We start from the raw sequence: 140,919 nt of genomic DNA, 5'->3' as shown, positions 1-140,919 counted from the left end.
TCGCTTACATGGCCTGCCGATGGACGTAGTTTCTGACCGGGGCCCCAATTTGTGTCCAAGTTTTGGCAAGAGTTTTGTAGGTTACTGGGAGCGAGTGTCAGCTTGTCTTCAGGGTTTCATCCCCAGAGCAACGGTCAAACGGAGAGGGCCAACCAAGATTTGGAGAGAGTGTTGCGATGTTTGGTTTCTAAGAATCCCTCTTCCTGGAGTCAACAACTCTCTATGGTTGAGTACGCTCACAATTCGTTGCCAGTGGCAGCCACGGGTCTCTCTCCGTTTGAGTGTAGTTTAGGTTACCAGCCACCTATCTTTCCCAGTACGGAGTCCGAGGTCACTGTTCCCTCCGCTCACGCTTTCATCCAGAGGTGCCGTCACGCATGGAGCAGAGCCCGTGAGACTCTTCTCCGGGTGGGGGCGCGCACCAAGGCTAAGGCCGATCGCCACCGGTCGAAGCCTCCGGTATACGTCGTTGGCCAAAGAGTGTGGCTTTCTACTAAGAACATTCCACTCCGATCCGTTTCGAACAAGCTTGCCCCCAAATTTATCGGCCCGTTCAGAGTCACCAGGATCATTAGTCCGGTGGCGGTCCGGCTCAAGCTTCCTCTGGCGTATAGGAGAATTCATCCTACCTTTCATGTGTCTAAAATAAAACCTGTGTTTCAGGCACGCATTAACCCGCCGGTCCCGGTTCCCCCGCCGCCACGACTTGTTGATGGGGAAACCACCTTTTCTGTCAATCGTATTTTGGACTCTAGAAGGAGGGGACGCGGATTCCAGTACCTGGTGGACTGGGAGGGTTACGGCCCGGAGGAGAGAAGTTGGGTACCTGCTAGGGACATTCTGGATCACTCCCTTATCGATGATTTCAATCGACAGGTAAATTTGCCTGGGAACGCCAAGAGGCGTTCCTAGGGGGGGGGGGTATTGTCATGGTTCATGAATCCACTGCCTCTCTCTCTCTCTCTCTCTCCAGTGTTTGTGTGGGCGTGGTTTCCCAATCTCGGCCTGATTGTCTGCGCCAGCTGGAACCACTTATCTTCCCTTTATATGTTCTGTTACCAGTGTTTCTTGTTGTCAGATCGTTGTTTCTTCTCTGAGGTTGTGTCGTGTGTCCGTGCTCTTCTCTTGTGTGGATTATCTGCTGTGCTCCTTCCTACTCATCCGGACACACTCCCCTGGTTTTCTCAGCACGTTATGATCGGAAGATGCACCCGAGTTCCTGGGTCGGATTCCTTCTGAGTACAGTCTGTCTGTCATGTTGCTGCTGTGAACTACATTCATTAAAACCATCGTTGCTTGCATCTTGCATCCGCCTCTGTGTTGTAACAAGAGGAGAGGAGAGGAGAGGAGAGGAGAGGAGAGAGGAACAGGGCTGCACGGCTGGCCCTTAAATATACAAAGAGAGCTGACATTAAACAGACAGCTCGGTGCATTCAACATGTCAAGACTTCTCACAAATACAAGAAGTGATGAAGTCAATCTCTCCTCTACTTTGAGCCAGGAGAAATTGACAAGCATATTGAAACTACTAGCACACAGCACAGACAAGGCATACCCCACAAGACATGCTACCAGAGTTCTCCTCACAGTCCCCAAGTCCAGAACAGACTATGGGAGGCGCACAGTACTGCATAGAGCCATGACGACATGGAACTCTATTCCACATCAAGTAACTCATGCATGTAGTAAAATATGATAACAGATAAAAATACACCTTAAGGAACAGTGGGGATTGTGAAGAGACACACACATAGGCACAGATTCTCATACGGACACATGATAACATACACACTATATACACGCACACAAGAACATTGTCATAGAGAATCTGAAGAAATCACAATAACAAAAGATTGAAGATCGTTTGTCTGCTCCCCTCTACTGTACTCTACTGTACTGTACTCCCCTTTCATCTACTGTACTCTATTGTACTCTACTGTACTTGCCTCTACTCTAGTCTACTGTACCCTACTCCTCTCTACTGTACTCACCTCTACTATACTGTACTCTAGCGTACTCTACTCTACTGTACTCTACTCTACTTTACTCATCTCTTCTCTACTCTACTCTACTGTACTCTACAGTACTCTACCCTTCTCTACTGTACTCGTCTCTACTCTATTGTACTCTAATGTCAACTGTACTCTACTCCACTGTAATCTTCTCTACTGTACTCTTCTCTACTCACCTCCACTATACTGTACTGTACTCACCTCTTCTCTACTCTACTGTACTCTAACCTGCTCTACTGTACTCGCGTCTACTCTACTGTACTAGACTGTACTCTACTCTACTGTACTAGACTGTACTCTACTGTACTCGCCTCTACTGTACTGTACTGTACTCTACTGTACTGTACTCTTCACTACTGTACTGTACTCTACTGTATTGTACTCTACTGTACTCTACTGTACTCACCTATAAACACCTCTACTACACTCTACTGGACTCACCTCTACTGTACTCTACTTTACTCACCTATACTCACCTCTAATCTACTCTACTCTACTCTACTTTACTCACCTCTACTATACTGTAATGTACTCTTCTCCACTGTACGCTACTCTACTCTACTGTACTCTTCTCACCTCTACTGTACTCTGCTCTACTGTACTCTACTGTACTCTGCTCTACTGTACTCCACTGTACTCTGCTCTACTGTACTCAACTCTACTGTACTGTACTGTACTCTACTCTACTCTACTGTACTCTACACTACTCTACTCTACTGTACTCGCCTCTACTCTACTGTACTCACCTCTACTCTAATGTACTTGCCTCTACTCATCTCTATTCTACTGTACTCTACTCATTTGTACTCACCTCTACTCTACTGTACTCACCTCTACTCTACTGTACTCACCTCTACTGTACTCTACAGTAATCTTCTCACCTCTACTCTACTGTATTCTACTCTACTCTACTCTTATCTACTCTACTGTACTCACCTCTACTCTACTGTACACTACTCTACTGTACTCTACACTACTCTTCTCTACTGTACTCTACTCTACTGTACTCTACTGTACTCAACTCTTCTCTACTGTACTCTACTGTACTATTCTCTACTGTACTCTACTGTACTCGCATCTTCTCATCTCTATTCTCCTGTACTCTACTCTTTTGTACTCACCTCTACTCACCTCTCCTCTGCTGTACTCTGCTCGACTGTACTCTACTGTACTGTACTCTACTGTACTCTACTCTACTCACTTCTCCTCTACTGTTCTCTGCTCTACTGTACTCTACTGTACTGTACTGTACTCTACTCACCTCTACTCTACTGAACTCTACTCAACTCTCCTCTACTGTACTCTGCTCTACTGTACTGTACTCTACTGTACTCTACTCACCTCTCCTCTACTGTTCTCTGCTCTACTGTACTGTACTCTACTCACCTCAACTCTAATGTACTCACCTCTACTCTACTGTACTCTACTGTCCTCTACTCTACTCAGCTCTACTGTACTCTTCTCTACTTTACTCTTCTCTACTGTACTCTACTGTACTCTACTGTACTCTACTATGCTCTACTGTACTCTACTCTACTCACCTCTACTTTACTGTACTCTACTCTACTCACCTCTACTGTATTCTTCTCTACTCTACTGGACTCTACTGTACTCACCTCTACTCTACTGTACTCTACTGTACTCTACTCTACTGTACTCTGCTGTACTGTACTGTACTCTACTCACCTCTACTCTACTGTACTCTACTCTACTGTACTGTACTGTACTGTACTCTACTCCACTCTTCTCACCTCTAGTCTACTGTACTCACCCTTACTCTACTCAAACTCTACTGTACTGTACCTTGAGCAGCTCTCTATCCGTCTCCGCCTGCGTCTCTCTCTAGCCCCGTTTCTACCTGGTTCTAACTTGTGTCCTGCTCTTGTCCACATTCTGATTGTCTACATCTGTTTAAAAACGTGGGCACAATCAAAACACACATTGTGATCAGATCATCCTGCCCACCTTCAGAGGTTGTCAGACACCATTGTGTCTGTATATTTGTAGAGAGATCCGGACAGAGAAATCATTCAAATTGTCATTATTCCTCCCTCTAAAATAATTGACAGGTGGCGCCAATTGACTGATTACATCAATATAAATATATTAATTATTATTATTTTGAAAGAATTGCTGTGAAATAATTTGTGTAAAGGAAGGTACCAGGAAATCTGGACACAATGCAGACACGGTGGACAGATAACAGACACATTTTGTTACCATGTGTAGACACTTCCCTGGAAATCAGGTCACAATCAGAAAGTAGACAAGATCAGGACAAAGGACGAATGCTAGCACCAGGTTTAAATGGGGCCTCTCTCTCTCTCCTCTCATTCAAAAGAGACGGGAGGTGTGGGGGGGGTCAAGTGTACCCCTCAAACAAACATGAAAAAAGAGGTTCAGCTAAGATGGATACCCATGCAGAGCACCTTGCCAAACCTTTTAACCACTGCTACTTTTCTTAACCACAGGTCATCAAGACAGACAGGCAGAAAAGAGGGAGGGGAGAGAGTGAGTGAAAAGAAAGCGAGGCATGGAAAGAAGTGAGTAAAAAGAAATGGACAGAAAGCTGTGGATGCAGGGAATGGATTTGGAGAGGACTTGGCCTTGGTGAGTTTAGATTACAGGACTCCGTAAGAGGCACTCCATCTCTATCTGAGCAATAGATTATTCTCCCCGTATCTGACTCACAGCCATTCACTTGACATGGGGGAACAAGGCCATTTAGGCTGCTGCTGCTACATAACAGAACATACAAACAGAGGCCTGTATAATGCAGACAAGACCCTGAAGATACTGAACTAAATGCATATACGAATGACACTAGGAGCCATAAACTTTCCTCAGACAGGATGCTGCTCATTCTGCCACATACATTGTTATCAGGACAGACGTCTCTGCTCAGGAGACGGAGACAGTCAGAGACAAGAGGGGCTGGGAGACATGAGACGATAATGAATGACAGAGTCTGGAGACAGAGAGAGATAGAGACAGAGATGTAGTGAGGGGGAAGTGAGAAAGAGGGTATAAGAGCTGGAGACCTTGGAGGCAATCAGTTCCTATGCAAGTATGCCACCTGCTGGTAGAAAAGTGAAGCAACAGTCTGCAAATATATATATATATATATATGCCCCCCCCCAAAAAAAACAACAACATTTCCCTCAAATAAATATAAATCAAACATATTTCTCAATAAGATGCATATAGACATGGAATAATCATGATAGCCAAAACGGAGCATTATACAATCCTGCAATCTATAAATATTCCTGACCAACATATAGCATGAACCCTCATATACAGGAATCTATTAACATAACCATACCTACATACAGAACCTCACAATCATCTGATACTTTCATTTCCATTCCTTGTATATCAAGATCAGAAAGACATGGGTTAGCTGAAGGAGGAGGGCATGAGAGGGGGATGGAGGTGGGGAGGAGGGGGGGATGGAGGAGGGGAGAAGGGGGGAGGAGGGGAGGAGAGGGGGATGGAGGATGGGAGGAGGGAAGGAGAGGGGGATGGAGGAGGGGAGGAGAGGAGAGGGGGATGGAGGAGGGGAGGAGAGGGAGGATGGGAGGGAGGGAGGAGAGAAGGAGGGGAGGAGAGGGGGATGGAGGAGGGGAGGGGAGGAGAGGAGAGGGAGGATGGGAGGAGAGAAGGAGGGGAGGAGAGGGGGATGGAGGAGGGGAGGAGAGGGGGATGGAGGAGTGGAGGGGAGGAGAGGGAGTATGGGAGTAAAGAAGGAGGGGAGGAGAGGGGTAGAAGAAAGGGGGCAGAAAGAAAAAAAAGCCTGGAAATGATTCAATCGCTCCACAAATGGATTTGTCATATAGAACCAGTCTCTCTGATCCTGATGGGGACACAGCTGGAGGACTGTTAATTGGAGAGGGAAGACGGGGAATGAGACAGGAAGGAGAGAGGAAAGAGGGGGAGAGGAGAGGAGAGGAGAGGAGAGGAGAGGAGAGGAGAGGAGAGGAGAGGAGAGGAGAGGAGAGGAGAGGAGAGGAGAGGAGAGGAGAGGAGAGGAGAGGACCTTGCTTGAAAGTAAACATATTCCAAGTATCAATAGGGTGCACTCTGACACAGAGGCTAACGGGAGGCCTGATTTAGGAGAGACCTGGGGAAAGGTAACACATCAATGACATTTTATTTGTCGCATGCTTCCTAAACCACAGTGAAATTTTTACTTTTTCAACAACGCAGAGCTAAAGATAAAACAAATACAGAGAAATTCAGACAGGAAGAATACGTATAGAGTGAACAACGAATAACAATGACGAGCCGAATATAACATGGCTATATATAGGGAATAGAATATAACATGGTTATATATAGGGAGTAGAATATAACATGGCTATATATAGGGAGTAGAATATAACATGGATATATATAGGGAGTAGAATATAACATGGTTATATATAGGGAGTAGAATATAACATGGCTATATATAGGGAGTAGAATATAACATGGATATATATATGGAGTAGAATATAACATGGATATATATAGGGAGTAGAATATAACATGGATATATATAGGGAGTAGAATATAACATGGATATATATAGGGAGTAGAATATAACATGGATATATATAGGGAGTAGAATATAACATGGATATATATAGGGAGTAGAATATAACATGGATATATATAGGGAGTACAATATAACATGGCTCTATATAGGGAGTAGAATATAACATGGATATATATAGGGAGTAGAATATAACATGGATATATATAGGGAGTACAATATAACATGGCTCTATATAGGGAGTAGAATATAACATGGATATATATAGGGAGTACTAGTACCGAGGAGATGTGAAAGGATAGGAGATAATTGAGGTAGCTATGTAGCATAGGTAGCATTAAAGTGACTAGGCAACAGGATAGATAATAGAGAGTAGCCATTTTATTAGTTACAGTGAGCTCCAAAAGTATTGGGACAGTGACCATTGTTCTGTTGTATTGGTTCTGTACTCAACTTTGGATTTGAAATCATACAGATTCTTTTGTGCGCAATAGAAATGAATGATAAATCATTGTATTATGTCATTTTAGAGTCGCTTTTGTTGTAAATAAGAATAGAACATGATTCTAAACACTACTACATTAATGTGGATGTTACCATGATTACAGATCATCCTGAATGAATTGTGAATAATGAGTGAGAAAGTTACAGACACACAAACATCATACCCCCAAGACATGCTAACCTCTCACCATTACAATAACAGGGGAAGTTAGCATTTTATATCATACCCTCAAGACAAGCTAACCTCTCACCATTACAATAACAGGGGAAGTTAGCATTTTATATCATACCCCCAAGACATGCTAACCTCTCACCATCACAATAACAGGGGAAGTTAGCATTTTATATCATACCCCCAAGACATGCTAACCTCTCACCATTACAATAACAGGGGAAGTTAGCATTTTATATCATACCCCCAAGACAAGCTAACCTCTCACCATTACAATAACAGGGGAGGTTAGCATTTTATATCATACCCCCAATAATGCTAACCTTTTATATCTCACCATTACCATTACAATAACAGGGGAAGTTAATTTTATATACCCCAATGCTAACCTCTCACCATTACAATAACAGGGGAGGTTAGCATTTTATATCATACCCCCAAGACATGCTAACCTCTCACCATCACAATAACAGAGGAGGTTAGCATTTTATATCATACCCCCAAGACAAGCTAACCTCTCACCATTACAATAACAGGGGAGGTTAGCATTTTATATCATACCCCCAAGACAAGCTAACCTCTCACCATCACAATAACAGGTTAGCATTTCTGGGGGGTATGATATTTATGTGTCTGTAACTTTCTCACTCATCATTATTCACGATTCATTCAGTATTATCCGTTATGATGGTATTATCCACATTCATGTAGAACTGTTAAGAAACATATTCATTTCTTATTTACAAAAAAAGGGACAACAAAATGACAATACATAATTAACCATTTATTTCTATATTCAGAAACACACATGGGAAATAGGTATTGTGGGATACCAGGGCTGTTGCCTACGACCAAAGTACAGACAGACAGACAGACAGACACAGATAAACAGACACCTCTCCCCCCTCCCTGTCCGTCCCTCCCACCATGTTTCCTTTGTGCGGTTCATTGTAACAGTTTTGTCTAGGCCATATGGAGGGCTTACAGAGCTGAACCTTTGTCCCGGGGTCACGGAGGTCAGAGGGATTGTGTTCAAGGATAATTCCTCCTTTCACTGACTCCAGATCTGAGTCTATAATGATCCGACCAGCACAGCACAGGGGATTTGGGTTGGATCTGACACCTACAGGGAGGGAGGGAGGGAGGGAGGGAGGGGAAAAACCCATAGGGATGACATCTTCAGATTAAACATTGTAGCCACTCCTTTCACAGCTGGGATCAATTGATATCCTGACGATACAGACCCAGGAGACACCCTAGAAAACCCTCCTCCCCTCACACTTTCCCACCTCAGTTTGGACCAACATTATCAAAAAAGAAAGAAAGAAAGAAAGAAAGAGAGAGAGAGACACACAGAGAGAGAGAGAGAGAGAGAGAGAGAGAGAGAGAGAAAGACAGAGAAAGTGAATTTATTGAAGAGAAAGTATTGGTTTCTGTGACATTAGTAGTGCTCATGAGACCATGTTTACCATCCGTGGTTCAGTTAGGTTTACTACAGGAACACCACCATCACAAAGCAGAGGGCAGAGAAGGGAAAAAGTTTTTATTTTTTATTATTATTTTACATTCTGCTACTATTACTACTACTCAGTTCCATGTACACTGAGTGTACAAAACATGAGGAACATTCGTCGTGGCATGGACAAGGTGTGGAATGTGTTCTTCAGGGATGTTGGCCCATGTTGACTCCAATCCTTCCCACAGTTGTGTCAAGTTGGCTGGATGTCTGGCAGGTAGCCTAGTGGTTAGAGCCTAGTGGTTAGAGCCTAGTGGTTAGAGCCTAGAGTGGTTAGAGCCTAGAGTGGTTAGAGCCTAGAGTGGTTAGAGCCTTGGTGTTAGAGCCTAGTGGTTAGAGCCTAGTGGTTAGAGCCTAGTGGTTAGAGCCTAGTGGTTAGAGCCTAGTGGTTAGAGCCTAGTGGTTAGAGCGTTGGGCTGGTAACAAAAAGGTTGCTGGATGGAATCCCTGAGCTGACAAGGGAAAAATGAGTAATTCTGCCCCTGAACAAGGCAGTTAACCCACCGTTCCCAACGTGCCGAAGACATGGATGTCGAGTATGGCAGCCCGCCGCACCTCTCTGATTCAAAGGGGTTGGGTTAAATGCAGGTGTTCAGTTGTACAGCTGATTAGGTATCCCTCTTTCCCTTTGAGTGGTGGACACATGGGAAACCTTTGAGCGAGTAAAACCCAGCAGTGTTGCAGTTCTTGACACAAACCGGTGCGCCTGGCACCTACTACCAAACCCTGTTCAAAGGCACTTAGATCTTTCGTCTTTCCCATTCACCCTCTGAATGGCACACATACACAATCCATGTCTCAAGGCTTAAAAATCCTTATTTAACCTGTCTCCTCCCCTTCATCTACACTGATTGAAGTGAATTTAACAGATGGCATCAACAAGGGATCACAGCTTTCACCTGGATTAACCTGGTCAGTCTATGTCATATTACTAATGTTTTGTCCACCCAGTGTAAATTGTAATAGGTTATAGAGTAAAACATGTCACCATTTCGAGGTAAATCTTACCAGATGTATAGATCATATTGTAGACATAGTTTTGAATGGATAAGTCCGTTTCAATGAGACACCCCCCAAAAAAACATACTTGCTTTTTCAAAATGTTGTATTTTTATCCATTTCCCTATATGCCTCTTTCCCAATTTCAATCTCTTTCTTCTCCTCCCTTGGAAAGCGCCGAGCTATCATTGAAATTAAATGAATGTTCTCAAGGACCTTTTCTCTTCTCTTCTCCAGTGGTGTTATTAGGCCTGGGCTTCCGGGGCTTCAGCCCCAGATGTTTTTGGTCCAGCTCTGAACAGCACTGGTTTGATGTCACTGTCATCAGTCAGCAAAAGGCCTGCCACTCAGTCAGAGTACAGAGCAAATGCGGATATTCAGAATATCTTCCAAAAGAGAGGCAATAAAAAGCCAGAAGGTCACAGGTCACAGGTTGTCGATCGAGCAGGTCGAGGCAGCAGTGAATGAGGTGAACGGGGCAGAACAACCAGAAAATCGAAGTGCAGCAGCAGCAGAGTTATCCACAGATGTGTGTACAGTAGGGCTGGTGGTAGCTAACTGGCTACTCTCACCTCAGCATAAGGGCTGGTGGTAGCTAACTGGCTACTCTCACCTCAGCATAAGGGTTGGTGGTAGCTAACTGGTTACTCTCACCTCAGCATAAGGGTTGGTGGTAGCTAACTGGCTACTCTCACCTCAGCATAAGGGTTGGTGGTAGCTAACTGGCTACTCTCACCTCAGCATAAGGGTTGGTGGTAGCTAACTGGTTACTCTCACCTCAGCATAAGGGTTGGTGGTAGCTAACTGGCTACTCTCACCTCAGCATAAGGGTTGGTGGTAGCTAACTGGACTCTCACCTCAGCATAAGGGTTGGTGGTAGCTAACTGGACTCTCACCTCAGCATAAGGGTTGGTGGTAGCTAACTGGACTCTCACCTCAGGATAAGGGTTGGTGGTAGCTAACTGGACTCTCACCTCAGCATAAGGTTTGGTGGTAGCTAACTGGCTACTCTCACCTCAGCATAAGGGTTGGTGGTAGCTAACTGGTTACTCTCACCTCAGCATAAGGGTTGGTGGTAGCTAACTGGTTACTCTCATCTCAGCATAAGGGCTGGTGGTAGCTGACTGGTTACTCTCACCTCTGCATAAGGGTTGGTGGTAGCTAACTGGTTACTCTCACCTCAGCATAAGGGTTGGTGGTAGCTAACTGGTTACTCTTACCTCAGCATAAGGGCTGGTGGTAGCTAACTGGTTACTCTCACCTCAGCATAAGGGTTGGTGGTAGCTAACTGTGCATAAGGGTTGTAGCTAACTGGTTACTCTCACCTCAGGATAAGGGTTGGTGGTAGCTAACTGGACTCTCACCTCAGCATAAGGGTTGGTGGTAGCTAACTGGACTCTCACCTCAGCATAAGGGTTGGTGGTAGCTAACTGGACTCTCACCTCAGCATAAGGGCTGGTGGTAGCTAACTGGTTACTCTCACCTCAGCATAAGGGTTGGTGGTAGCTAACTGGTTACTCTCACCTCAGCATAAGGGTTGGTGGTAGCTAACTGGACTCTCACCTCAGCATAAGGGTTGGTGGTAGCTAACTGGACTCTCACCTCAGGATAAGGGTTGGTGGTAGCTAACTGGCTACTCTCCCTCAGCATAAGGGTTGGTGGTAGCTAACTGGACTCTCACCTCAGCATAAGGGTTGGTGGTAGCTAACTGGCTACTCTCACCTCAGCATAAGGGTTGGTGGTAGCTAACTGGTTACTCTCACCTCAGCATAAGGGTTGGTGGTAGCTAACTGGTTACTCTCACCTCAGCATAAGGGTTGGTGGTAGCTAACTGGCTACTCTCACCTCAGCATAAGGGTTGGTGGTAGCTAACTGGGTTTACTCTCACCTCAGCATAAGGGTTGGTGGTAGCTAACTGGTTACTCTCACCTCAGCATAAGGGTTGGTGGTAGCTAACTGGTTACTCTCACCTCAGCATAAGGGTTGGTGGTAGCTAACTGGTTACTCTCACCTCAGCATAAGGGTTGGTGGTAGCTAACTGGCTACTCTCACCTCAGCATAAGGGTTGGTGGTAGCTAACTGGTTACTCTCACCTCAGCATAAGGGTTGGTGGTAGCTAACTGGCTACTCTCCCTCAGCATAAGGGTTGGTGGTAGCTAACTGGTTACTCTCACCTCAGCATAAGGGTTGGTGGTAGCTAACTGGCTACTCTCCCTCAGCATAAGGGCTGGTGGTAGCTAACTGGCTACTGCGAGGTTCTGTGTTATACACTATAGCCCTTACCTTATCATATGTGATGGAATATTATTTGCTGTTGGCTTGTGTGGGTATATGTGTTATGCAACATAGCTGACTTGAGACATTGTTAACAGTTTCAGGGCCATGGGCTTTTCTCGTGATGGAAAAATACAGAATAACATGAAGACAGGAACTGTGTAATGAGTTGGGGGGGGGCACATTCAGAACGTAGTGTTGCGAGAACAAACAGTCTTTTGTTAGATAACAGGAGCCAGGTGTGAGATAACTGTATTGAGTGTGTGAGCGTATAGATATTCTACACAACTACAACGACTGACCGCTGAAGCGCCTAGGAGGCTGGGACCAGCTCGTGCGCCAACAATTAACGATAGGCTGGGTGAGTTTAAACCACGCCCAGTCTCTACTCTGACAGGCCGGCTTGGAAGCAGGAACTACTTCTGTCAAGAGTATATTATAATATCTTTGTCAGGAACAAGTCAGTTCTCTGTTTGCCCTGCGAGATGTGACAGAGAGCCCATATATACAAAAATTGTATTTACCGCTTATTGCTTAGCTAATAAAAAACATAGCATACAATCGGTGACTCAGTGTCATACTTATCCTGATACCGCTCAGCATCCTTAAGTTATTGTGTGTCAGTCAGAATTATTTAACAGTATATTTAGTGAATGGGAAAGCTAAGGATGTTGACTTAAGTCATGATATTAGCAAAAGTGTTTATTTCCAGCAAGTTTCTGTAGCTAGCTTGGCTGGCTAGCCACCTCGGTAGCTACTACCCGGCTAGCCACCTCGGTAGCTACTACCCGGCTAGCCACCTCGGTAGCTACTACCTGGCTAGCCACCTCGGTAGCTACTACCTGGCTAGCCACCTCGGTAGCTACTACCTGGCTAGCCACCTCGGTAGCTACTACCTGGCTAGCCACTTCGGTAGCTACTACCTGGCTAGCCACCTCGGTAGCTACTACCTGACTAGCCACTTCGGTAGCTACTACCTGACTAGCCACTTCGGTAGCTACTACCTGACTAGCCACTTCGGTAGCTACTACGTGACTAGCCACTTCGGTAGCTACTACCTGACTAGCCACTTCGGTAGCTACTACCTGACTAGCCACTTCGGTAGCTACTACCTGACTAGCCACTTCGGTAGCTACTACCTGACTAGCTAGCTGAGACTGAAGAGATGAGAGAACGTTTTGTGACTGAAGCGCATATTTTCTTACAGTGACACAGTTCCCCCCCAGTGGACTGAAGCAGAACTTTACTACATTATATTTAACCCTGTTAAAATTAACAATGTTGAGGTGGTAGAACCGACAAAATGAAAGGAATCGCAGACGTTTTATAACCTATTCCATTCTACAGGTAAAACGATTGGCTCATATCTGTTTTTTCCATAAAGGCTATATAACAATTTGTAAACTGAGTTTTGTGACTTACCTTAAACCAACTATAAATTGTAGAAATGCATATATAAATATTAAAATAATTTAATGAGAAGCCTAAAAGGTGTGCAACATGAAAATATTGACTAATTTCCATTGTGTAATTTATTGGTGGGCACTAACTAGCCAGGCTCTCCAAAGTGAGGTTGCACACCAGCCAGCTGAAGCTAATTGACTCAATCATTTGTCTAACTCTTCCCACCTGTGAATACACACACGAGACAGCCACATCAAACCACACCCGGAAACCAAATCACAGTTGAATTCAGTCATGGATGTGAGCATTTCTTAATGAACCAGATCTAAAACAGGGCCAAATCAGGAAGGGTAGTTGCCCTTTAAAACTAACTAATTAAATGTTGCACCACTATCTTGCTACCTTTCTGATGAGGAGGACAGCAGCAACTGGTAGGGAAGAGGATGACTTGGGTGACAATGATACAGGCCCAAAACACTACCCCAGTATCCCTTTAACCATTTTGGATTGCAAAACTAAAGATCCACACCAGACAAGACACAGAGCCAGCAACAGAAGAATAGGATATGATGGAGAGAGACACCAGAAGAACAGAACAGGCCATAACAGAAGAATAGGATATGATGGAGAGAGACACCAGAAGAACAGAACAGGCCATAACAGAAGAAGGTAGACAGAGCAGACAGTAACAAACTAGAACCTGAGAAAGCAACAGACAAGACACCGAGAAAGTGACAGAAGAGGGCAGATGGAGAAATAACAGAATGGTTTAGCACGCAGTAGACTGTATCACTTAAAACTGCTCTATAGATTCTAATTAGTTGTACAGGTGAAATACAGACAGTGAAGATGTAAAACATGGATTAGAAAGAATTTGCAGGTGAGGTGAAAAAGTTAGTGAAATGATCATTAAAATAAGTATTTACTTTTACACACAGGACAGGCATTAGAGATGGTAGAAAAGAGACATTAACATAGAATACTAAGAGACAGCAACAGAAGAGGGAAGACAAGAGAGACAGCAACAGAAGACACATAGAAAGAGATGGAGAGGGGCAGAGGAGGGGTGAACACAGTACACTGTATCACTTAAGGTGGCTATATGGATTCTAATTACTGCAATGTGTGTGTGTGTGTGTGTGTGTGTGTGTGTGTGTTTGGGTACTGTGGGATTATTTAATCAATTTAGATAATTGAACAGGTCATAGTCTGTTTGAAGATGTTGAGTGGTTTTTGGCAATACACTGTAGACGTATGTGTTCCAGAATAAAGAGAGCCCACAGTAGCAACAGTAATTGAGTACTGGCAGTGTCTGCTGTGGCTGGTGGGAAGGTGCAAGTTACCAGAAAAATATGTTATAATCTTTCGATGTTAATGTCAAAGCGCAACAAATATATGTATTTAGGTGTTGAAGTACTTATTTTTTTGTCAGGGATAAATACACACAATACCAAAAACAGAGATAGAGAGCGAGAGAGAAAGAGAGGGAAAGAGAGAGAGAGAGACAGAGAGAGAGAGAGAGAGAAAATAGAGAGAGGATGCAGTAGGGTTCAAGTCCAGGCTCTGGCTGGGCCACTCAAGGACATTCAGAGAATTGTCCCAAAGCCACTCCTGCCTTGTCTTAGCTGTGTGCTTAGGGTCGTTGTCCTGTTGGAAGGTGAACCTTTGTCCCAGTCTGAGGTCAACGATCAATCTGTACTTTGATCATTCCTTCAATCTTGACTAGTCTCCCAGTCCCTACTGATGAAAAACATCCCCACAGCATGATGCTGCCACCACCATGCTTCACCGTAGGGATGGTGCCAGGTTTCCTCCAGACGTGACGATTGGCATTCAGGCCAAAAAGTTCAATCTTGGTTTCATCAGACCAGAGAATCTTGTTTCTCATGGTCTGACAATCTTTAAGTGCCTTTTGCCAAACTCCAAGCGGGCTATCATGTTTCTTTTACTGAGGAGTGGCTTCCGTCTCGCCACTCTACCAGAAAGGACTGATTGGTGGAGTGCTGCAGAGTTGCTTGTCCTTCTGGGAGGTTCTCCAATCTCCACAGAAGATTCTTGGTCACCTCTCTAACCAAGGCCCTTCTCCATCGATTGCGCAGTTTGGCCGGGCAGCCAGCTCTAGGAAAAGTCTTGGTAGTTCCAAACCTCATTTATTTAAGAATGTGTTCGTTGGCGACCTTCAATTATGCTGACATTTTTTGGTACCCTTCCCCAGATCTGTGCCTCGACACAATCGGGTCTTGGAGCTCTACACACAATTCCTTCAACCTCATGGCTTGTTGTTTGCTCTGACAAGCACTGTCAATGGTGGGACCTTATATAGACAGGTAGACTTATGCAAATACATTTTTGATTAGATTTTTTTTTTTAAATGCTATCCACAAATTTCGCTTTGTAATTATTGTGATTGATGAGGATTTTTTTATTTATTTAATACATTTGATAAAACACAGTCTGGAGGTGTGTTGGGTCATTGTCCTGTTGAAAAACAGTGCAAACCAGATGGGATGGTGTATCGCTGCAGAATGCTGTGGTAGCCATGCTGGTTAAGTGTGGTTTGAATTCAAAATTACTCACAGACAGTGTCACCAGCAAAGCACCCCCACACTATCACACCTCCTCCTCCATGCTTCACGGTGAGAACTACACATGCAGAGATCATCCGTTCACCTACTCTGCATCTCACAACGACACGGCAGTTGGAAACAAAAATCTCAAATTCGGACAGATTTCTATTGTCTATTGCTCAGGTTTCTTGGCCCAAACAAGTCTCTTCTTATTATTGGTGTCCTTTAGTAGTGGTTTCTTTGCAGAAATTTGAACATGAATGCCTGATTTACGCAGTCTCCGCTGAGCAGTTGATGTTGAGATGTGTCTGTTACTTGAACTCTGTGAAGCATTTATTTGGGCTGCAATTTCTGAGGATGGTAACTATAATGAACGTATCCTCTGCAGCAGAGGTAACTCTGGGTCTTCCTTTCCTGTGGCGGTGCTCATGAGAACAACATTGGATCATTCAGAGATCCTCACTGAACTTCTGGCGAGAGTTTGCTGCACTGAAAGTAAAGGGGCTGAATAATTTTGCACGCCCAATTTTTCAGTTTTTGATTTGTTAAAAAAGTTTGAAATATCCAATAAATGTCGTTCCACTTCATGATTGTGTCCCACTTGTTGTTGATTCTTCACAAAAAAATACAGTTTTATATCTTTATGTTTGAAGCCTGAAATGTGGCAAAAGGTCGCAAAGTTCAAGGGGGCCGAATACTTTCGCAAGACACTGTATATATTTATTTATTTTTTTGTGGTGAAGTGTGTTGTGAGTTTGTTAAATGCACTTTCAATAAATTATGATTTGATTTTGATTGATTGTAATATACATCTACACAAAAACAACTACTCAAAATATGTTTTGTTCATATGAATGTGTTATTGAATGCATGGCCATGGTCTTGGAGGTCTATCACTTTAAATTAATGAAAACTTGGAAAATGCATTTGCTATGTAAGCATGCTGTGTGAATACATCAGGGATGGGCAAAACTGATTTTTTTTGGTGGAACTCAGTCGGGGTCTCAACTTACTGTTGAGAGTAAGTATATGAAATACACAAGGTGCAATTTCTAAATTTGGTTGTGTAATCGCAGTCACTCAATTAGCCCATGTCAGCCAAAACCATTTAGATTGTTAAGTTAGTCTGGCGGCCAGCTATCTAAACTTGTAGTAGGAATGGTTGAATTACACACCGGGGTGGGGACCATTGATCATCAGTTATCATATTAAAACCTGCAAACATTTAACTCCATCCTATGGCAAAATGTGTAGAACTGAATGAAATGAGTTATAAAATTGCTAAATATTCTCTCCATCGCATGGCAAAATACGTAGAACAGCTAACTTGCTTAAAAAAGGCCACATTTTCTCTACGTCCCATTGCAAACCTGCATTAAAATCAATACCATGAGAGGATAGAAAGAAAAGACCAAAAGAAAGAAAGACCAAAAGAAAGAAAAACCAAAAGAAAGAGACAAAAAGAAAGAAAGAAAAAGGCAGGTGATTGTTCAGAACGAGAGCATAGAACCATTGTCATGGTAACCAGCAAGCACTTCAGACTAGTGGCAAAGCTCCGGACACATGCACACACGGACACACAGATACGCACACGTACGCAAACAAGTGCACAGGCATGGGTGTGTGTTACAGATGGTAGAAAGATATGGACAGAGAGAGAGAGGCAGAGAGAGAGAGGCAGAGAGAGGCAGAGAGAGAGAGAGAGAGAGAGAGAGAGAGAGGCAGAGAGAGAGAGTCCCCTAAGCAAGCTGGTCACAGTGGTCAGGTATTCTGCCGCTGTGTAATCTCTGTTTAGGGCCAAATAGCATTCTAGTTTGCTCTGTTTTTAGGTTAATTCTTTCCAATGTGTCAAGTAATTATCTTTTTGTTTTCTCATGATTTGGTTGGGTCTAATTGTGCTGTTGTCCTGGGGCTCTGTAGGGTGTGTTTGTGTTTGTGAACAGAGCCCCAGGACAGCAGCACAATTAGACCCAACCAAATCATGAGAAAACAAAAAGATAATTACTTGACACATTGGAAAGTATTAACAAAAAAAACAGAGCAAACTAGAATGCTATTTGGCCCTAAACAGAGAGTACACAGCGGCAGAATACCTGACCACTGTGACTGACCCAAAATTAAGGAAAGCTTTGACTATGTACAGACTCAGCGAGCATAGCCCTGCTATTGAGAAAGGCCGCCGTAGGCATACATGGCTCTCAAGAGAAGACAGGCTATGTGCTCACTGCCCACAAAATGAGGTGGAAACTGAGCTGCACTTCCTAACCTCCTGCCCAATGTATGACCATATTAGAGAGACATATTTCCCTCAGATTACACAGATCCACAAAGAATTCGAAAACAAATCCAATTTTGAAAAACTCCCATATCTGCTGGGTGAAATTCCACAGTGTGCCATCAGAGCAGCAAGATTTGTGACCTGTTGCCACGAGAAAAGGGCAACCAGTGAAGAACACGCACCATTGTAAATACAACCCATATCTATGCTTATTTATTTTATCTTGTGTCCTTTACCATTTGTACATTGTTAAAACACTGTATATATATATATATATATATATATATATATATATATATATATATATATATATAATATGACATTTGTAATGTCTTTATTGTTTTGAAACTTCTGTATGTGTGATGTCTACTGTTAATTTTTATTGTTTATTTCACTTTATATATTATCTACCTTACTTGCTTGGCAATGTTAACACGTGTTTCCCATGCCAATAAAGCCCTTGAATTAAATTGAATTGAGAGAGGCAGAGAGAGAGAGAGAGAGAGAGGCAGAGAGAGAGAGAGAGAGAGAGGCAGAGAGAGAGAGAGAGGCAGAGAGAGAGAGAGAGGCAGAAAGAGAGAGAGAGAGAGGCAGAAAGAGAGAGAGAGAGGCAGAAAGAGAGAGAGAGGCAGAGAGAGAGAGGGAGAGAAAGAGAGAGGGGCAGAAAGAGAGAGAGGCAGAGAGAGAGAGAGAGAGAATACTACCGTGTGTAATCACAGCAGCAATATTTGAGACCTGTTGCCACAAGAAAAGGTCAACCAGTTAAGAACAAACACCATTGTAAATACAACCCATATTTGCACATAATATGACATTTGAAATGTCTTAATTCTTCTAGAACTTTTGCGAGTGTAATGTTAATTGTTATTATCTAGTTATCTTGCTTTAGGAGTGTAAACATATGTTCCCACGCCAATAAAGCCCTTAAATTGATTTTTGAGAGAGAGAGAGAGAGGCAGAAAGAGAGAGAGATGCAGAAAGAGAGAGAGAGGCAGATAGAGAGAGAGAGGCAGATAGAGAGGCAGATAGAGAGAGAGATGATGATGCAGTAGGGCCAGTGTGCTGTTCATTGGCTCACAGGGCCACCGATCCACACACAAGGAAGACAAGTGAACAGACCAGGCCTTCTGAACAGGTTGTAGAGTGGCCATTCTCCTTCTGCAGCAATTCACCTACACACAGACATTCACATCTTCTTCATTCTCTCTTTTTTGTCTCACTTGAAAAAGCACAGTGGCTGCTTTACGGAGTCCCTATGTGGCAGGGTGACAGGGGACACTACTCCTTCCCTTTTTAGATGGAGTACAACTGAAAGGGGGTCCTCAGCTCCCCCAGCCCCTCGTCTCCCCCCCCTCTCATTGTGTGTGTGTGTGTGTGTGTGTGTGTGTGTGTGTGTGTGTGTGTGTGTGTGTGTGTGTGTGTGCGAGCGCACATGCATATGTTTTTAACACCTCTGGTAGGGTATTGTGCAGACTATATAAAGAACAGGAAGCTTGGAGATCATTGGGGCAGGACTGAAGGTCAGCTCAATCAGTTTCCTCTCCAGCGTGATGATGTCACAGTGGCAGTGTTGGTGTGATGGATTCAGAATGGGTGTCAGGTGGAACACGAACGGCAAGATGGAACACACAGTACATACACCTCTCTCTCTCTCCCACGCAAACACACCTCCTGTCCTCTGTTGTATCGATATCATTGAGTGAGTCATCCTGTCTGTATCTCTAGCATTAACAAACTCCAACTTGTTGGTCGGCAGCAGAGCCATAAATACAGATATAGAGTTCAGCAAACTGACATGGTAGAACCACATGTGGACTAGCCAGCCATAGGACATTAGGAATACATTGAAAGTTGTCTAGATGGATGGTATATGGCTCTGGGTGGTCAACCTGGACTCAGGGGTTGAGTCCAGGTTTTAATTGAACCTTTATTTAACTAGGTAAGTCAGTAAAGAACAAATTCTTATTTACAATGACGGCCTACCCCGGCCAAACACTAACCTGGACGATGCTTGGACAATTATGCGCCATCCTATGGGACTCCCAATCACAGCCTTGTTGTGATACAGCCTGGAATCAAACCAGGGTCTGTAGTGACACCTCTAGCGTGGGCTGTAGGGAGGGTTGTAGGGAGTGCTATAGGGAGGGTTGTACGGAGGGTTATAGGGAGGGCTGTAGGGAGGGCTGTAGGGAGGGCTATAGGGAAGACTATAGGGAGGGTTGTAGGGAGGGCTGTAGGGAGGGTTGTACGGAGGGTTGTACGGAGGGTTGTAGGGAGGGCTGTAGGGAGGGCTGTAGGGAGGACTGTAGGGAGGGCTACAGGAAGCTATAGGGAGGGTTGTAGGGAAGACTGTAGGGAGGGTTTTATGGAGGACTGGGCCTAATGGGGACACATGTAATGGACTAGGGTTAGGACACCTGGGGGAGGAGGACTGGACCACATGGGGAGAAGTTCTCCTCCACTAGAAGGGATGTCTGTCAGGATTCTGGGATTAGATTGAATATATCCCAGATACATTCTCAAACAAACACAAGTTATTTTGAGCTAATGCTGAAAATGTAATATGTAATATCAAACAAATCCTGAAAGACACACATTTATTTTTTTTAATCAGGCAATAGATGTTACTGTTTTAGTGAATAAAAACAGAATACATGTTGTAAAGTGTCTAATGAATCTTCACCACAGAGGGACTGGAAATCCTTCCATTCCCTGCTCCTCTCACCTCCCTCTCCCCTCCCTCCCTCTCACCTCCCTCTCTCCCTCCCTCTCACCTCCCTCTCACCTCCCTCTCACGCCCCCCTCTACCTCCCTCCCTCCCTCTCACCTCCCTCTCCCTCCCTCTCACCTCCCTCTCACCCCCCTCTCCCTCTCCCTCCCTCTCCAAATTCCCCCACTCCCCCTCCCTCTCACCTCCCTCTCCCCCACTCCTCTCACCTCCCTCCCTCCCTCTCACCTCCCTCTCCAAATTCCTCCACTCTCCCTCCCTCTCCAAATTCCTCCACTCTCCCTCCCTCTCACCTCCCTCTCACCTCCCTCTCCCTCCCTCTCCAAATTCCTCCACTCTCCCTCCCTCTCACCTCCCTCCCTCCCTCCCTCCCTCCCACCTCCCTCTCCCTCCCTCTACAAATTCCTCCACTCTCCCTCCCTCTCCCTCCCTCTCACCTCCCTCTCCCTCCCTCTCCAAATTCCTCCACTCTCCCTCCCTCTCCCTCCCTCTCACCTCCCTCTCCCTCCCTCTCCAAATTCCTCCACTCTCCCTCCCTCTCCCTCCCTCTCACCTCCCTCTCCAAATCCCTCCACTCTCCCCAGGACAAGACGACCAGTCAATTAATTAGACATTGTCTCCTCCCCCAGAGACCGGTGCACAAGGGGCCACCCAGGAACCAGCAGTCCTCCATCTAAAGCCGCTTCACTGGTGGCCCCCAGGAATGCAGCACATCGCTTTGGGAACGGGTCATGGGGACGGGGGTCCGGGAGGCTGGAGAGAATAGAAACAGCCCCATCATCATCATTCTGGGCAAGGGCCAGCCAGTCAAACCTGGAGGAAAACAAAAGGAAACAGCATCTAGGGTTCCAGTCTCTCTCCGGGATCCAAAGCCACTTCACTTTACCCTTCTATGCTCTGCAGTCCAGTCAAATGCCCCCCACCACCATAACCCACCCCAAAGCACTCCATCACATGGCTGCCACAGTCTTATTAAATCCCCAGACAGTCCTGACCCTGAGATACCTCCCAGTCCCTGCCCTCTCCCACAGTTCTGACCTTAAGATACCTCCCAGTCCCTGCCCTCTCCCACAGTCCTGACCCTAAGATACCTCCCAGTCCCTGCCCTCTCCCACAGTTCTGACCTTAAGATACCTCCCAGTCCCTGCCCTCTCCCACAGTCCTGACCCTAAGATACCTCCCAGTCCCTGCCCTCTCCCACAGTCCTGACCCTGAGATACCTCCCAGTCCCTGCCCTCTCCCACAGTTCTGACCCTAAGATACCTCCCAGTCCCTGCCCTCTCCCATCCTGACCTCCCAGTCCCTGCCCTCTCCCACAGTCCTGACCCTGAGATACCTCCCAGTCCCTGCCCTCTCCCACAGTCCTGACCCTAAGATACCTCCCAGTCCCTGCCCTCTCCCACAGTCCTGACCCTAAGATACCTCCCAGTCCCACACAGTCCTGACCCTAAGATACCTCTCCCTGCCCTCTCCCAGTCCCTGCCCTCTCCCACAGTCCTGACCCTGAAGATACCTCCCAGTCCCTGCCCTCTCCCAAGACCCTAAGATACCTCCCAGTCCCTGCCCTCTCCCACAGTCCTGACCCTAAGATACCTCCCAGTCCCTGCCCTCCCCCACAGTCCCTGCCCTCTCCCACAGTCCTGCCCCTAAGATACCTCCCAGTCCCTGCCCTCTACCACAGTCCCTGCCCTCTCCCACAGTCATGACCCTAAGATACCTCCCAGTCCCTGCCCTCTCCCACAGTCCCTGCCCTCTCCCACAGTTCTGACCTTAAGATACCTCCCACAGTCCCTGCCCTCTCCCACAGTCCCTGCCCTCCCTCCCACAGTCCCTGCCCGTCTCTCCCTGCCCTCTCCCACAGTCCCTGCCCTCTCCCTCACTCAGTCTCTCACTCCGTCTCTCACTCAGTCTCTCACTCAGTCTCTCACTCAGTCTCTCACTCAGTCTCTCACTCAGTCTCTCACTCCCAGTCTCTCACTCAGTCTCTCAATACTCAGTCTCTCTCCCACAGTCCCTGCCCTCTCCCACTCACAGTCCCTGCCCTCTCCCACAGTCCTGCCCCTAAGTCTCTCAAGTCCGGACCCTGCCAAGATCCCCCCTCTGCCACAGTCCCTGCCCTCTCCCACACAGTCCCTCCCTCTCCCACAGTCCGGACTTCCCTGCCCTCTCTCCCACAGTCTCAGTCTCCCACAGTCCCTGCCCTCTCCCACAGTCCTGACCCTAAGATACCTCCCATCCCTCTCCCTCTTTCTCTATCTCTCTGCCTCTCTGTTTGTCTTTCTGTCTCTCCCTTTCTCTGTTATTCAGTCTTCCTCTCTGTCAACTCAGTCTCTCTCTCTCCGTCACTCCGTCTCTCAACTCTCCGTCCTTCTCCGTCCTTCTCTCCGTCGTCTCTCTCCGTCACTCTCTCCGTCTCTCTCTCCGTCACTCCGTCTCTCCGTCACTCTCTCCGTCTCTCTCTCTCCGTCTCTCTCTCCGTCTCTCTCTCCGTCTCTCTCTCTCTCCGTCTCTCTCTCCGTCTCTCTCTCTCTCCGTCTCTCTCTCTCTCTCCCTCACTCCAGTCTCTCACTCTCTCCGTCAGTCTCTCTCCGTCTCTCTCTCCGTCTCTCTCCGTCTCTCTCTCCGTCTCTCTCCGTCTCTCTCCGTCTCTCTCCCGTCTCTCTCTCCGTCTCTCTCCGTCTCTCTCTCGTCTCTCTCTCCGTCTCTCCGTCTCTCTCTCCGTCTCTCTCTCCGTCTCAGTCTCTCACTCCAGTCTCTCACTCCAGTCTCTCACTCCAGTCTCTCACTCCAGTCTCTCACTCCAGTCTCTCACTCCAGTCTCTCACTCTCTCCGTCTCTCACTCAGTCTCTCACTCAGTCTCCTCACTCAGTCTCTCAACTCCGTCTCTCTCCGTCTCTCAACTCAGTCTCTCTCAACTCCGTCTCTCACTCCAGTCTCCACTCCGTCTCACTCTCTCCGTCCTCTCCGTCTCTCTCTCCGTCTCTCTCTCCGTCTCACTCCGTCTCTCTCTCCGTCTCTCTCTCCTCCGTCACTCTCTCCGTCTCTCTCTCTCCGTCTCTCTCTCTCCGTCTCTCCTCTCCTCTCTCTCCGTCTCTCTCCGTCTCTCTCTCTCCGTCTCTCTCTCCGTCTCTCCCGTCTCTCTCCGTCTCTCTCTCCGTCTCTCTCTCTCCGTCTCTCTCTCCGTCTCTCTCCGTCCCTCCGTCTCTCTCTCTCCGTCTCTCTCTCCAGTCTCTCACTCCAGTCTCTCACTCCAGTCTCTCACTCCAGTCTCTCACTCCAGTCTCTCACTCCAGTCTCTCACTCCAGTCTCTCCTCCAGTCTCTCACTCCAGTCTCTCACTCCAGTCTCTCACTCCAGTCTCTCACTCAGTCTCTCACTCAGTCTCTCACTCAGTCTCTCACTCAGTCTCTCACTCAGTCTCTCACTCAGTCTCTCACTCAGTCTCTCACTCAGTCTCTCACTCAGTCTCTCACTCAGTCTCTCACTCAGTCTTCTCCGTCTCTTTCACTCCGTCTCTCTCCGTCACTCTCTCCGTCACTCTCTCCGTCACTCTCTCCGTCTCTCTCTCCGTCTCTCTCCCCGTCTCTCTCTCCGTCTCTCTCTCCGTCTCTCTCTCCGTCTCTCTCTCCGTCTCTCTCTCCGTCTCTCACTCCAGTCTCTCACTCCAGTCTCTCACTCCAGTCTCTCACTCCAGTCTCTCACTCCAGTCTCTCACTCCAGTCTCTCACTCCAGTCTCTCACTCCAGTCTCTCACTCCAGTCTCTCACTCAGTCTCTCACTCAGTCTCTCACTCAGTCTCTCACTCAGTCTCTCACTCAGTCTCTCACTCAGTCTCTCACTCAGTCTCTCACTCAGTCTCTCTCTCCGTCTCTCTCTCCGTCTTTCACTCAGTCACTCCGTCTTTCACTCAGTCACTCTCTCCGTCACTCTCTCCGTCACTCTCTCCGTCACTCTCTCTCAGTCTCTCTCAGTCTCTCTCTCCGTCTCTCTCTCCGTCTCTCTCTCCGTCTCTCTCCGTCAATCAGTCTTTCTCTCCGTCACTCCGTCTTTCTCTCCGTCACTCCGTCTTTCTCTCCGTCACTCAATTTCTCTCCGTCACTCAATTTCTCTCCGTCACTCAATTTCTCTCCGTCACTCAATTTCTCTCTGTCACTCAATTTCTCTCCGTCACTCAATTTCTCTCCGTCACTCAATTTCTCTCTGTCACTCAATTTCTCTCTGTCACTCAATTTCTCTGTCACTCAGTCTTTCTCTCGCTGTCTTTACGGCATCAGTTTCAAAATGGCACAAATGTGACCAAAGGTTTACCTTTATTGAACAAGTGCTGACAACTAAGTACTGTACATGTCGCGAGAGTCCAAGAAAAAAATATAAAATAAATAAATCGAATTCAGATCCTGACTGAACAAGGAATTTAGGCTGAAACAATAACATAAAAGTGATTCATTGCAAGCAGTGTGTAGAAGCTTGTTTTATGAATATCATGTCAACGTTTCAGTCAGAGGCACCTGCTAAGCTCAAGGAACCATCAAATGTGTGTGTGTGCATTGCATTTACATGGTAGAATGATGCTGCCATAATATTCACCTTGCGGATACCAATCCTGACAGTCATTGTCTGTCATGGATTGTCGTGGACTGACAGCCACTACAGCTCACACAGCACTCACTGGAACTACCACTGACACAGACCCATCTGCCGTTCCAATACTGAACAGTAACTATTGGCAGGAAAAGACAGTTTAAAAGACCAACTGAAAATGTGCAACAATCTCCATTAAATCAAGTCACCATGACGTAATTAAATAATCATATAGAGATCTATTCCTTATAACAAATCCTTATATTAATCTCTGCAAAATGTGTTAAATCATGTAACAGTCAGATTTAGCCCACCCAGCAATACCAAGACATCCTCACCACAAGAAATTGTGAACTTAGAAACTTTATTGAACATGTGTGACAAACATTAACAGTATTATATTTTCTATATAAAGGATTTGAAAACCTTAAAGCCCTTACATTTTTTTTATATGAACATTTCTTCACAGAGATTTTCAACAATTCACAAGACAAGCAAAATCTTCAAATACAAACAATACAAACAGTATTGATTTATAAAAACTAAACACCCCAGTGGAGGCTGCTGAGGGGAGAACGGCTCATAATCTCTGAAACGGAACGATTGAAATGGCATGGAAACCTTGTGTTTGATGTATTTGATACCATTCCACTGAATCCGCTCCAGCCATTACCACGAGCCTGTCCTCCCCAATTAAGGTTCGCCACCAACCTCCAATGACACCCTCCCTTAAACTCCAATTTAATGATACGAGTTGATTCAACTCGTTCTCACACAAAACAATCCAATACAAGACTTACACACCAAAGCTTTTACCTTATTTTCCAGACAAACAAAATACATCAATTCTTCTTTTGAAACATTGTTCATTAGTACAATGTCCTTTTCCCTCTATAAAGTTCCCACTTCAAGACAGCCCACTGCATTGCATACATGCAGTTGAGTGATATTTTTTTTTAAATGTCATACTATTTAGAATCTTATGCCATACCATAATTACAGTATTTAAAGCCTTAAAACACACCAAAGAAAAATAAGATCATTATTTTGGTTCATTTTTTACATGTACACTTATCCACCAAACCACTAACTACCGTGATTCCAATGTAAATAACTTAATACATGTACAATTCTAGCCCAGCTAGATGACAAAAAAATAATATATATTTGATATATAATAGTTATGAAATAACTTCTTTCAAATATTTTCTAAAATCCTTTTTCTATGGATAAATATCAAATATATAGTAGCGAATGTTGCACAGTGAGTGGATGATGAGCTACAGAGAAGAGGTTTAGGACAGTCCCTCAGTAGCAGTTCAGTAGAGCCAGGCTCTGGTCAACACTGCCCCCTTGTGGCTGGACATGTCACCCTGAAACTATGGCACCTTGGAAGAGACAAACAGTGCCCTTTGATTAATCTTCCTTTGAAATAATTTAGTTTCTTTTACTTTAAATTAAAATACAAAAAATATTTACATTTTCATTTTATAGACAACCCAAATAAATACAAATAAATGTTCTATAATGCTAAAGCTATTTAAAACGATACGTAGGCTTTATGAAGTAAAAAAGGTCCCTTGTAACTTGATTTTAGAATTAGAACAACTGTTTGTAAATCTGTCATTACTTATGAAACTCGTCAAACAAAAATCATCAACACATCTCAGCAAAACAAATGGGTGCATGTAAGAGTCATTTCTTTTTAACAAGACAACAATAGGATCCGATTGACAGAGAAAAACAGCTCATATACACACACACACACACCATGTGACATGGATCGCCAACTACATGTGCCAATACATACAATATATATTATAGGAATAGGTTTCTCTTGACCAAAAGACCCAGACCACTGCTATGTGCTTCAATTCATAACATAATGCCTTATCTAATAGCAGCCATATGGTACAGCTGGCCTGCACACCTGAATGGTTGTTCACAGTGACCAAACCATATGTCAATGGACCAAACACACAGGTGTTGTTTTCACAGTGACGGCTCGGCTACGCATGTCCTTGCAGTAACTAAAGGAGTAAGCAGTAGTGGCATTCTTTACATGGAGTCTACCTATAATCCAAATGAAGGACAATTCGTGTCCATGAACCTGTCTGTCTACAGAGACAAAATATCAATTGAACATTTAAAAAAACAATTTGGAAAAACAAGGGCCAAGTAAATCAAAAGTGCAAAGGTTCATATTAAAGCTGATTTGCATGTTAGGTTGGATACTTAGGCTACAGCCTATTGAAGCAACTCACCGTTACGGTACGATTGAAGGGACCCACCGTTACGGTACTATTGAAGGGACAGACCGTTACGGTACTATTGAAGGGACAGACCGTTACGGCACTATTGAAGGGACAGACCGTTACGGCACTATTGAAGGGACAGACCGTTACGGCACTATTGAAGGGACAGACCGTTACGGCACTATTGAAGGGACAGACCGTTACGGCACTATTGAAGGGACGGACCGTTACGGCACTATTGAAGGGACCCACCGTTACGGTACTATTAAAGGGACCCACCGTTACGGTACTATTGAAGGGACCCACCGTTACGGTACTATTGAAGGGAGAGACCGTTACGGTACTATTGAAGGGAGAGACCGTTACGGTACTATTGAAGGGACAGACCGTTACTGTACTATTGAAGGGACAAACCGTTACGGTACTATTGAAGGGAGAGACCGTTACGGTACTATTGAAGGGATGGACCGTTACGGTACTATTGAAGGGACCCACCGTTACGGTACTATTGAAGGGACAAACCGTTACGGTACTATTGAAGGGACAGACCGTTACGGTACTATTGAAGGGACAGACCGTTACGGTACTATTGAAGGGACCCACCGTTACGGTACTATTGAAGGGACAGACCGTTACGGTACTATTGAAGGGACAGACCGTTACGGTACTATTGAAGGGACAGACCGTTACGGTACTATTGAAGGGAGAGACCGTTACGGTACTATTGAAGGGAGAGACCGTTACGGTACTATTGAAGGGACCCACCGTTACGGTACTATTGAAGGGACAGACCGTTACGGTACTATTGAAGGGACAGACCGTTACGGCACTATTGAAGGGACATACCGTTACGACACTATTGAAGGGAGAGACCGTTACGGCACTATTGAAGGGACAGACCGTTACGGCACTATTGAAGGGACAGACCGTTACGGCACTATTGAAGGGACAGACCGTTACGGCACTATTGAAGGGACAGACCGTTACGGCACTATTGAAGGGAGAGACCGTTACGGCACTATTGAAGGGACGGACCGTTACGGCACTATTGAAGGGACGGACCGTTACGGTACTATTGAAGGGACGGACCGTTACGGTACTATTGAAGGGACGGACCGTTACGGCGCTATTGAAGGGACGGACCGTTACGGTACTATTGAAGGGACCCATCGTTACGGTACTATTGAAGGGACAGACCGTTACGGTACTATTGAAGGGACGGACCGTTACGGTACTATTGAAGGGACGGACCGTTACGGACTATAGAAGTGACAGACCGTTACGGTACTATTGAAGGGAGAGACCGTTACGGTACTATTGAAGGGACAGACCGTTACGGTACTATTGAAGGGACAGACCGTTACGGTACTATTGAAGGGACAGACCGTTACGGTACTATTGAAGGGACAGACCGTTACGGCACTATTGAAGGGAGAGACCGTTACGGTACTATTGAAGGGAGAGACCGTTACGGTACTATTGAAGGGAGAGACCGTTACGGTACTATTGAAGGGACCCACCGTTACGGTACTATTGAAGGGACCCACCGTTACGGTACTATTGAAGGGACCCACCGTTACGGTACTATTGAAGTCTCCCTCCTCTCAATGATAGGCAAATAAGTGTGAAGATGTTCCTCAAAAAGTGGTCAATTTGGAGCGTTTTTCTTTCTGGAACAAACAGAGCGAAGACACAGCAGATCAGACTCCCAGCGGTCAGTTCCATATAGGACTCCATCCTCTTTCCCTCCTCCTCTCTCCTTCCCCTCTCTTTCTCTCCTCCCCTGCTTCCTCCTCCATGGCTGTGCTATTACACCGCCCCCCCCCATTCTCTCTTCTCATCCCCTGCTTCTTCTCTTCAGTGGCTGTGCTGTAGTCTATTAATAGATCCAAACAAAAGGCTTGAGGTTTAATGAGGCAGAAGAGAAGCAGGAAGGGAACTCATGCAGACTGAAGTCAGAGATGAGCTTTGTACCGTTTAGCTTCAAGGGAAGGGTTCAGCCTTTTTATATCATGGAAAGCCATGTTCTTGGGGGTTTGGTGTGTGTGACCACGGTGTTCTCTTGACATATAAAGCTATAAGATCTTCTTGGACAGCTTGACATGATGGATAGATCTAGAATATATGCATAGTTTCAGCATGAACCAAAATATCATATGAAGCCCTTTACCAAAGCCTCTGTCTCTCTCACTCTCTTTGTAAAGCAACATGTCAAGGTGTGTATCACAAGAGCAGAAAACAAACATGACAGTAAGTGGCAAGAGTTCAAACCACCCGAGAGAGAGAGACAGAGAGAGAGAGATAGAGACAGAGATACAGAGACAGAGAGACAGAGACAGAGAGAGAGACAGAGAGACAGAGACATGATAACCAGTCAACTGTTTACTATAGTCTAAAGCAGAGTCATACAGACTGTATATACATGTAACTGTCAAAATAAAGGAAACACTTGAATAAACGAGGGATACAAAGTATATTGAAAGCAGGTGCTTCCATACAGGTGTGGTTCCTGAGTTAATTACACAATTAACATCCCATGATGCTTAGGGGTCATGTATAAACATGCCCAGTTGACCATTATTTTGGCTACCATGGCTAGAAGAAGAGATCTCAGTGACTTTGAAACAGTGGTCTAAAAAGGAGCATAGGGGGTTTAAAGTGTGTCACCAGATCTTAACTCAATTGAGCACTTCCTGGAGAGTGTGGAGTGGAGCCTGAGACAGAGTTTTCCACCACCATCAACAAAACACAAAATGATAGAACTTCTAGGTGTAAGAATGTCTTCACATCCAACAGTTCCAGACACTTGTAGAATCTATGCCAGGTGCATTGAAGCTGTTCTGGCTCAACACCCTATTAAGATGCTTTATGTTGGGCGCTTCCTTTACTTTGGCAGTTACCTGTATATATGTCTCTAGTCTGAAGCATACACAAGGGCAAGCCATCTAATAGAGAAAAGGCAGAGATTTTTGGTACAGTACTTCTTTGCCTCTTTCCAAGACAAACAATAACTATTAATCCAGGAGCCGAGACAGAACAAGCTACAATACACCCATAAAAACAGTAACATCACTAGAGACGGAGCGACAGGTTATTTGAGGGGAGAAAACCTTCCGATATATCCGCCTATATATTGTTTTACAGCAGGGAAATGAACAAGTGATCTTTCTCCAAACTGACTTCTCATAAAGGCCATCCAAAACAGCCATTGTCAAAGAAATATACTTTACATACTGATTTCTTACATTGTGACAACAATGACACATCATTTGATTGGTCACATGCGTTCAGATCAGCATGAGACCCTCTTTTCTGGTTGGATAAAACCCCCAGAAATACATGCTTACATCATCTGATCAACAAACAATTGCATCATGATCTCATTATGAGAGGTTGAAGCACTGAAGTGGCTGTTTGAAACATCTATTGTAGGAATCATCCTGAAACAACATCAACCTGCCATTGCAAACGTCCTGCGATGACTTGAAACTGCCTCTTTAGCTCAAGGGTTCTAGAGCTCAAGGGTTCTAGAGCTCAAGGATTCTAAAGTTCTAGGTCCGAGCATATATACAGTTGAAGTCGGAAGTTTACATACACCTAAGCCAAATACATTTAAACTCAGTTTTTCACAATTCCTGACATTTAATCCTAGTAGACATTCCGTCTTAGGTCAGTTAGGATCACCACTTTATTTAGTAGAAATAATTATTTATTTCAGCTTTTATTTCTTTCATCACATTCCCAGTGGGTCAGAAGTTTACATTCACTCAATTAGTATTTCGTAGCATTGCCTTTAAATTGTTTAACTTGGGTCAAACGTTTCGGGTAGCCTTCCATAAGCTTCCCACAATAAGTTGGGTGAATTTTGGCCCATTCCTACTGACAGAGCTGGTGTAACTGAGTCAGGTTTGTAGGCCTCCTTGCTCGCACATGCTTTTTCAGTTCTGCTCAAAAAGTTTCTACAGGATTGAGGTCAGGGCTTTGTGATGGCCACTCCAATACCTTGACTTTGTTGTCCTTAAGCCATTTTGCCACAACTTTGGAAGTATGTTTGGGGTCATTGTCCATATGGAAGATCCATTTGCGACTAAGCTTTAACTTCCTGACTGATGTCTTGAGATGTTGCTTCAATATATTCACATAATTTTCCTACCTCATGATGCCATCTATTCTTTTTCCTCCAAACATAATGATGGTCATTATGGCCAAACAGTTCTATTTTTGTTTCATCAGACCAGAGGACATTTCTCCAAAAACTACGATCTTTGTTCCCATGTGCAGTTGCAAACCGTAGTCTGGCTTTTTCATGGCGGTTTTGGAGCAGTGGCTTCTTCATTGCTGAGCGGCCTTTCAGGTTATGTTGATGTAGGACTCATTTTACTGTGGATATACATACTTTGTGCCTGTTTCCTCCAGCATCTTCAGGTCTTTTGCTGTTGTTCTGGGTTTGATTTGCACTTTTCTCACCAAAGTATGTTCATCTCGAGGAGACAGAACGCGTCTCCTTCCTGAGCGGTATGACAGCTGCATGGTCCCATGGTGTTTATACTTGCATACTATTGTTTGTACAGATGAACGTGGTACCTTCAGGCATTTGGAAATTGCTCCCAAGGATGAACCAGACTTGTGGAGGTCTACAAAATATAAATTCTGAGGTCTTGGCTGATTTCTTTAGATATTCCCATAATGTCAAGCAAAGAGGCACTAAGTTTGAAGGTAGGCCTTGAAATACATCCACAGGTACAACTCCAATCGACTCAAATGATGTCAATTAGCCTAGCAGAAGCTTCTAAAGCCATGACATAATTTTCTGGAAATTTCCAAGCTGTTTAACAGTCAACTTAGTGTATGTAAACTTCTGACCCACTGGAATTGTGATACAGTGAAATAATCTGTCTGTAAACAATTGTTGGAAAAATTACTTGTGTCATGCACAAAGTAGATGTCCTAACAGACTTACCCAAACTATAGTTTGTTAACAAGAAATTTGTGGAGTGGTTGAAAAACTAGTTTTAATGACTCCAAACTAAGTGTACGTAAACTTCCGACTTCAACTGTATCTATCATAAACAGTTGTGAACCATTAATAAGTTAACATAAAAAACAAATCATAAATAATTTCAGTCTGCATTATTGTCATATATAAATACCGCAAAATATATGCTCCACTAGAAGTATGCTCCAACAACAGGTTCCTCCCAATGTGATAAGCTGCAGTATTTGTGGCTTAAAGTAAAATATCTTTACTAATGCAATACACCACAGTGTAAACAAAAGCAAACAACCAGGACTATGACCTACCTTCCAGACAAACAGGAAGACATGACTGAAACAGAGGTGTGGTTGTAGAAGGGTCTCTCCGCTGTCTGGCTCGGTAGGGCAGTCCTTTTCATTTACTGTGTGTTTATTGCTAGTGATGATTGAGAGGTGGGTCCTGTTCCTGCTGCATGCTCAGCCTGGAGGCGTGTAGGTGCTTGTGGTCCATGCATGTGGCTGATTGTGAACGATTGACTGGGAGCTGCCATGGAGGGAGAGAGAGAGATCTACATGCTGCCCATCTGAGTCTCTCTCTCTCTCTCGCTCAGTCTCCGTCTCGCTCAGTCTCCGTCTCGCTCAGTCTCCGTCGCGCTCAGTCTCTCTGTCTCAGTCTCTCAGTCGCTCTGTCTCAGTCTCTCTCTCTCTCAGTCTCTCTCTCTCTCAGTCTCTCTCTCTCTCTCTGTCTCTCTCTCTCTCTCTCTCTCTCTCTCAGTCTCTCAGTCGCTCTCTCTCTCAGTCTCTCAGTCGCTCTCTCTCTCAGTCTCTCTCAGTCTCTCTCTCTCTCAGTCTCTCTCTCTCTCAGTCTCTCTCTCTCTCAGTCTCTCTCTCTCTCAGTCTCTCTCTCTCTCAGTCTCTCTCTCTCTCAGTCTCTCTCTCTCTCAGTCTCTCTCTCTCTCAGTCTCTCTCTCTCTCAGTCTCTCTCTCTCTCAGTCTCTCTCTCTCTCAGTCTCTCTCTCTCTCAGTCTCTCTCTCTCTCAGTCTCTCTCTCTCAGTCTGAGAAGTATAAGGCTGGAGGCGGCGAGCGTTCCGGGGCGGGGTCGTTGTCTGAGCCCATGGAGAGGGGTGTGGTGACAGGGGTGGTGGTGGAGCTGATGGAAGGTTGGGGTGGAGGGTCGGCGATACCGTCTCCCCCAGTCTTCTCCTGGTGGGACAGGGTGGAGGAGGAGTGGGTGTCCTGGTGGGACAGGGTGGAGGAGGAGTGGGTGTCCTGGTGGGACAGGGTGGAGGAGGAGTGGGTGTCCTGGTGGGACAGGGTGGAGGAGGAGTGGGTGTCCTGGTGGGACAGGGTGGAGGAGGAGTGGGTGTCCTGGTGGGACAGGGTGGAGGAGGAGTGGGTGTCCTGGTGGGACAGGGTGGAGGAGGAGTGGGGGTCCTGGTGGGACAGGGTGGAGGAGGAGTGGGGGTCCTGGTGGGACAGGGTGGAGGAGAAGAGGGTGTCCTGGTGGGACAGGGAGGAGGAGAAGAGGGTGTCCTGGTGGGACAGGGAGGAGGAGGAGAATAGGGTGTCCTGGTGAGACTGGGAGAAGGAAAAGGATGAGTGGGTGTTGTGGTGCGACAAGCTGGAGGAGGAGGAGGAGGAGGTGGAGAAGGAGGAGCGGGTGTCCTGGTGCGACTGGGAGGAGGAGGAGGAGGAGCGGGTGTCCGGGTGGGACTGGGAGGAGGAGGAGGAGGAGCGGGTGCTCTCTCCGGAGCTGCTCCTGGTCTCTGTGCTGGTGCTGGTCTTCTTCAACTTCCTCCTCTTGGCCAGGGGGGCCTTGTCCACAGTCTGCAGACGGAAACCCTCCCGTGTACACTTGTTGAACGCCTAGAGAAGCAGAGCACAACAAACACATTCACATGAGTAACAGTAACATTCACTAAAAATACAGTAAAAATACTGAAATAAAAACATGTATGGATCTTTACCCACCCACACCATCCCCTTTGGAAGAGCTGATGAGAACAACTGAATAGGGGATATTTGATATTCTCAAACTCTTCCTGCAGCATCCTCTAATGCAAACCTGGCCCTCCCTCTCACCATGCCACGCTCTCCTGAATGAATGAATAAAGCTCACATTGAAGGTAGCCTTGACGTAGGTGTGTACAGACACGGTGGTGGAAGAACCCAGGATGTCAGGTGTCATCAGAGGGTTGGAGGAGAGCTGGCTGTCGTCTTGGAGCCAGGCGTTGTACCTCAGACCACACATCTTGATCCGCTTGCCAGGGTCCACAGTCAGGAGCTCTATAGGTACCACACAAACGTCGTAGATTAGAAACACAATTAGTCACCTCAACCCCAGTTCTAACTAACCTGATTTGGCTTATCAACCAGTTAATTATAACAATCAGGTGTGCTAGATCAGGGTTAGAATGAAAACCTACAGGACAGTAGCTCTCCAGGAACAGGGTTGGAGAGCCTTGGAGCAGACAGAACCTGTGGTGAACATGACAGACAGAACCTGTGGTGAACATGACAGACAGAACCTGTGGTGAACACTGAGCAGCATCACCTGCACACTAGAAGATCCACAACTCCTACCAGACAACACCAAATCAAAACTAATACATCAACTCAATCAATAATGCTGTCACTCAAAACTTTTACCAGACGAGGGGTGAAACACAAGAAAAACAAACGTTTAACTGGCCGGACATGCAGAATAATTATTTTAGTTATTCAGTAAGTTGAACCATTGAAGCAAGGTGCAACCTTCACCTTGTAGCAAAGCATGCCTGAAGTTCATATCAAAAGCCCTGATCAGGGTCAACTCGAATTGAAAGGGTAGGAAGCATGACTTTTTACTCACCAATGTAACAACACAGTGTGGTCAAAGACTTAGTAACTTATTTGATGTCACAATCTGGTTACCTAGAAGTACAAACATAGTTACGTTTTTGGGTTATTACATATTTATTTACTTATTTCTGGATATCTTTGAAACTACCCACAATGCGCTATTTCTCAATGTCATATTGAGTTCGTATGCTAACTCGGTAGCTTGCTGAAGCTGGCTAACGTTAGCAGTTAGCCATGCTAGCATGTAATTACATTCTGGACAAAGTGTTGGCGGTGGCGAGCTACAATCCACCAATCACAGGAAGTGTGACGTAAACAAGACGCAGATGGGGCACGTGCGGCCATACAGCATTTCTTCCCGTGGGCTTAAAACGAAAGAGAAAATCATACCTGCTCTAATTGTGTAGTACCTCGTCTGTTGTCCTTCTTGTTTTGTCAACTTTTCGGCATGTTCTCTGTCTAAGTAGGCTACGGGAGTTATGTAACTTTTTCCACCTTGGCTTAGTGCTAGCTCGCTAGCTGACGGACATCTGGAATCAATCTATTTGGGATTTTCCCTTCACCATCGGCGCCCACCTCCCCCTGGCTTTGGTAGCTAACCCAGCCTGCAAGCTTTTATCATCGGATGGGCCCCAGCCATCAACCTGTAAGACTGCTCTAATATTATTTGATTACTGGTTAGATGGCGTTATGCACTTCCAATACTTTGGTTTACTTGAATGTAGCAGTAAGTTAGGTGTTGATAGCAACTAGTTGTCTCATGTAGTGCTAATGTAGCATTAGCAGGCTAGTAGGGCTAACGTTTGCAGGCTAGTAGGGCTAACGTTTGCAGGCTAGTAAGGCTAACGTTTGCAGGCTCGTAGGGCTAATGTTTGCAGGCTAGTAGGGCTAACGTTTGCAGGCTAGTAAGGCTAACGTTTGCAGGCTCGTAGGGCTAACGTTTGCAGGCTAGTTGTGCTAACGTTTGCAGGCTAGTAGGGCTAACGTTTGCAGGCTAGTTGTGCTAACGTTTGCAGGCTAGTTGTGCTAACGTTTGCAGGCTAGTAGGGCTAACGTTTGCAGGCTAGTAGGGCTAACGTTTGCAGGCTAGTAAGGCTAACGTTTGCAGGCTAGTAGGGCTAACGTTTGCAGGCTAGTAAGGGCTAGAAACCTTAAATTAATTTGTAACAATAACTTCATAAAGTATTTCCTTGTAAGTTGGCTGAAATTGTAATTGAAATCAGTAGTCATGCAAACAATTTGGTTAAGACTGAAGTCATACATTTGAAGTTATTTCTGTTGTTTACTTTATAGGGAACAGGCTGGCTTGCCTCCATATTAAATCACCTCATTCTCTGACATGACTTCATCGTTCTTCCTCATTTTGATCGCTTTTAAGTAATAACTCGATAAATAGAGAAGCGAGGAGTAACTTTGCACTGAGACTTATCAATAGCTTCCAATTTAATAAATAGCTTCTCCTTTAATAAATAGCTTCCACTTTAATAAATAGCTTCTCCTTTAATAAATAGCTTCTCCATTTCAATTTTCTCAATGATTGAATTGGAATTTCAGTTAGTTCCTAAATTGACCGACTTCAATTCGAATTGACCCCAACCCTGATGTTCCATTTCCCAGGCTCACCTTGTATGAGGTCTTTGGCCTGCTGTGAGACACTCCGCCAAGCCTCTCCCTCGAAAGAGAAGTCTCCCTGTTTAATCTTCTTCATGATCTCTTCAGCACTGGTGCGGGCCAGACTCTTCCCCTGACACTGGAATGGCACCTGACCCGACAGCATGGTGTACTGAAATATAATAATAATAAATATATGATCCAATATAACAATAAATATTATGTTCCGTAATCCTACATGTAGCCTATATGTCAATATTGTGTATACTATGGTATGCATGTTCTCCATGCATGTGTACACACCTTTAAACCGTTAGCTTAGTAAATAATGTACCAGGTGTACTCTCACCTGATCTAAGCCTGATTGAGGTTGGCCTGGTTTCTAATTCCTCATTAAGCAAACAACATTTTTCCATTGCCTGTTTGTCTCTGTGGCTCTGTGACATGTGTGCGTGTCCGCTCCTGGGCTCACTATGCTTCCAGGGTACTCTGCCGTACAGAGCCTGGCCTGTCAGGAAGCATCACATCACGGCTCTGTACACACATTCAGCCGAGGCAGCACACTACTATACTGTACCCCCAGGGGGCGACGCAGAGAGAGAAAAGAGAGAGAGAGAGGCTGCACACTCGAGAGGCCAAGTGGAGAAATCGCTCTTCCTCCCTCCCCCTCTCTTCCTCAAGCTCAGTCTGATTAATAAAAACAACAACATCTGCTGAGGGATGGGGCTAGAGAAATGAAACCCGTCTCAAATTCATAGACAGCACTTTAAATGTAACAACGGACAGTCCATGACATCCCAGAGATTATTTATCCATCTTTAGATGCTACACATTGTTTACATTAAGAAAACCTCATGTTTTGGGTTATGATAAAAATCGACAATTTAAATGAGCATTGAAAAGCTTCCCAAAAGGCAGACTGTAGCCTAGGCTATTAACCCACTCCACTCTGAGTAGGACTGCAGCTGGAGTGCAGAGTGCTGCTCGTAGTGCTTCATTTACGGATGAATATTAAAGAGTTTCAGTACAGAACAGAGTATTTTTAATTTTAATTTGACCGTTATTTTACTAGGAAAGTCAGTTAAGAACAAATTCTTATTTTCAATGACGGCCTAGGAACAGTGGGTTAACTGCCTGTTCAGGGGCAGAACGACAGATTTGTACCTTGTCAGCTCGGGGATTCGAACAAGCAACCTTTCGGTTACTAGTCCAACGCTCTAACCACTAGGCTACCCTCGCACCCCAGTAGAGCAGAACAGAGTAGAGCAGAACAGAGCACAGCAGAGCAGAACAGAACAGAACAGAGCAGAGTAGAGCAGAACAGAGCACAGCAGAACAGAGCACAGCAGAACAGAGCACAGCAGAGCAGAGTAGAGCAGAGCAGAGCACAGCAGAACAGAGTAGAGCAGAGCACAGCAGAACAGAGCACAGCAGAACAGAGCACAGCAGAACAGAGCACAGCAGAACAGAGTAGAGTAGAGCAGAACAGAGCACAGCAGAACAGAGCAGAGTAGAGCAGAACAGAGTAGAGCAGAGCAGAGCAGAGCAGAGTAGAGCAGAACAGAGCAGAGCAGAACAGAGCAGAGCAGAACAGAGCAGAGCACAGCAGAACAGAGTAGAGCAGAGCAGAGCACAGCAGAACAGAGTAGAGCACAGCAGAACAGAGTAGAGCAGAGCACAGCAGAACAGAGCATAGCAGAACAGAGCAGAACAGAGTAGAGCAGCGCACAGCAGAACAGAGCATAGCAGAACAGAGCAGAGCAGAACAGAGTAGAGCAGAGCACAGCAGAACAGAGTAGAGCAGAACAGAGCAGAGCAGAACAGAGTAGAGCAGAGCACCACAGGATAAGAGAAGCATGGTAACTGTACTGAATAAGACAGAAGGATATCAGACAGGCCCTAACCACATAACACAATACCACAGCATGCAGAGAACACCAGAACAGCTCCGTATGTGAATGGCCTGGTCACACAGAATGTTGACTCACAACTGCTGAATCAAGCTGGAATTTGCTGTATCGACGCGTCAATGAAATGCCAGATCTACGAGAAGTGCAGCTAATAGGTATAAAGCAGGAGTGTCGAGCTCATTTTGACCACAGGCTGCATTCAGTCTTCACCTAGCTCCAGCAGCCGCACTGAAAATGTGTTAGATTTTCTTGCTATCAAAATGTGCAAAACACAGACCTTTGTCCAATTTTCGATGCTCGCTGACTGTCTAGCTTTCATTTTGGTGTTTTTTTAGCGAGCTGGAAAGTGAAGAGACTGTATAAAATGTAAGTCCATTATTATTTCTACAGTTTCAATTTGGTTGTAGTATTTGAAATATAGATTGAGGTAGTTTTCTCCCCCCAATACATTTTTTTTATAAAAAATGTATTTATTTATATTTTACTCAAACCACCTGCGGCCCGGATTAAATAAGCTTGAGTTTGTGTGAAACTCGGTTCCCTTGGTTCCCCAACCTCCTTCTCAAAACGCATTGGAGGAGAAGTTCTGAGGGAAGGACCTTCTCCTTCAATGCATTTGAAGGGTATACAGTGGGGAGAACAAGTATTTGATACACTGCCGATTTTGCAGGTTTTCCGACTTACAAAGCATATAGAGGTCTGTAATTTTTATCATAGGTACACTTCAACTGTGAGAGACGGAATCTAAAACAAAAATCCAGAAAATCACATTGTATGATTTTTCAGTAATTAATTTGCATTTTATTGCATGACATAAGTATTTGATCACCTACCAACAACCAGTAAGAATTCCGGCTCTCACAGACCTGTTAGTTTTTCTTTAAGAAGCCCTCCTGTTCTCCACTCATTGCCTGTTCATTAACTGCACCTGTTTGAACTTGTTACCTGTATAAAAGACACCTGTCCACACACTCAATCAAACAGACTCCAACCTCTCCACAATGGCCAAGACTAGAGAGCCGTGTAAGGACATCAGGGTTAAATTGTAGACCTGCACAAGGCTGGGATGGGCTATGGGACAATAGTCAAGCAGCTTGGTGAGAAGGCAACAACTGTTGGCGCAATTATAAGAAGATGGAAGAAGTTCAAGATGACGGTCAATCACCCTTGGTCTGGGGCTCCATGCAAGATCTCACCTCGTGGGGCATCAATGATCATGAGGAAGGTGAGGGATCAGCCCAGAACTACACGGCAGGACCTGGTCAATGACCTGAAGAGAGCTGGGACCACAGTCTCAAAGAAAACCATTAGTAACACACTACGCCGTCATGGATTAAAATCCTGCAGCGCACGCAAGGTCCCCCTGCTCAAGCCAGCGAATGTCCTGGCCCGTCTGAAGTTTGCCAATGACCATCTGATTGATCCAGAGGAGGAATGGGAGAAGGACATTTGGTCTGATGAGACAAAAATAGAGCTTTATGGTCAAACTCCACTCGCCATGTTTGGAGGAAGAAGAAGGATGAATAAAACCCCAAGAACACCATCCCAACCGGGAAGCATGGAGGTGGAAACATCATTCTTTGGAGATGTTTTTTTGCAAAGGGGCCAGGACGACTGCACCGTATTGAGGGGAGGATGGATGGGGCCATGTATCTCGAGATCTTGGCCAATAGCCTCCTTCCCTCAGTAAGAGCATTGAAGATGGGTCGTGCCTGGGTCTTCCAGCATGACAACGACCTGAAACACACAGCCAGTGCAACTAAGGAGTGGCTCCGTAAGAAGCATCTCAAGGTCCTGGAGTGGCCTAGCCAGTCTCCAGACCTGAACCCAATAGAAAATCTTTGGAGGGAGCTGAAAGTCTGTATTGCCCAGCGACAGCCCCGAAACCTGAAGGATCTGGAGAAGGTCTGTATGGAGGAGTGGGCCAAAATCCCTGCTGCAGAGTGTGCAAACCTGGTCAAGAACTACAGGAAGCATGATCTCTGTAATTGCAAACAAAGGTTTCTGTAGCAAATATTAAATTCTGCTTTTCTGATGTATCAAATACTTATGTCATCTAATAAAATGCAAATTAATTACTTTAAAAAAATCATACAATGTGATTTTCTGGATTTTTGTTTTAGATTCCGTCACTCACAGTTGAAGTGTACCTATGATAAAAAATTACAGACCTCTACATGCTTTGTAAGTAGGAAAACCTGCAAAATCGGCAGTGTATCAAATACTTGTTCTCCCCACTGTATGTATTCACTCCTCTGTACCCCCTCGGACCTCCACTCACCAGGATGACCCCCAGGCTCCAGAGGTCACATGACTCGTCGTAGCCGTCGTATTTGAGGATCTCCGGCGCGGCGTAGGCCAGGGTGAAACACGGTGTCTTCAGCAGCTGGTTGTCTGGAGGCTTCAGCCGGGCGAACCCAAAGTCTATGATCTTTATCTCAGCGTTCTCACTCTCATCTGTGAACAGCAGGTTCTGAAAAATGGGTTGCAAGAGAGAAACATGTTTGTGTTATTTCTACTCCGTCTAAATGTATCACTGCCAATTAGTAATGGCACATAGGTGGCATTTTCTAGCCTTGTGTCGGGGAAGGATGAGAAGCAACACTTCTGAGATGTCAGTTTCAGATCCACTTGCCCAAGTATTTGGTACTGTAATTTTATGTATTGATCACACACACACACACACACACACACACACACACACACACACACACACACACACACACACACACACACACACACACACACACACACACACACACACACACACACACACACACACACACACACACACACACACACAGCTTCAATAGTACCTCTGGTTTGAGGTCTCTGTGCACCACTCCTACGTCGTGCATGTGGCTGACGGCTGACACCAGTCTCCTCATGATGCGGCTGGCCTCAGTCTCACTGAAGTGCTGCTTCCTCCGGATCCTCTCCAGCAGCTCTCCACCACGCAGCAGCTCCAACACCAGGTACGTATGCAGCTAGAGAGAGACAGAAAGATGGACAGAGTTACTCCCAGTGTCTCCAGAGAGAAGCATTACAGTGTACAGTACAATATAATGAGTCATGTTTACTATGTATTAATAGTTAATATATGCATGGAAATATTCCTATAGATTTTGTAATTATATGTAATTATATTAGATTTGTAATGAAATCATATGCTTTACTGATCCGTCCTGCTCGGAGTGCTCTGAGCCAAGGATGTAGTTATACAATAGCTGAAATAGTTTCGGAAATTCTAACTGTAGAAACCCTGAATCCACATTTACATATTCCTAACAACAATTCAGCTCTTACAGTGACTGAGAGATGAGGAACAGAGGGGTGGGGAGCGGGCGGGTGGGTGGGTGAAGTGCAGGGTGGAAAATCGGGAGGCAGATTGGGAGAGGGGGGGGGGGTTTGAAAGGCGCAGCGAGGGGGCTTTGCTTTGATCTAGGTCAAAGCCCTCACTCTGCCTGCATCACGAATGGCACCAGATTCCCTTTTATAGTGTACTTCTTTTGCACAGGGCCCATAGGGCTATGGTCTAAAGTAGTGCACTATAAACGGAATAGGGTGCCATTTGAGTCGCAACCCTCTCTGAGGTACCAGTACAGTAACAATCCAGCAGAGCTCATCAGTGCTAGTGGTGCTCCTAGGCCTGAAGTGCCCCAGCTAATGAACCCCAGAAATATCAACCACACACACAGAGACATGAACACACACACACACACACTTGTTTGACCCAATTTGGAGCAAGTAGTTTTTTTTGTTCACTAAACGCAAGGCCCACATACAGAAATATGTTCCATGTGGGTTTGATTAATCTATACCTATAGTGGATGTACCTATATATGGTTCAGGAGCTGTACAGTACTGAGACAAATACAACCTGAACTATGAGGGGGATAGTATCGTCTTTATTATAGGACAATGGGAAGGAGAGAGCAGAGGGAGAATGTCCCGGAAGGAGAGAACAGAGGGAGAATGTCCCGGAAGGAGAGAACAGAGGGAGAATGTCCCGGAAGGAGAGAGCAGAGGGAGAATGTCCCGGAAGGAGAGAGCAGAGGGAGAATGTCCCAGGAGGAGAGAACAGAGGGAGAATGTTCCGGAAGGAGAGAACAGAGAGAGAATGTCCCAGGAGGAGAGAACAGAGGGAGAATGTCCCGGAAGGAGAGAACAGAGGGAGAATGTCCCAGGAGGAGAGAACAGAGGGAGAATATCCCAGGAGGAGAGAACAGAGAGAGAATGTCCCGGAAGGAGAAAACAGAGGGAGAATGTCCCGGAAGGAGAGAACAGAGAGAATGTCCCGGAAGGAGAAAACAGAGGGAGAATATCCCAGGAGGAGAGAACAGAGGGAGAATGTCCCGGAAGGAGAGAACAGAGGGAGAATATCCCAGGAGGAGAGAACAGAGGGAGAATATCCCAGGAGGAGAGAACAGAGGGAGAATGTCCCAGGAGGAGAGAATAGAGGGAGAATGTCCCGGAAGGAGAGAACAGAGGGAGAATATCCCAGGAGGAGAGAACAGAGGGAGAATGTCCCAGGAGGAGAGAATAGAGGGAGAATGTCCCAGGAGGAGAGAACAGAGGGAGAATGTCCCGGAAGGAGAGAAGAGGGAGAATGTCCCAGGAGGAGAGAACAGAGGGAGAATGTCCCAGGAGGAGAGAACAGAGAGAGAATGTCCCGGGAGGAGAAAACAGAGGGAGAATGTCCCGGAAGGAGAGAAGAGGGAGAATGTCCCAGGAGGAGAGAACAGAGAGAGAATGTCCCGGGAGGAGAGAAGAGGGAGAATGTCCCAGGAGGAGAGAACAGAGGGAGAATGTCCCGGAAGGAGAGAACAGAGGGAGAATGTCCCAGGAGGAGAGAACAGAGAGAGAATGTCCCAGGAGGAGAGAACAGAGGGAGAATGTCCCAGGAGGAGAGAACAGAGGGAGAATGTCCCGGGAGGAGAGAAGAGGGAGAATGTCCCAGGAGGAGAGAACAGAGAGAGAATGTCCCAGGAGGAGAGAAGAGGGAGAATGTCCCAGGAGGAGAGAACAGAGGGAGAATGTCCCAGGAGGAGAGAACAGAGAGAGAATGTCCCGGAAGGAGAGAACAGAGAGAGAATGTCCCGGAAGGAGAGAACAGAGAGAGAATGTCCCGGGAGGAGAGAAGAGGGAGAATGTCCCGGAAGGAGAAAACAGAGGGAGAATGTCCCAGGAGGAGAGAACAGAAGGAGAATGTCCCGGAAGGAGAGAACAGAGGGAGAATGTCCCGGAAGGAGAGAACAGAGGGAGAATGTCCCAGGAGGAGAGAACAGAGGGAGAATGTCCCAGGAGGAGAGAACAGAGGGACAATGTCCCAGAGGAATCTAGTTTCCACATTCTTCTGCTCTGTTCTATCAGTGACTTAATTAGGCTGCCTGTCTGACGTTAGTCTCGTCTCCATCACTGGCCTCGTCAGATAGCGACTATTTCTGAAGATGGGCTTTTACTGGCAATGCTTGGAATACCAGGTCTCTCTTGTAAAATAGATTTTAGCACAATGAGAAGCACCTGTATAAATAAAAGTGAAATGAAAATATGTGGTTGCTTTGCTTACTTCAGCTGAATCCAATAAATATTGAGGTGAAAAATCCTTACCTGGTCATGGTAAATCTCGTGAGTCTTGATGATGTTGGGGTGGCCGTCGCAGAGCTTCAGAGCTGTGATCTCTTTCTGTGTCTGAGCCTCCATCCTAGAGGGGAGAGACAGGACAGAGTCATCCCTGAACAGAAAGGAGCCTCCATCCTAGAGGGGAGAGACAGGACACAGAGTCATCCCTGAACAGAAAAGAGCCTCCATCCTAGAGGGGGGAGACAGGACACATGGTGACAGAGAGTGTCATCAGTCTCCCAAGTGGCGCTGTGGTCTAAAGCACAGCATCGCACAGCATCTTTACTTGGCTCATCATGCTCTAGCGGCTCCTTGTGCTGGGCTGGGGGTCTACAGGCTGACGTCGGTTATCAGTTGAACGGTGTTTCCTCTGACACATAGGTGTGGGCTGGCTTCCAGGTTAAGCGGGCGGGTGTTAAGGAGTGAGGTCTGGCGGGTCATGTTTTGGAGCCCGTTGGGGAGACGCAGCGATGAGACAAGATCCAAATGAGTTATGACGAAAAGGGAGTAAAACACATTATGTATATACAGTACCAGTCAAAAGTTTGGACACAGCTACTCATTCAAAGGTTTTTCTTTATTTTTACTATTTTCTATACTGTGGAATAGTAGTGAAGACATCAAAACTATAAAATAGCACATATGTTTTCATGTAGTAACCCAAAAAAGTGTTATATTTGAGATTCTTCAAAGTAGCCTTAATAATAGCTTTGCACACTCTCGGAATACTCTCAACCAGCTTCATGAGGTAGTCACCTGGAATGCATTTAAATTAATAGGTGTTCCTTATTAAAAGTTAATTTGTGGAATTTCTTTCCTTCTTAATGCATTTGAGCCAATCAGTTGTGTTGTGACAAGGTAGGGGTGGTATACAGAAGATAGCCCTATTTGGTAAAAGACCAAGTCCATATTATGGCAAGAACAGCTCAAATAAGCAAAGAGAAACGACAGTCCATCATTTCTTTAAAAAAATCAAGATCAGTCAATATGGAAAACATCAAGCGTCAAAATAAAACTGGCTCTCATGAGGACCGCCACAGGAAAGGAAGACCCAGAGTTACCTCTGCTGCAGAGGATAAGTTCATTAGAGTTACCAGCCTCAGAAATTGCAGCCCAAATAAATACTTCACAGAGTTCAAATAAGACACATCTCAACATCAACTGTTCAGAGGAGACTGAGTAAATCAGGCCTTCATGGTCGAATTGCTGCAAAGAAACCACTAATAATGGACACCAATAAGATGAAGAGACTTGCTTGGGCCAAGAAACACGAGCAATGGACATTAGACAGGTGGAAATCTGTCCAAATTTGACATTTTTGGTTCCAACCGCCTTGTCTTTGTGAGATGCAGAGTAGGTGAACGGATGAGCTCTGCATGTGTGGTTCCCACCGTGAAGCATAGAGGTGGTGTGGTGTGATGGTGCTTTGCTGGTGACACTGTCTGTGATTTATTTAGAATTCAAGGCATACTTAACCTGCATGGCTACCACAACATTCTGTGGCGATATGCCATTCCATCTGGTTTGTGCTTAGTGGGATTATCATTTGTTTTTCAACAGGACAATGACCCAAAACACAACTCCAGGCTGTGTAAAGGCTATTTGACAAAGGAGAGTGATGGAGCGCTGCATCAGATGACCTGACCTCCACAATCACCCAACCTCAACCCAATTGAGATGGTTTGGGATGAGTTGGACTGCAGAGTGAAGGAAAAGCAGCTAACAAGTGCTCAGCATATGTGGGAACTCCTTCAAAACTGGTGGAAAAGCATTCCTCATGAAGCTGGTTGAGAGAATTCCAAGACTGTGCAAAGCTGTCATCAAGGCAATGGGTGGCTACTTTAAAGAATCTAAAATATATTTCGATTTTTTAAAACATTTTTTTTGGTTACTACATGTTTCCATATGTGTTATTTCATAGTTTTGATGACTTCACTATTATTCTGCAATGTAGAAAATAGTAAAAAATAAAGAAAAGCTCTTGAATGAGTAGGTGTGTCTAAACGTTTGACTGGTACTGTATATATAAAATAAAAAATAAGAATGTCATCCCTGAAAAGTAAGGTCAGTTTCACCACCACAACCTGGAATTGATATATATATATATATATATATATATATATATATATATATATATATATATATATATATATATATATATATATATATATATATATATATATATATATATATATATATATATATATATATATATATATATATATATATATATATATACATATATATACATACATATATATACATACATATATATATATATATATATATATATATACATATATATACATACATATATATATATATACATACATATATATACATATATACATACATATATATACATATACACATATATACATACATATATATACATATACACATATATACATATATATATATACACACACACACACACATATATATATACACACACACACACACACATATATATATACACACACACACACACATATATACACACACATATATATATACACACACACACACACACACACACACACACACACACACACACACACACACATATATACATATATATATATATGCTGGCCTGGATATATGATAGATAGATAGATATATATATATATACATATGTACACACATATATATATATATATATATATATATATATATATATATATATATATATATATATATATATATATATATATATATATATACATATATATATACATATATATATATATATATATATATATATATATATATATATATATATATATATATATATATATATATATATATATATATATATACATATATATATATATATATATATACATATATATATATATATATATATATATATATATATATATATATATATATATATATATATATATATATACATATGTACACACACGTTGTATGTCTGGTTGGACTGGCCAATCAAACCCAATAAAGAGCCATGCTCTACCAATAGGCTCTACCAATAGGCTCTACCAATAGGCTCTACCAACATATTGAGGACCACACGGACCTCCAGAGGACCACACGGACCTCCAGGGGACCACACGGACCTCCAGGGGACCACACGGACCTCCAGGGGACCACACGGACCTCCAGGGGACCACACGGACCTCCAGGGGACCACACGGACCTCCAGAGGACCACACGGACCTCCAGAGGACCACACTGGTCTGGGCCTGGTACGTGTCAGTTTGGCTTGACAATGATCATACTGTATAAGTCGACCATTCAGCACCAACTGATCTGGGATCAAGCAGGACTATGGTAACAGTACCTCTTACTGACGATCTTCACAGCGTACACCTGTCCAGTCTTCTTGTGGGTGCACTGCCTACAGATAGAGAAGCTTCCTTCACCAAGGGCATTGTCCTTCAGGTCCATCTCATAGTTCATATAAAACAGAGAGTCCTAAAGGAAGGGAAATCATTGTTTAGGTCAAATCAAAGCCATCTTATTACAAAGTTTGTCTATACCTCATCACGCCTCAGACCAAGCAACTGAGTAAAAATCCTGTTTTCAATGTGATCCAATGCTGTAACTATATGTTATATATATACATGTTATATTAGACACACCACAGTACACAGCCACACACATCAAGACTCATTATAGAGCTTAATGAAGCAAGGATGAGAGAGCAGAGGAGATAACAACCACCCCCCCAAAGAAAAAAACTTAGTTAATGCTGCCTAGCCTAAGTGTGTGTGTGTGGAGGGAAGAGATAACCCTATCCATCTAACTGTACTGTACACACACACACAGTAACAGTGCTGTACCTTCATCATGGTGTTGCAGGCCACAGCAATCATGAACCCCCACCCAGCTGTGTGTGTGTGTTGTACCTTCATCATGGCGCTGCGGGCCACAGCAGCAGACCCTGGTCTCTGTGATCTTGATCCTTCACACAGCTGCAGCGTGTCATCCATCACAGCATTTCTCTTGAACAAGATGGAGGGGGCCATGAACGAGTAACCCTGTAACCAGGAGACACAGAGGGAGATGAAGCAGGAGGGGGCCATGAACGAGTAACCCTGTAACCAGGAGACACAGAGGGAGATGAAGCAGGAGGGGGCCATGAACGAGTAACCCTGTAACCAGGAGACACAGAGAGAGATGAAGCAGGAGGGGGCCATGAACGAGTAACCCTGTAACCAGGAGACACAGAGAGAGATGAAGCAGGAGGGGGCCATGAACGAGTAACCCTGTAACCAGGAGACACAGAGAGAGATGAAGCAGGAGGGGGCCATGAACGAGTTGACGCATACATAGGAAGACAAGGTTTAATATGCAGGACAGAGACTGGTATACCCTTCACAGTATAGTGCCTACCAGAGACTGGTATACCCTCCACAGTATAGTGCCTACCAGAGACTGGTATACCCTCCACAGTATAGTGCCTACCAGAGACTGGTATACCCTTCACAGTATAGTGCCTACCAGAGACTGGTATACCCTCCACAGTATAGTGCCTACCAGAGACTGGTATACCCTCCACAGTATAGTGCCTACCAGAGACTGGTATACCCTCCACAGTATAGTGCCTACCAGAGACTGGTATACCCTCCACAGTATAGTGCCTACCAGAGACTGGTATACCCTCCACAGTATAGTGCCTACCAGAGACTGGTATACCCTCCACAGTATAGTGCCTACCAGAGACTGGTATACCCTCCACAGTATAGTGCCTACCAGAGACTGGTATACACTCCACAGTATAGTGCCTACCAGAGACTGGTATACCCTCCACAGTATAGTGCCTACCAGAGACTGGTATACCCTCCACAGTATAGTGCCTACCAGAGACTGGTATACCCTTCACAGTATAGTGCCTACCAGAGACTGGTATACCCTCCACAGTATAGTGCCTACCAGAGACTGGTATACCCTCCACAGTATAGTGCCTACCAGAGACTGGTATACCCTCCACAGTATAGTGCCTACCAGAGACTGGTATACCCTCCACAGTATAGTGCCTACCAGAGACTGGTATACCCTCCACAGTATAGTGCCTACCAGAGACTGGTATACCCTCCACAGTATAGTGCCTACCAGAGACTGGTATACCCTCCACAGTATAGTGCCTACCAGAGACTTAGTTTTTTGTATAACCAGGACATCCCATTACAGCTCAGTCAAGAACTAATTATAACCTGTCAATACTGTAAAAGCTGGAGTGAGCGTGACAATGGCTGCCATTCATTGGTTGTCCATCTGTGCTCATTGTTAGAACTGTCATCTCTGATGGGATTGGGCTGTGCTGCCTGGCTCCAGCTGTGCAGGGCCCAGGGTTTACACGCATATATACGCACGCACACGCACGCACGCGCACACGCACGCGCACACACACGCGCACACACACACACACACACACACACACACACACACACACACACACACACACACACACACACACACACACACACACACACACACACACACACACACACACACACACACACACACACACACACACACACACACACACACACACACACACACACACGTATGGACGGAAGGATTGATGGATGGATGAATGGGGATGGAAGCATGAGAATGCCCAAATTGCCAGGCTTCAATATCTGATTGCTCTGCTGTGAAATTACATCTCGTCGGGGCTATAATTAATATACCACGGCTGTCAGCCAATCAGCATTTAGGGCTCGAACCACCCAGTTTATAACGCAATTTAATTTTGTTTTGTGAGGCGAGTGGGAGAGCAGACCCCAGAGTTAAACGTTGTGATCTCAGCCACTAGCTCCATCTAACACTAAGGCATGGCTGTAAATGATAAAGACTAGCCTACAAATTCCAGTATTTGTGAAAGTGGGGAAATAAAACAAGACAAGCCAAGATAAAGTTGGCAATCAGAGGTTTAAGGCGTAATTGAGGCAGACATGGTGATTCTCTGGAACCATAACCTTTTATACCAGCAGAGAAAAGAGAGAGAAGCCCCTTTTAATGGGCCTATTGATCAGCCAGGCTCGAGGAGCCAGAAGGCATGGCAATCACAGCTGAGATCTCACGCAATAGACTACATCAATCAGACACGTGACCATAAGCTGGCATACAGCTGTATTCATAAAGCGTCTAAGTGTAGGAGTGCAGATCTACGATCCGGTCCCTCTGTCCTATAATTATGATCCAAAAAGAAAAACTGATCCTAGATCAGCACTCATGCTCTGTGTGAAACGCTTTATGAATAGGGTGTGAAAGCCACATTATGGTTCAAAGCTATAGCATAAATAGTCTTTCACATCTGTTAGGCCTATCCAAAATGCGTATGGCTATAATTATGCTTTGAATGAAAAGCCCTTTAAGTCAATTTGAATACCAATGTGCACACAGACAGGCTGGTATTGACCTTAAACGAGCTATTGAGGACACTTCTGTCCCACCTGAAAGACGCGGTCACAGTTCTGAGGCATCGCTGCAGGGGAGTAGGTGGGGTCCATTTCGGTGAACTCCTCCGCAAAGTTGCTGACATCCAGCTCATCCCTGATCACCGGCTTGAACGGGGCGAGCACCCGCTTAGCTGCCAGGTCCTCCCAGTTTATCTTCTAAAAGGAGAGAAGACGAAACCCAACAGAACGCTAAAAAAATCAGAAACCATTTCTCCTTCAAGCACCATTTTATCAACAAAGGCAAATATACTGTATGGTATGTACCAATCGACCTACAATGTATCTGGACAAGATGTTCTCAATGTGTTAGAGGAGATACTAGCTCTGTCCCAGATCTGTTTGTGCTGTATAGCTAACTCATATGGTCCTTAGCAATGACAATGTCCATAGGAGTTGGATAAGCAGCACAAACAGATCTGAGATCAGGCTAAGGAAATGGCTGTGGTACCTGGTAGAATGGATGTTTCTTAACGTTGTCAGCTCCGTCAGGCCCAGAGCCCAGTCTCTTCTTTGGGTCTTTGATGAGGAGGCGCTGGATGAGGTCTTTGGCCAGAGGGCTCATGTCTTTGGGGAACGGAGGGTCCTTCTTCGAGATCCTCCTGAGAGGTGACAGAAGTCCAGGTTGGACACCATTTATATTAGAATACATACATACATCAAGCCAATTCAAATATGGACCTTTGAAGGCAGTTCCACTGCTGATTTTCCTTCTTCCCCTGGAATCAGGGACTGAATTAGACCTGGGACACCATGTAAAGCAGACAACCAGCAGCACGGATTTGAATACCCCTCACTGACATACCTTACATCAACAACAGGATGAGTATTTAATTCCAGAGGAAACACATGAAAGAATGAATGGAAGACCTTACAGTATTTCCAAGTGGTTGAGACAATCCAGAAAGAGAGAAAAGGAGAACAACACAGCTACCGTTCTATACAGTTAGTGGCTAGTTCTAGAAGAATAATGTATTGTCCTTTTTTTGGGGGGAGAACTTGGAAATGTGTCTATTTGTTTGATCAGACCAAACTGATTACACACACACACACACACACACCTCACTTGGTAAAAAAGACAAGTGAAAGATTGTTTTGTTTTCCAGCGTATCGGGAAATCGAATGGATGTCAAGTTCAGTTTATTAGCATCCCTAATAGCCATTGCTGATGCAGGATTAATTATTTCAGGGGTCCACATGTTAGGAGATAGATCTGGGGGGGAATACTTACTTGGCGATATCTGTATGAGAGTTCTGGTCTCCATCGACAGTGAATGGTGATCCACCCGTCAAAAGTTCATACATTAATACTCCAAGGCTCCACCAGTCTACAGCCTGGAACACAGGTACATGTGGATGAATAAAGTGTATGATTATTATTATTATGACAGAGTATGATGTAGGCCTACATACGTTCCAGACTGCCTACATTGCAGACGCGTTGTACTAATTATGCACTGTAGGCAGTCTGGAACAGCACCCCAGACACCAGGGGCAGCCTTCACAGGTGTGCAGCAGACTACACCCAGTTATTAGTGAGCTACACATATCTGTCTGTGTACCATTGTGCATTTGGGTCAAGTACAGTACAACATAACAAGACCTTGGGGGGGGGTTCTAAATGATAAATTACCATGTCATGGCCAGCCTCTCCTCCCTCTGCGATCTCTGGGGCCATGTACTCAATGGTGCCACAGACAGAGTAAGTCCTCTCCAACTGGACAACAACAAACGGACAAAAAAAAGAGAAATAACCCAGATTAGATTTGTCCCCCCTCTCCTTATTTGTCGTTCTCATCCCTGACATGTTGAAACACACTGGAATCGACAGGAGGGAAGCTTGAGACTAGGACACATTTGATCAGTTCAGGGTAGAACGGACATCATTGTTGTGGAGAAGAACCTACCAAGCGCCACTGAATAGATCACAGAACATGGCTCTCATGACGATCAGACAATGTGTATACACAACGTAACGATCAGACAATGTGTATACACGACGTAACGATCAGACAATGTGTATACACAACGTAACGATCAGACAATGTGTATACACAACGTAACGATCAGACAATGTGTATACACAACGTAACGATCAGACAATGTGTATACACGACGTAACGATCAGACAATGTGTATACACAACGTAACGATCAGACAATGTGTATACACGACGTAACGATCAGACAATGTGTATACACGACGTAACGATCAGACAATGTGTATACACGACGTAAGGATCAGACAATGTGTATACACGACGTAACGATCAGACAATGTGTATACACAACGTAAGGATCAGACAATGTGTATACACAACGTAAGGATCAGACAATGTGTATACACAACGTAACGATCAGACAATGTGTATACACAACGTAAGGATCAGACAATGTGTATACGCGACGTAACGATCAGACAATGTGTATACACAACGTAACGATCAGACAATGTGTATACACAACGTAAGGATCAGACAATGTGTATACGCGACGTAACGATCAGACAATGTGTATACACAACGTAACGATCAGACAATGTGTATACGCAACGTAAGGATCAGACAATGTGTATACGCAACGTAAGGATCAGACAATGTGTATACACAACGTAAGGATCAGACAATGTGTATACGCAACGTAAAGATCAGACAATGTGTATACGCAACGTAAGGATCAGACAATGTGTATACACAACGTAAGGATCAGACAATGTGTATACACAACGTAACGATCAGACAATGTGTATACGCAACGTAACGATCAGACAATGTGTATACGCAACGTAAGGATCAGACAATGTGTATACACAACGTAACGATCAGACAATGTGTATACACAACGTAACGATCAGACAATGTGTATACACAACGTAACGATCAGACAATGTGTATACACGACGTAACGATCAGACAATGTGTATACGCAACGTAACGATCAGACAATGTGTATACACAACGTAACGATCAGACAATGTGTATACACAACGTAACGATCAGACAATGTGTATACACAACGTAAGGATCAGACAATGTGTATACACAACGTAACGATCAGACAATGTGTATACACAACGTAACGATCAGACAATGTGTATACACAACGTAAGGATCAGACAATGCGTAAAAAAATAATAATCTAACTATGCAAGTCAGTTAAGAACAAATTCTTATTTTCAATGACGGCTTGGGAATAGTGGGTTAACTGCCTTGTTCAGGGGCAGAAAGACAGATTTTTACCTTGTCAGCTCGGGGATTCGATCTTGCAATCTTTCGGTTACTGGCCCAACGGTCTAACCGCTAGACTACCTGCCGCCCCAACAATCAGACAATGCGTATACGTGACGTAACGATCTGAGAATGTGTATACGTGATGTAACAATCAGACAGAATGGTGACATCCCAAATGGCACCCTATTCCCTATATAGTGCACTACATTTGACCAGAGCCCAAACGGGTCCCAGTTAAAAGTAGTGCACTATATAAGGAATAGGGTGCCATTTGGAACGCATCCAGCGCATAACCACTGGCTGCATAACATCTTCTCAAAAGAACTGGACATAAAACAAAGCCTTGAGGATAGGAGGGAGGCCTGGATGGTGGGGGGAGTGGGAGGCCTGGATGGTGGGGGGAGTGGGAGGCCTGGATGGTGGGGGGAGTGGGAGGCCTGGATGGTGGGGGGAGTGGGAGGCCTGGATGGTGGGGGGAGTGGGAGGCCTGGATGGTGGGAGGGTGGGAGGCCTGGATGGTGGGAGGGTGGGAGGCCTGGATGGTGGGGGTGGGAGGCCTGGATGGTGGGGGTGGGAGGCCTGGATGGTGGGGGGGTGGGAGGCCTGGATGGTGGGGGGTGGGAGGCCTGGATGGTGGGAGGGTGGGAGGCCTGGATGGTGGGAGGCCTGGATGATGGGAGGGTGGGAGGCCTGGATGGTGGGGGGGGGAGGCCTGGATGGTGGGAGGCCTGGATGGTGGGGGGGTGGGAGGCCTGGATGGTAGGAGGGTGGGAGGGTAGAAGGGTAGGAGGATAGGATGGTGGGAAGCCTGGAAGGTAGAATGGTGGGAAGCCTGGAAGGTATGAGGGTGGGAAGCCTGGAGGGTAGGAGGGTGGGAAGCCTGGAGGGTAGGAGGGTGGGAGGTTAGGGGGCTTGGAGGGTGGCAGGGTAGGGGAACCTGGAGGGTGGCAGGGTAGGGGAACCTGGAGGGTGGCAGGGTAGGGGAACCTGGAGGGTGGCAGGGTAGGGGAACCTGGAGGGTGGCAGGGTAGGGGAACCTGGAGGGTGGCAGGGTAGGGGAACCTGGAGGGTGGCAGGGTAGGGGAACCTGGAGGGTGGCAGGGTAGGGGAACCTGGAGGGTGGCAGGGTAGGGGGACCTGGAGGGTGGCAGGGTAGGGGGACCTGGAGGGTGGCAGGGTAGGGGGACCTGGAGGGTGGCAGGGTAGGGGGACCTGGAGGGTGGCAGGGTAGGGGGATCTGGAGGGTGGCAGGATAGGGGGATCTGGAGGGTGGCAGGATAGGGGGATCTGGAGGGTGGCAGGGTAAGTGGACCTGGAGGGTAGTCGCGTCAGGTTGCACATCAAACACGGCCTAAAAACACACACAGCACACACTCCTCCATTGACTGCGTGGGATGCGTCACGAGTGCGAATGCACCATAACACTACAAGTAACTTAACCATTTTAAAGTACAAGACTCCTCTGTGTGATAATGATCATATGGATGGACGGTGTAGGCCTCTTTGCTCCATAAATCTGTAATACATACCTCATCAAACTCTTTGCTGAGGCCAAAGTCCGTGAGCACTATGTGCCCGCTGGAGTCCATGAGGATGTTCTCCAGCTTCAGGTCTCTGTAGACTATCCCCAGCTGGAAAACATTCAGACAATTACAAGGCTTCAGGGGCTTCATTTATAAAAAGTTGCATAGTTGCACAAAATCTTGCCCCAAAACATATGCGCTTTTCCACGCAAAAGTTGGCATTTATAAAAACGGGACTTTTTGTGCTTATCCTTCCGGAAAGACCACCACACACAGTTTCTAGTGGTTGAAGTACTGCATTGCAAGAAGGCAAAAAGTAGCCTAGTAGCTTTGTAGCCTTGTGGAAATGGGGAACACATGATGACTTATTCACAAAAACAAAAAAACAGGTAGCTAAATATAATAACAAGACTCCATCGTTTGCTGTTAGAGAAAATCTATTTATTCTATCTCATTCTAAAATAATTAGAAATCTATTTCCGATGATTCATTTCACTTCCATGATCATTGCAGAATAAATTCCTCACCTTTTCTGACTGTGATGGTTTTATACACGCAAAATAGCCTATTTAATTGGACTCACTTCACAGTAGTAAACAGATAAGATACCAGTATTTCAAGTATTTTGCTCTATGCGATCCGATCCGATACACAGTTTAAAGGTAGAACAGACTGTTCACCTTTTCCATTGATGTTTGTAGACTACGTATGAATACTGTAATGTCAAATTTCTCCAGTAGCCTAGACAATATTTAATTTATAAATATAATACAGATATTATAACCATTGCCCCTTTTCTGGCCATGATAAGATAATATTCCTGAAGTAGCCATAAAACAAATGACCATCTCTAATTGGGCCTTTCAAATAGGCTATTATATTTACACGCTTTTGCTCGATGCATCTGAAATGGAGCACGCTTTATAACATGCAGTAGAAATTAACTGGCAAATTAAAGTGTGTAGGTTAACACTGTAAGTAGGCCTCCTGTAGTCTAAATCTTTTTCAGAGTAGACAATGTTTCAGAATTCTCGGGCGGTGCAGCATATTTAGGTTCAGGAGAAAGTAAATGCAAAACATTATTGAATTCAAACAATCGGTTGACAGATCCACAACAATTTGCAATTATTTTTGTGTTGCAGAAACTGTAAAATGTCACTGTAAAAGAAAACATTTTGTCAATGCCTCCAAAGACATTTGATCAAGTTCGCCATTAATATTTCCTTCAGATATACTGTGTGGGCCTAATTCCAACAGTTCCAAAGTATTATTGTCACCATAAAAGGTGAATGATGGGTGTTTTTCAGACGGAGTTATAATGCTCGTTCACACACGTGCACAGTTTTACAACAGGTCTGATGTATAAACGGGAACCATGCCTATGTCTGACGTGAGTCAGGATTATAAATCTAATAAGTTTTACGCAACAGTTCTAAATTAGGTCAATGTCTCTGTAGACCAGTGTTTCCCACCTCCAGACCTCCAGTACCCCCCAACGCCAGTCCTCCGGTACCCAACGTCAGTCCTCCGGTACCCCCCACCTCCAGTACCCCCCCACCTCCAGTACCCCCCCCTCCAGTACCCCCACCTCCAGTACCCCCCACCTCCAGTACCCCCCACCTCCAGTAACCCCCACCTCCAGTAACCCCCCACCTCCAGTAACCCCCCACCTCCAGTCCTCCAGTATCCCCCATATCCAGTCCTCCAGTATCCCCCACATCCAGTACCCCCCTCCTCTGGAGGACTGGAGTTGGGGGTACCGGAGGACTGGAGTTGGGGGTACCGGAGGACTGGCGTTGGGGGTACCGGAGGACTGGCGTTGGGGGTACCGGAGGACTGGCGTTGGGGGTACCGGAGGACTGGCGTTGGGGGTAATGGAGGACTGGCGTTGGGGGTAATGGAGGACTGGCGTTGGGGGTACTGGAGGATTGGAGTTGGGGGTACTGGAGATGGGGGTACTGGAGGACTGGAGTTGGGGGTACTGGAGGACTGGAGTTGGGGGTACGGGAGGACTGGAGTTGGGGGTACGGGAGGACTGGAGTTGGGGGTACGGGAGAACTGGCGTTGGGGGTACTGGAGAACTGGCGTTGGGGGTAATGGAGGACTGGCGTTGGGGGTAATGGAGGACTGGCGTTGGGGGTAATGGAGGACTGGCGTTGGGGGTACTGGAGGATTGGAGTTGGGGGTACTGGAGATGGGGGTACTGGAGGACTGGAGTTGGGGGTACTGGAGGACTGGAGTTGGGGGTACTGGAGGACTGGAGTTGGGGGTACGGGAGGACTGGAGTTGGGGGTACGGGAGGACTGGAGTTGGGGGTACGGGAGGACTGGCGTTGGGGGTACTGGAGGACTGGAGTTGGGGGTACGGGAGGACTGGAGTTGGGGGTACGGGAGGACTGGAGTTGGGGGTACGGGAGGACTGGAGTTGGGGGTACTGGAGGACTGGAGTTGGGGGTACAGGAGGACTGGAGTTGGGGGTACTGGAGGACTGGAGTTGGGGGTACGGGAGGACTGGAGTTGGGGGTACGGGAGGACTGGCGTTGGGGGTACGGGAGGACTGGCGTTGGGGGTACGGGAGGACTGGCGTTGGGGGTATAGGAGGACTGGCTTCAGGACTATCCCCAGCTGGGAAACAGTCAGCCAATTACAAGGCTCTGTAGACTATCCCCAGCTGGAAAACAGTCAGACAATTTACAAGGCTTGACTGTGACAACAATGTAGAAGAAACAGCCAGAGATCGATCCAAAAAGTATTTTAGGGCCGGTTTAAACATAGTCCTAGTCCTGGAATAAACTGCATGGAGACACTCCATTGAAATAAATTCTTATTCCAGGACTATGCTTAATCTGTTTCCGGGAAACGGGCCCCTTTAAGTATAGCAGTTGAGATTACACACAATGATTAATGATTTCTAGAAAACTGCACCATTTCCTACAATTGCATATAGGCTAAAAACTCCACAACTATTGTACCTCAGGAATGCTGAAACGGAAAAAAGACAACATCTACAGACACTCACCGTGTGTAGGTGCTCCAGCGCCAGGACTATCTCTCCACTATACAGAGATACCTCCTGCTCTTTGAACCGAACCCTCTGTACCAGGTGTGTGAAGAGCTCCCCACCGTTCACATAATCTGTCATAATAATAAAGAAACAGCTATGAACAATCCTGTATGTCTTGCCTGGCTGGATATTTTATTTCAACATAGCAGGTATAAATCCAAAGTCCAATGGGTCAGTCCAATTCACTGTAAAGGTGTTAACATGCTTCCCAGCCAAAATAGTTCAGAGGAGTTTGTGCGTATATTATGACGTCATTTTGTGATGTTTGATTGTTTTGGACTTCGGTAAGGGTTTTTGCGGTTGTTTAAGCAAACACAAAAATGATTGAGGCAATTCAAAGTTAGTAGCCAAAGTGTAAGCCCCTTCGTCTGTGATTGTTAACAAACTATAGTTTTGGCAAGTCAGTTAGGACATCTACTTCGTGCATGACAAAAGTAATTTTTTCAACAATTGTTTACAGACAGATTTCCCTGTTTCACAATTCCAAACATTTAATCAGGGTAAAAATTCCCTGTCTTAGGTCAGTTAGGATCACCACTTTATTTTAAGAATGTGAATTGTCAGAATAATTGTAGACAGAATTATATATTTCAGCTTTTATTTCCTTAATCACATTCCCAGTGGGTCAGAAGTTTACATACACTCAATTAGTATTTGGTAGCATTGCCTTTAAATTGTTTAACTTGGGTCAAACGTTTCGGGTAGCCTTCCACAAGCTTCCCACATGTTGGATTAATTTTGTCCCATTCCTCCTGACAGAGCTGGTGTAACGGAGTCAGGTTTGTAGGATCCTTGATCGCGCACGCTTTTTCAGTTCCACCCACAAATTTTCTACAGGATTGAGGTCAGGGCTTTGTGATGGTCACTCCGATACCTTGACTTTTTTGTCCTTTAGCCATTTTGCCACAACTTTGGAAGAACGCTTGGGGTCATTGTCCATTTGGAAGACCCATTTGCGACCAAGCTTTACTTCCTGACTGATGTCTTAAGATGTTGCTTCAATATATCCACATTATTTTTCTACCTCATGATGCCATCTATTTTGTGAAGTGTCCCTCCTTCAGCAAAACACCCCCACAACATCACGCTGCCTGTCACGGTTGGGATGGTATTCTTCGGCTTGCAAGCTTCCCCCTTTTCCTCCAAACATAACGATGGTCATTATGGTCAAACAGTTCTATTTTTGTTTCATCAGACCAGAGGACATTTCTCCAAAAAGTATGATCTTTGTCCCCATGTGCAGTTGCAAACCGTAGTCTGTCTTTTTTTAATGGAGGTTTTGGAGCAGTGGCTTCTTCCTTGCTGAGCGGCCCTTCAGGCTATGTCGATATAAGACTCGTTTTACTGTGGATATAGATACTTTGTACCTGTTTCCTCCAGCATCTTCACAAGGCCCTTTGCTGTTGTTCTGGGATTGATTTGTACTTTTCGCACCAAAGTACGTTCATCTCTAGGAGACAGAATGCTTCTCCTTCCTGAGCGGTATGACGGCTGCATGGTCCCATGGTGTTTATACTTGCATACCATTGTTTGTACAGATGAACGTGGTACTTTCAGGCATTTGGAAATTGCTCCCAAGGATGAACCAGACTTTTGGAGATCTTCAAAAAAAAAATCTGAGGTCTTGGCTGATTTCTTTTGATTTTCCCATTATGTCAAGCAGGGAGGCTCTGAGTTTGAAGGTAGGCCTCGAAATACAACCACAGGTACACTTCCAATTGACTCAAATGATGTCAATTAGCCTATCAGAAGCTTCTAAAGCCATGACACCATTTTCTGGACTTTTCCAAGCTGTTTAAAGGCACAGTCAACTTAGTGTATGTAAACTTCTGACCCACTGGAATTGTGATACAGTGAATTATAAGTGAAATAATCTGTCTGTAAACAAATTGTTGGAAAAATGACTTGTGTCATGCACAAAGTATGACACAAAACTACTACTTGCCAAAACTATAGTTTGTTAACAAGACATTTGTGGTGAAGTTTAAAAACAAGTTTTAATGACACCCACCTATGTGTATGTAAACGTCCAACTTCAACTGTATGTATATATGTACATTTTTCTTATTTTTCCCTTTTCTCTCTAATTTCGTGATATCAAATTGATAGTAACCCTCCCCTTTTTATTTATTTTTTATTTTTATTTGACCTTTATTTAACCAGGCAAGTCAGTTAAGAACAAATTCTTATTTTCAATGACGGCCTGGGAACAGTGGGTTAACTTCCTGTTCAGGGGCAGAACGACAGATTTGTACCTTGTCAGCTCGGGGGTTTGAACTCGCAACCTTACGGTTACTAGTCCAACGCTCTAACGACTAGGCTACACTGCCGTCCCTAACCCAAACGACGCTGGGCCAATTGTGTGTGTGTCCCCTCATTGTTCTGCCGGTCATGGCCCGGCTATGACACTGCCTGGGATCGAACCCGGGTCTGAGGTGACGCCTCAAGCATTGAGATGCAGTGCCTTAGACCGCTGCACGCCTTGGCCTAGCCACCTCGCCTCGAGCTAGCCGCCTAAGGCTAGCCGCCAGCCAAACTGAAAGAAACTGAATTTTTCTTAACAATCTTGCTTTCTTCTACTTGATATTCTTACTCATGTAGCCTATTTCATATTCATGTCTTCATTGAAAAATAACAACTTTCTGTAAAAAGAGAGAGAAATAGAAGAGAAGGCATGAATAGGAGAAAGGGACAGAGAGAGAGACAGAGACCGAAAGAAATGTAGAGAGAGAGATCCAGACCTAGTATGAGGTGCAGCTTGGTGTCTGTCTGGAAGGCATAGTGGAGGGTGACAAGGAACGGTGACTGTCTGATGTGCTCCAGAACCTGTCTCTCTGTGCGTGTGTGTTCTGCTGTCTTGGCCTTCTGTACGATTGTGGCCTTCTTCAACACCTTCATGGCGTATAGTTGACCTGCATCATGACCGCTCACTTTACGCACCAGGAACACCTTGCCATAGGCTGACATAGAAGCAAGAAAAACATTAAAACTCAGCAACCAAAAGCTTTCAGTGCAGTTGTTTTAGCTCAACTGGAGGACCAGATGGGAGACGTTTGTACTTCAGAAGGACCAATGGAATGGTCTCAAATGTACAAAACCAACCACCCATCGCCTCCGGGAGAGATAAAATGAATGTACCTGTTTTAAATCTATGACAATCCCATCATTGGATTGGGTTTCAGAACTGTCACTGACCTCCAGTTCCTAGCACCTTTAGCAGCTCGAAGTTCTCAATTCCCACCCTCTCTATGTGGCCGGTCAGGTTGGCTGTGGGATGACAAAGATGGTGAGATCTTTAGCTTACAAACAAGAAAGTATCACCAATTCTTACAAATACACACAGCTGCAGGCCTATAAAATAGGCCTTGATCTAAAAACATATATATAAATAATGTTCATCCCAAAGAAACTAGGACTCTGCATTATTGAGTTGTTCTGCAAATATCATGTTAACGTGTGTTATGTCAGTAAACACAACTCTGAAAGCATTATGCAAGCCTGGCCTAGGCTGATATATGAGAAGGAGGGCCCCGTGACAAAGAGGGAGGGCATAACAAGTATGCCTATTAGGGATTGACAGTAAGGTCTGAAATAGAGGTCTTCACGGGTCCAAAAAGTTGGAACCGTTCTGAAATGGCTTTCCACTCAACCCAATATACATAACTTTTTTTTAAATATATATATATAAATAGAGACCGTTCCGAATGGACCTGAGGAGTCAGACCCATTCCGAAAAGGCTCATGGAAAAACAGACCCGTGCCTGTTCGGATCCGAGAGCCCCATTCAGATCCGACAGTAGAAAGAGAGAAAGAAACCTCCAACTGGGTGCTACCAGCGCCATCAATAAACGAGTGGTATTGGCCAAATGATTCAGTTATCGGTCCTTACTGCCTGGGCTATATCAAATTACAAAAAAAAAAGTTTTTTGTTGTGTAGCATATTCAAAACTTTATAGCCCATTGTTTTAACTTTCCTAAAAAAAATAATTGTCCACCTCACGGTTCAGCTGTTAGAGATTTAAGTGCAAATGCATCAAGGTATTGCATGCATATAGACCTACTGTATAGGCCTAGGCATCCACTGTATGATATTAACATTTAAAAATAATTATAAAAAGGAAAACACTCAACCATGCACACAGACATTCAACCATGCAAATTGGTTGGATTATTATTTACTTGGACATCACACATTATAGTCTTACTCTTATCCAGACATCATACACACTCACTACATCACATCCAATATCACACACACATCAACCTACTCAGATTTACTACACACGTAATATCTTGACCCAGTTTTCTAACATCTGTGACATTGGCTCACAGGCTAACAGGCAAGGGAATAAAACAAATATTGCTAGAACCTGTTTCTTGAATTCTACACATCAGACATTTAAAATCTCAAATGTTGACCGTCATAAGACCTCTGATGGCAATAACTTAACAAGCAATACTTATGGTCAATTTATACTGAAAACAGTATCTAGTTATGGTAAGGGGTGAAATAAGTATAGCCAGTTTTAATTGTAACGCTTTAGCAGATTATAAAAACAGATCAGTCTTTACGTGGTGTTGGGTTCTGAGAATATGACATATACCTATTCATGTCACTGAGGAAGAGAGGGTAATGTATAACGTTTACATTATATCAGGATATGTTATTGTTAGCCATCGGGGATCCTATTGGAGGGAAGAGACACAGTCTGCTACCAATCACCATGACAACCTTGAGTTGGGGAGGAGTGAGCACTTTGGTGTAGAGGTCAGGTCAGATGAAGTGAGGAAGCATAGATATCACTAAGGTTCTGTCTAGCAACAGAGATGCATTGGCTGTTCAGACATGTAGGAGGAGACTCAGCCTCGGAGAAAGGGTTAAATATCAGGGCTTGTGTGAAAATGCTTTTGTCTAAATGCTGCTGTATTGATCCTCTGGGAAGAATAAACCTGGTTAAGCTTTCATAGTGTCCATTGTGTTTTTTTACTCTGAAAATTAGAACCTAACAGTGGCTAAAAGAAAAGGAATATAACATATACTGTTTCCAGGAAACTCAATCCACATCCTTAGATGAAGTTGCGTGGGAGAAGGAATGGGGTGGTGAAATAATTTTCTGTCATGGACAAAGGAACTCAAAAAGGTGTGATGATATTAATTAACAAAATGAATTGTCAAGAATGATTCGCAAGGAAGGTGGATCTTTTTGAATATGAAAGTGGACGAAAAAGAGATTTGGCTCATTAATCTATATGGTCCAAATCAGGATGATCCATACTATTCGAAAATATTTATACCAATTTATTTAATTTACAGGCAACAAATGATCAAATCATTATGGTGGGAGATTATAACACAGTGTTAAGTACCTCAATGGACCGTAAAGGAAATCACTCTACAAACCATCATCACCGTTCCCTTATTAAACTCTCTAGGGTATGTGGGACACTAGCTTCCCGCCTGGCCAACATCCAGTGAGATTGCAGAGCGCCAAATTCAAATACAGAAATACTCATTATAAAAATTCAGAAAAGATACAACTAATTAAACATAGATTTAAAGATAAACTTCTTGTGAATCCAACTACGGTGACAGATTTCAAACATGCTTTACAGCGAAAGCATACCTTACAATTATTTGAGAACATAGCCCAGCAGACAAATTATTACAAACAGTAACCAGCCAAGTAGAAGAGTTACTCAAGTCAGAAATAGAGATCAAATTAATCCCTTACCTTTGATGATCTTCATATGTTTGCACTCAGATGACATTAATTTATTAAATAAATGTTCCTTTTGTTCGATAAAGTCTCTTTATATCCGAAAAACTCCATTTTGTTAGTGCGTTTTCTTCAGTAATCCACAGGCTCAAACGCAGTCACAACATGCAAACAAAAAAATCCAAATTGTATCCGTAAAGTTCAATGAAACATGTCAAACGATGTTTATATTCAATCCTCAGGTTGTTTTAGCCTAAATTATCTATAATATAGACAATAATGTCATCAATATAAAAGGTAAACAAGAAAGGCACTCTCTCTTGGTCGCATGCATGAAAAAGCTCTGTGACACGGCAGTGTCCACTCATTCAGAGTGGTCTTACTCCCTCATTTTTCAGAATACAAGCCTGAAACCATTTCTAAAGACTGTTGACATCTAGTGGAAGGCATAGGAACTGCAATTTGAGTCCTTAGTCAATGGATATTGTAATGGCATTGAATAGAAAACTACACACAAAAAAATAAATCCTACTTCCTGAATGGATTTTTCTCAGGTTTTCACCTACCAAATCAGTTATGTTATACTCACAGACATTATTTTAATAGTTTTGGAAACTTCAGAGTGTTTTCTATCCAGATCTACTAATTATATGCATATCCTATCTTCTGGGCCCGAGTAGAAGGCAGTTTAGTTTGGGCATGCTTTTCATCCAAAATTCCAAATACTGTCCCCTACCCTAGAGAAGTTAAAGGAAATCACAAATATTATGGACATTAGAAATAGCGGATATTTGGACACTAAAAAAAACAACCTAGTGAGATATACATGGAAGAGACTTCATCAAGTTAGTCGTCTTGACTACTACTATAAGGGTGTCCCCTGTCACCATATCTATTCGTTATGACCATCAAAATGCTAGTTATTAAAATCAGATCAAATAGCAACAACATTAGAGGATTAAAAATCCAAGGCTTCAAAACAAAGGTGTGCCGTTGACTCAAGTTTTATATTAAGTCCGCAAGCTAGATTCCTGCAATATCTCACTGAAGACCTAGATAACTTTTCTGGACTCTCTGGACTAAAACCTAATTATGAGAAGTGTACAATATGACGTATTGGATCTTTTTTTTCTTAAATCAACATTTTACATTACCCTGCAGTTTACCAATAAAATGGGCTGACGGTGAAGTAGACATACTTGGTACTCATATCACAAAATATATAAATGAGCATTCCACAATTAATTTCAATAGAAAAGTTGTAAAAATGTACAAGATTCTGCAACCAGTGCTACAAATACCCCTTATTAACATATATAGCCTAAGAAACAAGGCCTATGAAGTCAATAACTTACTTTTAACAGATAAAATTCATATTCTGAAATCTGACACTCACTTAGATAATACCTTTGATGATACAGTGGTAGCAATACATGGTTATAACATCTACCAAAAAGACAGAAATGCCAACGGAGGCGGAGTTGCTGTCTATATTCGGAACCACATTCCTGTAAAGCTTAGAGACTATCTAATGTTAAATACTGTTGAAGTAATACGGCTACAGGTTCATTTGCCTCACCTAAAGCCCATTCTTGTGGGAAGCTGCTATAGACCACCAAGTGCTAACAATCAGTATCTGGATAATATGTGTGAAATGCTTGATAATATATGTGATATCAACAGAAAAGTATATTTTATGGGTGATTTAAATACTGACTGGCTATCATCAAGCTGCCCACTCAGGAAAGAAAAATCTAACTGTAACCAGTGCCTGCAACCTGGATCAGGTTGTTAGTCAACCTACTTGGTTAGTTACAAACAGCACAGGAATGAAATCATCAGCATGCGTTTTTACTAACGCTGCAGATATTTGCCTTAAAGCAGTATCCAAATCCATAGGATGTAGTGATCACAATATTATAGCCATATCTAGGAAAACCAAAGATTCAAAGGCTGGGCCTAACGTAGTGTATAAGAAGTCATACAATAAGTTTTGTAGTGATTCATATGTTGATGATGTTAAGAATATTTGCTGGTCTGTAGTGTGTAATGAGGAGCAACCAGACACTGCAATTGACGCATTTATGAAACCACTTATTCCAGTTACTATTAAGCACGCACCATTAAGAAAATGACTGTAAAAACTCAAATCCCCTTGGATTGATGAGAAATTGAAAAATTGCATGGTTGAGAGGGATGAGGCAAAGGGTATGGCAATTAAGTCTGGCAGCCCAACTGATTCGCAAACATACTGCAAATTAAGTAATCATGTGACTAAACTAAATAAAGAGTAAAGAAACTACACTATCAAACTAAAATAAATTATATAAAGAATGATAGTAAAAAGCTTTGGGAACCTTAAATGACATTTTGGGGAAAAAGACAACACAGCGCCTTCATTTATTGAATCAGATGGCTCATTCATCACAAAGCCCACTGATATTGCAAACTACTTCAATGACTTTTTCATTGGCAAGATAAGCAAACTTAGGGATGACATGCCAGCAACAAACGCTGACACTACACATCCAGGTATATTGGACCAAATTATGAAAGACAAGAATTGTACTTTTGAATTCTGTAAAGTCAGTGTGGAAGAGGTGAAAAAAATGTTCTCTACCAACAATGACAAGCCACCAGGGTCTGACAAGCTAGATGGAAAATTACAGACGATAATAGCAGACGATATTGCCACTCCTATTTGCCACATCTTCAATTTAAGCCTACTAGAGAGTGTGTGCCCTCAGGCCTGTAGGGAAGCTAAAGTCATTCCGCTACCCAAGAATAGCAAAACCCCCTTTACAAGCTCAAATAGCCAACCAGTCAGCCTGTTACCAACCCTTAGTAAACTTCTGGAAAAAAAAATTTGAGACCAGATACAATGCTATTTTACAAATTTACAACAGAATTTCAACATGCTTATAGGGAAGGACACTCAACAAGCACAGCACTTACACAAATGACTGATGATTGGCTGAGAGAAATTTATGATAAAATGATTGTGGGGGCTAGACTTAGACTTCAGTGGAGCTTTTGACATTAGTGATCATAGTCTGCTGCTGGAAAAAACATGTGTTATGGCTTTACACCCCCTGCAATAATGTAGATAAAGAGTTAATTGTCTAACAGAACACAGAGGGTGTTCTTTAATGGAAGCCTATCAAATGTAATCAAATATAATCAGGAATTCCCCAGGGTAGCCGTTTAGGCCCCTTGACTTTTACATTTTTTACTAACGACATGCCACTGACTGAGTAAAGCCAGAGTTTCTATATATGCGGATGACTCAACAGTATACACGTCAGCTACTACAGCGACTGAAATGACTGCAACACTCAACAAAGAGGTGCAGTTAGTTTCAGAGTGGGTGGCAAGGAATAAGTTAGCCTTAAATATTTCTAAAACTAAAAGCATTGTATTTGGAACAAAATACTCACTAAACCTCAACTAAATAATGTGGAAATTGAGCAAGTTGAGATGACTAAACTGCTTGGAGTAAGACTAGATTGTAAACTGTCATGGTCAAAACATATTGACGCAGTAGTAGCTAAGATGGTGAGAAGTCTGTTTATAATAAAGCATTGCTCTGCCTTCTTAACTTCTTATGGCTGGGGGGCAGTATTGAGTAGCTTGGATGAATAAGTTGCCCAAAGTAAACGGCCTGCTCCTCAGTCTCAGTTGCTAATATATGCATATTAGTATTCATATTGGATAGAAAACACTTTAACGTTTCTAAAACTGTTTGAATGATGTCTGTGAGTATAACAGGCAAAATCCTGAGGAGAAATCAAAACAGGAAGTGAGAAATCTGAGCTTGGTATGTATTCACCACAGTTCCCATTGAAATCCCCTTGAGATATTAATGATGTTGCACTTCCTAGGGCTTCCACTAGATGTCAACCGTCAATAGAAATTTGAATGAGACTTCTACTGTGTTGTGGGACTGAATGAGAGCAGAATCTATCAGGTGACTGGTAGTCAGCCATTTTCTGATCACGCGCATTCCTCATGGTATCCACTTGCGTTCCATTGCTCATCAAGACACAAAGGAATACTCCGGTTGGAACTTTATTGAAGCTATATGTTAAAAACATCCTAATGATTGATTCTGTACTTAGTTTGATATGTTTCTTCGACCTGTAATATAACTTTTTGAAGTTATTGTCTGACGTAACGCTGACCAGAATGAGCGTTTATGATATGTATACCAAACGCGCTAACTGAAGGAGGTATTTGGACATAAATAACGGACACTATCGAACAAAACAAACATTTATTGTGGACCTGGGATTCCTGGAGTGCTTTCTGATGAAGATCATCAAAGGTAAGGGAATATTTATCATGTAATTTCTTGTTTATGTTCACACCAACATGGCAGCTATTGTGACTATTTTTCTGAGCACCATCTCAGATTATTGCATGGTTTGCTTATTCCGTAAAGTTTTTTTAAAATCAGAAACAGCGGTTGCATTAAGGAGAGGTATATCTATAATTCCATGTGTATAACTTGTTATCATCTACATTTATGATGAGTATTTCTGTTGTATGATGTGGCTATGCAAAATCACTGGATGTTTTTGGAACTAGTGAATGTAACGCGCCAATGTAAACTCATATTTTAAAAAATATGAACTTTATCAAACAAAACATACATGTATTGTGTAACATGAAGTCATATGAGTGTCATCTGATGAAGATCATCAAAGGTTAGTGATTAATTGTATCTCTATTTGTGCTTTTTGTGACTGCTATCTTTGGCTGGAAAAAAATGGCTGTGTTAATTGTTGTTTGGTGGTGACCTAACATAATCGTTTGTGGTGCTTTTGCTGTAAAGCATATTTGAAATCGGACACTGTGGTGGGATTAACAACAAGATAACATTGAAAATTGTATAAAATACATGTATGTTTGAGGAATTTTAATTATGAGATTGATGTTTTGAATTTGGCGCCCTGCACTTTCACTGACTTGTCATATCGATCCCGTTAATGGGATTTCAGCCCTAAGAAATTAACAACACTATCAACAAGGCAGGTCCTACAGGCCTTAGTTTTGTCGCACCTTGACTACTGTTCAGTCGTGTGGTCAGGTGCCAAAAAAAAGGACTTTTGGAAAATTGCAATTGGCTCAGAACAGGTCAGCACGGCTGGCCCTTGGATGTACACCGAGAGCTAATATTAATAATATGCATGTAAATCTCTCCTGGCTGAAAGTGGAGCTGTAGACAGACAGCACCGAGCTGCCTTGTTCAGGGGCAGAACGACAGATTTTCACCTTGTCAGCTCGGGGGATCCAATCTTGCAACCTTACAGTTAACTAGTCCAACGCTCTAACCACCTGGTGCTCATTGCACTCCACGAGGAGCCTGCCTGTTACGCGACTGCAGTAGAAGACAAGGTAAGTTGCCAGGTAGCATTAAACTTATCTTATAAAAACAATCAATCAATCATAATCACTAGTTATAACTACACATGGTTGATGATATTACTAGTTTATCTAGTGTGTCCTGGGTTGCATATAATCATTGCAACGCTGAGGGATGATTTAACAAAAGCACATTTGCGAAAAAAAAGCACAATCGTTGGACGACTGTACCGAACCATAAACACCAACGCCTTTCTTAAAATCAATACACAGAAGTATATATTTTTAAATCTGCATATTTAGCTAAAATAAATCCAGGTTGGCAGGCAATATTAACCAGGTGAAATTGTGTCATTTCTCTTGCGTTCATTGCACGCAGAGTCAGGGTATATGCAACAGTTTGGGTAGCCTGGCTCTCTGTGAACTAATTTGCCAGAATTGTACGTAATTATAACATAACATTGAAGGTTGTGTAATGTAACAAGAACATTTAGACTTAGGGATGCCACCCGATAGATAAAATACAGAACATTTTCGTATTTCACTGAAATAATAAACGTTTTGTTTTTGAAATGATAGTTTCCGGATTCTACCATATTAAATGACCTGAGGTTAGTAATTCTGTGTGTTATTATGTTATAGTTAAGTCTATGATTTGATAGAGCAATCTGACTGAGCGATGGTAGGCAGCAGCAGGCTCGTAAGCATTCATTCAAACAGCACTTTCATGAATTTTTCCAGCAGCTCTTCGCAAGCACAGCGCTGTTTATGACTTCAAGTCTATCAGCTTAATGGATGGTGTAACCATGTGAAATGGCTAGCTAATTAGCTGGGTGTGCGCTAATAGCATTTCAAACCTCACCCACTCTGAGACTTGGAGTAGTTATTCCCCTTGCTCTGCAAGCGCGGCGGGGTCCTGTGTGGCTCAGTCGGTAGAGCATGGCGCTTGCAACGCCAAGTGTCGTGGGTTCGATTCCCGCTGGGGCCACCCATATGTAAAAGTAGTGGCCCCAGCCCCAGCCGACTTGTAAGTCGCTTTGGACAAAAGCGTCTGCTAAATGGGGATATATTTTTGTGGAGCGATGGGTAACGCAGCTTCGAGTCTGGCTGTTGTCGATGTGTTCCTGGTTCGAGCCCAGGTAGGGGCGAGGAGAGGGACGGAAGCTATACTGTTACACTGGCAATACTAAAGTGCCTATAAGAACATCCAATAGTTAAAGGTTTATGAAATACAAATGATATAGAGATATATAGTCCTATAAATACTATATTAACTACAACCTAAAACCTCTTACCTTGGAATATTGAAGTCTCATGTTAAAAGGAACCACCAACTTTCATATGTTCTCATGTTCTGAGCATGGCACATATTGCACTTTTACTTCTCCAATGCTTTTTTTTTGTTGCATTATTTAAACCAAATTGAACATGTTTCATTATTTATTGGAAGCAAAATTGATTTTTATTGATGTATTATTATATTAAGTTAAAATAAGTGTTCATTCAGTATTGTTGTAATTGTCATTATTACAAATAAATTAAATAAATAAATAAAAATGGCGGATTAATCGGTATTGGCTGTTTTGGTCCTCCAATAATCGTATCGGCGTTGAAAAAATCATAATCGGTCGACCTCTAGTACACATACATATACACACACACTCATTCAAATGCACACATACACGGACACACACACAGGTAAATAGTGCCATACATGCACTCAAACATATTAATTTGGCCTTGCTGTTATGATTTTTGTTGTCCTTGATGTCTTTGTTGTTTTTTGCATTGTTGTTTTCTGTTTCTGGGGGGTGGGTGGAATATATATTTTTTAATTATTACTATTATTCATTTTTTTCTGAGGGGTGGCTCGGATGTTTGAGGGTCAGCTCATGGGAAATGTGGGGGGGGGGGATCTTGGAGGGCTGGTGGTTGGGAGCTTGGGCCGGTGGCTGATGGATCCCTGGTTCAGGTCCCCGTTTTTATCCTTGTAGGGGGATCTGTCAACGTGCCCTTGAGTGGGGCGTTGATCCTGGTAGCTTCTGTGTGTCGCTCTGGATGGGAGTCCGTTAGATGACTAACGTGATGTAGTTGTTGAGCGGCTTCACTGCAAGTATATTGTATGATTTAAACATTCAATAAAAACATTTAATAAAAAAATATATATAAAAAGGAAGAGAAGCTTAGGCTTAGCCCGAGAGAGACCAAGGGAAACAGAGATATGCCGGCACCATGTTCCCATTTCTTTATCAAAGAGGCTTCTACTGCCCGACAGATATGGGCATACAGAAGGAGACTAATACAAACATTTTCAATAAGAATATTTTTTTATAAAGATAAGCATTATATTGTTATGTTAAAGGAGTAACTCCGGTAGGCCTAAACCAGGGCCATTCAACTGCCGGCCCGTTTATTAAGGTAGACTGGACATTTGATTAATTTTGAACATTAACAAAAGACCTGCAAACATATCCCGGACAGAATCCACTATTGTGGTTGTCTTTAGTGTGGTTTCCAATGGCTTTTTAGCACCTATGTTGATTATTTTTTCTTCATACGAATTTAGCTCGTGTTTGAACGGTTTAAGCTACAAAATATTATGACCCCATTCCTGAAAGCTAACGTCTCGTGTGGCCAATAGCCTCTCTTCTTCATTTCACCAATGATTAACTTCAACCTAATTCCAAAGACTGGTGACATCCTGTGGAAGTTGTAGGAACTGTATACTGGGCGTTATCTAATTTCCCTTGACAAAGACAATTCAGGGAACTGCCAGAGGGATTTTTTTTCCCTGAACAGTTTTTCCTTGGGGTTTTGCCTGCTACATAAGTTCTGTTATAGTCACAGACATGATTGAACCAGTTTCAGAAACTGCAGAGTGTTTTCTATCCACACATACTAATCATATGCATATACTATATTCCTGGCATGAGTAGCAGGAAGTTGAAATTTTGTACGCTTTTTATCAAAAAGTAGAAATGCTGCACCCTATCCTTTAAGAGGTTATTAATATTCACATGGAAAAGTCCACAGACCTACTCAAAGGCTTTCGGAGCCATCATCGACTCAGTGGGTTTTGTCCAACATGTCTCTGGACCTACTCACTGTCACAGTCATACTCTAGACCTAGTTTTGTCCCATGGAAAAAATGTTGTGGATCTTAATGTTTTTCCTCATAATCCTGGACTATAGGACCACCATTTTATTATGCAACAAATAATCTGCTCTGACCCCAACCAAGGAGCATCAAAAGTCGTGCTATAAATTCACAGACAACACAAAGATTCCTTGATGCCCTTCCAGACTCCCTCTGCCTACCAAAGGACGTAAGAGGACAAAAATCAGTTAACCACATAACTAAGGAACTCAATTTAACCTTGCAGAATACCCTAGATGCAGTTGCACCCGTAAAACCTAAAAAGAATTCTCATAAGAAACTAGCTCCCTGGTATACAGAAAATACCCGAGCTCTGAAGCAAGCTTCCAGAAAATTGGAACGGAAATGGCGCCACACCAAAATGGAAGTCTTCTTATTCTGTCGCAAAGCTAACTAAAAAGCAGCATTTCCCAAGTGAGGATGGCTTTCACTTCAGCAGTAATAAATTCATGAACTTCTTTGAGGAAAAGATCATGATTATTAGAAAGCAAATTACAGACTCCTCTTTAAATCTGAGTATTCCTTCAAAGCTCAGTTGTCCTGAGTCTGCACAACTCTACCAGGACCTAGAATCAAGAGAGACACTCAAATGTTTTAGTACTATATCTCTTGACACAATGATGAAAATAGTCATGGCCTCTAAACCTTCAAGCTGCATACTGGACCCTATTCCAACTAAACTACTGAAAGAGCAGCTTCCTGTGCTTGGCCCTCCTATGTTGAACATAATAAACGGCTCTCTATCCACCGGATGTGTACCAAACTCACTAAAAGTGGCAGTAATAAAGCTTCTCTTGATAAAGCCAAACCTTGACCCAGAAAATATTTTTTTTAAACTATCGGCCTCATTTCAAATCTTCCATTTCTTTCAAATTTTTTAGAAAAGGCTGTTGCGCATCAACTCACTGCCTTCCTGAAGACAAACAATGTATACGAAATGCTTCAGTCTGGTTGTAGACCCCATCATAGCACTGAGACTGCACTTGTAAAGGTGGTAAATGACCTTTTAATGGCATCAGACCGAGGCTCTGCATCTGTCCTCGTGCTTCTAGACCTTAGTGCTACTTTTGATACCATCGATCACCACATTCTTTTGGAGAGATTGGAAACCAAAATTGATCTACACGGACAAGTTCTGGCCCGGTTTAGATCTTATCTGTCGGAAAGTTATCAGTTTGTCTCTGTGGATGGTTTGTCCTCTGACAAATCAATTGTAAATATCGGTGTTCCTCAAGGTTCCGTTTTAGGACCACTATTGTTTTCACTATATATTTTACCTCTTGGGGATGTTATTCGAAAACATAATGTTAACTTTCACTGCTATGCGGATGACACACAGCTGTACATTTCAATGAAACATGGTGAAGCCCCAAAATTGCCCTCGCTAGAAGTCTGTGTTTCAGACATAAGGAAGTGGATGGGCTGCAAACTTTCTACTTTTAAACTCGGACAAAACAGAGATGCTTGTTCTAGGTCCCAAGAAACAAAGAGATCTTCTGTTGAATCTGACAATGAATCTTAATGGTTGTACAGTCGTCTCAAATAAAACTGTGAAGGACCTCGGCGTTACTCTGGACCCTGATCTCTCTTTTGACGAACATATCAAGACTGTTTCAAGGACAGCTTTTTTCCATCTACGTAACATTGCACTTTCTGTCCAAAAATGATGCAGAAAATTAATCCATGCTTTTGTCACTTCTAGGTTAGACTACTGCAATGCTCTATTTTCCTGCTACCCGGATAAAGCACTAAATAAACTTCAGTTAGTGCTAAATACGGCTGCTAGAATCCTGACTAGAACCAAAAAATGTGATCATATTACTCCAGTGCGAGCTTCCCTACACTAGCTTCCTGTTAAGGCAAGGGCTGATTTCAAGGTTTTACTGCTAACCTACAAAGTATTACATGGGCATGCTCCTACCTATCTCTCTGATTTGGTCCTGCCGTACATACCTACATGTACGCTACAGTCACAAGACGCAGACCTCCTAATTGTCCCTAGAATTTCTAAGCAAACAACTGGAGGCAGGGCTTTCTCCTATAGAGCTCCATTTTTCTGGAATGGTCTGCCTACCCATGTGAGAGAAGCAGACTCAACCTTTAAGTCTTTACTGAAGACTGATCTCTTCAGTGGGTCATATGATTGAGTGTAGTCTGGCCCAGGAGTGTGAAGATAAATGGAAAGGCTCTGGAGCAATGAACCGCCCTTGCTGTCTCTGCCTGGCCTGTTCCCCTCTCTCTACTGGGATTCTCTGCCTCTAACCATATTAAAGGGGCTGAGTCACTGACTTACTGGTGCTCTTCCATGCCGTCCCTGGGAGGGGTGCGTCACTTGAGTGGGTTGAGTCACCGACGTGATCTTCCTGTCTGGGTTTGGCGGCCCCCCTTGGGTTGTGCCGTGGCGGAGATCTTTGTGGGTTATACTCAGCCTTGTCTCAGAATGGTAAGTCGGTGGTTGAAGATATCCCTCTTGTGGTGTAGGGGCTGTGCTTTGGCAAAGTGGGCGGGGTTATATCCTTCCTGTTTGGCTCTGTTCGGGTATCATCGGATGGGGCCACAGTGTCTCCTGACCCCTCCTGTCTCAGCCTTCAATATTTATGCTGCAGTAGTTTATGTGTCAGGGGGCTAGGGTCAGCTTGTTTTATCTGGAGTACTTCTCCTGTCTTGTCCTGTGTGAATTTAAGCATGCTCTCTCTAATTCTCTCTTTCTTTCTCTCTCTCGGATGACCTGAGCCCTAGGACCATGCTTCAGGACTACCTGACATGATGACTCCTTGCTGTCCCCAGTCCACCTGGCCGTGCTGCTGCTCCAGTTTCAACTGTTCTACCTGCGGCTATGGAATCCTGACCTGTTCACTGGACGTGCTACCTGTCCCAAACATGCTGTTTTCAGCTCTCTAGAGACAGCAGGAGTGGTAGAGATACTCTGAATGATCGGCTACGAAAAGCCAACTGACATTTACTCCTGAGGTGCTGACTTGCTGCACCCTCGACAACTACTGTGATTATTATTATTTGACCATGCTGGTCATTTATGAAAATTTGAACATCTTGACCATGTTCTGTTATAATCTCCACCCGGCACAGCCAGAGGAGGACTGGCCACCCCTCATAGCCTGGTTCCTCTCTAGGTTTCTTCCTAGGTTTTGGCCTTTCTAGGGAGTTTTTCCTAGCCACCGTGCTTCTACACCTGCATTGCTTGCTGTTTAGGGTTTTAGGCTGGGTTTCTGTACAGCACTGAGATATCAGCTGATGTACGAAGGGCTATATAAATAAATTGGATTTGATAAACAAATGATAAATACGAAGTTCTAACTTAATTTAGACAATGAAATTGTCTCAACAAAATTAAACAAAACACTTTTTGAATATTTAAAGAACTGGTGTACGCTGTGTCGGCAGGATAGAACAGCAGTTTCTGATAAGACAAGGGGCGGCGGACTATTTATTTTTGTAAATAACAGCTGAGGCACAATATCTAAGGAAGTCTGTAAGTTTTGCTCGCCTGAGGTATCATGTATCATGAGTATCATGATAAGCTGAAGACCACACCATCTACCTAGAGAGTTTATCTGTATATTTTGTAGCCGTCTACATACCACTACAGACTTATGCTGTCACGAAGACCGCACTCAATGAGCTGTATTCCACCATAAGCAAACAGGAAAACGTTCACCCAGAGGAGGAGCTCCTAGTGGCCAGGGACTTTTAATGCAGGGAAACTTAAATCCATTTTACCAAATTTCTATCATCATGTTAAATGTGCAACCAGAGGGGAAAAAAACTGGACCACCTTTACCCCACACACAGAGACGCATACAAAGCTCTCCCTCGCCCTCCATGCGGCAACTTACAAGCAAAAATTTAAGCAGGAAGCACCAGTGACTCGATCAATAAAAAGTGCTCAGATGAAGCAGATGTTAAGCTAGAGGAATGTTTTGCTACCACAGACTGGAATATGTTCCGGGATTCCTCCGATGGCTTTGAGGAGTACACCACATCAGTCATTGGCTTCATTAATAAGTGCATCGATGACATCATCCCCACAGTGACTGTACGTATATACCCCAACCAGAAACCATGGATTACAGGCAACATCCGCACTGAGCTAAAAGCTAGAGCTGCCACTTTCAAGGAGCAGGACTTTAACCCGGAAGCTTATAATAAATCCCACTATGCCCTCCGACGAACCATCAAACAGGCAAAGCGTCATTACAGGACAAAGATCGAACTGCACCTGCTCTGATGCTCGTCGGATGTGGCAGGGCTTGCAAACCATTACAGACTACAAAGGGAAGCACAGCCGAGAGCTGCCCAGTGACACGAGCCTACCAGATGAGCTAAACTACTTTATGCTCGCTTCGAGGAAAATAACACTGAAAAATGCATAAGAGCACCAGCTGTTCCGGAAGACTGTGTGATCACGCTCTCCGCAGCCAATGTAAGTAAGACCTTTAAACAGGTCAACATTCACAAGGCCGAAGGGCCAGACGGATTACTAGGACGTGTACTGTGTGCATGCGCTGACCAACTGGCAAGTGTCTTCACTGACATTTTCAACCTCTCCCTGTCCGAGTCTGTAGCACCATGTTTTAAGCAGCCACCATAGTCCCAGTGCCCAAGAACACTAAGGTAACCTGCCAAAATGACTACCGACCCATAGCACTCACATCTGTAGCCAATAAGTGCTTTGAAAAGCTGGCCATGGCTCACATCAACACCATTATCCCAGAAACCCTAGACCCACTTCAATTTGCATACCGCCCTAACAGATCCACAGATGATGCAATCTCTATTGCACTCCACACTTCCCTTTCCCACCTGGACAAAAGGAACACCTATGTGAGAATGCTATTCATTGACTACAGCTCAGCATTCAACACCATAGTGTCCTCAAAGCTCATCAATAAGCTAAGGACCCTGGGACTAAACACCTCCCTCTGCAACTGGATCCTGGACTTCCTGACAGGACGCCCCCAGGTAGTAAGGGTAGGGAACAACACATCCGCCACAATGATCCTTAACACAGGGGCCCCTCGGGGGTGCATGCTCAGTCCCCTCCTGTACTCCCTGTTCACTCATGACTGCACGACCAGGCACAACTCCAACACCATCATTAAGCTTGCCGATGACACAACAGTGGGAGGCCTGATCACCGACAACGACGAGACAGACTGTAGGGAGGAGGTCAGAGACCTGGCCGTCTGGTGCCAGGACAACAACCCCTCCCTCAACATGATCAAGACAAAGGAGATGATTGTGGACTACAGGAAAATGAGGACCGAGCACGCCCCCATTCTCATCGACGGGGCTGTAGAGGAGCAGGTTGAAAGCGTCAAATTCCTTGGTGTCCACATGACCAACAAACTAACATGGTCCAAGCACACCAAGACAGTCATGAAGAGGGCACGACAAAACCTATTCCCCCTCAGGAGACTGAAAAGATTTGGCATGGGTCCTCAGATTCTCAAAAGGTTCTACAGCTGCACCATCGAAAGCATCCTGACTAGTTGCATCACTGCCTGGTATGGCAACTGCTCGGCCTCTGACCGCAAGGCACTACAGAGGGTAGTGCATATGGCCGGCCCAGTACATCACTGTAGCAAAGCTTCCTGCCATCCATGACCTCTATACCAGGCGGTGTCATAGGAAGGCCCGTAAAAATTGTCAAAGACTCCAGCCACCCTAGTCATAGACTGTTCTCTCTGCTACCACACGGCAGGCAGTACCCGGAGCTCCAAGTCTAGGTCCAAGAGGCTTTTAAACAGCTTATACCCCAAAGCCATAAGACTCCTGAACATCTAGTCAAATGGCTACCCAGACTATTTGCATTGCCCCCTCCCAACCAACCCCATATTTTACACTGCTGCTTCTGTTGTTGTTATCTATGCATAGTCACAATAACTCTACCTACATGTACATATTACCTCAATTACCTTGACTAACCAGTGCCCCCACACATTGACTCTGTACTGGTGCCCCCCTGTATATAGTCTTGCTATTTTTATTTTACAACTGCTATTTATTTACTTGTTATTTTAAATTCTTATTAGTTTTTATTTTTAATTTTTAGCTGCATTGTTGGTTAGGGGCTCGTAAGTAAGCATTTCACTGTAAGGTCTACACCTGTTGTATTCAGAGCATGTGACTAATAAAATTTGATTTGATTCTTAAATAGGCCTACAATAATAACAATAATGATATACAATAATAATAATGAGAAAACAAATGATAATAAATATGAAAACATAAACAAAAACACAAAAATTGCATCAAACCTGAATGTTGTATTCAGTCTACTTGACAGCACCAATGTTCTTCTCATCTTTGTCCAATACAATATTAAAACTTGTCCCCACGAAGGTCATTTCCCTTGCTAGCTTCTGTTTCCTATACTCTTTCTAACTTTTGTTTTACTTCAATAAAAAAGGCTTCCATCATCGCAAACAAAAGTAGCCAAGGCTCCTTACACTTTTTTATTTGTATTTTATTTCACCTTTTTTAACCAGGTAGGCTAGTTGAGAACAAGTTCTCATTTACAACTGCGACCTGGCCAAGATAAAGCATAGCAGTGTGAACGGACATCAACACAGAGTTACACATGGAGTAAACAATAAACAAGTCAATAACACAGTCAAAAAAAAGAGAGTCTATATACATTGTGTGTGCAAAAGGCTTGAGGAGGTAGGCGAATAATTACAATTTTGCAGATTAACACTGGAGTGATAAATGATCAGATGGTCATGTACAGGTAGAGATATTGGTGTGCAAAAGAACAGAAAAGTAAGTAAATACAAACAGTATGGGGATGAGGTAGGTAAAATTGGGTGGCCTATATACCGATAGACTATATACAGCTGCAGCGATCTGTTAGCTGCTCAGATAGCAGATGTTTGAAGTTGGTGAGGGAGATAAAAGTCTCCAACTTCAGCGATTTTTGCAATTCGTTCCAGTCACAGGCAGCAGAGAACTGGAACAAATGGCGGCCAAATGAGGTGTTGGCTTTAGGGATGATCAGTGAGATACACCTGCTGGAGCGCGTGCTATGGGTGGGTGTTGCCATCATGACCAGTGAACTGAGATAAGGCGGAGCTTTACCAAGCATGGACTTGTAGATGACCTGGAGCCAGTGGGTCTGGCGACGAATATGTAGTGAGGGCCAGCCGACTAGAGCATACAGGTCGCAGTGGTGGGTGGTATAAGGTGCTTTAGTAACAAAACGGATGGCACTGTGATAAACTGCATCCAGTTTGCTGAGTAGAGTGTTGGAAGCTATTTTGTAGATGACATCGCCGAAGTCGAGGATCGGTAGGATAGTCAGTTTTACTAGGGTAAGTTTGGCGGCGTGAGTGAAGGAGGCTTTGTTGCGGAATAGAAAGCCGACTCTTGATTTGATTTTAGATTGGAGATGTTTGATATGAGTCTGGAAGGAGAGTTTACAGTCTAGCCAGACACCTAGCTACTTATAGATGTCCACATATTCAAGGTCGGAACCATCCAGGGTGGTGATGCCAGTCGGGCGTGCGGGTGCAGGCAGCGAACGGTTGAAAAGCATGCATTTGGTTTTACTAGCGTTTAAGAGCAGTTGGAGGCCACGGAAGGAGTGTTGTATGGCATTGAAGCTCACAGGTGTGCCTTGTTAAAAGTTCACTTGTGGAAGTTCTTTCCTTCTTAATGTGTTTGAGCCATTCAGTTGTGTTGTGGGGGGTATACAGAAGATAGCCCTATTTGGTAAAAGACCAAGTCCATATTATGGCAAGAACAGCTCAAATAAGCAAAGAGAAACGACAGTCCATCATTACTTTAAGACATGAAGGTCAGTCAATGAGGAACATTTCAAGAACTTTGAAAGTTTCTTCAAGTGCTGTCGCAAAAACCATAAAGCGCTATGATGAAACTAGCTCTCATGAGGAACGCCACAGGAATGGAAGACCCAGAGTTACCTCTAATGAACTTATCCTCTGCAGCAGAGTTACCAGCCTCAGAAATGTCAAAGTTCAAGTAACAGACACATCTCAACATCAACTGTAGAAAATAGTAAAATTCAAGAAAAACCCTTGAATGAGTAGGTGTATATTTTTCCTTTTTTGTGTAGATTGTCTTTTTTTCCCCCTTTTTTAAAAAACATTTAAATCAATTGTAATCCCAATTTCTAACACAAAAAGTGAAGAAATCCAAGAGGTCTCAATACTTTTGCAAGGCACTGTATATTTTGTGGGGACTTGAGTCCTCGATCAACACAAGACTCATACAAACACATGACCCACAGGTTGATGATGATCATTAAAGGCAAGGCCAGAGTTATAAACTGGGAAGCCACCTGGTGTATGAGAACAGAACATGTGTGATGCAACTTCACCCATTAAAACAACATTCAAGGACAGGGCACATTGTAACAAAATAGGCTAAATAGCCCGTGCTACAGCAGTCCTTCCTATCTAAAGCAGAAAACAGACACAGCTGTGAGCGAAAAAAATATATATACTATTTTCAGCCAGCCAATTTATTTCTCTCTCTTCAACACCCCTGTTTTGAAAACACTTGATTTATTTATTATTCCTCCTGGGTTCCTGCATGACAACTTATTTCTGTGTTTTTACAGCTGGCTAAAGCATTGGTACCAACTAAACTGACCTCTAATCTAGAACAGAGACATATTATATTCAGACACAGCCTGGAATAGATCACTACACTTTGCATGCAGATATCAACAATGATGGCTGATAGTGCTTTATGCACATACACATTAAGGGGAGGGGCGAGAGAGAGAGAGAGAGAGAGAGAGAGAGAGAGAGAGAGAGATATCAACAATCTTGGCTACTAATGCTTTGTGCACAAACACATTAAGGGGAGGGGGGAGGGAGAGAGAGAGAGATCAACAATGATTGCTACTAATGCTTTGTGCACAAACACATTAAGGGCAGAGAGAGAGCGGGAGCAAGCGAGAGAGATAGAAAGACAGGAAAGATAAGAGAGAGAGAGGAGAGATAAGAGATAGAGACAGGGAGAAGTGAGAGAGGGAAGCTTGTTTGTAGCCTTAGCTTAATAAACCCATGCACATCACTCTCACACAGTGTGGACTGCTGCTCAGCTAAGAAACGGCTCAGCAATAATGCTGAGGCTGCATAGTGCTGAGATTGAGCTAGCATCGTAGATAGATATTTGGCAGCAATGTGGCCACCTTCCTATCTAGAGGAAACAGAATGATGTGCCTCGAGAACCTCACAGGGACGTATCCTCTATTTATCTTGTTTAATTGGAGTGCATGTGTGTTACTTGGATGGAAGCATTGGTGGTGCGGTGCCCTTCACCAGACAGGCTTTCCTCAGAGGGCTGTTTTTTACTTTACAGTCGCTGCGATTTCAACGCTTAGTGAAGTGAGCTAGAGGCAAGCTTTGAAAAATGCTGTAATTAAGTATTCATATGTATGTTGGATCATGGATATGACTATCAATTAATAGTAAGTACACTGTCAAGCATTGGTCGGCATAATCAGAGTAACATCACATGAAGCTAATAAAGATGACATTCTTAGTAGCAACAGAAAACAGTTCAATTTTACTTGCAATAAATGATTACATCGTGACATCCTCCAAAATGCTTGATGGGGTGGGATAATGGAAACTTGAAAGACTGACAGGGCAGTGTATGCAACAACTGAAGATGCAACTCAGATGACAGGTCTCACTCAAGGTTCTCTCGCCTGACATCCATGGAATATTGACAGCCGAACAAAACAACCACCATTGCGGAACACAAGACGCGAATAGGCATATTACCTACTACTGTTATGTAACTACCGCAACGAATGGAAAACAGGCTTACACATACAGCTAGCTAGCAAACATGAGCTATTGGCCAACACTCCCCTGTCAAGCGCTCGTCGGTCTTCTTCTAACGTTAGCTGATGTTTTGTACTTGTCATTTTGTGGACTGAATGATAACTAAATGTCACAGTTTTGAAACATGAGCCTGCATGGTGACGGTCAAGTTAACTTAGTTTGCTTAGCAAATTGCATGGCTTGATACTTTACCTGCCTTTTTGGATTTGACAGACTGCCGCTGGGATTTGCAAGTGCAGAGTAACGTTAGCTTGTGTAGCTAGCTAAATTAGCTAACCGTTGCCATTTCATTAACTAGCTAACCAGTTATTTAGCTAGCTAACGTTAATCACCATCAGCAAATGTAGTATCTAGATAAATTAATCTAACATTATTATCTAACGTTAGCTAGTTAGAAATATAGCTAGCTGGACAACTTACCATTTTTCAGCTCATGTTTCACAGTAAACGGTTCACCTTCTCTAGAAGATCCTTCCATCGAAGATGGCATTGTATTCCAAATGTGCCCAACGATACACTTGCTGGCTAGCACATCAGTAACATTACTTAGATAGTTTGAAATTACAGAAACACATGTAGCTAGCTATATTTAGTTTCAATGGGGTGTTGACCAGCTAGCTTTGATTGAAAAAAATTGGGTTAGCTTGTCAAGCAAAACAAAAATGTGTCAAAACAAGACAGCTTAGAGGGGGAGGGGTAACCACTACTACACCTTCACGACCAAGCCCCCCTTCAGCTGTGATTGGGGTTGCTATGTGGAGTATTAACATCTGATTGGGCCCATTTTGCTATACATGGCCGATAGGCCATACTTCCTGCACCCTTATTGGTCAAATACTTGACAGCGAATATCAGTGTCCTCCTCACGAGACGAGAGCAACGCCGGCTGTAAATATAGACGAACAGAGAACAGCATCTCAAACATCTCTCGTAGTTGCCTTTTGCCACCACCTTGTGGTGGTGTAATTAAAATAAATGTTGATAATCAACAAATAACTAAACCCATATGATAGATTGTGTAATTTGTGATTTATACGAACTAACAAATTGAAACTTCATCAAATACTGCAACAAAAAGTGTAATGGATGATTATTTTGGTGCATCAGCTCTCAGCAAACAGCACTAATCCACTTCAGTTGTGTAACATTTTGTATTTTATTTAACCTTTATTTTATCAGGGAGTCTTGACACCAAGGTCTCTTTTACAGATAAACCCCGAATTACATAAATTACAGAAAATACACACATCAAAATATAAATGCGAGCAAAAAGAAAAGCATGGTCATAAAAAAACACACATTCATCAGTAATAAGGTCCTCAACCAGGTTTCTGAATTACCCTAGAGGCACCAAAACATCACATTTAAGAACATATAGTTACTAACATGGTTGCATGCCATTTGGTCAATGAAGCACGAGGGAAACAAGCCGTTGCTTCTACAAGTTGCCCCTGGCGACCGGTTTGGTTGCTGTCCAAGGTGCTAGTTTGCCACTACAACTCGCAAGACAGTTTGAAGATACTCGACCAATTTTTGTTTGACTCTTGTATTGCTGCGGTGAAAATGGCTTGGGAACGAAATCGTCTCCGACTGCTCTGCATGCTGTCCATTACTTTTGCGTTTTTCATTGTTGAGGTTGTCGTCAGCCGTATGACTGCTTCCCTGTCAATGCTGTCATACTCTTTCCATATGCTGCCGGGTGTCATTGCCCTGGTTGTGGCCCTGATTGCTGTGCACTTCTCTGAGAAAACTCAAGCAACTAGTCAAAATACTTTCGGATGGATCAGAGCAGAAGTGATGGGTGCTCTGGTCAACGCCGTATTCCTAACTGCCATGTGCTTTACCATCAGTATTGAGGCAGTCGAGCGGTTCACAGTGCCTCGCGAGATCGAAAGTCCCCGAGTGGTTATTGGAGTTGGAGCTGCGGGACTTCTTGTAAACTTGCTCGGTCTTTTGTTGTTCCACGAACACGCAGGACACGGTCACTCGCATGGTGGCTCTCATGGAATTAACACACTTCACAAATCCGAGAGAGTAGGGAGAGAATCCTTTGACGATGAAACCAGTAGGCCTATCCTGTTTGATTGCAGTCTGAAGACAGGGGATCTCAGAGCAGGTCCAGGAGGAGATCACCGTATGTCTGTTGTATTTACATTTTCTTCTGTAGTTGTTTGATAATTGTTGCTGTATGAGTAATGTTCTTTGTGATCATCAATTAACACAATGTTTAGTGAAGGGAAATGAATATACCACTGTTTAAAGTGATACTTCAGGATTTTGACAGTGAAGCCCGTCATCTACTTGCCCAGAGTCAGATGAACTCGTGGATGGCATTTTTATGTCTCTGCGTGGTTTGAAGGACGTTGCTAACTAGCGTTAGCGCAATGACTGGACGTCTATGGTAACTGCTAGCATGTTAGTTAAAAATTCAACAGAGGTCACAATCCTGCAAATTAATTTGTATTACATTTTTAGTAGACACTCTTATCCAGAGCAACTTACATGAGCAATTAGGGTTAAGCACCTTGCTCAAGGGCACATTGAAAGATTTTTCACCAGCTCAGGGATTCAAACCAGCAACCTTTTTTTACTGGCCTATCGCTCTTAACTGCTAAACTACCTGCTGGTCTAATCTGTTGCCCTAATCTGTTTGTAGATGAACACAAGGTAGCCTAATAGTTAGAGGGAAAATGAGGGTAGGCATATATAAATAAATAAAGGCCTGTATTATTCATCATTCAGGATTCTTATGCTTAGCCTGGGTACCAGTCTATTTGTGTTAACATTCTACTCCTTGTACTCCATGTCATATGTTATCACCAATCAGGTATTTTATGTTCAATACTCCACAGAAATCCCCAATAAGGACAACCTTGTGGTCCACATGAAGGACATCACCCTGGAGGATTTGAACGAGAGCCATCATGACTCTGCTTCAGAGCTCAACATGCAGGGTGTCTTCCTCCACATGCTGGGTGATGCCCTCGGCTCTGTCATTGTTGTGGTCAACGCTCTCACCTTCACCTACGTGTGGCAGCCTTGCCAGGCTGGAGAGACCTGTGTCAACCCATGCTACAACAGCCACGACTACACTGACCACCACCAACAACATGGCAATGTTACACTGATCACCATGCTCGGTAGTAGTACCCAGGCTACAGTGCACCTCGCTGGCCCTTGCTGGGTGCTCTACTTCGACCCCACACTCTGCATCATTATGGCGGGCTTCTTACTCTATACCACCTTCCCTCTCCTGAAGGAGTCAGTCCTCATCCTCCTGCAGACTGTTCCTAAACAGATAGACATGCCCCAGCTGCTGGGGAGGCTCAGGGGCCTGGATGGTGTGTTGGCTGTCCACGACCTACACATCTGGCAGCTGGCAGGGAGCAGGATCATTGCCACGGCACACATCAAATGCCTAGACCCATCTTCCTACATGGATGTGGCCATGCGAATCAAAGGCCTCTTTCATGATGAGGGTATCCATGCCACAACAGTTCAACCAGAGTTTGTTACTGTTAACTTTGAATCTAATATTTACGTCTGTGAGCTGTCCTGTGGGAAGCAGTGTGCCCCGAAGCTGTGCTGTGGAAACTTTGACAGAACAGGACTGGGAGGACATGTTAGAGAAGAGGTTGTTTCTTATCAGTATCACTCAATACAACACGCCAACCTCAATACAACAGTCACCCTCTGCAGTGACCATCAAGCTACTGTAACTGCCACGCAGAGCCCCAAGGCTGCCATTTATACAGAGGCAAAATCCTCAGTGTCACAATGAATGTGATTATACATTGGGAACTTGAAACATGTTGAGAGGTTCAATTTAACTTTATATAGTATACTTTGTGCCACAGCAGGAGGCATCATAAGTGATACTCATCCAACATTCCTAGTGTCTGGATATTCTGCCTACTGTCTCTAATGTGAAGCAGTTGGTGCAGACTGAGTGAACAAGTAGTATTACATTCTCTGTGTCGTGTCTGGACTATCATTAAAAGTGAAGACTGTTATTTTATCAAATCAATTCTCTGTGTAATTTAATTATGCGATTAAACTAATCATGTAACTTTAATTAACTAGGAAGTCGGGGCACCATGGAAAAATTGTTTACAAAGTGTCAATTTCCCAAATATAACTTTTCAGATATTTTCATATCTTATCGATTAGTCATTCTCATTCATGTATTATTATTACCTCATCAGTTCTCATTACTGAACGTCACAAACCCTTGAATATCTGCGCGAACCCTAGCCTAAATCATGAATCAGCGATATACAAATTAGCATAATTATTTATTTACTAACTAACTAAATAATCACACAGAAATACATAAAACAAACAAACAGTAGATATTTGGGTTACGACATGATACAAAGAAAAAGTCCCTAGCAGACGAAGCCGATATGACGGCTTGGTAGACAAAGGAAGAGTGGGGACTGAGAAAGAGCGGGAAAGACAAAATGAATTCACTACACACAGTTAATAATTGTATTAATTGAAATGCTAATCCTTTGCACATGGACCACCGCTCATTTGAGAATAATTGCAGTGTATATATTTACGCCCGTATGTTGTTGTCTTCTCTGTTGGAATCCGGTCTGTCTGCTGGAGAGTCAATTGACAGAAAGTCTCTGGTTGTGTTCATAATGGATACGTCAGGTGTACCCGTGGTTGTCGCATAGAATAGATGTTCCGGCGGTTGTCTGTATTCTTGTCCTAGACTTACATAATTTCCAGCTGCAGACTAGTAATTATACATCTAGGATTTGCTCTTATTCTGTAGTGATCAATAGTCTCAGAGTTGAACCATTTCCAGCCGTGTAGCCAAAACTACAGCAGTATGGTCTCTGTGGCCTATAGAGTTTTAGTTATTAACCATTTCAACATGTAGCGTCAGCTCCATATTTTCTGGTCTAATGTACATTTTGTAGGAAGTGGGTTTAATACTCTGTGGAAGAAGGGGCAGTTCATAATAGCCTAATGTGATGTCTGGGCTCAATTTTATAGGACAATCCATACTCTCATTTAGAAGGTTAACATCACATTACATATTTTCACAAATGTTTAATCACATACGTTTCACAATATTTTGATGTAAACCTGACTGCTGAGAAATGTACACTTTGAGAGATAGTTGTGTGTGTTTCCTGTCTTTCATGAGATCACCAAATGAAACACTCTTCATGACTGTCCTTTAAGTGTCCACGGACCACTCCCAAATTCTTAACAATAGAAATATTGTTTCATTATTCAAACTTTTGATGTCCAAGTGTCTCTCTGTGTTCCACAGTTTACATTCCAATCTCAAACACTACAGAGCATAGGGGCAGTGTATTATATGACCACCATAAAACAGCCAACTTCTGGCTCTCCACCTCTACGAGAGAGAACACGCTGTAGAGAGGACCCACTGTGACCTGATCCTTCAGATCATCACAGGAGAGTCATGACATTCCCCCTCTGGTGGATTCAACTTGGAAGGATTATTCAGATCGTCACAGGAGAGTTGTGACATCTGCCATGGTGTAACGAAGTTCGTCTGGTGGAAGAGAAGCAGACCAAAATGCAGCGTGGTGGTTATTCATGTTCTTTAATTAATTAACTAGACATGAAAGAACAAAAACCGTGAAAAACTATACAGCCTCTCTGGTGAACACAGAGACAGGAACAATCACCCACGAAATACTCAGAGAATATGGCTGCCTAAATATGGTTCCCAATCAGAGACAACGATAAACACCTGCCTCTGATTGAGAACCACTCCAGACAGCCATAGACTATGCTAGATACCTCCACTAAGCCAAACACCCAATACCTAACAAAACCCCAAGACAAAACACACCACAATAAACCCATGTCACACCCTGGCCTGACCAAATAAATAAAGACAAACACAATATACTTCGACCAGGGCGTGACACATGGCTTCATGAGCTCTTTAGCTGATTTTGTCATTGAATTGTAAGTCACCGTTGTGTCTGTAGGCTTTGCAGGCAACTTGAGAGTGCAACGCTTAGAATTGTGCAAGCAATTAGGTCACTGAATTCACAACAATACACACAAACAGAGACCAGTCTCAGCTGTAAGGATTCAGATACTACTGTACACTGATCTCAGGGTCTGACACACACACGCACGCATGCACACACATACTCACACACACACGCATAACCCAAGAGGCAAGGACTAGATACCTCCTTATTTTCTTAAACTGTTATCACTTTGACACTTGCTAAGCAACAGTTTGAAAATATTAAACTCTGTTCTGTACAAATTGTACCTGTTTCTATCTGTGAGTATTTATTTCTTTGATTTATTTCACCTTTGTTTAACCAGGTAGGCTAGTTGAGAACAAGTTCTCATTTGCAACTGCGACCTGGCCAAGATAAAGCAAAGCAGTTCGACACATACAACAGGTAGGAATGTGTGTCTATGTTCAAGGATCACAACTTGACATAATCACCATAGTTGCCCACTGAGTATAAAGACAACACTGAGTCCTCGTGTCTTTCACAGCATTCTATTAGAAAATACCTATTATTTTAAGCATAGGTCCAACATGCCCCTTGAGAGATAGAGAGAGAGAGAGAGAGTGAAAAAGAGGGAGAGAGAGGCAGAGAGAGAGACAGAGTGCCACACTGTGTTCAAAAACTGCAGTGTGATTAGTAAGGGCACCCTCTTATCATTCTCACCAAAATTATTGAAATGATGTGAAATGATGAATGTTACATTTTTCATAACCGTTCATGATTTGTTGCACATATCAACTACAAGTGTCAAAATGATACACATTTTTCTGACAATATAAATAATTTTACGTCTCGCCTGTCTGCTAGGGCCTCAGCAGAATTTATTTTTGTCCAGTGATGTACATTTTAACCTTTGATTGCTGATACTATGTATTGCTATGTAAGGCTCAAATCAGTTTTGCTTTACATTTTTTTTTTTGGGGGGGGGGGGGAATACTGACTGTCCAAAAAGTAAGGTAAAATTGACCAAATCAGATTTGTGTGTGTTCAGACAGCAGTCATTTGCTGAAACGGCTATGCTAGTTGTCATAGTAACAACAGGTGTGTGCGCAGTGGTGGTCGGCATAGTGGTTGTGCTTGTACTTTCCATCACTAAGGAGTTATGTAGCAGCTATATGACAACAATGCATATCATGGTCCTTTCCCAGTTGCTGTGAATGTTCAAAATCGTAGTGTAAGAACACATTTAAAGCCTCAAAGGATAAGATAATCCAACTTTCAAAACAAGTCATTTTAGGCTAGCCACAGCATTCAACTAGCTACAGTAGGTAGCTATTTAGCTTTCTAGCACATGTATTAATTTGTTTGTAACAATTAACAAGCTACTTAGCTACCACTTTATGTTCAGGTCAAACTGTCAACAGAGTAGCTAGCAAGCAACAATATATGCCAAATAACAGTCCAAAAAAACACTTGAGGGCAGATTTGACCATTCAGACACAAGTCGCATGGCCAGGGATAAGATTTGTAAGGTGGTTTGAAATGTGGCTTGAGATATCCGATTCATTGTGGCTTTATGCTGTTCAGACTTCCAGAAAAATAACAGATACAAACCGGATATGCCAAAAAATTGGATATGAGTCACTTCAAACTGCCAATGTGAACAAGGCAAATGTTTTTGTATATTATTTCATGTTTTATCTGTATGTTTATCTCATATAATATAATTTAAAAGTATGCATTAAGGTGTATTTAATAGTATACTCGTTGAAAAATGAATGTAGACATTAATAAATGCATTTCTATAGCTACCAAAATATGATTTTCAATGGTGAGGTAGTGCCAAGACAAAGACGCGGTGGCTTCAACACAGTGCCCCCCTATTGGTCATCTAGTGTATTTATAAATTATTGGATTATGCACTGATCATAAGAGCTCGACAGTTTGTAGTTCAAAAAACCCGGAAATAAATTAGCTCCGGTTCGTTCATCGTCTCTATTAAAAAAAATATGGGGAATGGATATGGTTTTGGAATAAACGCCGAAAATAAGGTCTGAGGTTAACAGAGGTTTAGGAGGTTTTATACGTTTCGTTTTATGAGATAATAGAAGCCATTTAACATGACATTATTAATTAGGAAGCATGTATGTGCTTCATGTTTTTCTTCATTACATACATTCTTCAAAATTCACAAAAAGTGATGTCAGCTGATGAGGACTATCTAAAAAAAACGCCATACATTTTCCCCATAAACTTTGTTACTGCGTATAGAAACACGCTATAAATATTGATTTCTCGCTGTTGATTTCCCCCCCCTTCACACTTCTGTCATGTGTTCCCGCATGTCTTTCGGTTGTCGGCGTTGAAGTATATAAACCCTGGATTGAAGCCACCGGTCGGCCATATTGTCACTCCCCGGTAGAAGCAGTCGTCCATGAAAACGAATGGAATTCTACAGTATTTTAATTAAATGTTTCAAAGACAAAAATTAAATGTATTTAGCTATTTTTGTTGTTGTAGTGGCGACAGTAACATTATTCATTTCTAAAAATATATACTTAAAGGAAAATGCTTATATATATATTTATGTTCAGCTCACATAATATAATTTAAAAGTATAGATGAATGTGTCTGTAAAAAATAACTGTGGCAAAAACGAATGTAGAAATTAAGAAATGCATTTCTATAGTATCCAAATTGTTTATTTTTACAACGGGGGAGTGCCAAGATGGAGGCACGGTGTCTTTAACACTGCGCCCCCTTATCAGTCATCTAGTGTATCTATAAATCATTGGTTGTCAGCAGTCAGGTTGTTTCGGTGTTCTTGACCTCCTAAAATGGCTGGTGTTCGAGCCCTGGGTGCGCTGTCCAGAATTACAGCAAGGAGATATGTCCTCTCAGGTAAAATTGTGTTGAAGTGTGTGCAATTGATGCCAAAGCCAAATGTTATTCGATTGTTCAGCCACATTTTGTAAACCGGCGCCTTTCTACTGTCTGAGATGCTAGCTAGTGCTAATGATGTAGTTAACTTGGCTAGCAAACGTTAACTTCGCTGTCAGAAGTCTACCGGTAGCTAGCTAACACAGCTTACTAACTAATTTAGCAACGCAACTTTACTGGTGCACACATCTGGCTTTAGCTCTCTATTTGTAATTCATTAACTAAGATTAAGATGGCTAGATAGTTAGCAGTTAACCGATGCGAGTGAACTTTCACCGAGTGAGCAAACTAGCTACGTCACATGAATTAAGTTAACTAACTTAGTTAACGTTAGTCTAGATGGCTAGATATGAACATCCACTCATCGCTAAAATCAAACTTTCCATTCAATTTATTTGTTTTCTTGATAAATCTACACTTTACATTAGATGCTTCCAGTTGTCACTGTCTAATTTGCTGTGTAGACCGGGAATCTAGGTGAAAGTTCAGTGTCTGTCTTTGAGGTCAGAACCCCCCCGGCTCGTCATCAACACTTGTCATGAGTTATCTGTTGCAGACCCAGGCCTAGAATAAATAAAGCGTGGCCTAAATATTTCACTCCATACAGAGACACACCCCCTCAACCTTAGCTTGTTTTTGCTAGCTAGCTCCTTATCAGTAGCTAATGTATTACATTTAGTTAACATTAACCCTCTTCTTATTTTGTATTTTTAGGTATCTCATGCCGTACCTTTTCAGTTGCCCTTGCCATGTCCGGTAAGTTGAATGACTACTTGTAATAATAACTTGATTATAAAATAGAAGTATGGAGTTCATTTGATCTCTCTTTCTTCTTAGCCCGAACCCATGTCAACTATGAAGTGAAAGAGGATGTGGCGGTCATTCGGATGAATGACCCAAATTCTAAGGTAATGTATTTAAAAATAAATTTTCCATGTACAGTACCAATCAAATTTCAATCTATCAAATGTATTTATAAAACCCTTTTTAAACTGCCCTATGGGATTGAACCCTGGTCTGTAGTGACCCCTCAAGCACTGCAATGCAGTGCCTTACATGCTGACCAGATTGGACACTTCGCGTCCGTCGCAAAATACATTTTGAAATCCATTTTATTAAATTATTACACCCCCACTGCCCTCGCACGCCAACGGGCGTCTGTGATGCCAAGGGCTAAAATAGAACTCCTTTCTATTTCTGATGCAGATCGCGCAGGAAAGTCCCGCCTCTCCCATCTCCTCATTGGTTTATAGAAGCATGTACCCACATGCCATTTCCTCATTGGTTATACCCACGTGCCATTTCCTCATTGGTTATACTCACCTGGGGGATTGAAAGACAAAATGTTTTGCCGGACTGTCGTGGTAAAAGTGTAGATGCCAATCACCATATAAGTTCAAAGATGAAAAGGCCTGGAAGGAGGAGAGATGACTAGAAACGATTTAGTTGGCAGTTTTATGTGTGGATTAATTGTCGAAGTAGAAGACCTTGTGCATTTCAGGTAAAATAACAACTCAATGTTTATATCCCTGGACAAATTAGCTAGCAACAGCAAGCTACCTAGCTAAATTCCATACATGTTTAATGCTTTTTGACCTGTCCCCAAATTGTCATTGGTTCAGAGTTTGTTTTGGTATTTTTACCTGTGTTTCGTGTTCTTCTTAGGTTTAGGGGAACAAAATAAATGAATGCACGATGGCGCACGCGCGCAGCCGGTTTGGGTTCCGTGTTAGACCGCTGCACCACTCAGGAGGCCCCAGTATTGTATGTCTATCTATGTTTTTGCAGGTCAACACTCTGTCGGTCCGGATGCAAAATGAGATGATCGAAGTATTTAATGAGGTCTTGGCCAACGATGCAGTCCAGAGTGCTGTTCTCATCTCCTCCAAGCCTGGCTGCTTCATTGCAGGAGCTGACATCAAGTCGGTCACACCTTTCACATTATATGATATAAATATATAAATGTTAATATTTGGTGCCACCTTGGCTTACATGCTGTGTAATTAAAATGCTGTACTCAGATTAGAAAGTAGAACCTAGTTCAGGTTTACATGATTCTCAATGTTGCATATTAGTATAGCGTAGTGTATTTCACCACTATGCAAGGTTTGGGTGTTCTAGGGTCCTAATTTCCATGTCCCCCCCACTACTGTCTGTGTCCTCTCTTTTGCAGCATGATCCAGGCCTGTAACACCTCCGAGGAGGTTACAAAGCTATCTCAGGAGGGACAGAAGATGTTTGAGAGGATTGAGAAATCGCCCAAGCCCATTGTAGCGGCCATCAACGGCTCCTGCTTAGGAGGCGGCTTAGAGGTTAACAAAATTACTTCCTTTACACTAATACATAAAATCATCATTATTGAAAAAATACTTTTCTAAGCGACTTGCAACAGCAAACGTCCCAGTTTAAATCTTTGTCATACTATAGACTTTTTATTTGGCATGCTACTCCGTTAGAAACGTAATTTAAAAATGTTGCTGTAATATTGCCTCAGCAAATTGCCAAGGATTCATAGCCTAGCCTGGGGTTAAGGACAGCCTGGGGTTAAGGACAGCCTGGGGTTAAGGACAGCCTGGGGTTAAGGACAGCCTGGGGTTAAGGACAGCCTGGGGTTAAGGACAAAGCAGTGTGAAAAGGCCTATTGTGACATGACACTGGCTTCTGACCACTTTCCCAACAATGTAGACAAATACTTAGAGGGCATGACATCTTGGTCTACTTCTCTGTTATTCAAATCTTAAATCGGAACAGAAATATAATCTACCGATCAAAAGATACAGACGTTTTAGTAACTGCATCAACTACATTTAAAAATCTAACCTTTTAAAGGGCTGCTTTCTTTTTAAAGCCATACTTCAGGAATTAGGCAATGAAGCCCTTTATTTCCCTGGAGTCAGATCAACTTGTGGATACCATTGTTATGTCTCTGCATCCTGTATGAAGGAAGTTGGAGGTAGTTTCGTGAGCCAATGCTAACTAGCATTAGCACAATGACCTGATGTCTATGGTAACATCTAGCATGCAACTTCCTTCAAACTGCACACAAGGTATCCACGAGTTCATCTAACTCTGGGTAAGTAAAGGGCTTCATTGCCAAAATATCCCTTCACAGTTTGTGTTAAAATGTTGACCACTTTCCCTACAATGTATTGCATCTTAGTCTGCTTTTCAAATCTATAATCAGAACACTTAATCCACTACCACAAAATACTTTAAGAGCTAAAGCAAGTCCCACAATTTTACCTTGTCTAGTATTACTCAGTATCGTAACAAATTACAAAATAATCTCGGGCAACAAGACATTTGACTTTCTTTCAAAGTTATTGATTTTCTTAACGTTATGTTTCAATATGTTGTGTCTTTAGTTTGCCATCGCCTGCCAGTACAGAGTTGCTACTAAGAGTAAGAAGACAGTGCTGGGAACCCCTGAGGTGATGCTTGGTCTTCTACCTGGAGCTGGAGGAACACAGAGACTCCCTAAGATGGTCAGTATCTGGGAAAATACTTTATACGTTCAGAAACCCTCCCTGAACAGCACAGTAAACCATCTTTGCGGCATGGGGCTGTGCATTATCATGCTGAAACATGAGGTGATGGTGGGGGATGAATGGCACAACAATGGGGCCTCAGGATCTCATCACGATATCTCTGTACATTCAAATTGCCATCGTTTAAAATGCAATTGTGTTCGTAGTCCGTAGCTTATGCCTGCCTATACCATAACCCCAACACCACCACCGTGGTTCACAACGTTGACGTCAGTAAACTGCTCGCCCACACGACTGCATACACACTATCTGCCCGGTACAGTTGAAACCGGGATTCACCCGTGAAGAGCACATTTCTCCAGCGTGCCAGTGTACCATTGAAGGTGAGCATTTGCCTACTGAAGTCTGTTACAACGCCAAACTGCATTCAGGTCAACACCCTGGTGAGGATGACAAGCACTCAGATGAGCTTCTCTGAGATGGTTTCTGATAGGTTGTACAGAAATTCTTTGGTTGTGCAAACCCACAGTTTCATCAGCTGTCTGGCTGGCTGGTCTCAGACGATCCTGCAGGTGAAGAAGACTGCTGTGGAGGTCTTGGGCTGGCCTGGTTACACATGGTCTGAGGTTTTGTGAGGCCGGTTGGACGTACTGCCAAATGATCTAAAACGACGTTAGAGTTGGTTTGTGGTAGAGAAATTAACATTCAATTCTCTGGCAACCGCTCTGGTGGACATTCCTGCAGTCAGCAGGCCAATTGCACGCTCCCTCAACTTCTGTAACATTGTGTCGTGTGAAACTGCACATTCCAGTTGCCTATTATTGTCGCCCGCACAAGGTGCACCTGTTTAATCAGCTTCTTGATATGGCACACCTATCAGGTGGCCGGAACTTGGCAAAGGAGAAATGCTCACTAACGGAGATGCACACAATTTGTGACATTTCTGGGATCTTTTCTTTTGGCTCATGAAACACGGGACCAACCCTACATGTTGTGTTTATTTTTGGTCAGTGTTGTGTTTCAGTGATATTGGTAGAGTGAAACTCAAGTCACTACAGGTTGCACACTGACTGTACTGCATAATGCTACAGTGTTCTTTAATAATACATTGATCTGATTTGCAGCACTCTTTGCCTGTTGTAGTAGTAGTGTTTAATTTTGTCAGCGGTTAAAAATAAATAAATGGAATGCTGTCTTAGTAGTGTAAAACGTGTTGTCTTCAGGTCGGTATTCCTGGTGCCTTTGACATGATGCTGACGGGAAGAAACATCAAGGCAGACAAAGCCAAGAAGATGGGTCTGGTCCATCAGCTAGTGGACCCACTAGGTATAGTAACCACTGCACTAATGCAATCAATATAATCAATAAAGGTTACTGATAAGAGCATACCAGTATTCATAGAATGTTCTGAGATTACAATAGCTGTAAGTTGTTTCCAGGTTAGATACTGTCAGTGAAGGTGTCTTAACTGCTGCTTATTGAGCCCCCTTTTTGATATTCCAGGACCTGGATTGAAGAGTCCAGAGGAGAGGACCATTGAGTACCTGGAGGAGGTTGCCATACAGTGTGCCAGAGGAATTGTCCACAAGAAGATCTTGCTCACCAAGAAGAAAGGCATGATGCAGAGTAAGTATTTGCTTATTAGAGGACAATACCATTTAGATATACAGTGCTCTTGGTATAGTGCAAAAAAAGACTCTTTACCATATGTTACATCACACTTTCAGCCCTTGTTTTTATGCATATACACAACCTATTTTGGGATGCTTCTCTCCTTCCTCTGCAGAAGTCCAAGACTACGTAATGGGCATTGCGTTTGTGCGGCAACAGATCTACAAAAATGTTAATGGCAAAGTCATGAAGATGAGCAAGGGGCTGTATCCTGCCCCCTTGAAAATCATTGAGGTAGGACTTTGACATATCTACTTATCCATTCAATGATTTTAGTGAGTGAAGTATATGAATTGGCAGCAATTTTTAAAAAAGTGGACGCAGAGCTCCAGATGAAACTTCTTCTTCTCTCTCATGGTTCTATTGAAAAATACTTCTATTTGTTCCTCTCTCGCCCTCAGAGTGTGAAGGCTGGCTTGGAACAGGGCCCAGATTCTGGCTATTTGGCAGAAGCACAGGTCAGAGAATATACATTGAGTTAAATAGATTTCTGAATCGTATGCTTATCAGTAAATGTAATGATTTTGTATGGAACATGGTTTCTTTCAGTCACTGTTTTTATATTTGTTATTCATTCTTTACAGAACTTTGGCAAACTGGCAATGACTTCTGAATCAAATGCCCTGATTGGACTTTACCATGGCCAAGTGGCATGCAAGAAGAACCGCTTTGGAGTCCCTGAGAGACCGGTCAAGTAAGTGATGACCTTTGACCCAAAACCAGTTAAATAGCTATTTTCATGTTTCAATCAGTGAAAAATGTGAACCTTATTACAAATATTGGGATACTGGTCAGATGATTGAGTTTCTTGAAGATCAAACCACTTATGCTGATTTCATTATTAGAGAGGTCATGACATTAACCTTGTAACTGGAGATATGGTACAAACAAAATTATTTGGGGGGTGGGAATCCTTGGTGGACAATAATTCTATTGTAAAAGCCTGTTTCTTCATTCTGCATCCACCAGGAACCTGGCTATCTTGGGGGCAGGTCTGATGGGTGCAGGCATTGCCCAGGTGACTGTGGACAAGGGCATCCACACTGTCCTGAAGGACACCACCGTGGAAGGGTTGAGCAGGGGTCAGCAGCAGGTCTACAAAGGGTGGGTTTACCAGAGAGCATTACTGCCCTACAAAGGCAAGGTGCACTAACTATGTGTTTGGTCAGAAGTCTTTGATTTGTTGTAATGGTCAGATATATGATCTGATTCATGTATTATTTAGTTTCCTGAAACAACAACAAGCCAGTCAATCAGAATATATAATGAAGCACCAGAAGTTGTTGTCGGTCTATACAGAAAGACAAATAGCGCACCACTAATTAGCTATTGACTATTTCAGCTACACAATCTCCTGGCTGTCTGGCATATTGGGGGTTAAACTCCTAGGAACGGTTTCCTACAGATTAAGAGATTGCATTTTAGTCCAGGACTAGGCTTAATCTGTGTCTGGCGATCTGACCCTTAAAGCATAGCTGGAGTGGTTGAGAAAGAAGAAACTAAATATTGTTGAACCTGCCCTAATCTCTCTCGACAGACTTAACATAAATGTTGATTGGGTAGCTAGTACAGAGATTAAACCTGCCCTCACTTTCATCACCAGCCTCAATGACAAAATCAAAAAGAAGGCTATCACGTCATTTGAGAGGGACTCCACACTGTCCAGTTTAACTGGCCAGTTGGACTACAGTGGTTTTGAGAAGGCTGACATGGTCATCGAAGCTGTGTTTGAGGACATCAACATCAAACACAGAGTCATCAAGGAGGTGGAAGCTGTAAGTAGTGCAGAATTTTAAAATTAGGGCACACAACAGAAAGCTTTTTTTAATACAAAACTAAAATAAGCGTTTTTTTTAATTGGAAACATTGTTCTAAATTAACTTTTTTTCTGATTACAGGTGATTCCACCTCACTGTATATTTGCCACCAACACGTCTGCTCTCCCCATCAAAGATATTGCTGCTGCTAGCATGAGGCCGGAAAAGGTAGGTTTAGTAAGAGTTCAATGGGATTAACATTCTTGTTAAAAAAAGGCCTTATTGCTCCTTCAAGCCAGATTCAAACCACTCACTAGAATCCCTTTGTCCACAATAACCTCTCAGGCTACATGTTTTGTGTGCTTTGGGGGCTGGTTATTGTCTCTGTATAAGTAAGCCTTGTCTAAGCCAAAACATCTCCTGTTTCTGTCACGTGAGGCAGCTTGATGTACAAGTACACCTCCTGGACAGGATGCTCGTCTGTTTCAGGGCCTTACCCCCAATCACCTCCTTAAAGGGATACTTTGGGATTTTGTCTATTTCCCCAGAGTTGGGTGAACCTGTAGATACCATTTTTGTCTATGCGGGCAGTTTGAAGAAAGTTGCTAGCTAGCGCAATTGCTAACTAGGGTTAGCATAATGACTGGAAGTCTATGGTATCTGCTAGCAGATATCTGTAGACTTCGCCATTGTGCTAATGCTAGTTAGCATTGGCTCGCGAAACTTCCTCTAACTTCCTTCATACTGGACACCCCGAGACAAACATTTATCCACTAGTTAATCTGACTCTGGGGAAGTAGATGAAGTGCCTCATTGCCGAAATCCCTTTAATACGGAGTGCCAAGCAGAGAGAAAGCAGGTCCTCCTGTCCCCCAATCTCTGGGCGGACACTAACCACAAGGCCATCGAGTAGTTTTGCCTGTATAACTGGAGCCATTGCAATAAATAGAGCTGTATTTTCTATTCCTGTAGGTTATTGGTATGCACTACTTCTCTCCAGTGGACAAGATGCAGCTGTTGGAGATCATCACGACCGATAAGACCTCTAAAGACACCACTGCCTCTGCTGTTGCTGTAGGCCTGAAGCAGGGGAAAGTCATCATCGTTGTCGGAGTGAGTGCGCTTCTGCTCAGTGACCACTTCCCATGTTCTCCCTTAGCTTGTTGATAAACATAACGGCACTAATACAGGAATTTGATACAGTTTATACTGTAGTACTTTTCATGGGCCTGTAATAACTTGTGTGCTTGTTTGCAGGATGGACCTGGGTTCTACACCACCAGGTGTCTGGCTCCTATGTTAGCTGAGGCAGTGCGAGTACTACAGGTTAGTGTTGTCACATGCACTGTCTCTTCATCTACAATGTTGGAATGGCGTGGGCATTGTCTCCATAAACTCAAATAATGTATCTGTATTTCTGTGCTCTGTGTGTGTGTTCTCAGGAGGGTGTTAACCCCAAGAAGCTGGATGCCCTGACCACAGGTTTTGGGTTCCCGGTGGGTGCAGCTACACTGGCTGATGAGGTGGGCATTGATGTGGCTGCCCATGTGGCGGAGGACCTCGGCAAAGCATTCGGGTCCAGGTTCGGCGGTGGAAACGTTGACGTGCTGAAGACCATGGTGGAGAGAGGATTCAAGGGTAAATTTTTGTTTCTAGGACTTTCAGACAAAGGCTCTTTCAAAATGTTTTAAACTTCCCTCGATTTCTTGCATCTCTTCATCTTGCTTTCTTAATACTTTGGAGGAGAAGGTAAGAGGGGCGGAACTCTGGAACTTGTCCACCAATGAGGTTTGAGAAGGAGAGTATGTGAAGAATCAAGGAAATTTTGGGAGAAAAATTATGTAATGGGAAGCGCATGATCCTCATTGGTTTTATCTGATACCCAATTAGATGTGTTTTCCATCAACAGGCCGCAAATCAGGAAAGGGCTGCTACGTGTATACGCCAGGACTCAAAAGCAAAGATGTCAACCCCGATATTGACGACCTCCTGGAAAAATTCAAATTGACACCAAACCCTTCAGTGTAAGTCGCAACCACTGTGGAAATGTCTCCTCTAAAGTGACTTGCAGTACAGTGAATGCATACATGTTTTGTATGTGATCCCAGTGGGAATGGCATTTGCTAGCTCAACCCTCTTACCAACTGAGCCACACAAGATCATCTACTCTCCACACCACCACTTAACTGTCGGGTCTTTTTTCTCCAGGTCTTCAGACTCTGATGTCCAGTACCGTCTGGTCTCGCGGTTCGTGAACGAGGCAGTGATGTGTCTGCAGGAGGGGATCCTGAACGGCCCCGTAGAGGGAGATATAGGCGCTGTGTTCGGACTGGGATTCCCCCCCTGCCTTGGAGGTAGGGATTAACTCTATAGCAAGGGTATTCAAATGAGTCTGGAGGTCCGGACAGAGTACTGCTGGGTTGCTGTTCTATAATTAATTCTCATAATGAATTGCACCAACCAGTGTTCCAGGTCTGAGTTGGTCCCTGACTAAAGGACAAGAATGACAATCAGCAGTGGAGCTTAAATGTTCCTTCTCTCAACGGCTCAAAATAATGGTTAGAATGGAGTGAATGGAATGGCATCAAACATGAAACCCATGTTTGATTCCTTTTACTCCATTCTGGCCATTTTATTATGAGCTGTCCTCCCTTCAGCAGCCTCCACTGGTCTTATATTATATGCCACTTACAGTGCAGTGACTGCATACATTTTTGCTATGTATCTAATCCCTGTGGAAATTGAACCCATGACCTTTTACCAGCTATACAGGATGATCACATGACATGAGCATAAATGGCTGTAATGACATTGCATGTGTTGCTGAATTCTTTTCAGGTTTAACAGCAGGCACAGCCTTTTTGTTGTGCTACAATTAGGACTTTTCTCTTTCAACTTCCCTGTTTAGTCCATTCCAGTTTGTGGAACCGGACTTGACTAAATTTGATTTATTGAATTTCATTATTTCAGACAGCTATCCGATATCGTGCTTTCATTATTTGTCCTTTTGAAAGATTGAATCCTACAAATGTTGTTTTAATCTTCTCTGTTCAGGTCCTTTCCGGTTTGTGGATACCTTCGGTGCCGATAAGCTAGTAGAGAAGATGAGGAGGTATGAGGAGGTTTACGGCAACCACTTCACCCCCTGTCAGCTACTGCTGGATCACGCCAAGGACTCCAACAAGCGATTCCACATGTGACTTTCATCTACTGATACCATCTAATAGCAGGCTGCCATTAGAATGTGCCTAGGCTGTGTATTTGTCAACTTAAGCTCAGTGCTTATTTCTTTAAAGTTTGCAGAAGAGAAATCATGAGGGGCCTGTTTTTACAAATCACAATGTTTCAAGTTCATAACTAACAGTTCTTTTTTTGGGGTGTTTGTATGTTTTAACATGATTTGAAAGTTCCCTTTTTGATAATATTCTGCTGTAATATCCATCCGAGGCAGGTGTAGACCCAACTGGCAATCCTAGTCTTCTCAATGTAAATTTAAATCAATGTCTTCATCTCAAATGACTCCCTATAAAGTGGACTCCTCCTTTTGACCAGGATCGCTACATAGGGTGCCATTTCAGCTATCATAAGTGACCAGTCTTGGGCTGTTCAGTCATGTTTATTCATCTGAGGTGAATGTTTCTTTTTTTACATTTATGATTTTTTTTTTGGTCTTTATGCCATGGTTTGGGCAGTGATGTATTTAATATTTGGAGCCAGTAAATTAATAAATAATGATATTGAGGTACATTCACAGGCCTTCTTTTGTTTTCAATGAGTGAACATTTTGTGCTAATCGGTTAATTTGTTTTGCCTATTAAATCACATGTATTAAATAATTGCATTAGGCTACACCTGTTTACAAGGTTTCGCTTTAATCCAATTCGTTTTGTTGGTCACATGCCTTGTTCCTATTGTCTGCAGCAGAGAGAAGGGTGTGTACTGGGGATGTGGGCTGGCTGGCTGACGGCAGTGTTTTCTAGCAGTGGTGGCGCAGCATCCTTTGTATCATGTAGCCTTGGTGCGGTGCGTGCGGATTAAGGGTGGAGACAGTTATCGTTGCCAGGATCAAAGGATATTCATCAGTCAGAGGAAGTACTTGTAGCCTATACCACGTAGACTATGTCCGTGTGATTAGGTGTGCCCAAGTACAGAATGTTACCATTTTCTGCAAAAGCTATGAATTGGCTTACCTGGGTACCGCTCGGCGGAGGATGCTTCGAGAAAGAGGGGCAACGTGAGTCATGATGCGCGATTAACGACATACAGTGCCTTTTAATTGTGTTGCGGATAAATCCATTTTTATGGTCAAGGATCAAAGGAATAAATATGTCGAGACCGAAACCGTGCGAGGCGGTAAAGGTGGTGGTGCGATGCCGCCCTTTTAACAGGAGAGAGGAGACTATGGACAACGATAACATATTGGATGTGAATTCAAAACTGGGCCAGATCACATTGAGGAACCCGAGGGCGTCACCTGAAGAAGTCATGAAATCATTCACCTTTGATGCGGTCTACGACTTTGAGTCGAAACAGAGCGATATTTATGACGATACTGTCAGACCTCTTGTTGATTCCGTGTTACAAGGATTCAATGGTACAATATTCGCATATGGACAGACTGGGACAGGTAAAACATACACGATGCTAGGTATGCCCACAGACAATGAAAGAGGGATCATCCCAAATTCATTTAACCACATTTTTACACAGATCTCCAGGTCTCAGAATCAGCAATATTTAGTGAGGGCATCCTATCTAGAGATCTATCGGGAGGAGGTCAGGGATCTGTTATGTAAAGACAACAAGAAACTAGATCTCAAAGAGAACCCAGATTCAGGGGTTTATGTCAAAGATCTGTCTTCAGTTGTCACCAAGAATGTGATGGAGCTCGAACATGTCATGAACATAGGAGATGAGTCCAGGTCTGTGGGGTTCACCAATATGAATGAACGCAGCTCGCGGTCCCATGCCATCTTCATGATCACGGTGGAGTGCAGTGAGAAAGGTGCAGATGGAGAGGACCACATACGGGTTGGGAAGCTGAATATGGTTGACCTGGCTGGCAGCGAACGCCAGAGCAAGACGGGTGCTAAAGGGGAGCGCCTGAAAGAGGCCACTAAAATCAACCTGTCCCTCTCAGCACTGGGTAATGTCATCTCAGCTCTGGTGGATGGAAAGAGCACCCACATCCCTTACAGGGACTCCAAACTGACCCGTCTACTCCAGGATTCACTGGGTGGCAATGCTAAGACAGTCATGGTAGCCACTCTGGGACCAGCGTCCAAGCACTATGAAGAATCCCTGACCACCCTACGGTACGCAAACCGAGCCAAAAATATAAAGAACAAACCCAAAATCAATGAGGATCCAAAGGATGCTCTGCTGAGAGAGTTCCAGGAGGAGATTGCCCGCCTGAAGGCCCAGCTGGAGGAGCGAGGGACGCTGGCGAAGGAGAGGAGGAGAAGGAGGAATAGCAGAAGACTCACTAAAAGTATGATTGTTGAGGATGTAGCCCACAGAGAAAGGGATGCAGAGTTGTGGAAGGCACTGGAAGCAGAATGGAAGCGGAATGAGGAATACTATATAAAGGAAGAAGAAGAAAGCAAGATGATAGAAGAGGATGAAAAGGGGGTAGAGAGATTCAACTCCATGGATAACTCTGTAGAGGCCAGTCCCCAAAAAACTGTAACCTCCAGAATACCGATACATAGATTTAGCTCTGTGGATGATAGCCCCAAAAAGGCTTTTCCCACCAGCACCCATAGCAGCCCAGGGGCCAGAGAGAAATGGAAGCCATTTGGTGAAAAAGAACAGATGGAAAAGGAAAGGATGATGGACGACATGCAGAAGGAACAGGAAGCTATGGAAAAGATTATTGAGAAATATAAGGTGACAATACATTATTTTCTCTGTTTCTGTATGAGACAATGATGTGCATTTTGATATGTTTAATATGATACATTATGTATTGGTGATACAGAGCGTCCGTCCTTCCAATAATCAGCCATCCATATGGCCATGTGTCTTTCTCTCCAGGCAATGGAGAGCAAAATATTGGCTGGGGGAAAGAACATTATTGACCACACTAATGAGCAACAGAAGATGCTGGAATTGAAGAGGCAAGAGATTGCAGAACAGGTGAGAGATCGTCTACAAACCAATAGGGTATGTTCATTTGATAGATTGAGGGATACATGGAGAAGGCAAAAAACAACTAGGCTATCACTCTACTATAACACAAATAGTGCTGTGTCTGATGACCCTGATGAAAGTGGTAATTCAATATTATTTAATGTTTCTCAATGTACAGTACCAGTCAAATGTTTGGACACACCTACTCATTCAAGGGTTTTTCTTTATTTTTTACTATTTTCTACATTGTAGAAAGACATCAAAAGCAAAGCTTGGCTACTTTGAAGAATATAAAATATACTTAGATTTGTTTAACACTTTTTTGGTTACTACATGATTCTATACGTGTTATTTCATAGTTTTGATGTCTTATTCTATGTAGAAAATAGTAACAATTAAGGAAAACCCTTGAATGAGTAGGTGTGTCCAAACTTTTGACTGGTACTGTACATGCAGGTTTATTCTTTGTTTAGTATCTCTGTGTTACGTATCTTAGATTTTGGTCAGCACCTTGGAGTGCGGCTATGATATGAAAAACAAAATGTTGTATTGTTTGCGTGCAGGCCAGGCCTCACTTTATTGTGAAACACGACTACACAAAGGAAGTTCCCACACTGGAAAATAAAAGTCATTTTGTATTTGTATTTAGATAAGACGGGAGAGAGAGATCCAGCAGCAGGTGATGGCTCAGGATGAGGAGACGGGAGAGCTGAGAGAGACCTTCTCCTCCCTGCAGCAGGAGGTGGATCTCAAGACCAAGAAGCTGAAGAGGGTAAGATGCACTACAAACCAGCAGGGTTGGGGTCTATTCCATTTCAATTCCAGTCAATCCAGAAAGTAAACCAAACTCCAAATCCAAATTTTCCTAATTGAAAAGCATTGAAGAGAATTTACATTTCAGTGTAAATCTGATTTGACTGGAATTTAAATGGAATTGACTCCAACCCTCCATATCCCTAAAGCCCATCAGGGATCATTATCATAACCTTATTTTTAATATAAAGGGATTTTAGACAGTGTTCTGATACAAAACCCTATTCCCTCATTTCTGGTTATTTTGATTAGGATATTAACATTCAATGGTTGTGCTCTCCTATTGTGTTTCCTAACTTGTTGATCCAGTTGTATGCCAAGCTGCAGTTGGTGAAGGCAGAGATTGGGGACGTCATTGATGAGCATGTAGTTACTAGACAGGAGCTTGAGCAGACACAGAATGAACTCACCAGAGAACTCAAGTTCAAGTAAGTTTTAATAACGTATAATCACACACAAACACACTACCCCAATTGGTTCACTTTTCATAATGTTGTTTTATGTGTTACCTGCAGGTATCTCTTAATTGAGAATTTCATCCCTCCCAAAGATAAGAACAAAATTATGAACCGGCTTCACTTTGACGGTGACGAGGACCAGTGGAGGTTTAGGCCCTTCGTTCCTTCCGAAAGGTCAGTGAGTTCACATAGTCTACGCTAGTCTATGCTATTATATACTTGTCTTATGAGCTTAATATTCATTAAGTATTAAGTATTGCAATGGTAGCAAATATATAATTGACTGGTGCTGGAAGGACAGCCCTGCTAATCGGCCAGCCACTGCACAAAGGTATAGGTGGTCAGGGCAAACATTGTGGTGCTAGAAGGACAGCTCTGCTAATCGGCCAGCCACTGCACAAAGGTATAGGTGGTCAGGGCAAACATTGTGGTGCTAGAAGGACAGCTCTGCAAAGCCAGTTACAATAATGTCTGTAACGGTTTTCATGCGGTGAAAGAGAGTCGGACCAAAATGCAGCGTGTAGATTGCGATCCATGTTTAATGAACAAAACGTAACACGAATCTAAATACAAACACTACAAAACAAAGAACGTAACGAAAACCGAAACAGCCTATACTAGTGTAAACTAACACAGATACAGGAACAAGGACACTAAGGACAATCACCCACGAAACACACTAAGAATATGGCTGCCTAAATATGGTTCCCAATCAGAGACAACGATAATCACCTGACTCTGATTGAGAACCGCCTCAGGCAGCCATAGACTAACGCTAGACATCCCACAAAACCCCAAGACAAAAACACACCACAATAACCCATGTCACACCCTGGCCTGACCGAATAAATGAAGAATAAACATAATATATATCGACCAGGGCGTGACAATGTCACTGATGAGGGTGACAATTTGATTCAAATCCAAATCAAATTTGTATTTGTCACATGCACCGAATACACCAGGTGTAGCCCTTTACAGTGAAATGCTTACTTACAAGCCCTTAACCAACAATGCTTTAAGAAGTTAAAAATTAAAAATTTAAGTAACAAATAATTAAACAGCAGCAGTAAAATAACAATAGCGAGGCTATATACAGGGGGTATCGGTACAGAATCAATGGTACAGGGTCAATTATATCCTTGTTTCACATGTTTATGAAATCGAAGTTACTTTGTCACGTTAGGATACTGTCTATTATTTTCTTTGCACTCCTTAACTCCTAAACTAGATTTTCCTCCCTTGCACATGTTATTGCAGTAAATCAGCTCATCAGGTGAAGCGAAGGCCCACGTCTGTGGTGGGATACAAGAGACCAATCAGCCAATATGCACAGATGGCTGTCACAGCAGGAGCTCCATGTCGATACCGGGTGGGTTGATGCTTGTTTTTTTTAATCCATGGTACTTTTTTCATATCTGAGATTGAACATAAATGAAAAGTTTTCTTTTTATACAACCGAATCTAAACGTCTTATGTAAATGGATGTTATAGAATCTAAACGTCTTATGTAAATGGATGTTATAGAATCTAAACGTCTTATGTAAATGGATGTTATAGAATCTAAACGTCTTATGTAAATGGATGTTATAGAATCTAAACGTCTTATGTAAATGGATGTTATAGAATCTAAACGTCTTATGTAAATGGATGTCATAGAATCTAAACGTCTTATGTAAATGGATGTTATAGAATCTAAACGTCTTATGTAAATGGATGTTATAGAATCTAAACGTCTTATGTAAATGGCTGTTATAGAATCTAAACGTCTTATGTAAATGGATGTTATAGAAGGGTCCAGACACCTTTTTTTGATTTCACTTGTTTTTGAGAATCTTAAACCCCAAACGGCAAATCACTTCCTCATCCTCGTTGTGGAGTATGGGGGCCCTAAAAAAAACATGAACAGACTCCAAAAACACACAAATATGTATTTTTTTAGAAAAGGTAAAGCTCTCAGTATAGTGATGCAGGTTTAGATGTGGTACGCATGGAATTGTGTCATTCCAAACTAATTGAGGGCCATTGACATACTGAACTGATTTGTGTTAAGAAATCACTTTCCACACATTTATTTATCATCAATTGCAGATGGTTTCCATCGTCATTGTTCATTATATTAAACTCCCTCTCTCTTTCGCGCTCATTCATTATTTCTGTAGGCTGAGAATGTGATGCTCCTGGAGCTAGATATGAGCCCACCCAGCATGTACAACCTCAACCTTAACGGAGCACACCTGGAACAGAACTTTGGAGGTCACGGTAGTCCCAGGAGAGACCTGCTAGCCAACGTCCCATTCAGGGACAGGGCCACTGTATCAGGAAGGGTCCGGAAGTCACGATCCTGGTGAGTTACAGTACCTGTAGGAACCTGGTGAGTTACAGTACCTGTAGTAACCTGGTGAGTTACAGTACCTGTAGTAACCTGGTGAGTTACAGTACCTGTAGTAACCTGGTGAGTTACAGTACCTGTAGTAACCTGGTGAGTTACAGTACCTGTAGTAACCTGGTGAGTTACAGTACCTGTAGGAACCTGGTGAGTTACAGTACCTGTAGTAACCTGGTGAGTTACAGTACCTGTAGTAACCTGGTGAGTTACAGTACCTGTAGTAACCTGGTGAGTTACAGTACCTGTAGTAACCTGGTGAGTTACAGTACCTGTTGTAACCTGGTGAGTTACAGTACCTGTAGGAACCTGGTGAGTTACAGTACCTGTAGGAACCTGGTGAGTTACAGTACCTGTAGTAACCTGGTGAGTTACAGTACCTGTAGTAACCTGGTGAGTTACAGTACCTGTAGTAACCTGGTGAGTTACAGTACCTGTAGTAACCTGGTGAGTTACAGTACCTGTAGTAACCTGGTGAGTTACAGTACCTGTTGTAACCTGGTGAGTTACAGTACCTGTAGGAACCTGGTGAGTTACAGTACCTGTAGTAACCTGGTGAGTTACAATACCTGTAGTAACCTGGTGAGTTACCTGTAGTAACCTGGTGAGTTACAGTACCTGTAGTAACCTGGTGAGTTACAGTACCTGTAGTAACCTGGTGAGTTACAATACCTGTAGTAACCTGGTGAGTTACCTGTAGTAACCTGGTGAGTTACAGTACCTGTAGTAACCTGGTGAGTTACAATACCTGTAGTAACCTGGTGAGTTACCTGTAGTAACCTGGTGAGTTACAGTACCTGTAGTAACCTGGTGAGTTACAGTACCTGTAGTAACCTGGTGAGTTACAGTACCTGTAGTAACCTGAGTTACAGTACCTGTAGTAACCTGGTGAGTTACAGTACCTGTAGTAACCTGGTGAGTTACAGTACCTGTAGTAACCTGGTGAGTTACAGTACCTGTAGTAACCTGGTGAGTTACAGTACCTGTAGTAACCTGGTGAGTTACAGTACCTATAATAACCTGGTGAGTTACAGTACCTGTAGTAACCTGGTGAGTTACCTGTAGTAACCTGGTGAGTTACAGTACCTATAATAACCTGGTGAGTTACAGTACCTGTAGTAACCTGGTGAGTTACAGTACCTGTAGTAACCTGGTGAGTTACAGTACCTGTAGTAACCTGGTGAGTTACAGTACCTGTAATAACCTGGTGAGTTACAGTACCTATACTAACCAGGTGAGTTACCTGTAGTAACCTGGTGAGTTACAGTACCTGTAGTAACCTGGTGAGTTACAGTACCTGTAGTAACCTGGTGAGTTACAGTACCTGTAGTAACCTGGTGAGTTACAGTACCTGTAGGAACCTGGTGAGTTACAGTACCTGTAGGAACCTGGTGAGTTACAGTACCTGTAGTAACCTGGTGAGTTACAGTACCTGTAGTAACCTGGTGAGTTACAGTACCTGTAGTAACCTGGTGAGTTACAGTACCTGTAGTAACCTGGTGAGTTGCAGTACTTGTAGTAACCTGGTGAGTTTCAGTACCTGTAGGAACCTGGTGAGTTACAGTACCTGTAGGAACCTGGTGAGTTACAGTACCTGTAGTAACCTGGTGAGTTACAGTACCTGTAGTAACCTGGTGAGTTACCTGTAGTAACCTGGTGAGTTACAGTACCTGTAGTAACCTGGTGAGTTACAGTACCTGTAGTAACCTGGTGAGTTACAGTACCTGTAGTAACCTGGTGAGTTACAGTACCTGTAGGAACCTGGTGAGTTACAGTACCTGTAGGAACCTGGTGAGTTACAGTACCTGTAGTAACCTGGTGAGTTACAGTACCTGTAGTAACCTGGTGAGTTACAGTACCTGTAGTAACCTGGTGAGTTACAATACCTGTAGTAACCTGGTGAGTTACCTGTAGTAACCTGGTGAGTTACAGTACCTGTAGTAACCTGGTGAGTTACAGTACCTGTAGTAACCTGGTGAGTTACAGTACCTGTAGTAACCTGGTGAGTTACAGTACCTGTAGTAACCTGGCGAGTTACAGTACCTGTAGTTACCTGGTTAGTTACAGTACCTGTAGTAACCTGGTGAGTTACAGTACCTGTAGTAACCTGGTGAGTTACAGTACCTGTAGTAACCTGGTGAGTTACAGTACCTGTAATAACCTGGTGAGTTACAGTACCTATAATAACCTGGTGAGTTACCTGTAGTAACCTGGTTAGTTACAGTACCTGTAGTAACCTGGTGAGTTACAGTACCTGTAGTAACCTGGTGAGTTACAGTACCTGTAGTAACCTGGTGAGTTACAGTACCTGTAGTAACCTGGTGAGTTACAGTTCCTGTAGTAACCTGGTGAGTTGCAGTACCTGTAGTAACCTGGTGAGTTACAGTACCTGTAGTAACCTGGTGAGTTACAGTGCCTGTAGTAACCTGGTGAGTTGCAGTACCTGTAGTAACCTGGTGAGTTACAGTACCTGTAGTAACCTGGTGAGTTACAGTACCTGTAGTAACCTGGTGAGTTACAGTACCTGTAGTAACCTGGTGAGTTACAGTACCTGTAGTAACCTGGTGAGTTACAGTACCTATAATAACCAGGTGAGTTACAGTACCTGTAGTAACCTGGTGAGTTACAGTACCTGTAGTAACCTGGTGAATTACCTGTAGTAACCTGATGATTTAAAACTGTAGAGGAGGACACTCAAGAGTTCCTTCAGTATTTGCTGATTAACTGTTAGGTGATTTGTCCTACCTACTTTACTAATAATTGCCAGTGTTTAGAACCATGCATATCGTAATTTGATTTCTGACACGTTTCAACAAAACAGAATAGATGTACAACTATTTGCTATGTTAGGCCTACTCTTGGGACAGCATTTTTGTGACAATCTTTGTTGCAGCTAAAACAATTCCATATGAAAGGATCCATATAAGACACTCAAGTTGCCAGCTGAATACGTAACATGTATTCCCTCTTCTTTATTCCCAGGTACCAGGCACCACGCTCATCCTCTTCATGCGTCTCATCCTCTTCATCATCCAGCTCTATAACATCAGGGCCCCAGACCCAGTGCTCTCCTCACCCCCAGAGACTCTCCTCAGCCATATACACTCCATTGGAAGGTTCCATTCCAGGGGGTCCCTGAGTCCAGATTCTTGAACATTCCAACATTCCAATGTATATCATATATGCTTATTTGCTAGGTCGAAAATATACAGGTTAGGACAATGTAATAATTCCATGCAGCAGTGTTAGAAAATAAACAATTTCATTGGACCAGCGCCTACAGGATTAGCATAAAAAATGTGACCAGTGGCCAGGAAATCAAGTAGTGAAGTGACTGTAGATCATTTGAAACGTAGATAATTTAAACGTTTGAATTAATAGAATGACAGTAAAACAGTTATGCCATGTGTTTGATGAGTAGTTAGCTGAAATGTACTACGATTGTGGTTATTTCCAAGTTTGATGACAAACTTTCTGAACTGCTAACATTCACTTCCAGTCATTTCCACTCGCATTGCTAGCAATGAGGTACAATAGATTGCTAGTCCCATTGTTTATAATCCTTTTGCATTCATAGAGACATTCATGGGATTTTAGAATCCTCTTGTCCTAACCTGTATATCTGACCTGTCTGCATTATTAACAATTTCATAGTGTATTATTTCACCAAACACAATTGGTCTGTAACCGAAAGTAATTTGCATTTGTGGAAAATATTGCACCGCTGAACTTTGACTAAAGTATATGACTAAAGTAATGTTTAGCTTTTGATGTACAGAAACATCAGAATAAATGGTACAAACTGTTACATAACATAACTTGTATGAGCCTACATTGTTTAGGGAATAGAGAAAATACCTGTCTTTCAAATTGAATGAACTGCCATTGGCCACAACAAATAGGGAGAAAAGGAATAACACCTACCTTAACGTTTTTCTTTTGTTGTTGAGGATTTACTCGGTAATATTATATGTTATTATATATTTGTCTGAGCACCCAATCTCCCCAAAATGTTCAAATTTTCTCACAGTAATTACACTATTAATTATTGTGAGAAAATAACGGTATTATTTTTTATATAACAAAGATCATCTTTAAGATGTAAAACAAATGTGCATTCTATCAAAACTCCAGTGCTTAGTGACAGCTCCATTTGTACAGTAAGATGACATCTCTCTCGGGGTCACATGACACTCTCCTTACAGTAAAATACCAATATGGCAGAAGCGGTGGGTCTTGCGCGGTAACTAAAGCAACATAACACAGGAGCACACTGTCAAATTCAACACTAATCAGTACAAGACCGCAGCGATGAGGGAGAGACAGAAGAAAAAGAAGGGAAGGACATGGGCAGAAGCTGCTAAAACGGTATTTACTCTCGTTCTATTCAACGTTTGTTGTGCTTGTTTTCCCTTCGCTCCTACTAGTACAACTGTGTTTATGAGTTCATGACCCACTGGTGCAGACGAAATGTTGCTTATGCAATGCAAGGCCTTCTTGTCGGCTCGATAAGCACTGGAAGTCCATCACGATTTGCTTGATAGTCTTGTGGCTTCATTTACAGCAAATAGCTATATCAATGTGTCCATGTAGTTTACAATTGTAGATTGGAAATTGCGAAGAGACATAATTCTTGTTTCGACCGCATACCTACGTATTATTGCGAAAATAACGTGTCTTGCGCTGTAAAGTAAACACCAAAGTGTTGCGCTAGCGTAGAGCTAGCCAGTTAGCAAGCTATGTTAGCTCTGAAATTCAATTTGACAGCTTGTTCAGAATTAATAAAATATATTGAAACATGCCCGTTGTCAAGTGTCCAAGTTAGATCTCCAGCTTAGCTCTAATCGCCCTATGTTGGTGGACACAAGCTCTAATGTTGAATAATGACCGATGAAAGACAGCTAGCATGGTAGCCAGCATTGCTAAGCTACAGTAGTTGGCTAGCTAGTAACTTAACTATAGCTAGCTAGCTAACGTTAGTACATCAGTAGTGTTTATAAACAATTTATAAAGGTGTTTTAGCTACCTGGTCACTGTATTGGCCATTCAGTAATAGTAAAATGCTTAGCTATAGCTACATGTATTAGCAATTCATTGCTGTTACATTGTATGCAAAACACACTGACACCCACTATATATACAAAAGTATGTGGACACCCATGCATTCGGTTATTTCAACCCCACCCGTTGCTGACAGGTGTATAAAATCGAGCACAACGCCATGAAATCTCCATAGACAAACATTGGCAGTAGAATGTCCTTACTGAAGAGCTTAGTGACTTTCAAAGTGGTATCATAGGATGCCACCTTTCCAACAAGTCAGTTTGTCAAATTTCTCCCCTGCTAGAGCTGCCCCGGTCAACTGTAAGTGCTGTTATTGTGAAGTGGAAACGTCTAGGAGCAATAACGGCTCAGTTGTGAAGTGGTAGGCCACACAAGCTCACAGAACGGGACCGCCGAGTGCTGAAGCACATAGCGTGTAAAAATCATCTGGCCTCGGTTGCAACACTCACGAACGAGTTCCAAACTGCCTCTGGAAGCAATGTCAGAACAAGAACTGTTCATCAGGAGCCTAAGATCACCATTCGCAATGCCAGGCATCAGCTGGAGTGGTGTAAAGCTCGTCGCCATTGGACTCTGGAGCAGTGGAAATGCGTTTTCTGGAATGATGAATCAGGCTTCACCATCTGGGTTTGGTGGATGCCAGTAGAATGCTACCTGCCCCAATGCATAGTGCCAACTGTAAAGTTTGGTGGATGAGGATTAAAGGTCTGGGGCTGTTTTTCATGGATCATGAATTATCATGGATTATTTCCAGTGAAGGGAAATCTTATCGCTGCAGCATACAATGACATTCTAGACGATTCTGTACTTCCAACTTTGTGGCAACCGTTCGGGGAAGGCCCTTTTCAGCTGTGCACAAAGCAAAGTCCATACAGAAATGGTTCAGTGGTTCAATGGTTCTTCCCCAGATCAGTGGGGAAGACCTTTACTGGCCTGCACAGAGCCCTGACCTCAACCACATCAAACACCTTTGGGATGAATTGGAACGCCGACTGTGAGCCAGACCTAATCGCCCAACATCAGTGCCCGACCTCACTAATGCTCTTGTGGCTGATTGGAAGCAAGTCCCCTAGCACTGTTCCAACATCTAGTGGAAAGCCTTCCCAGAAAAGTGGAGGCTGTTATAGCAGTGAAGGGGGGACCAACTCCATATTAATGTCCATGATTTTGGAATGAGATGTTCAACGAGCGGGTGTCCACATACTCTTGGTCATGTAGTGTAGCTACTTCTACTAGCTAGTTGTCTGGAAACCCGACGTTGAATTGGATTGAATTCTACATTGGGCAGAAATTTGTGTTTCAACCATTAAAGTTTCCTTTCATGACCTCTATGTTTAATAAAATGATATTTTAAAGTACTTTATTGGTTGTCCTTGCTGTTGGTCCTTTTGCTGGTAGGAATGTGAGACAATATCAACAAGAAAGTATGATTACATGAACTTTATGTAATTATACTTTCCTGTGGATTCCTTTTCTCACATTCCAACCCCCCCCCCAAAAGAACCAACCGCACCGACAACCGGTAAAGTGCTTTTAAAATATAATTTTATTCAACACGTTGGCATGTAGATGTCATGAAAGGACACTTTCCTGATTCAAACACTCATTTCTGCTGACATACAATTCAATGCAATTCAACGTCTGGTTTCCAGGCTACTTGCTCGGTAGCTGACATGACTACTATTCATATGAAAATCTTTGTGACATCTCATGGCTATGATGGTGGTGGGTGGTGTGATGATCGTGCTTAGTCTTTCTCTTCTTACACACATACACACACACAAAGGAAGTGAATCATGTTTTGATGAGGTCATTTAGCTCTGTCTTATTCCCAGCAAGACATCTATTCTCTTGACACTGGGCAAAGGCATGCAGTACATAGCTACATCATTGGGCGGGAGTTGTCGACAGGCTCAGTCCCAGAGGTTGACTTTCTTGTCTAAATCAACCACACCACTAATGACTTAAAAACTCAGGGGTCGTATCTGAAGGAGTGCTTATCTAGAATCAGGCCCTCCCTCTCTGCCTAATCTTATTCCTTGAGATCTAAAAGGCTAAACTGATTTTAAATCAGTGCTTGTATTCATAGTCAGAGCTATAACATGACAGCAGCGAAACTATAGAACAGCTCAGTAGAAGCTTGCTCATTTGGGCATGCTGTAGCATTTTTCATTTGACCTCATACATACGTCAGAGCAATTTCATACTCCTAGGTACAACTATAGAATCGTGGGTTGATGATAATGTGTCGTAACACCGTAAGCAATGTGAATACTAGGACAGGTGGAAGTATGTTGTTGTCTATAGGCTAGATGTTGTTTACATTCCTCAAGTGGTTTTAAGCATGTATTACACTGCAATCCATTGACAGATTTTGTGCTGTATTTTTTCAGGTATTAGAAAAGTACCCGAACACACCCATGAGCCACAAAGAGATCCTACAGGTGATCCAGAGGGAGAGACTGAAAGAGATCAGGTAAATGAACCAGTTCTCATGTTTTCTATGTGTTCTCAAAGGGAAAGTACCTTAGACTACTTCTTAGACGCCTTCTTTAGCTTCCTTTAGTCCCCATCTCTGTTTGGACTTCAGTTTTGATACACAGGATCGGGGCCCCGTATTCATAAAGTGTATTGAGTACGAGTGCTGATTCAGTTTTGTTCTTTTAGATCACAATGAGTAAGATTACATGATCCTAGATAAGCATTCCTACTCTGAGACGTTTTATGAATAATTTCCTATTGTATGATTGATTGCTCATGTTCTTTCTCTTTTTATGTTCCTTTTCTTGTTGGTAATTATTACATTCACATAATTCTAATTATTTAATTTCTTTTTTTGTTGAATTTTTCTTTCATTCTTGTCATCCAGAAGGTAAGAGAAAGCTAGTTGTGCCCAACCCCGTCCCTTGACAAACTCACTAAAATGTTGTTTTATTTTTCCTATTGCATGTTATTTGCAACTTGTAACAACAACTTGTAACAACAAGTTTCAGCATGGCATTACGAACATGTTATTGAATGTTATTTACAACTTGTAACAACCAAGTTTCAGCATGGCATTACGAACATGTTATTGAATGTTATTTACAACTTGTAACAACCAAGTTTCAGCATTGCATTACGAACATGTTATTGAATGTTATTTACAACTTGTAACAACCAAGTTTCAGCATGGCATTACGAACATGTTATTGAATGTTATTTACAACTTGTAACAACCAAGTTTCAGCATGGCATTACGAACATGTTATTGAATGTTATTTACAACTTGTAACAACCAAGTTTCAGCATGGCATTACGAACATGTTATTGAATGTTATTTACAACTTGTAACAACCAAGTTTCAGCATGGCATTACGAACATGTTATTGTATGTTATTTACAACTTGTAACAACCAAGTTTCAGCATGGCATTACGAACATGTTATTGAATGTTATTTACAACTTGTAACAACCAAGTTTCAGCATGGCATTACGAACATGTTATTGAATGTTATTTACAACTTGTAACAACCAAGTTTCAGCATGGCATTACGAACATGTTATTGAATGTTATTTACAACTTGTAACAACCAAGTTTCAGCATGGCATTACGAACATGTTATTGAATGTTATTTACAACTTGTAACAACCAAGTTTCAGCATGGCATTACGAACATGTTATTGAATGTTATTTACAACTTGTAACAACCAAGTTTCAGCATGGCATTACGAACATGTTATTGAATGTTATTTACAACTTGTAACAACCAAGTTTCAGCATGGCATTACGAACATGTTATTGCATGTTATTTACAACTTGTAACAACCAAGTTTCAGCATGGCATTACGAACATGTTATTGAATGTTATTTACAACTTGTAACAACCAAGTTTCAGCATGGCATTACGAACATGTTATTGCATGTTATTTACAACTTGTAACAACCAAGTTTCAGCATGGCATTACGAACATGTTATTGCATGTTATTTACAACTTGTAACAACCAAGTTTCAGCATGGCATTACGAACATGTTATTGAATGTTATTTACAACTTGTAACAACCAAGTTTCAGCATGGCATTACGAACATGTTATTGAATGTTATTTACAACTTGTAACAACCAAGTTTCAGCATGGCATTACGAACATGTTATTGAATGTTATTTACAACTTGTAACAACCAAGTTTCAGCATGGCATTACGAACATGTTATTGCATGTTAGGTATTTTTATTTCAGCCAACACAGCCTAATAATTTCATCAGTTGCTGTTATACTCAGAATACAGTACATTGGTGCTTGATTCACACTATAGGGCCAAACTGAGCCAGGCCAAGCCGAGCTGTACTGGGTTGACCTGCTTGGCCTGGCTATGGTTCCACCATAGTTGCTGAAACTATGCTGAAAGGGCAATGTGAAATCAAAAGGTCAGAGCGAGCACGGTACAGTTCAAGTCATCTCTTTATTGTGAATCAGGCATTACTGTCTCCTCCCTCCGGTGGCCAGTCAGCTGTCTGCTTCATTGAGTGTAACTGGCTTCCCTTTTCCCCTGTTGCCTAGTGGTACTTCCCCGCTGGCATGTCTTAATGCTATGCTCCACACCAACTCTCGCAGTGAAGAAGGGATCTTTTACAAAGTACCTGGACGAATGGGGGTCTACACACTGAAGGTCAGATTGTAATTTCTATGAATCAAACGCATGTAACAAATGAATGACGACAAGTGAGATTGACATAGAGTTTTCAGATATGCCTGAGATTTTTTACTAATAGTCAGTGCTACATTGTAAAAAATTATATGTTAAAATCATTTATGACAACACTGCTTCCCTTTGGAAGGACATTTGAAAATTAGAGCAACATTATGACTCACACAGCGAGCTTATCAGACAATTAGACATTCACATGAATCATTGTTCATTGCTCTGAATGTTAGGAGGCACTCAAAGCAGTCCGTGTTATGGGAGTGTGTACTATCTTATGGTGGTGTGTACTGTATATACACGTATATATATATATACTGTACTGTTGAAGTCGGAAGTTTACATACACTTAGGTTGGAGTCATTCATTAAAGTGGCTTATGTACAGTTGAAGTCGCAAGTTTACATACGCCTTAGCCAAATACATTAAAACTGAGTTTTTCACAATTCCTGACATTTAATCCATGTTAAAATTTCCTGTCTTAAGTCAGTTAAGATCACCACTTTATTTTAAGAATGTGAAATGTCAGAATAATAGTAGAGAGAATTATTTATTTCAGCTTTTATTTCTTTCATCACATTCCCAGTGGGTCAGAAGTTTACATACACTCAATTAGTATTTGGTAGCATTGCCTTTAAATTGTTTAACTTGGGTCAAACGTTTCAGGTAGCCTTCCACAAGCTCCCCACAATAAGTTGGGTGAATTTTGGCCAATTCCTCCTGACAGAGCTGGTGTAACTGAGTCAGGTTTGTAGGCCTCCTTGCTCACACACACTTTTTCAGTTCTGCCCACACATTTTCTATAGGATTGAGGTCAGGGCTTTGTAATGGCCACTCCAATACCTTGACTTTGTTGTCCTTAAGCCATTTTGCCACAACTTTGGAAGAATGCTTGGGGTCATTGTCCATATGGAAGACCCATCTGTGACCAAGCTTTACTTCCTGACTGATGTCTTGAGATTTTGCTTCAATATATCTACATAATTTTCCTACCTTATGATGCCATCTATTTTGTGAAGTGCACCAGTCCCTCCTGTAGCAAAGCACCCCCACAACATGATGCTGCCACCCTCGTGCTTCATGGTTGGGATGGTGTTCTTCGGCTTGCAAGCCTCTCCCTTTTTCCTGCAAACTTAACGATGGTCATGATGGCCAAACAGTTCTATTTTTGTTTCATCAGACTAGAGGACATTTCTCCAAAAAGTATGATCTTTGTCCCCATATGCAGTTGCAAACCTTCGTCTGGCTTTTTTTTATGGCGGTTTTGGAGCAGTGTCTTCTTCCTTGCTGAGCTGCCTTTCAGGTTATGTCGATATAGGACTCGTTTTACTGTGGATATCGATACTTTTGTACCTGTTTCCTCCAGCATCTTCACAAGGTCCTTTGCTGTTGTTCTGGGATTGATTTGCACTTTTTGCACCAAAGTACGTTCATCTCTAGGAGACAGAATACGTCTCCTTCCTGAGCGGTATGACGGCTGCGTGGTCCCATGGTGTTTATACTTGCATACTATTGTTTGTACAGATGAACGTGGTACTTTCAGGCATTTGGAAATTGCTCCCAAGGATGAACCAGACTTGTGGAGGTCTACAAAAAAACAATTCTGAGGTCTTGGCTGATTTCTTTTGATTTTTCAATGATGTCAAGCAAAGAGGCACTGAGTTTGAAGGTAGGCCTTGAAATACATCCACAGGTACACCTCCAATTGACTCAAGTGATGTCAATTAGCCTATCAGAAGCTTTTTAAGCCAGGACATAATTTTCTGGAATTTTCCAAGCAGTTAAAAGGCACAGTCAACTTAGTGCATGTAAACCTCTGACCCACTGGAATTGTGATACAGTGAATTATAAGTGAAATAATCTGTCTGTAAACAATTGTTCAGAGAAATTACTTGTGGCAAAATGGCAGACGTCCTAACCGACTTGCTAAAACTATAGTTTGTTAACAAGAAATTTGTGGAGTGGTTTTACGAGTTTTAATGACTCCAACCTATGTGTATGTAAACTTCTGACTTCAACTGTATATGTGTATGTTGTGTGTCTGTGAATAGAAGGACATTGGGGACGTGGTGAAGGAACTGTCTGAGGAGGGGTCGGAGGTGAATGAGCTGTCTGAGGGGTCAGAGGAGCTGTCTGAGGAGGGGTCGGAGGTGAAGGAGCTGTCTGAGGAGGGGTCGGAGGAGGGCGGTAGTGATAATCAGTCTGATTCCCAGAGAAGCACAGAGAACAACAACTACAACGCTAACAACCAGGAGGGCAGGAGGGGACGGTGGAGGAGGAGAGGTACGCTACCACGTCACAATATATTTACAACATCACTCTTTTTAATGAGGCAATGGGGAGGAGGAGAGTTAGGATATACAGATAACTGACAAAACAAAGGAAACACCAACATACAGTTGGGCCAACACGAGCTAGAACAGCTTCAATGCACTTTGGCATAGATTATACTGTACAGGTTCCTGGAATTCCATTGGAGGGATGCGACAATATTCTTCCATGAGAAATTCCATAATTAGGTGTTTTGTTGATGGTGGTGGAAAACGCTGTCTCAGGCACAGCTCCAGAATCTGGTGACTGAGATGGAAATGGCATATTGTTTAAATTGTTTTCATGTTCATCAAACTATTCTGTGACCACTCGTGTCCTCTGGAACGGGGCATGGTCATCCTATGGGGGCATAGCCTGCCCCAGAGAGGAAGAGACGAAGCGAGAGGTTTTACTCCACCAAAAATCTGTCCATGAAAAGAAGCCCACGAAATGAAGAGTCTTTGTATGGAGGTGCTGTCACAGATGCAATTTTTTCTTTTAAAAATAATTCAATTTCAACCTTTATTTAACCAGGTAGGCCAGTTGAGAACAAGTGCAACACAGAGTTACACATAGGATAAACAAAAGTACTGTCAATAACACAATAGAAAAATGTACATACAGTGTGTGTAAATGGAGTAATGAGGTAAGGCAATAAATAGGCCGTAGTAGCGAAGTAATTACAATTTAGCGAATTAACACTGAAGTGATAGATGTGCAGATGATGATGTGCAAGTAGAGATACTGGTGTGCAAAAGGGCAAAAAAGTAAATAAAAACAATATGTTCCACGACTTACGCTGAAGTCTGTCCCGCTCCTTGTTCGGTTGGTGTTCGTGCGGTCGACGTCACCGACCTTCTAGCCATCATTGATCCATTTTTCATTTTCCATTGGTTTTGTCTTGTCTTCCTACACACCTGGTTCCAATCCCATTCATTACATGTTGTGTATTTAACCCTCTGTTTCCCCTCATGTCCTTGTCAGAGATTGTTGTGTTGTATGTAGGTGTGTTATTTGTTCTGCTGTGCGACGGGTTTTGCACCCTATTATGTTATTTTTGTATACTTTGGTCTTCTGAGATTTTTTGAATGTTTATTAAACAGCTCCGTTTTTACCAAGTTCATTCTCCTGCGCCTGACTTCCCTGCAACCAGCACGCACCGCATTACAATATGGGGGTGAGGTAGGTAGTTGGGTGTGCTATTTACAGATGGGCTATGTACAGCTGCAATGATTGGTAAGCTGCTCAGACAGCTGATGCTTAAAGTTAGTGAGGGAGATATGTCTCCAACTTCAGTGATTTTTGCAATTCGTTCCAGTCATTGGCAGCAGAGAACTGGAAGGAAAGGCGGCCAAAGTGGGTGTTGTTATGGTGACCAGTGAGCAGAGATTAGGCAGAGCTTTACCTAGCAAAGACTTATAGATGACCTGGAGCCAGTGGGTCTGGCGACGAGAGCATACATGTCACAGTGGTGGGTGGTATTTGGGGCTTTGGTGAGAAAACGGATGGCACTGTGATAGACTGCATCCAGTTTGCCGAGTAGTGTTGGAGGCTATTTTGTAGATGACATCGCGGAAGTCGAGGATCGGTAGGATAGTCCGTTTTACGAGGGTATGTTTGGCAGTGTGAGTGAAGGAGGCTTTGTTGCAAAATAGGAAGCTGATTCTAGATTTAATTTTGGATTGGAGATGCTTAATATGAGTCTGGAAGGAGAGTTTACAGTCCAGCCAGACACCTAGATATTTGTAGTTGTCCACATATTCTAAGTCAGAACCGTCCAGAGTAGTGATGCTAGTCGGGTGGGCGGGTGCGGGCAGCAATCAGTTGAAGAGCATGCATTTAGTTTTACTAACGTTTAAGAGCAGTTGGAGGCCTCGGAAGGAGTGTTGTATGACATTGAAGCTCGTTTGGAGGTTTGTTAACACAGTGTCCAAAGAAGGGCCAGATGTATACAGAATGGTGTCGTCTGCGTAGAGGTGGATCAAGGAATCACCCGCAGCAAGAGAGACATCATTGATATGTAGCTAGCTAGCTACATAGCCGTCTTTGTATCAAAGACAATTGTGTAGTCTAGAGCGATTTTCTAGGTTAGCTAGCCAGCTATTGTCGTTCTTTTAACGTAACGTAACGTAATCAACACTGCTAGCTAGCCAGCTAGCCCCCGAATAGCAGCACTGTAGAAACTATTACACTCAACGGAACGACTTGATTAGTGTAGTGTCAACAACGCAGCCACTGCCAGCTAGCCTACAAAGTCAACAACGCAGCCACTGCCAGCTAGCCTACTCCAGCAGTACTGTATCATTTCAATCATTTTAGCCAATAAGATTCTTGCTACGTAAGCTTAACTTTCTGAACATTCGAGACGTGTAGTCCACTTGTCATTCCAATCTCCTTTGCATTAGCGTAGCCTCTTCTGTAGCCTGTCAACTATGTGTCTATCTATCCCTGTTCTCTCCTCTCTGCACAGACCATACAAACGCTCCACACCGCGTGGCCGCGGCCACCCTAATTTGGTGGTCCCAGCGCGCACGACCCACGTGGAGTTCCAGGTCTCCGGTAGCCTCTGGAACTGCCGATCTGCGGCCAACAAGGCAGAGTTCATCTCAGCCTATGCCTCCCTCCAGTCCCTCGACTTCTTGGCACTGACGGAAACATGGATCACCACAGACAACACTGCTACTCCTACTGCTCTCTCTTCGTCCGCCCACGTGTTCTCGCACACCCCGAGAGCTTCTGGTCAGCGGGGTGGTGGCACCGGGATCCTCATCTCTCCCAAGTGGTCATTCTCTCTTTCTCCCCTTACCCATCTGTCTATCGCCTCCTTTGAATTCCATGCTGTCACAGTTACCAGCCCTTTCAAGCTTAACATCCTTATCATTTATCGCCCTCCAGGTTCCTCGGAGAGTTCATCAATGAGCTTGATGCCTTGATAAGCTCCTTTCCTGAGGACGGCTCACCTCTCACAGTCCTGGGCGACTTTAACCTCCCCACGTCTACCTTTGACTCATTCCTCTCTGCCTCCTTCTTTCCACTCCTCTCCTCTTTTGACCTCACCCTCTCACCTTCCCCCTACTCACAAGGCAGGCAATACGCTCGACCTCATCTTTACTAGATGCTGTTCTTCCACTAACCTCATTGCAACTCCCCTCCAAGTCTCCGACCACTACCTTGTATCCTTTTCCCTCTCGCTCTCATCCAACACTTCCCACACTGCCCCTACTCGGATGGTATCGCGCCGTCCCAACCTTCGCTCTCTCTCCCCCGCTACTCTCTCCTCTTCCATCCTATCATCTCTTCCCTCTGCTCAAACCTTCTCCAACCTATCTCCTGATTCTGCCTCCTCAACCCTCCTCTCTTCCCTTTCTGCATCCTTTGACTCTCTATGTCCCCTATCCTCCAGGCCGGCTCGGTCCTCCCCTCCCGCTCCGTGGCTCGACGACTCATTGCGAGCTCACAGAACAGTGCTCCGGGCAGCCGAGCGGAAATGGAGGAAAACTCGCCTCCCTGCGGACCTGGCATCCTTTCACTCCCTCCTCTCTACATTTTCCTCCTCTGTCTCTGCTGCTAAAGCCACTTTCTACCACTCTAAATTCCAAGCATCTGCCTCTAACCCTAGGAAGCTCTTTGCCACCTTCTCCTCCCTCCTGAATCCTCCCCCCCCCCCCCTCCTCCCTCTCTGCAGATGACTTCGTCAACCATTTTGAAAAGAAGGTCGACGACATCCGATCTTCGTTTGCTAAGTCAAACGACACCGCTGGTTCTGCTCACACTGCCCTACCCTGTGCTCTGACCTCTTTCTCCCCTCTCTCTCCAGATGAAATCTCGCTTCTTGTGACGGCCGGCCGCCCAACAACCTGCCCGCTTGACCCTATCCCCTCCTCTCTTCTCCAGACCATTTCCGGAGACCTTCTCCCTTACCTCACCTCGCTCATCAACTCATCCCTGACCGCTGGCTACGTCCCTTCCGTCTTCAAGAGAGCGAGAGTTGCACCCCTTCTGAAAAAACCTACACTCGATCCCTCCGATGTCAACAACTACAGACCAGTATCCCTTCTTTCTTTTCTCTCCAAAACTCTTGAACGTGCCGTCCTTGGCCAGCTCTCCCGCTCTCTCTCTCAGAATGACCTTCTTGATCCAAATCAGTCAGGTTTCAAGACTAGTCATTCAACTGAGACTGCTCTTCTCTGTATCACGGAGGCGCTCCGCACTGCTAAAGCTAACTCTCTCTCCTCTGCTCTCATCCTTCTAGACCTATCGGCTGCCTTCGATACTGTGAACCATCAGATCCTCCTCTCCACCCTCTCCGAGTTGGGCATCTCCGGCGCGGCCCACGCTTGGATTGCGTCCTACCTGACAGGTCGCTCCTACCAGGTGGCGTGGCGAGAATCTGTCTCCTCGCCACGCGCTCTCACCACTGGTGTCCCCCAGGGCTCTGTTCTAGGCCCTCTCCTATTCTCGCTATACACCAAGTCACTTGGCTCTGTCATAACCTCACATGGTCTCTCCTATCATTGCTATGCAGACGACACACAATTAATCTTCTCCTTTCCCCCTTCTGATGACCAGGTGGCGAATCGCATCTCTGCATGTCTGGCAGACATATCAGTGTGGATGACGGATCACCACCTCAAGCTGAACCTCGGCAAGACGGAGCTGCTCTTCCTCCCGGGGAAGGACTGCCCGTTCCATGATCTCGCCATCACGGTTGACAACTCCATTGTGTCCTCCTCCCAGAGCGCTAAGAACCTTGGCGTGATCCTGGACAACACCCTGTCGTTCTCAACTAACATCAAGGCGGTGGCCCGTTCCTGTAGGTTCATGCTCTACAACATCCGCAGAGTACGACCCTGCCTCACACAGGAAGCGGCGCAGGTCCTAATCCAGGCACTTGTCATCTCCCGTCTGGATTACTGCAACTCGCTGTTGGCTGGGCTCCCTGCCTGTGCCATTAAACCCCTACAACTCATCCAGAACGCCGCAGCCCGTCTGGTGTTCAACCTTCCCAAGTACTCTCACGCCACCCCGCTCCTCCGCTCTCTCCACTGGCTTCCAGTTGAAGCTCGCATCCGCTACAAGACCATGGTGCTTGCCTACGGAGCTGTGAGGGGAACGGCACCGCAGTACCTCCAGGCTCTGATCAGGCCCTACACCCAAACAAGGGCACTGCGTTCATCCACCTCTGGCCTGCTCGCCTCCCTACCACTGAGGAAGTACAGTTCCCGCTCAGCCCAGTCAAAACTCTTTGCTGCTCTGGCCCCCCAATGGTGGAACAAACTCCCTCACGACGCCAGGACAGCGGAGTCAATCACCACCTTCCGGAGACACCTGAAACCCCACCTCTTTAAGGAATACCTAGGATAGGATAAAGTAATCCTTCTCACCCCCCTTAAATGATTTTGATGCACTATTGTAAAGTGGCTGTTCCACTGGATGTCATAAGGTGAATTCACCAATTTGTAAGTCGCTCTGGATAAGAGCGTCTGCCAAATGACTTAAATGTAAATGTAAATTGATATATACAGAAAAAAGAGTCGGCCTAAGAATTGAACCCTCTGGTACCTCCATAGAGACTGCCAGAGGTCCGGACAACAGGCCCTCCGATTTGACACACTGAACTCTATCTGAGAAGTAGTTGGTGAACCAGGCGAGAAACCAAGGCTGTTGAGTCTGCCGATAAGATTTCGGTGATTGACAGAGTCGAAAGTTTTGGCTAGGTCGATGAAGACGGCTGCACAGTACTGTCTTTTATCGATGGTGGTTATGATATCGTTTAGTTCCTTGAGCGTGGCTGAGGTGCACCCGTGACCAGCTCGGAAACCGGATTGTACAGCGGAGAAGGTACGGTGGGGTACAAAATGGTCGATGATCTGTTTATTAACTTGACTTTCGAAGACTTAAGAAAGGCAGGGTAGGATGTTACAGTTTGGGTCTAGAGTGTCTCCCCCTTTGGAGAGGGGGATGACCTCGGCAGCTTTCCAGTCTTTAGGAATCTTAGACGATACGAAAGAGAGGTTGAACAGACTAGTAATAGGGGTTGCAACAATGGCGGCGGATAATTTTAGAAAGAGAGGGTCCAGATTGTCTAGCCCAGCTGATTTGTACGGGTCCAGGTTTTGCAGCTCTTTCAGAACATCTGCTATCTGGATTTCGGTGAAGGAGAAGCTGGGGAGGCTTGGGCAAGTAGCTGTGCGGGGTGTGGAGCTGTTGGCTGGGGTTAGGGTTGCCAGGAGGAAAGCATGGCCAGCTGTAGAGAAATGCGTTTTGAAATTCTCGATTATCGTGGATTTATCGGTGGTGACAGTTTTTCCTAGCCTCGGTGCAGTGGGCAGCTGGGAGAAGGTGCTCTTATTCTCCATGGACTTTACAGTGTCCTATAACTTTTTGAAGTTAGCTACAGGATGCAAATTTCTTTTTGAAAAAGCTAGCTTTTGCTTTCCTAACTGACTGTGTGTATTGTTTCCGTACTTCCCTGAAAAGTTGCATATCGCAGGGACTATTTGACACTAGTGCAGTACGCCATAGGGTGTTTTTGTCTGGTCGAGGGCAGTCAGGTCTGGAGTGAACCAAGGGCTGTATCTGTTCTTAGATCTACATTTTTTGAATGCTTATTTAACTTCTTGCGTTGAGCAATCCCGGATCCGGGATTCTATTTATAGCCTCAAGCTCATTAGCATAACGCAACGTTAACTATTCATGAAAATCGCAAATGAAATGAAATAAATATATTTGCTCTCAAGCTTAGACTTTTGTTAACAACACTGTCATCTCAGATTTTCAAAATATGCTTTTCAACCATAGCTAAACAAGCATTTGTGTAAGAGTATTGATAGCTAGCATAGCTATAAGCCTAGAATTCAGCCAGCAACATGTTCACAAAAACAAGAAAATCATTCAAATAAAATCATTTACCTTTGAAGAACTTCAGATGTTTTCAATGAGGAGACTCTCAGTTAGATAGCAAATGTTCAGTTTTTCAAAAAAATATTATTTGTGTAGGACAAATCGCTCCGTTTTGTTCACGTTTGGCTATGAAAAAAACCTGTATCCAGTTATAGCCTCAAGCTCATTAGCATAACGTAACGTTAACTATTTATGAAATTCGCAAATGAAATTAAATGAATGTGCTAGCTCTCAAGCTTAGCCTTTTCTTAGCAACACTGTCATCTCAGATTTTCAAAATATGCTTTTGAACCATAGCAAAACAAGCATTTGTGTAAGAATATTGATAGCTAGCGTAGCGTTTAGCATAGCATTTAGCGGGCAACATTTGCACAAAAACCAGAAAAGGATTCAAATAAAATCATTTACCTTTGAAGAACTTCGGATGTTTTCAATGAGGAGACTCTCAGTTACATAGCAAATGCTCAGTTTTTCCTGAAAGATTCTTTGTGTAGGAGAAATCGCTCCGTTTTGTACATCACGTTTGGGTACCAAAAAAAACGAAAATTCAGTCATCAAAACGGCGAACTGTTTTCCAAATTAACTCCATAATATTGACTGAAACACGGCAAATGCTGTTTAGAATCAATCCTCAATGTGTTTTTCACATATCTCTTCATTGATATATCGTTCGTGGTAGTCTACTTTCTCCGGTGAATTGCTTGGAAAAAGACGTGCAGTTGAAGATGACGCACCAATTTCGACGGAGGACACCGGGCGGACACCTGGCAAATGTAGTCTCTTATGGTCAATCTTCCAATGATATGCCTACAAATACGTCACAATGCTGCAGACACCTTGGGGAAACGATAGATCGGGCAGGCTCATTCCTTGCGCATTCACAGCCATATAAGGAGACAATGAAAAACAGAGCCTCAAAAATCCTGCTCATTTCCTGGTTGAAGTTTCATCTTGGTTTTGCCTGTAGCATCTGTTCTGGGGCACTCACAGACAATATCTTTGCAGTTCTGGAAACGTCAGAGTGTTTTCTTTCCAAAGCTATCAATTATATGCATAGTCGAGCATCTTTTTGTGACAAAATATTGCGCTTAAAACGGGCACGTCTTTTTATCCAAAAATGAAATAGCGCCCCCATAGCATCAAGAGGTTTTAAGATGGGGGGAAATTACTTTTAAAGAACAACCAGGCATCCTCAACTGTTATAGCTATAATGGCACAGATACAAAGATGATTCCTCTGTCTTTCTCTATGGCCTGGTGTGTACACATTTGTCTGCCCTCTCATTGGCTAGAGTGGTCCCACCTGATCTCGCCTCTTTCATCTTTGAGGACATGTATTTACATTTTTTTTTTAAATGTTACTAGGCAAGTCAGTTAAGAACAAATTCTTATTTTCAATGACAGCCTAGGAACAGTGGGTTAACTGCCTGTTCAGGGGCAGAACAACAGAATTGTACCTTGTCAGCTCGGGGATTTGAACTTGCAACCTTTTGATTACTAGTCCAATGCTCTAACCACTAGGCTACCCTACAGCCTCTGGATGCTAATTTCATTATTAGAGTGGTCACTCTAATATCTTGTCAATATAATAGACATACTTGGCCTGCCCAGCATTTTTATACATGACCCTAAGCATGATGGGATGTTAATAGCTTAATTAACTCAGGAACCACACCTGTGTGGAAAGCATCTTCTTTCAATATACTTTGTATCTGTCGTTTTCTCAAGTGTTTCCATTATTTTGACAGTTGCGTGTATATCAGCTTCACCTTTTTCCATGATGACTAGGCTATATAATTGCACTACTTGAAATTGACTGAAATGGGTGCTGATGCTCATTTGGGTGCAGACCGCTACTCTGTTTTGGTGCCAGGCCCACCCAAACATGAAGTTATTGGGGTGTTTCTATTTTCACTATTGAGTTTGCAGCTTTACATCTTGTGATAAATACTGTACATACATCAGACTGTTTCCCATCTTAGTAACACTTTAGAAGGAGTTTTAAGTTTCGGCCATTTCTGTCATTATTTATTTCCTGTTATAACAGGAAATAACAGTTTTTTTTTAAATTATGTTTGAGCCACACTTCCTCATGTACACATATGAATGAGTTAAGGAAGTAATAGCTTATCTTCTGAACACAAGGACATCTTGTTTTCAGTTTTTGTTTTCTATTGTTATTGTTTTTAATACCGTTGCAAAACAAAATCAATCAGAGCAAATGCTATCAAAAGAACCACAGAGACACAAGTCAAAGGGTTACAGCTACGGTGAGTGAGAAATGAACATGCAAGCCTTGTAAAAAAAAAACAGGAAATAGCTGTTGTTTTAAGTAATATTGCTACTAGCAGGGGGGTTATTGGTGGTTGAAAAGACAATTCTTCATTTAAAAAGGCAAACTGTTGTGCATGTTTTCATCAATCTTTTGATGAATTAATTAACTAGATGCAACATATTTGATAGTGTATGATCTACTTTGGTGTATCCATCTTAAAGATGAACTGAAACACTAAAATAACATCAATTTCATGTTGATGTTATCAGCTTTTTGGATGTGAACATTTCTAAGCCTAATAATGTGTTGTTGACTGTCTATCTAAGTTGTGCTATGTTGTGTTTCCTTCCCAGGGCCTTCCAAGCTGCTGCCTGATCCGTTGTCTCCTCAGCCACGCTGTTCATCTCCCTCTGTCCCCAGCAGCAAGCTCATCTCTCCTTCACAGAAACACTGCAAGAAGGCCCTCAAACAGGTACAGTAGGCTAGTGTGCTGATGCTCCATCGTCTTCGGTCTCAATTTCACTGGTTAAAAGAGATGTAAAAGAGATGTTTTCTCAACAAGACTAACCTAATAAAGGTTAAACAAGGTACTGCTGCTGACCTGTTGCCTCCTGAGTGCCTATCAGTGTCTCAGTGATGCTCCCTGTGCTAATATAGCTCTAATTTCTGAAACGTGGCTAATAAAATACCAGTTTTGTCAAATAAATGCAGACATGACGTTCACGGTGCTTGTTAAATTTAACCGCTTCTTTGTTACAAAAACATATTGTGTAAGTTATTTGAAAAACACAATGGGGTGTGGGTGAGAGGGGAAAATAAACACCTTTTGCTGAGTTGTATTAATTTCCTCACAAACCTTCCCATTGGTCTTCCTTAGCTTGCATCTGAAATGGCAACCTATTCCCTATATAGTGCACAACTTTTTACCAGAGCCCTGCTGGTTCTGGTTAAAAGTAGCGCGCTATATTGGGTGCCATTTTGGTCGCACCATTAGCCTTTTGTGCTCTGCATAATTAGATTTCAGTTGATTGCAGATCGTAATGAGTTCCATCTGCAATGCTGTGGAATTTTCAGCTGTGTGTGTAAGAACAGTTTTATGGGTTTATTAGGCAAAAAGAAACCCTAGTCAGATGAAGATTTGGCTCCAAGGTGAGGCACACAGAGTAGACATTGGGTTTATTTTCCATCTGTAACTGTTATATACTGGGACGGCAGGTATAGTAGTCGTTAGAACGCTGGTTGCAAGATCAAATCCCTGAGCTGACAAGGTAAAAATCTGTCGATCTGCCCCTGAACGAGGCAGTTAACACACTGTTCCTAGGCCGTCATTGAAAATAAGAATTTGTTAACCTTTTCGGGCTAGAGGGCAGTATTTTCAAGTCCGGATGAAAACCATGCCCAAAGTAAACTGCCTGCTACTCAGGCCCAGAAGCTAGGATATGCATATTATTAGTAGATCTGGATAGAAAACACTCTGAAGTTTCTAAAACTGTTTGAATGATGTCTGTGAATATAACAGAACTTATTTGGCAGGCGAAAATCCGAGGACAAACCATCCAGGATTTTTTTTTTTAGGTCACTTTTCAATGGGGTTTCATTGGGAATCTAGAATTCTAAGGCAGTTGCTTGCAGTTCCTATTGATTCCACTGGATGTCAACAGTCCTTAGAAATTGGTTGATGTTTTTCCTTTCTGTAATGAAGAAGTAGCCCTGTTCAGGACGAGGGTCGAGTCAAGTGTACTGTTTGATAGAGGCGCGTGACCTGAAAAGCACGCTCCACTTTGATTTCCTCCGGTATTGAACGCAGTTTATCCCGTCTTAAATTTTATCGATTATTCACATAAAAAAATACCTAAAGTTGTTTGAAATGTTTGGACAAAGATTACAGGTCATTTATGAGATATTTGGTAGTCATGTGGCGCGAGTTGGAACCTCTGTTTTTCTGGATCAAACTCGCCAAATAAACAGACATTTTGGATATATAATGACGGAAATAATCGAACAAAAGGACCATTTGTGATATTTATGGGAAATATTGGAATGCCAACAGAAGAAGCTCGTCAAAAGTAAGGCATGAATTCTATCTTTATTTCTGAGTTTTGTGTCATGCCTGGCGGGTTGAATTATGATTGTCTGTCTTTGTTTGATGGGGTGCTGTCCTCAGATAATAGCATGGTTTGCTTTCGCCGTAAAGCCTTTTTGAAATCTGACACAGCGGCTGGATTAACACGAAGTTTATCTTTAATCCTATGTATAACACTTGAATTTTTCATCAATGTTTATGATGATTATTTCTGAAATTTGATTTTGCTCTCTGCAATTTCACCAGCTGTTATTTGAGACAATGCATTACTGAACATAACACGCCAATTTAAATTGAGGTTTTTGGACATAAAGAGGGACTTTATTGAACAAAACAAACATTTATTGTGTAACATGGAGTCCTGGGAGTGCCGCCAGATAAAGATCATCAAAAGTTAGTGATTAATTTAATCGCCTTTTCTGACTTTTGTGAGGCCTCTCCTTTGCTGGAAAATATCTGTATGGTTTTTGTGGCTCGGTGCTGTCCTAACATAATCGCATGGTGTGCTTTTGTCGTAAAGCCTTTTTGAAATCCGACATGATGGCTAGATTAACAAGAAGTTAAGCTTTCATTTGGTGTATTGCACTTGTGAATGTGTGAAATGTGAATGTGTGAAAGTATGTGTGAAATATTTCTCATATTTTTTTTTTAATTTCGTGCTCTGCCATTTCACCGGATGTTGTCGAAACGTTCTGCTTGCGGAATCCCTAGCCGGAAAAGTTTTTAACTGAATTGCCTAGTTAAATAAAGGTTAAATAAATAAAAAAATAAATACTGTAAAAATAGAAAGAATGAAGAATAGTGAATGATTTGGTCTCGTGAAAATGTAGGCTAATGCAACTTATTTCATTGTGTGATTTAAAAAAAATAATTTACCTGATAGACAGTACGACTAATTTGCGATAGTGATGATTCTAAACTCATCAAAAGAAGAAACGTCCCTCTTTCAGGACCCTGTCTTTCAAAGATAATTCATAAAAATCCAAATAACTTCACAGATCTTCATTGTAAAGGGTTTAAACACTGTTTCCCATGCTTTTTCGATGAACCATAAACAATTAATGAACATGCACCTGTGGAACGGTCATTTTGACACTAACAGTTTACAGACGGTAGGCAATTAAGGTCACAGTTATGAAAACGTAGGACACTAAAAGAGGCCTTTCTACTGACTCTGAAAAACACCAAAAGAAAGATACCCAGGGTCCCTGCTCGTCTGCATGAAGGTGCCTTAGGCATGCTGCAAGGAGGCATGAGGACTGCTGATGTGGCCAGGGAAATAAATTGCAATGTCCGTACTGTGAGACGCCTAAGACAGTGCTACATGGAGACAGGATGGACAGCTGATCGTTCTCGCAGTGGCAGACCACGTGTAACAACACCTGCACAGGATCGGTACATCCAAACATCACACCTGCGGGACAGGTACAGGATGGCAACAACAATTGCCCGAGTTACACCAGGAACGCACAATCCCTCCATCAGTGCTCAGGCTGAGAGAGGCTGGACTGAGGGCTTGTAGGCCTGTTGTAAGGCAGGTCCTCACCAGACATCACCGGCAACAACGTCGCCTATGGGCACAAACCCACCATCGCTGGACCAGAGAGGACTGGCAAAAAGTGCTCTTTACTGACGAACCGCAGCTTTGTCTCACCAGGGGTGATGGTCGGATTCGTGTTTATCGTCGAAGGAATGAGCGTTACACCGTGGCCTGTACTCTGGAGCTGGATCGATTTGGAAGTGGATGGTCTGTGGCGTCATGGTCTGGGGTGGTGTGTCACAGCATCATCGGACAGAGCTTGTTGTCATTGCAGGCAATCTCAACACTGTGCGTTACAGGGAAGACATCCTTATCCCTCATGTGGTATCCTTCCTGCTGGCTCATCCTGACATGACCCTCCAGCATGACAATGCCACCAGACATACTGCTCGTTGTTAAGTTTGCTGAAAATAAACGCAGTTGACAGTGAGAGGACGTTTATTTTTTTGTTGGGTTTTACCATACTTCACATGATATACACTACACATTTGGTTCAAAATGTTAATTATAAACTGGGTGGTTCGAGCCCTGAATGCTGATTGGCTGACAACCGTGGTATATCAGACCGTATACCACGAGTATGACAAAACATTTATTTTTACCACTCTAATTATGTTAGTAACCCGTTTATAATAGTAATAAGGCACCTTGGGGGTTTGTGGTATATGGTCAATATACCACAGCTAAGGACTGTATCCGCGTTGCGTCTTGCCTACGAACAGTCCTTAGCTGTGGTATATTGGCCATATACCACACCCACTTGGGCCTTAATGCTTAATTATGCCACATAGAGTCTAAGACAGGAGCTGACATTCATCTTGGCACTGGTAAATAATCTATAATTTTCCTTCTTCCTCTTCTCTGTCCCCCAGGCCCTGAAGCAGCAGCAGCAGAGGAACCAGCGGAGACAAGGGGGCATGCCCACAACCTCCAGCCCTAGACTACTGCTTAAGACTGACACCATTGCCACTAAGTCCGGTAGGTGACAGACTTCCACATATCCAGTACATTACGCTGTTGATATACATCCTTAGTAGAAGCCTACAGGAAACACAAACAATCACTGTCGATGATGATCAGTGGTCATCTCAAGTCTAACACTAGTCTCTACCCTTATACAAAGCAGTGTGGTTATGGCTTTCTTATCCAAGTTCTAAAAAAGGGGGGGAAACATTTTAAATGCAGTGTATCCACTTGTGTGGCTAAATTGTGTTTAAATCGAATCGTGTTCCTCTCTCTCTGTCTGACCAAGCAGACTCCTGTCCTGCTGCTGGTACCAGGAAGATGTCCCAGAGGTCCAGTCGACTCAGTGCACGTCAGTAGTAGACTCATCCAGCTCGTCTTTGTCATTTACATATAGCAGGCCAGTATACATGCCAGTCTGTTGGACTGGTCCCAGATCTATTTGTGCTGTCTTGCCAACTCCTATGGTTAATGACACGTCAAACATAGCAACAACCATAGGAGTTGTCTACAGCACAAACAGATCTGGGACCAGGCTCAGTATAGTACCAAGTCTCTGTATCCTCTCTTGTTGTTTTGTATGATTTTACTCTTCTCTTGTGTTGTTGTCTCCAGGGCAACTGAAGCGTACCAAGTGTGCAGAGATAGACGTTGAAACACCAGACTCTATCCTGGTTAACACCAATCTGCGTGCCCTGATCAACAAACACACCTTCTCTGTTCTGCCCACAGAGTGCCAAGAGAGGCTACTGACGCTACTGCCTGAGGTCGACCAACAGGTGGGGCCATACTAGATATCATCAGGTCTCTAGCGACAGAGAGGTTTAAAACCAAGAGACTCAACATGCGATTAATTCCTGTAATCGTCCACCTATATAATTCCTGTTTTCTTTATTCGGATTCCGTTGTAAAATGTTTAGTCTGTTGCGAAACATTTTGCAATGGAAACCGTTTACTCCAAATGGAAAATGTTTTGCAAAGAAAACTAAAGTTTACGGTGGACACTTTCAGGTAGGTTCCTCCCCGTTTCGTTCCGTTTGCTCTGTTTGGTTCCTGGGGTAAACGGTAAATGATTTCTGTTGCAAAGCGTTTTGCAACAGACAAAACATTTTGTAACAGGATCCGACTAATGAATACACCCCAGGTATTTGCAGGACATAATCGCATGGTGAATCTCTCTTTATGTACTGGTGATGGTGATTATAGTGATGATGATTATAGTGATAATGATGATAGTGATGATGTTGATGATGATGATTAGTGATAATGATAGTGATGATGATGATTAGTGATGATGATGATTATAGTGATAATGATGTTGATTAGTGATAATGATGATTGAGATGATGATAGTGATAATGATGGTGATGATGATAGTGATAATGATGTTGATTAGTGATAATGATGATTGAGATGATGATGATAGTGATAATGATGGTGATGATGATAGTGACAATGATGTTGATAAGTGATAATGATGATTAGTTATGATGATGATTATAGTGATAATGATGTTGATGATGATTATAGTGATAATGATGTTGATGAGTGATGATGATGATGATAGTGATAATGATGGTGATTAGTGATAATGATGATTGTGATGATGATAGTGATAATGATGGTGATGATGATTAGTGATAATGATGTTGATGAGTGATGATGATGAAGATAGTGATAATGATGGTGATGATGATTAGTGATAATGATGGTGATAATGATGGTGATGATGATTAGTGATAATGATGATTGTGATGATGATGATAGTGATAATGATGATTAAAATAGTGATGATGATGTACATAATGCGTCTCTGTCTGTATCTCTAGGCCTGTATGGATGGTCTGTTGAAGGTAACCAGTTCTGCCTTAAACAATGAGTTTTTCACATCAGCAGCTCAGTCCTGGAAGGAACGACTGGCGGAAGGTCAGTGCTTCTAACCTGATCCGAGATCTGTCTGTGCTCTCTTGCTTGATGGTCTTTGGCTTGACCATTGGCAAGAGCGCACAAACAGATATTGGACCAGGTGATTGTGTTTCTGCTTCAAAATAGAACATGGATAAAATGTGTTAATACTCAACTTTTAACGTTTTCATTAAAATTGCTATTTTTCATATTTCTAGTAACTTTTTTGAAATGTCTCGTAAACCTTTTTATATTTTCCAAACCACCCAGGTGAGTTCACTCCTGAGTTGCAGCTGAGAATGCGTCAGGAGATTGAGAAGGGGAAGAAGGTGGAGCATTGGAAGGAGAGCTTCTTTGAGAACTACTATGGTGAAAAGTAAGTCTTTTTTTTCAGGGCTGGAATCTTTAAAATATAAAGCAATTATTGTTAAATCAAGCTTTATTCCTCAGAGACCAAACTTGCTACTTGTAATTTATATACTTTAAATATTCTCGAGTTATCCTTTCTTTATGCAGTTGGCTGATCTCTCGCTCTCTATGTCTCCCTCCCTCTCTTTCTATCCAGCTCTGGACTCAGCTTAGAGGAATCCAAAGAGCTGCTTGAGTCTGGTCTCAGTTTGGAGCTCTCAGCCACCAAAGCCCAGTCGTCTCCTTCATCACAGCCACGTCCTGCTGGCCAAGTACTGCAAGACGCCAAGATCCCATCGAACAGCTGCCATACTCGCTCTTCAGAGAGGAGGCTCCGATCATCATCACTGCCCATAAACCCGACATGTAAACCCATAGAACATACCAAGTCAAGGCCAGAGCCTGTTCAAGAGGAAACAGTAGCAGTCCCACCCGTTGTACTACCGGTGCTGCCAGCAAAGATCGTTCAGAAGACACTGGAGGTTGAGTACCCCAGACACAGGACTCGTAGTAGAGGTTTATCCCTACCTATAGTGGCAGTGGAGGCAGCTCTTGTGCGGAGACATGATGTGGTGGATTCAACCTCAACGGTTACTCCACTTGGAGAGAAGCAGAAGGAGGAAGATGAGGAGCAGGATTTGAAAGAAGCCCAGCCAGACACCCCCCAGTACCCTGAGATCCCCCCGTCCCCTGAGATCCCCCCGTCCCCTGAGATCCCCCCGTCCCCTGAGATCCCCCCATCCCCTGAGATCCCCCCGTCCCCTGAGATGCCCCCGTCCCCTGAGATGCCCCCGTCCCCTGAGATGCCCCCGTCCCCTGAGATCCCCCCGTACCCTGAGATCCCCCCGTCCCCTGAGATCCCCCCGTCCCCTGAGATCCCCCGTCCCCTGAGATCCCCCGTACCCTGAGATCCCCCCATACCCTGAGATCCCACCATCCCCTGCCCAGGAGACTCATCCAGAGGTCTGCCCCCAGATTAAGCTCAGTTCATCACTGCCCATCGACCTTCCAGAGCCTCTGGGCGTAGACAAGCATAGTGGGGAGAGGAGGGAAGATGTTGACGTTACACCAGAGAGAGGAGCCTCAGCCCCTGTGTCAGTCACCTCTGTATCCGCCCCTGTATCCACCCCTGGAACCACACCTGTACCCACCACCCCATCCCCGGAGCCGTTGAAAAGGAAGTCCTCGTCCAGTGAACAGGAAGTAGAGCTGACTCCAGAGAAGAGGGCCCGCATCACTCCACCAGCAGTATCTGTGGTAACCTCTCCAGCAGCCACAGTAACAACAGCACAGAGAGTGCCTCCGCTTCAGGTAACAATTTAATATTGTATATTGGAATGTATTTGTGGTGAATAAAAGCGTCAGGTAAATTTAGACCAAATGTGTCTACTAACACCAGGAAGGCCCACACATTTTTTTTTTAAATGTCTTGTTCACTTTGTTTTTCAGATTACTGTGTCGCAAATCCTATCAGTCCCAGTCCTTGCATCTCCAACCCAGGTGTCCCCTCGGACGCCTCTCCCTGTCTCCCTCAGTCCCAGTCCTAGCCCTGGTCCTAGCCCTGGACGCATTGGTGCTCGCACTCTGGCTGACATCAAGGCAAAAGCCCAGCTAGCCCGGACCCAACGTGCAGCTGCAGCTGCAGCGAGCTCCTTCTCTAAAGGTGCAGTACCAGGCCCAGGACCAGGAGGAGGCAGTGGAGAGCAAGGAAACCATAGAGCTTCAGCCCAGACCCTCTACTCCAGACCCTCCTCCTCCACCCAATCTCAGTCAACCACCAAGCTGCCAGCACGCAGCACCATTGGTCAATCTACCTGTCAATCACCTGATGCAGTCACCACACCAGCCGACTCCAGTTCTGTCCAATCAGGCTCCTCTGTGCCCTTTGACCTTAGCCTGTCTCAAAGATGCTACAACACCAGCAGAGCGTCTCTCACTGATGACCGACAGAGAGGGTACTCTGCTGGTAACACGAGCCCAGGTTTTCTGATGAGGCCTCAACATGGGAACACTCAACTTATATCACACCCATCAGGTCCCCAGTCAACCTCTAGCCTCAATTCATCTGTGTGTGATGTGAAGAGCCAGTATGTATCTGGAGGCTCCATGGCAGCCAGGGCTAGCCACTTCATCCCAGCCAACAACCCCCTGGTCACGTCTCTCCTCCAGGGGAAAGAGGTCCCTCTGGAACAGATCCTCCCCAAGCCGCTGGACAAGGCAGAGGTCCAGCTGACCCAGGCCAAACCCTCCCATGATGACAAATGGAAGATAAAGTCCCACAGCACTTTATCTGGTGAAAGCCAGAGTCAGTACCTACACTCTGGTGGTGTGGAGGACAACAGTAGATCCAAACAGCAAGGATCTATAGGCCGCTCCCCCTCCGCCATACCTGGAACAAGAGCAGGTAAGTTGGCAGAGCTCCAGCACCATCAAAGGGAAACACCTAACAAAGACATCCAGGAGCAGATCCTCAGGGCTCTGATGGAGAGGGCCACCCAGCAGCACCAGAACCAGCCGTATGGGGTCTCAGGCGAGGCTCAGCGTTCCCAGTTTGGAGCCTGCAATCTAGGGCACCAGGAGGAGTATGGGGACCGTCCCCGGTTCTCCGCGGGGTTCCCTGGAAGGAAGAGGATGTCCAGGCCTGCCATGTCAGGGCACTATCTCCTCAATGTTTCCACGTACGGGCGAGGCTCAGAGAGCAGTAAACGCTCCCACCCATTGGCTATCGCCAACACCTCACTGACCCCTCTGGCCAATCTGAAGAGAGAACACGCAGAGGGAGAGGAGCTGGCTAACGATGGGGAGGAGTCCGTGGAGAATAAGCCTCATTCTCATTCTAACTCAGCCGGAGGAGTCAAGATGGAACAGCAGTGCTTCTCAATCACAAAAATGGGTGAAGCTCTGGGCTTTCAGCGCTGTTCCAGGATAAAGTCTGAGTCTCCATCAGTGGAGGGCTGTCTATCGGAACGGAAGGACAACAGTTTAGCCAGTACAGAGAGAGACAGTGGCACTTCTGCAAGAGCCAAAGAAACCAACCTTTTCACCCAATCACAGCACAGGAGGCACCTGGAACTTTGCAATAGTAAACAGGGTGGTCATTCTGAGCCATATCGGGTATCTGTATCTCCCCACATGGGGACCGTGGACCCCAGTCACACCAGTACTTACCAGCATCCGACTGCCTTTCAAACCCAGAGACCTCCAATCAATAATCAGGAATCCATGGTGGGGTCCTGCTACAGTGGCACCATCAGCATGTCTGTACCTCACACTCTGAGTCTGAACCACAGTGCTGCTGTTTCAGGTAGCGCTTCCAGCACCTCCCTCTCTGTGTCAGGTAGTGGTGGGGACAGAGGCAGTGGCACCGGCAGTGTCATGTCTTTCTCAGTGACCGTCACTACTATACCTGCCGGTCACCCTTTGGACCACATAAACCAGGGGGTGGGGTCTCCAGAGCAGGGGTGTATGGAGGGATCTGGTATAGAGGATGTTCAGTCTAAATGCTACTGCCGACTCAAAGCTATGATCATGTGTAAAGGGTGTGGGGCCTTCTGCCATGACGATTGCATTGGCCCTTCGAAACTCTGTGTCTCATGTCTAGTGGTACGATAAAACAAATGTTAGAAATGTAGAAATGATTTGTTTCAAATCTTTATTGTTGCACCAAGGAACAAGTCAGCATCAAGTAATCTACCATTGTCAAGAAGTAGTTACCAGCAGGGTTGGGGTCAATTCGATTTCAGTTCAAGAAGTAAACTGATTTGATATCCGATTCTAATTTTCTCACAGAAAAAAGGGGGAATTGCAAAGTCAGTTTATTTCTTGAATTGATTCAATTGAAGTGGAATTGACCCGAACCATGGTTACCAGGGTAAAATGCACAGTGGCCATACTAAACCCAACCCATGGTTTTCAGTGGGGAGGCAAAGCATTTACGCTAGACCATCATAGTCTTGTTTAATCTGTTCCATCTGAGAAAGACTGGTTTGTTTTGGGCAATTCACAGTAGTAGTTTTGTTTTGATCAGTTCAAATCAAATCTGCACCTTTCAGACTT

At 43.5% G+C, this 140,919-nt stretch overlaps 5 protein-coding genes and 1 long non-coding RNA gene across 9 annotated transcripts in view; 5 read left to right on the top strand and 1 right to left on the bottom strand.

The window, feature by feature from the left end:
* The first annotated feature begins 389 nt into the window (after nt 1-389).
* On the top strand, nt 390-1,301 carry LOC135526922 (uncharacterized). Its single transcript, XR_010453364.1, has 2 exons — nt 390-876; nt 974-1,301. It is a non-coding gene; the product is annotated as an uncharacterized LOC135526922 (long non-coding RNA).
* A 28,896-nt stretch (nt 1,302-30,197) lies between these two features.
* On the bottom strand, nt 30,198-83,790 carry LOC135525593 (ribosomal protein S6 kinase alpha-5-like). Of its 4 annotated transcripts, XR_010453188.1 has the most exons (18): nt 83,534-83,790; nt 62,229-62,300; nt 61,775-61,993; nt 58,989-59,104; nt 55,977-56,078; nt 52,852-52,935; nt 52,450-52,553; nt 51,670-51,820; nt 51,216-51,377; nt 48,663-48,794; nt 48,095-48,228; nt 44,776-44,869; nt 41,982-42,152; nt 41,447-41,638; nt 37,268-37,427; nt 35,230-35,281; nt 34,923-35,089; nt 34,579-34,669 (listed from the first exon to the last, which is right to left on the bottom strand). XR_010453188.1 is itself a non-coding variant. In XM_064953310.1 (17 exons), exons 1-17 carry the CDS (start codon nt 83,601-83,603, stop codon nt 33,854-33,856), a joined length of 2,946 nt encoding a protein of 981 aa, XP_064809382.1. In that variant the 5' UTR covers nt 83,604-83,790; the 3' UTR covers nt 30,198-33,853. The 4 variants fall into 4 exon arrangements, 3 of the variants coding, with proteins under 3 accessions (XP_064809382.1, XP_064809384.1, XP_064809383.1); XM_064953310.1 differs by lacking the exon at nt 35,230-35,281 and having other exon boundaries at nt 30,198-34,669; XM_064953312.1 differs by lacking the exon at nt 34,579-34,669 and having other exon boundaries at nt 35,052-35,716.
* A 652-nt stretch (nt 83,791-84,442) lies between these two features.
* On the top strand, nt 84,443-87,113 carry LOC135526921 (proton-coupled zinc antiporter SLC30A1-like). The gene is made up of 2 exons (XM_064955591.1): nt 84,443-85,247; nt 85,966-87,113. Exons 1-2 carry the CDS (start codon nt 84,500-84,502, stop codon nt 86,892-86,894), a joined length of 1,677 nt encoding a protein of 558 aa, XP_064811663.1. The 5' UTR covers nt 84,443-84,499; the 3' UTR covers nt 86,895-87,113.
* Nucleotides 87,114-91,869: 4,756 nt separating this feature from the next.
* Nucleotides 91,870-102,692, top strand: LOC135525592 (trifunctional enzyme subunit alpha, mitochondrial-like). Its single transcript, XM_064953309.1, has 20 exons — nt 91,870-91,986; nt 92,740-92,781; nt 92,863-92,933; nt 93,814-93,947; nt 94,199-94,337; nt 95,391-95,510; nt 96,737-96,839; nt 97,017-97,139; nt 97,300-97,418; nt 97,586-97,642; nt 97,769-97,878; nt 98,154-98,288; nt 98,788-98,959; nt 99,083-99,169; nt 99,914-100,054; nt 100,199-100,267; nt 100,384-100,579; nt 100,851-100,965; nt 101,150-101,295; nt 101,996-102,692. Exons 1-20 carry the CDS (start codon nt 91,923-91,925, stop codon nt 102,139-102,141), a joined length of 2,289 nt encoding a protein of 762 aa, XP_064809381.1. The 5' UTR covers nt 91,870-91,922; the 3' UTR covers nt 102,142-102,692.
* Nucleotides 102,693-102,887: 195 nt separating this feature from the next.
* LOC135525591 (kinesin-like protein KIF3B) lies at nt 102,888-112,000 on the top strand. The gene is made up of 8 exons (XM_064953308.1): nt 102,888-104,830; nt 104,978-105,079; nt 105,723-105,845; nt 106,196-106,314; nt 106,402-106,518; nt 107,605-107,716; nt 108,507-108,691; nt 111,713-112,000. The coding sequence occupies exons 1-8, from the start codon at nt 103,268-103,270 to the stop codon at nt 111,867-111,869; spliced, it is 2,478 nt and encodes an 825-aa protein (XP_064809380.1). The 5' UTR covers nt 102,888-103,267; the 3' UTR covers nt 111,870-112,000.
* Nucleotides 112,001-112,832: 832 nt separating this feature from the next.
* The window catches only part of asxl2 (ASXL transcriptional regulator 2), a 30,478-nt gene continuing 2,391 nt past the window's right edge, over nt 112,833-140,919 (top strand). Inside the window, 13 exon segments of the mRNA XM_064953307.1 lie at nt 112,833-113,098; nt 116,188-116,270; nt 118,336-118,444; nt 120,529-120,760; nt 130,318-130,436; nt 134,460-134,565; nt 134,843-134,902; nt 135,166-135,329; nt 136,380-136,476; nt 136,726-136,831; nt 137,021-137,530; nt 137,739-138,174; nt 138,313-140,919. The exon segment at nt 138,313-140,919 is cut by the window's right edge and continues 2,391 nt beyond it. Of these exon segments, the coding sequence (XP_064809379.1) occupies nt 113,042-113,098; nt 116,188-116,270; nt 118,336-118,444; nt 120,529-120,760; nt 130,318-130,436; nt 134,460-134,565; nt 134,843-134,902; nt 135,166-135,329; nt 136,380-136,476; nt 136,726-136,831; nt 137,021-137,530; nt 137,739-138,174; nt 138,313-140,475 (4,242 nt within the window). The 5' untranslated portion in view covers nt 112,833-113,041 and the 3' untranslated portion in view covers nt 140,476-140,919.

Source organism: Oncorhynchus masou, chromosome 32 (genome assembly GCF_036934945.1).
Source record: "Oncorhynchus masou masou isolate Uvic2021 chromosome 32, UVic_Omas_1.1, whole genome shotgun sequence".
Lineage (NCBI taxonomy): Eukaryota > Metazoa > Chordata > Actinopteri > Salmoniformes > Salmonidae > Oncorhynchus > Oncorhynchus masou.
Note: the sequence above shows the minus strand (reverse complement) of the source record. Positions and strands in the feature narration are given on the sequence as shown.

Bases quoted from the DNA above. Each gene is read 5' to 3' on its own strand.
- LOC135525593 (XM_064953310.1), bottom strand. From the start codon at position 83,603: ATGCCATCTTCGATGGAAGGATCTTCTAGAGAAGGTGAACCGTTTACT. The intron at 59,105-61,774 runs GTCTGGATCTCT...TTATTATGACAG, and splicing joins CAAGCTGCACCTCATACTAG to ATTATGTGAACGGTGGGGAG. The intron at 41,639-41,981 runs GTACTATTGAAG...CCCATTTTTCAG, and splicing joins ACAGAGACCTCAAACCAGAG to AACCTGCTGTTCACAGATGA.
- LOC135525592 (XM_064953309.1), top strand. From the start codon at position 91,923: ATGGCTGGTGTTCGAGCCCTGGGTGCGCTGTCCAGAATTACAGCAAGG. The intron at 97,643-97,768 runs GTCAGAGAATAT...CATTCTTTACAG, and splicing joins GCTATTTGGCAGAAGCACAG to AACTTTGGCAAACTGGCAAT. The intron at 100,966-101,149 runs GTAAGTCGCAAC...TTTTTTCTCCAG, and splicing joins TTGACACCAAACCCTTCAGT to GTCTTCAGACTCTGATGTCC.
- LOC135525591 (XM_064953308.1), top strand. From the start codon at position 103,268: ATGTCGAGACCGAAACCGTGCGAGGCGGTAAAGGTGGTGGTGCGATGC. The intron at 106,519-107,604 runs GTCAGTGAGTTC...ATGTTATTGCAG, and splicing joins CCCTTCGTTCCTTCCGAAAG to TAAATCAGCTCATCAGGTGA. The intron at 107,717-108,506 runs GTGGGTTGATGC...TTATTTCTGTAG, and splicing joins GAGCTCCATGTCGATACCGG to GCTGAGAATGTGATGCTCCT.
- LOC135526921 (XM_064955591.1), top strand. From the start codon at position 84,500: ATGGTTGCATGCCATTTGGTCAATGAAGCACGAGGGAAACAAGCCGTT. The intron at 85,248-85,965 runs GTATGTCTGTTG...AATACTCCACAG, and splicing joins AGGTCCAGGAGGAGATCACC to AAATCCCCAATAAGGACAAC.